The 128834-nt window shown below is 55.7% G+C and overlaps 2 protein-coding genes across 12 annotated transcripts; one reads left to right on the top strand and one right to left on the bottom strand.

The window, feature by feature from the left end:
- The first annotated feature begins 1776 nt into the window (after positions 1–1776).
- LOC133346027 (semaphorin-4D-like) lies at positions 1777–47591 on the top strand. 4 transcript variants are annotated; one of them, XM_061557334.1, is made up of 15 exons: positions 1777–2033; positions 34024–34325; positions 36355–36506; positions 37130–37186; positions 37954–38052; positions 38714–38825; positions 41500–41607; positions 42990–43135; positions 43983–44155; positions 44316–44460; positions 44881–45082; positions 45229–45350; positions 45627–45790; positions 46131–46192; positions 46626–47591. In XM_061557334.1, exons 2-15 carry the CDS (start codon positions 34232–34234, stop codon positions 47447–47449), a joined length of 2460 nt encoding a protein of 819 aa, XP_061413318.1. In that variant the 5' UTR covers positions 1777–2033; positions 34024–34231; the 3' UTR covers positions 47450–47591. The 4 variants fall into 4 exon arrangements, with proteins under 4 accessions (XP_061413318.1, XP_061413593.1, XP_061413409.1 ...); XM_061557609.1 differs by lacking the exon at positions 1777–2033 and adding an exon at positions 30290–30543; XM_061557425.1 differs by lacking the exon at positions 1777–2033 and adding an exon at positions 30290–30554.
- Positions 47592–57264: 9673 nt separating this feature from the next.
- LOC133342499 (chromodomain-helicase-DNA-binding protein 2-like) lies at positions 57265–114093 on the bottom strand. 8 transcript variants are annotated; one of them, XM_061552145.1, is made up of 40 exons: positions 114076–114093; positions 112631–112851; positions 101726–101960; positions 100106–100195; positions 98886–98956; positions 98433–98588; positions 97345–97470; positions 96865–96998; positions 95975–96395; positions 95180–95280; positions 93502–93549; positions 89400–89578; positions 89071–89198; positions 86305–86395; positions 84985–85110; positions 83965–84054; positions 82762–82952; positions 79586–79774; positions 78777–78936; positions 77825–77977; positions 77008–77079; positions 76356–76505; positions 75220–75368; positions 74370–74466; positions 73484–73585; positions 72788–72958; positions 71751–71935; positions 71021–71062; positions 70431–70558; positions 69943–70081; positions 69448–69598; positions 68657–68782; positions 68303–68446; positions 66034–66150; positions 64972–65154; positions 64001–64179; positions 62054–62153; positions 61234–61408; positions 60014–60311; positions 57265–58929 (listed from the first exon to the last, which is right to left on the bottom strand). In XM_061552145.1, exons 1-40 carry the CDS (start codon positions 114076–114078, stop codon positions 58503–58505), a joined length of 6048 nt encoding a protein of 2015 aa, XP_061408129.1. In that variant the 5' UTR covers positions 114079–114093; the 3' UTR covers positions 57265–58502. The 8 variants fall into 8 exon arrangements, with proteins under 8 accessions (XP_061408129.1, XP_061407671.1, XP_061407750.1 ...); XM_061551687.1 differs by lacking the exon at positions 114076–114093 and adding an exon at positions 113788–113856; XM_061551766.1 differs by lacking the exon at positions 114076–114093 and adding an exon at positions 113788–113856 and having other exon boundaries at positions 73484–73582.
- Positions 114094–128834: the final 14741 nt, after the last annotated feature.

Raw genomic sequence — 128834 nt, 5'->3', positions numbered from 1 at the left:
GTCTCCCCAGTGGCGATGTTCACACACCACACCAGTTACTCGTTTGAGGCTGAGTCGACCTAGGGGAGGCCCAGGACCGATTCAAATAATCGTCACCGGTGGTGGCCGTGAGCGGGAATCGAACTCGGGTGGCCGGGTTCGTAGCGCAGCGCGCTACCTGCTACACTACAATGCGTGACGCTTCCACATGCGCGGGTCACATGACAGATGTGACGTCACAGCTCACTTGCCGTGCAAAAAAATAAATGCATTATTGAGTTCCCTCCCCCCCAAAAAACACAAAAGTGTATTTTTTATAATTTGTGCATGGTGTACAGTCTGGAAAGTACCCACATGGCAAATGTAAAGTTTGATGCATGTCGGGAAGTACGCTAAACATTTTGGACACACATAATCACAATTTTGCCTTTGTTGACTCGGGTGCAACCGCAACAAAACAAAAACATGAACAAGAAACATCTTAAAGTGACTACACGCAACAGAAAAAAATCCTGGAAAAAACAGCAAAGTCTTCCAGAAAAAAACACCGCATTTCAACGCTGTGTGCAAAAATCCCAGTGGGATGCAAGTCAAACAATAACAACCATAAGACAATGTAGATTAAACTTATCAGGCCATGTCTGTACTACAACAAACATGGCCAGACTAAACCGTGCTCAAAATCACCAAAATAAAACCACAAAAACAATGTAACAGTGATCATAGGAACTGTGATTCAAATCCAACAACAAACGATATACATAACATGTACGACCAAACCCCGCAGCCATAGCTGGCTGCATGAGACAATACCCTGAATTGTATTTCCTATGTTCGATAAACGATAATGTCAATTAAGGGTCGTTTTCGTGGAACCAATCAACATCGTCGAGGGACATGGTATTTTGTGCTGTGGCACGTGACCGCGGGAAGGGGGGCGGGGGTGTGGGGGAAGGGGGGCGGGGGTGTGGGGGAAGGGGGGCGGGGGTGTGGGGGAAGGGGCGGGGCTGTGGGGAAAGGGGGCGGGGCTGTGGGGGAACGGGCGGGGGAGCGGTGGTGGTAGTGGTTAGCGCGTTGCGTTACGAACCCGGCGACCCGAGTTCGATTCCCGCTCACGGCCACCAACACCAGTGACGATGATCTGAACCGGTACTGAGCCTCCCCTAGGTCGACTCAGCCTCAATACGAGTACCCGGCGATGTGTAGTAAACATCGTCGCCGGGGAGACAAAGACGGCCGGGCGTGGTGACCGGCCACCCACCCACCCCCTCGTGTGCCGTGCCGACTTTCATAGCTGCTGCTCGCTGTCAGCACTTGCCCCCACAGTCTGTCAAGGCTACACGGGGGACCTTTGTCTTTGGGGGAAAAGAAATAGGGGCAAAAGAAGGGGGCGGGGGGAAGAGGGGGCGGGGGGGGAAAGGGGGCGGGGGGAAGAGGGGGCGGGGAAAAGAAGGGGGCGGGGGGCGAAGAGGGGGCGGGGGGCGAAGAGGGGGCGGGGGGAAGAGGGGGCGGGGCGAAGAGGGGGCGGGGGGAAGAGGGGGCGGGGGGAAGAGGGGGCGGGGGGAAGAGGGGGCGGGGGGAAGAGGGGGCGGGGGGAAGAGGGGGCGGGGGGAAGAGGGGGCGGGGGGAAGAGGGGGCGGGGGGAAGAGGGGGCGGGGGGAAGAGGGGGCGGGGGGAAGAGGGGGAGGGGGGAAGGGATAATCTCCCTTCACCTGCGCGCCGCGTGTATCCCTCCGCGCGGTGCAGCGCCCCTACCCCCCACCCCCCCCCGGGCGGCGGGAGAGGTGAAGCGGCTCTCGTCCCCCGTGACCTCCGCGCGCGCGAGCGAGTGCGGCGCGCGTGCCCGTGCGCGCACTTCCGCGCGGCCAGCAAATTTACAAATAAACATCGACAAGAAGTTATGAAAGAGGAGAGATAAACACACGGACGACAACAACAACAACAGCAGCCAGCAGCAGCGAGCAGCAGCAATAAGGCGCGAGTTCGGTGCAAGAGGAAGCGCGCGGATTTCCCACCCGGGTGACGAAAGGCGGCGCTGAGGCGAGAAGTTTGCGGTGAGGCGCCCGGAGGATGGGGGGGTGATGGTGGTGATGGTGGAGGGGTGATGGGGAGGGTGATGGTGGTGATGGTGGAGGGGTGATGGAGGAGGGGGGGTGATGGTGGAGGGGTGATGGGGGGTGATGGGGGAGGGGTGATGGTGGAGGGGTGATGGGGGAGGGGGGTTGATGGTGGAGGGGTGATGGGGGAGGGGGGTTGATGGTGGAGGGGTGATGGCGATAGGGGAGGTGGTGATGGTGGAGGGGTGATGGGGGAGGGGGGGTGATGGGGGAGGGGGGGTGATGGTGGAGGGGTGATGGGGGGCGGTGATGGGGGAGGGGGGGGGTGATGGGGGAGGGGTGATGGGGGAGGGGGTGATGGGGTGATGGGTGGGTGATGGGGGAGGGGTGATGGGGAGGTGGTGATGGTGGAGGGGTGATGGGGAGGGGGGGGTGATGGTGGAGGGGTGATGGTGGAGGGGGTGATGGGGGAGGTGGTGATGGGGAGGGGTGATGGGGGATGGTGGTGATGGGGGAGGGGTGATGGGGGAGGGGTGATGGGGGAGGGGGTGATGGGGGAGGTGGTGATGGGGGTGATGGGGGAGGGGGGGGTGATGGGGGAGGGGGGGGAGGGGGGGTGATGGGGGAGGGGGGGGTGATGGGGGAGGGGGTGATGGTGGAGGGGTGATGGGGGAGGTGATGGTGGAGGGGTGATGGGGGAGGGGGGGTGATGGGGGAGGGGGGGTGATGGGGGAGGGGGGGTGATGGGGGAGGGGGGGGTGATGGGGGAGGGGGGGGTGGATGGGGGAGGGGGGGGGGTGAGGGGGGAGGGGGGGGGTGGGTGGGGGGGGATGGGGGGGGGGGGGGGGGGTGATGGGGGAGGGGGGGGGGGGTGAGGGGGGGGGGTGAGGGGTGATGGGGGAGGGGTGATGGTGGAGGGGTGATGGGGAGGGGGTGATGGTGGAGGGGTGATGGGGGAGGGGGGGTGATGGTGGAGGGGTGATGGGGGAGGGGTGATGGTGGGGGTGAGGGGTGAGGGGGGAGGGGGGTGATGTGGAGGGGTGATGGGGGAGGGGGGGGTGATGGTGGAGGGGTGATGGGGGAGGGGGGGGGGTGGGGGGGGGGGGTGATGGGGGAGGGGTGATGGGGGAGGGGGGGGGTGATGGTGGAGGGGTGATGGGGGAGGTGGTGATGGTGGAGGGGTGATGGGGGAGGTGGTGATGGTGGAGGGGGGGGTGATGGGGGAGGGGGGGGGTGATGGGGGGGAGGTGGTGATGGGGGAGGTGGTGATGGGGGAGGGGGGGATGGGGGAGGGGGGGGGGGTGATGGGGGAGGTGGTGATGGGGGAGGGGGGTGATGGGGGAGGGGTGATGGGGGAGGGGGGGTGATGGGGGAGGTGGTGATGGGGGGGGGGTGATGGGGGGGGGGTGATGGGGGGGGGTGATGGGGGAGGGGGGGTGATGGGGGAGGGGGGGTGATGGGGGAGGGGGGGTGATGGGGGAGGGGGGGTGATGGGGGAGGGGGGGTGATGGGGGAGGGGGTGATGGGGGGGGGGGTGGTGGAGGGGGGGTGATGGTGGAGGGGGGGGGTGATGGTGGAGGGGGGGTGATGGTGGAGGGGGGGGTGATGGTGGAGGGGGGGGGGTGATGGTGGAGGGGGGGGGTGATGGTGGAGGGGTGATGGGGAGGGGGGGGTGATGGTGGAGGGGTGATGGTGATGGTGGAGGGGTGATGGTGATGGGGGAGGGGGGTTGGGGGGGGTGATGGGGGGAGGTGATGGGGGGAGGGGGGGGTGATGGGGATGGTGATGAGGATGGGGGAGGTGAGGGCGGTGATGATGGAGGAGGTGTTGGCGGTGATGGTGATTGGGGAAGGTGATGGCTGTGATGGTGGTGAAGGGAGTTGCTGATGGGGGTGATGTAGTTGTGATGGGGCGGTGTTGTTGGTGTGATGGTGATGATGGTGGAAGTTGTGATGTTAGTGGCTTCTTGAGTGCACCTAGCCTGGCACAAGCGCCACTTAGTGGCGAATGGCGGCTGCTGTTGGTGATTAAAGAACTGTGGTAGAGTTGGCGGGAAGTGACGCGTGTTGTGATGGGAGCGGTGATGGAGGAGGTGTCAATGGAGGTGATGTGGGAGGGGGGGTGATGTAGTGATGGAGGTGATGGTGGGAGTGGTGATGGAGGAGGTGATGTGGGGGGGGGTGATATAGGTGGTGATGGTGGGAGTGGTGATGGAGGAGGTGTCAATGGAAGTGATGTTGCGGGGGGGGGGGGGGGGTGATGTAGTGATGGAGGTGATGGTGGGAGTGGTGATGGAGGAGGTGTCAATGGAAGTGATGTTGCGGGGGGGGGGGTGATGTAGTGATGGAGGTGATGGTGGGAGTGGTGATGGAGGAGGTGTCAATGGAAGTGATGTTGGGGGGGAGGGGGTGATGTAGTGATGGAGGTGATGGTGGGAGTGGTGATGGAGGTGTCAATGGAAGTGATGGGGGGGGGGGTGATGTAGTGATGGAGGTGATGGTGGGAGCGGTGATGCTGTGGGTAGTGTGATGGTGATGGGTCTAGTCACAATATTTTGTTCTCTGGAGTCTGAGAGTTGATGCAGGGAGTGAAGTTACCCACGAAGTTACTACAGTCAGTGTTGCTATGGGTGAAGTTACTACAGTCAGCGTTGCTATGGGTGAAGTTACTACAGTCAGCGTTGCTATGGGTGAAGTTACTACAGTCAGCGTTGCTATGGGTGAAGCTACTACAGTCAGTGTTGCTATGGGTGAAGTCACAACAGTCAGCGTTGCTATGGGTGAGGTTACTACAGTCAGCGTTGCTATGGGTGAGGTTACTACAGTCAGCGTTGCTATGGGTGAAGTTACTACAGTCAGCGTTGCTATGGGTGAAGTCACAACAGTCAGCGTTGCTATGAGTGAAGTTACTACAGTTAGCGTTGCTATGGGTGAAGCTACTACAGTCAGCGTTGCTATGGGTGAGGTTACTACAGTCAGTGTTGCTATGGGTGAAGTTACTACAGTCAGCGTTGCTATGGGTGAAGTTGCTACAGTCAGCGTTGCTATGGGTGAAGTTACTACAGTCAGTGTTGCTATGGGTGAAGTTACTACAGTCAGTGTTGCTATGGGTGAGGTTACTACAGTCAGTGTGGCTATGGGTGAAGCTACTACAGTCAGTGTTGCTATGGGTGAGGTTACTGCAGTCAGCGTTGCTATGGATGAGGTTACTACAGTCTGTGTTGCTATGGGTGAAGTTACTACAGTCAGTGTGGTTATGGGTGAAGCTACTACAGTCAGTGTTGCTATGGGTGAGGTTACTACAGTCAGCGTTGCTATGGGTGAAGTTACTACAGTCAGTGTTGCTATGGGTGAAGTTGCTACAGTCAGCGTTGCTATGGGTGAAGTTACTACAGTCAGTGTTGCTATGGGTGAAGTTACTACAGTCAGTGTTGCTATGGGTGAGGTTACTACAGTCAGTGTGGCTATGGGTGAAGCTACTACAGTCAGTGTTGCTATGGGTGAGGTTACTACAGTCAGCGTTGCTATGGGTGAGGTTACTACAGTCTGTGTTGCTATGGGTGAAGTTACTACAGTCAGTGTGGCTATGGGTGAAGCTACTACAGTCAGTGTTGCTATGGGTGAGGTTACTACAGTCAGCGTTGCTATGGGTGAGGTTACTACAGTCTGTGTTGCTATGGGTGAAGTTACTACAGTTAGCGTTGCTATGGGCGAAGTCACTACAGTCAGCGTTGCTATGGGTGAAGTTACTACAGTCAGCGTTGCTATGGGTGAGGTTACTACAGTCAGTGTTGCTATGGGTGAAGTTACTACAGTCAGTGTTGCTATGGGTGAAGTTACTACAGTCAGCGTTGCTATGGGTGAGGTTACTACAGTCAGTGTTGCTATGGGTGAAGTTACTACAGTCAGCGTTGCTATGGGTGAAGTTACTACAGTCAGCGTTGCTATGGGTGAAGTTACTACAGTCAGCGTTGCTATGGGTGAAGTTACTACAGTCAGCGTTGCTATGGGTGAAGTTACTACAGTCAGTGTTGCTATGGGTGAAGTTACTACAGTCAGCGTTGCTATGGGTGAGGTTACTACAGTCAGCGTTGCTATGGGTGAAGTTGCTACAGTCAGCGTTGCTATGGGTGAAGTTACTACAGTCAGTATCGCTATGAGCAGAGTTCTTTCTGTATTTGTTGGAGTTATTTGAGTACCACTGTGGTAAGATGTTAACTACCTCGCCTGGTATGCAGGAGGTCGTGGGTTCGATCCCGACCCTGACGCCTGCTGCTGTATATTTGTAGTTTGCGGTGTCTCTCTCATCATCATCATCATCATCACGCTGGCTAGGAGATGTTAACTACCTCGCCTGGTATGCAGGAGGTCGTGGGTTCGATCCCGACCCTGACACCTGTTGCTGTGTATTTGGAGTTTGCGGTGTCTCTCTCATCATCATCATCACGCTGGCTAGGAGATGTTAACTACCTCGCCTGGTATGCAGGAGGTCGTGGGTTCGATCCCGACCCTGACGCCTGCTGCTGTATTTTTGTAGTTTGCGGTGTCTCTCTCATCATCATCATCACGGTGGCTAGGAGATGTTAACTACCTCGCCTGGTATGCAGGAGGTCGTGGGTTCGATCCCGACCCTGACGCCTGCTGCTGTATTTTTGTAGTTTGCGGTGTCTCTCTCATCATCATCATCACGGTGGCTAGGAGATGTTAACTACCTCGCCTGGTATGCAGGAGGTTGTGGGTTCGATCCCGACCCTGACGCTTGCTGCTGTATATTTTTTTGCTCTCCCCATGGTGGATTTTTGTCCGCGTCCTCCAGTTTTCCCCCCTCCATATGTATTTGGCGGCTTTTAAATAAGCACGTGAAGATACGCCGCTACTCCATTGGGCGGTCATATGTGGTCACGTCGCTGCTGACAAAGACCTATATAGCCCAGTGGGATCTTACGCTGTTAAAATAAAAATAGTTTATAGTTTTTAATAGTTTTCTTTATGGCCGGGAGGGATGACGTATGCTGGTCGAGACTCACGAGGGAGTGGAGGAGTGGTGTTAGCCTTTCGAGCGAATACGCCCGAGAGAGACAACCACATTTCGATTTGAAGCTTTCGTGACTGCATGGATTCATATTCTTGGTTCTTTCGTTGTGGCCGAAACGTCGTGAGAATTTTATCTTATTATGTGATTTTTATTATTATTTTATTATTTCCCTTCTACGTGACTTTACCGAAAGAACCAAGAATAGGACAACCACAGCCGAGGTGGGAACCATGGCACGTGTGTCACTTCGATGTACAGTACGTGTGTTGAACTTCTTTCGCGCCGTACGTAGCCAACCCGTGCTAACCGCAGGTGCAGTGGTGAGTCGATGGGTAGTTCTAGATTTGAAGCTTTCGTGACTGCAATGATTCATTCTTTGGTTTTTCCGGTAAAGTCACGTAGGTGAAAAAATTAATAAATGAAAACAACTAAATTAAAGTGTGATTTTATTTAGTTGTTTTCATTTATTTATTAGATTTTTTTACCTACGTGACTTTACCGGAAAAAAAACAAAGAGTATGTCGATGGGTAGTGTCAGTCGATGGGCAGTGTGTATGCCTGTTCAACTTCTTTCGCGCCGTACGTAGCCAACCCGTGCTAATCGGAGTATGCGGGCGAAGGCCAACAAACTGAACACAAAAAGCAGTTCTCAAAAAAATGGGTTTGCAATCTTGACGATTTGAAATTGTATCGTTCCAGTGGCTTCTTAATATCGGAAGGAAGAGCGTGCCAGACGGCCTGCAGAAGCGCACCTGAAAGCGCGCGATGCGATGATCATCGTCTTTGTTCGATGGCGAACCAAAGGCGAGGATGGCCGGAGTTTGCGTGATGGTTTTTACGCTCCTTGACGAGTGAAGTCACTCCAGTCGGTGTTAAGAGATCAGCAAGGTAGTGGTGTGGTTCACTTGTGGCAAGCACTTTGTGTGTAAGTGTAATGAGTGTGTACGTCGCCCACCGTGCTAATCGGTTGTGCAGTATTGAGTCTACGGGCAGTGTGAGTCTATGGGTAGTGTTGAGTCTATGGGCAGTGTTGAGTCTATGGGCAGTGTTAGTCTATGGGCAGTGTTAGTCTATGGTGCAGTGTTGAGTCTATGGGCAGTGTGAGTCTTTGGGTAGTGTTAGTCTATGGGCAGTGTTGAGTCTATGGGCAGTGTTGAGTCTATGGGTAGTGTTAGTCTATGGGCAGTGCTAGTCTATGGGCAGTGTTGAGTCTATGGGCAGTGTTGAGCCTATGGGCAGTGTTAGTCTATGGGCAGTGTTGAGTCTATGGGCAGTGTTGAGCCTATGGGCAGTGTTAGTCTATGGGCAGTGTTGAGTCTATGGGTAGTGTTAGTCTATGGGCAGTGCTAGTCTATGGGCAGTGTTGAGTCTATGGGCAGTGTTGAGCCTATGGGCAGTGTTAGTCTATGGGCAGTGTGAGTCTATGGGCAGTGTTAGTCTATGGGCAGTGCTAGTCTATGGGCAGTGTTGAGTCTATGGGCAGTGTTAGTCTATGGGCAGTGTGAGTCTATGGGCAGTGTTAGTCTATGGGCAGTGTTAGACTATGGGCAGTGTTAGTCTATGGGCAGTGTGAGTCTATGGGCAGTGTTGAGTCTATGGGCAGTGTTGAGTCTATGGGCAGTGTTGAGTCTATGGGCAGTGTTGAGTCTATGGGCAGTGTTGAGTCTATGGGCAGTGTTGAGTCTATGGGTAGTGTTGAGTCTATGGGCAGTGTTGAGTCTATGGGTAGTGTGAGTCTATGGGCAGTGTTAGACTATGGGCAGTGTTAGTCTATGGGCAGTGTGAGTCTATGGGCAGTGTTGAGTCTATGGGCAGTGTTGAGTCTATGGGCAGTGTTTAGTCTATGGGCAGTGTTAGTCTATGGGCAGTGTTAGTCTATGGGGCAATGTTGAGTCTATGGGCAGTGTTAGTCTATGGAAAGTGTTGAGTCTATGGGCAGTGTTAGTCTATGGGCAGTGTTAGTCTATGGGCAGTGTTGAGTCTATGGGCAGTGTGTATGTATGTTGAACTTCTTTCGTTCCGTACATCGCCCACCGTGCTAATCGAAGGTGACGGTACCAGATGGATGGTGACTTCGCAGGTCCTCGCGAGGTGGTGATGGTTTGGGAGGGGGAGGGCCTTCATCCGGCAGTGGAGAGATCGTGAATGATGATGGTGACGATGTTTTGTGATACTTTAAACCTTCCCGAATAACGTTTAATCGTTAACTTTTTAAACGAGTCTGTCACGTGAAAAGAATGATTCTTTCTGACTCAAGAGTTGGGACATGACCACGCCATCATGAACTGAATAACTTATTTTTTTTCAATGTGACAACTCTGCTGCACAACTTTATTTCTAATAGTGTTTACCTCGTTTGAGACGAGTAACAGATGTATTATAGCCGGTACAAAAATAAAATACTGTAAGTATAATTTTACAAGGGCAAGTCATGTATTAAGAAAACAAGAGGGTTAATGTAGACATGGCACATAGACTAAAGTTTCCCATAGACCAACGTCGCCCATAAACCAACGTCGCCCATAAACTAACGTCACCCTTAGACTAATGTCACCAAACAGTAACGTAAAGTAAAAGTAGACTAATGTTGCTAACAGACGGACGTTGCCCATAGCCTATCAAGTTCTTGAGTAATATCATGGACAGAGCTAAGTGGAAGGAAGGCCATGATCGCCGGCGTCTTTTAGGAAGGCCATGGCTCGAAGAGAGGCATTGTGGGAAAAATAAGTTCAGGACAACGTGGGGACAACGTGGAGACAACGCGGGCCGCTCGAAGTTCACGTTTGTTATGGTCCAGGTCACTCCTGGTTTTTATTTTTTTCCGTCTGCCTGTTCCAAAAACTGAAGCGCCACGAATGTAAAGACAACATCTCGGTATTTTCGTTTTTTTTTTGTCAACGTGGTGGCCCCGCACGCCTCTAACCCTACGCTGTGGGGCAGCAGCGAGGGTTGGCGGATCGGAAAAATGATGACGTTAGTTTAACACGCCATAGGCTTTCACGACCAATATTGTCCATAATAGAGGGTTATATTTTCGTGTAAGGTCACGTACATATAAATGTGTCGTTAAACCTGAATTGTACTCGGTTGTAAATGTTGTGGGTTGACTCTCCAACACAACCGGTTAGTGCTGAGTTAGTAACGAATTGGCCACGTTTTGTAAACTTGACAAACCCCTTACTAACTGGCTGTGTCGGGTGGTGGCGGGTTTAACGACACATTTATATTTACGCGATCTCACCCAAAAAAATAGAAACCTCTTATTATGGAAATGACAACATTGCAAACTCCCTTCACGTACGTGTGCGTATTCTGAACTTCTTTCGCACCGCACGTAGCCAACCCTGCTAAATCGGAGGTGCCACATCGAGGATCCGTAACCCTGGCTCGCCGACATTCCATGCAGCAGAGGCGAGAGTGGACTAATGCCATCTGTCCCCCGTGCTCATGGACTTTGCCTGGTGGGGTTGCTGCTGCAGTCGGTGATACAATTTCGGCTGTGAGTGACTCTATGACTTCCTGTCTGACCGAGCAACTTCCCGATGGCCCTGAATGACTCGGCTCTGTGGATAGCTCACCCCCCCCCCCCCCCCGCGGACACGCGAGCGTTTTCTCCGAAGTGTTGCGGTTTCCTCCTAACGTATATGAGCACCCGTCACTTTGGCCAACATATTTTAATATGTGTGCGCACACCCCGAGTTTGCGCATCGGGCAGGGTTGCGTATGATGCAACTACGTGAACCATTATAAATAATAACAAACACATCGTGGAAGTGCGCACATTTAGCGAATCGGACGCTATCTTTCGATCGAGAACTCAAAGGCCAGAGCTCAAAGTTCCTCGTCGGCCAGCTTGAAAAGTTGAGGAATATTTTTTACTGGCAAATGAGGTTCCAATGGTGTAAATGCTTACCCCGAGCTCTCATACTCTGATGGTGCATTGTCTTTGAGTTGTGCGCCTTTTGGCGTCATCTGGTCCAACACCATGTGAGACTAGGCTCTAAGGAAAGCTGTCTCGGGTGTGGACCAATCAACTTCAAGGACTGCATACATTATCAGAGTTATGTTTTTTGTTTGCATTATGACTGCAGGTATTGTGGTCTATGCAAATATGACTCCTTGTAAAAAAAGGTGTCAGTTTTGTTGCCAGATAAAAGGGAAAAAAAAACAATTATCAAGTTGAGGAAGCCTTGAGAGCCTGGACGGGAGAGAGCCTGGTTGGGCGAAAGTTGATGATGGTGCTTCAAATCAAGATTGGATGATGGTGCTTAGATTGCGACTGCTGTGTGTGCGCAGCGGGAGAGAGAGAGGGGGAGAGAGAAGGGGGAGAGAGAGGGTTCCAGATGGTTGCTGCCGGCGCAGCCACAGAGGAACTCCGCTCAGCAGGACGGTGCCGATGCTGGCCTCGATAACCAGATTATTTGGAGGTGGCTGCATAGGACGTGGCGGTTTTGCCGTGGTCAGTGGAGTGAGAAGGGTGGGAGAGGTGGGGGGGGGGAGGGGACCTTGAGAGAGAGAAAACGGTGGCAGAGGATTGCAACGTTGTTCTGTGTCAATGCTTTGGTGGGGGGGGGGGGGGGGGGGGTGTAGCGGTGCACAGGGTTTGTCGCGAAGCTGGAGGAGCCACGTGGGCCGCGCCGCGATGGCCCAGGACGGCGCGCGGCGGCTTGTTTTTCAACGCCGCTGCGCACGTTGTCGAAGTGTTTTATCCGTGCCGCCGGACTGCCCTTCGGACCCCCCCCCCCCCCAACACGCGCTGGCCGCGCACCCGTACAGGAGGGAGCCGCACAGCGCACCGCTTTGTGCCGGCGCGCGTGGGGCGGGCAGGCGGGACACAGGAGCCCCGTTGTGCGCGAGCGACAAAAGGGACGATTAACACAAAAGACCCCCACCACTCCCCACCACCCCCCCCCCCCCGAGTAAGGATGGCGTTGTCTCTATACAGGGGGGACTCCCCTACTTACGAATATTTGACTTACGAACTTTCAGAGATACGAACAAAACTGTCCCTACGTCCAGTTGCCTGTTCGGACCGAGATTCGTAAGTTCAACTGCCGCGCAACAGATGGCGGTGGTGGCATCTACATCTGCAAAATGTAAAGAACCGGTGGCATCTACATCTACAGGAGATTATACAACTTTTAACGCCATTCCCCGTGTTGAGTGACCATGCCGTACAACACGTTTGGAATCGACAGGAGTAAAGTTAAACTTACGAACAAATCGACTAACGAACAGACCTCTGCAACCTAAATCGTTCGGAAGTAGAGGAGTCCCTGTAATTGCAACAGCAAGTGCTGACAAAGGCGCGGTCCAGGTTCCTCTCTGCGACTGCGGTCAACCATTGGCGTGCGTGGCACAATCCCACCCCCTCGGTCAGGTGGTCGTCGTCGTCTTTATTGTGTTGAGGAAAGCGTTTGCCGAGGGATGAAAAGTCGAGTCAAAGGCGATTTCCCCCCCGACGGTGGAGCCGGCGCTGGGTAGATTTTGAGGGTGTGACGCTGCGCCGAGCCGGTTGGGGCCGGTGCCTGGGGAAAAAAGGGGGTTCCGGATTTTTTTGGGGGGTTGTTTTAGCGTGCGTTGATTTGACCACCCACCAGTGCTAGCAAGGTTGAGGGTACACAATTGGCAAGGTTGAGTGGCGGTTAGAGTGGCGTATAATTGAGCGTCATCGGCGTTAGGTGTCATGCCTAATGTTGTGACTTATCGGTGAGAGAACCAGTTGGGCAGATGTAGACTGAGAAAAGTTGAGGGCCCAGAATGGACCCCAGTGGGGGGACACCTGCAGTGGATGTTTAGGTTTTATTTTGTTACTCTGCGTGTGTATGTGTGTATGTTGAACTTCTTTCGCATCGTACGTAGCCAAGCGTGCGAATTGGTTGTGCTGGGGAAGGACAACAAACTAAACGCACACACGCACACAATATACAGGCCCACAGAGCTTGGGCAACGAACTGTTGGCGCCAATTCTGGCCGCTTTCTTTTTCCTGCCTGTGTTTGCAGATTCCCACACCTCCGAATCTGAAAGAATGCTGTGTGGCAAAGGTGGTGAAGGTGGTGAAGGTGGCAGGGTTACGAATGTGCGCGTTCGCTATTTTATTTTTATTACCTCCCATAACGGGTCCCGGCTCTCGGTGGAAATTTCCACAGGGTCGAGTCGTAGAGTTGCAGTATGGTCCCGCAATGGCAGGTGGAAAGTTATCGCTGCGAGAGGCTGTGAGCTCTGACAGATGTAAATCTTGGCACATCTCATCTCGCCGCCATGGGAGTGAGCGAGCGAGCAGTCGGCCGGTCGGTAGGTCACGCTGCCGCAGACAATATGGCAAACACCGCCACCACTACTGCCACCGCCACCGCCGCCACCGCCACCACCACGGCTATTACGCACAACACGACCAACGTCACGGCAACTACAACGAATGACATCACAACCTACGGCCACTGTCACTACCGTCATGGCAGCCAGCACCGTGACAATCGCAGCCACCACCGTGACGATGACAGCCACCACCATGACTACCACAACCATCACCATGACCAGCCACATCGCTCAAAACCAGCGCGAACACCTCCACACCATAATAAAGGTTTTTGGGTCAGATCGCGTTATTTATAAATGTGTCGTAACCCTCCACCACCCGACACGGCCAAACAGTAAAAATGTGTCACGTTTTTCAAAGGACAAAATAATTCACTTCTTTAGCCCACCATTCTTGCCCGATGAAGCTGATTGTAATTATCAGCGAAACGTCGTACTACTCAAATTTGAAAATGCTGTTGATTCTCTCTTCAGCACACCGGTGGGCTAAAAAAGTTAATTATTTTGTCCTTTGAAAAACGTGACACATTTTTACTTTTTGGCCGTGTCGGGTGGTGGAAGGTTACGACACATTTATAAATAACACGATCTGACCCAAAAACCTATATTATGAATAATATTGGTCGCGAAAGCCTACGTGTTAAATTGACCTCCACACCAACAACCAAAACACCACAAATATTTACAACCACAACGAACTGCACAACAATCTGCACCAAGACCGCCACTACCAATCTCCACCACTGGCACAACAACCATCACTAGAAACACCACCAACGCCACCACCACCACAACTTCAACTACTTCCATCTCATCACCACACCAAATCTTTCACCATTACACACACAACCACCTTCACAACAATCTTTGGCACCACACCACCACCACCACTACAACAACCTACTCAAGCAACAACAACCACAGCCACCAGTCAGTCAGGCGGGGCATCTGGGGCGCCAGCTCACGAGTGAGTCAGGCAATCAAGTGAGTCACTCGGTGTGTCAGGCAGACGATCGTGAAATCAGTCAGGCAGGAAGTCTGGTAGTCAAGGAGTGTAAACCATCACGCAAACTCCCGTCATTCTCGCAGCGGCAGCTTTTGGCCGCCCATCGCGTTCAGGTGCGCTTCTGCGGACGTCTGGAACGCTTTCTTCCTTTCCGATATTAGGGACCGTCCATAAATGACATCACGCACCTGGGGGGGGGGGTCGGGGTCAGACATTTGTGACGATGTGTGACGAGGGGGCGGGGGGGGGTTTCAGAAATGTGACGTCACGTAAAAATGCGCAACTTTAAATAAATATAGACAACACGTTCTACTTAATTAAATCGACTTTTTGATAAATGTTTTCTCCTACAACATCAGCGTGCAGCGCCACATTAAATACGCACTACAATGACAATAGTTTAAAGCGATTTGAAGCATGTTTTATTTTTTTTGGGGGGGGGGGGGCAGAGCTTTGTGACGTCATATTTGAGAGAGGGGGGGGAGGTCTGGCTTTTTGTGACGCCGTGTGACGAGGGGGGGGGAGGTTAAAAATCGTCCAAAATCGCGTGACGTCATTTATGGACGGGCCCCTCAGGAGGCCACTGGTAGCTCCGCGCTTTCAAAATCGTCATCGAAAACTGAATTTCTTTAGAGCTGCTGCCTCCACAGCGCTGGGTCGCAGGTACGCCACGTGCGGCGCCGTAGGCCACCACCGTTGCCACCAAGAACATTTGAGCACGTACAGTATACGCAGGGTGGTGTTCACGGAGGCATAGTTAATCATAGGCGTTTACGCTCGGTCAATAACACGATGCAAAGACAAAGATACCCCCCCCCTCACCCGCCTCCTAATAGGCTGTTTGATCACCGTGGCAAGTGCTGTTTGTGTGCAAATATGAAGGCTGGCACGGCACGCGGTGGTGTGATGTGGCCAGCAGCACGCCCGGCCGCCTTTGTCTCGCCAGTGTTGATGTTTACACACCGCACCAGGTTACTCATTTGAGGCCGAGTCGACCTAGGGGAGGACCAAGACCGGTACAGATAAGCCGTCACTGGTGTTGGCCGTGAGAGCGGGAATTGAACTCTTGGTCGTCGGGTTCGTAGCGCAGCGCGCTGACCGCTAACCCTATCGTTCCGTCCGTATGTAACACACACACATAGAGTGGCGTACAATGGGTCTGGGTTCTGTTAATGATCACACAGTGCGTGTGCGTTGCCTGGAGCCCTGCTGCATCTCATCACGACGACAACCACCGTGGTCGGAACAAGCCTGCAGCTCCACTTGAAAAAAAATTGTGATATTTTTTTTTTACTCATTCCAGCAGCCACACGCAGCCTTCTTTCTGGGAGTGCATTATTTCAGCAGCGTTGGTTCAACGCAAGCAAAACAAACTCCGGTTTCCACATTCGGTGTTTCATCAGCCGAGCCAGGCTTACGAGAACCAATGCTAGTGAACCTGCCAGATGTTTAAGGGCAAAGTGACCCTCCTGTCTGCTAGGTATGGGTCCCAGTTGTAACCACGAGCACGGTGAAAGTGCCGCTCTGCTTGAGTTGCACACGAGTCGTGGTTTCGATCCCGGAACCCCAAGATGCCTGCTGTATGTTTGGAGTCGGCGATTTTCTCTCTCCCCGTGGTGGGCGCGTGGATTGTTCTCTGGGTACATCCGGTGTTGCGCTTCGCGTTTAGAAAAACTTGCGTTGAGATGAGTCGGTTGCGACTCTGAATTCCCACGTGTGGCGATGATGATGATATCAGACACTTCTGTGAGATATCATCACGTGTGGCCAAGTCGCCTTTGAACAAGGCTTTACCTGGTAAGGGCACCACGGTGGCTATGGGATGTTAACTACCTCGCCTGGTATGCAGGAGGTCGTTGGTTGGACCCTGACCCTGACACCTGTTGTATATTTGGAGTTTTCGTGTCTCTCTCGCAATGTTGTCGCTTGGCTCTCCAACACACCGGTGTGCTGTACTAGTGACGAATTGGCACGTTCTGTTTACGTGACAACCCTTACTAGTTGGCTGTGTCTGGTGGTGGTGGGTTTTAACGACACATTTATATATTTACGCGATCTAACCCAAAACATCTCTATTATGGATGATATTTGTCGCGAAAGTCTACGTGTTAAACTCACTGTGGCTGCGTAGATTTTTCTCAAGTTCTTCCCGTTTTTCCCTCTACATGTAAAATAAAAACATGCATTTAGAGTACTGTATTTGGCTACTGCTATACATTTTCACGTGATAAGCCACTTTGTTGAGCTATCATATGTTGCCAAGTCGCTTCTGATAAAGCGCTACGTGAAAGTTGCCCCTACCTGGTAAAATGAAAAATTTGTTTAAACGTTTGTATAAAATAGTTTAGTTTAGGTTGAGGTGGGAGGACTTCACTTGGTCCCTCACGTCTGCCAAACAACGCTTTAAAACTTTGATATCATTCACATCTTACAACAACAAAAAATACCGCACAATAGATTGTTTTAATCAAAAGTAGTTGTTTTTTTATTCCTATTCTTCTGCGAGATCGGCGAATTGTCAACGGGCACGGCGCAAGTGCATTAGCCAAGGACGGAATCGCGTGTTGCGATGCCAATCTGCTGCTTGGCGGTCACCGCCGTTCGTGGTTTACACCGTGCGTGTGCCGTGCGTGTGCCCAAGCCGTGGTCAGGAATCGAACTCGGGTCGCCGGGACCTTTTTGTGCCAAAGCCGCCTCCTCCGTCAGAATATGAATGTTTATTCATACTGGAGGAATCCGACAAGCTACGAAGCTCTTTCACAGATGTCCTTGCCTGGCGTGCGCTCGCGTCCCCAAGGGAAGCGTGCGTTTCTCCGGCGCTGGCCGCCCCTCGGCGCGCCGGTGAGCGCCATCGGGCCGTCCGACACCGGGCGAGCAGCCTCGCTGGCGTGCTTCAGGGGGGGGGGGGGGGGGGTTCTACCGATTGCGCATCGGATCGGCACGACGACCGGCGTTCCGTTCCGACGCGTTCTGGGAGCCTTATTCAGGGGCCTTTGGTCGGGAAGCTCGCTCCCAGGGACACGCGGAGTGAAACGTCGGACGTGGCTGCGAAACGCAAACGAAACGTCGAACGCCAACGCGTAAACGTTGCGACCCGTCGGGGAGAGCTGCGTGGTCACAAACCGCAGAAAACCTCCGCAGCGATGCAAGCGATCTATGGCCCCTCGGTCACGTAGCGTCGGAGCGTCGCTAGCGGGTAAGGGAGGGCGTGGTGGGGGGGGGGGGCAACTCTTACCGGCAACGACTACAACAACACAAACTTACTGACCTTGGAAAACTTTCTCAGGGTGATCTCTTTCGTGGGCAGAGCGCAACTGAGCACAGAGCCGTATGACATTTACAACACGGGGTGGGGGGGTGTTGGGGGGGGGGTGTTGGGGGGGTGGGTCCCTTGTGTTAATCACCCCGTTGTCACTCGCACAACGGGGCTCCTGTGTCCCGCCCGCGCGTGCCTGCACAAAGCGGCGCGCTGTGCGGCTCCCGCCTGCAGGGCGTGCGGCCACCGCGAGCGTGTGGGGGGCTGAGGGTGGGGGGGTAGGGGGGGGGGTCCGTCGGAAAGGCCACGGCACGGCAGGAGCACGGCAGCAGCTCGGGCGGCACGCTCGCGAAGTTGGAATCGCTCGCGGACGGCCTCCCCCGGTGATTGTTAGTTAGATTGCAGATGCATGGTGAGCCATTTATTATTCGGTAACAGTTCTCTGAGAGTGAGTGGAGGTCTCCGTGAGAGTGAGTGGAGGTCTACGTGAGAGTTGAGGTCTCCGTGAGAGTGAGTGGAGGTCTCCGTGAGAGTGAGTGGAGGTCTACGTGAGAGTGAGTGGAAGTCTACGTGAGAGAGAGTCGAGGTCTCCGTGAGAGTGGAGGTCTCCGTGAGAGTGGAGGTCTCCGTGAGAGTGAGTGGAGGTCTCCGTGAGGGTGAGTGGAGGTCTCCGTGAGAGTGAGTGGAGGTCTCCGTGAGGGTGAGTGGAGGTCTCTGAGAGTGAGTGGAGGTCTCTGAGAGTGAGTGGAGGTCTCCGTGAGGGTGAGTGGAGGTCTCTGAGAGTGAGTGGAGGTCTCCGTGAGAGTGAGTGGAGGTCTCCGTGAGTGTGAGTGGAGGTCTACGTGAGAGTGGAGGTCTACATGAGAGTGAGTGAAGGTTTTCGTGAGGGTGAGTGGAGGTCTCCGTGAGAGTGAGTGGAGGTCTCCGTGAGAGTGAGTGGAGGTCTCCGTGAGAGTGAGTGGAGGTCTACGTGAGAGTGAGTGGAGGTCTACGTGAGAGTGAGTGGAGGTCTACAGGAGAGTGAGTGGAGGTCTCCGTGACAGTGGAGGTCTCCGTGAGAGTGAGTGGAGGTCTACGTGAGAGTGAGTGGAGGTCTACGTGAGAGTGAGTGAAGGTCTCCGTGAGAGTGAGTGGAGGTCTCCTTGAGGGTGAGTGGAGGTCTACGTGAGGGTGAGTGAAGGTCTCCGTGAGAGTAAGTGGAGGTCTCCGTGAGAGTGAGTGGAGGTCTCCTTGAGGGTGAGTGGAGGTCTACGTGAGAGTGAGCGGAGGTCTCCGTGAGAGTGAGTGGCGGTCTACGTGAGAGAGAGTGGAGGTCTACGTGAGAGTGAGTGGAGGTCTACGTGAGAGTGAGTGGAGGTCTACGTGAGAGTGAGCGGAGGTCTCCGTGAGAGTGAGTGGCGGTCTACGTGAGAGAGAGTGGAGGTCTACGTGAGAGTGAGTGGAGGTCTACGTGAGAGTGAGTGGAGGTCTACGTGAGAGTGAGTGAAGGTCTCCGTGAGAGTGAGTGGAGGTCTCCTTGAGGGTGAGTGGAGGTCTACGTGAGGGTGAGTGAAGGTCTCCGTGAGAGTAAGTGGAGGTCTCCGTGAGAGTGAGTGGAGGTCTCCTTGAGGGTGAGTGGAGGTCTACGTGAGAGTGAGCGGAGGTCTCCGTGAGAGTGAGTGGCGGTCTACGTGAGAGAGAGTGGAGGTCTACGTGAGAGTGAGTGGAGGTCTACGTGAGAGTGAGTGGAGGTCTACGTGAGAGTGAGCGGAGGTCTCCTTGAGGGTGAGTGGAGGTCTACGTGAGAGAGAGTGGAGGTCTACGTGAGAGTGAGCGGAGGTCTCCGTGAGAGTGAGTGGCGGTCTACGTGAGAGAGAGTGGAGGTCTACGTGAGAGTGAGTGGAGGTCTACGTGAGAGTGAGCGGAGGTCTCTGTGAGAGTGAGCGGAGGTCTCTGAGAGTGAGTGGAGGTCTACGTGAGAGTGAGTGGAGGTCTCCGTGAGTGTGAGTGGAGGTCTACGTGAGAGTGGAGGTCTACATGAGAGTGAGTGAAGGTTTTCGTGAGGGTGAGTGGAGGTCTATGTGAGAGTTAGTGTGCTGTACAAGTAATGAATTGGAATTTTTCGTTCACCTGACAAACCTTACTAATTGGCTGTGTCGAGTGGTGGCGGGTTTAACGATATATTTACGAGATCTAACGAAAACAAAAACCTGTTATGGATAACATTGGTCGCGAAAGCCTAGGTGTTAAACTGACAAATTGCATAAGTAGATAAATTCCTGCCGATATTTCAACACGAAATGCAAGCTTGGGTAAGGCAGAAAAACAACAACAAGAACAGTCCCGGACCACGTGAGGACAACGCAAGTCCCTCAACAACATTGCATAGACCCATAAACTCGTACGGAGAGACCCATGGAGTTGTGATCAAACTGGGTTCTCAAGTGCGGTGGATTTGACGGTCTCGGGCTCGGGCGCCACTGACCGTGCCGAAGAAAGCCCCATCGCGGTCAACTTGGCTCGGCACTCGGTCGGGTCAAAAAACATTCCCAGCTCTCAAATTGTTACGCGACGGACATTGTTCTGGTCGGACAAATTACTTGGGCGATGTTACGCTGGCAGTGGGGTTGGATGCGCTCAAGCACGGCCAACGACGCAGCCTTGAAGGAAATGTATTTGTAATCGGCACAAGGGTCACTGCCCGGAACACTGTGGGTTCAATATAATTTTTTATTTCAAGGCATTGGTTATTGCTGAGCGTGTTACGTTTATGGTTATGGTGGGAGCGGATAGGAAAATGCTGCCGTCTGCTATATGGGCCAGAGGTTACTTTGCGAAGGGTTTTCAGAGGTAGCTCTTTGACATTTTCTTCGGTGGGTTTTCTTCCTCTACGCCGTGCAGCCCTTGCGGGAGTCACGTACGGATTCGTCGCCTCATGGCTGACGGGAGGCCTGGGGGTGCAATCGGGGTGAAAGAACCACACGACAAAATATTACACAACGCATCCATCACCCCGTAACATTGGTGGCAGGAAACGTCAAACGGCATTTTCGTTCAACCGTTTTTTTTATTTCCTCTTCATACTTTATTCCTGTGCACCGGCAGGATGTGGCGGGCGGGCGGGCAGGCGGGCCAGCGAGCGAGCAAGCGCTTGTGTGTGTGTGGGCGAGCGACACAAAAACACACACTGCCACCTGGACCCTGCACGTGGGTAACGCTTTGGCTACACGGCCGCAAATCTGCCGCCAGCAGACGCCAAGCTAGGCCGGAAGGGAGATAGGGTAGACCTGGGGGACCGAGAAGGAACGGGAGAAGTGAAGGGGCCATGGGAAGTGTAAGTGTGGTGAGATGTTAACTAACTCGCCTCGTATTCAGGTTGTGGGTTTGATCAAGACCCTGATGCCTGCTGTATATTTGGTGTTTGCGTGTTCTGTCTCCCCATGGCCACGTGGATTTTTCTCCGGGTCCTCCGTTTTTTTCCCTCCACATTTAGAATCGATGTGCTTTTCGTGTATTTGGCTGCTACCTGATAAGCCACTTCGTTGAGCTATCATTTGCGGGCCTCACCTGGTAAAGCAATATAGCTCAGCGGGCCTCACCTGGTAAAATAAAATAAAATAGTTTATAGTTTAAACGACCGACGTGTTTGTTGTTGGTGTTGATAACGGGCCGAATTATTCAATTGTGACAATCACCCTGAATGCCACCACGTCTCGTCAGATCTCGTCGGATCTGGGAATCGACGGACCATCGCCACCAGGGCTTTGCCATGGTCATGTTGGGATCTCCAGGAGATGTCAGTGATGAGTGTAATACCAAAACCACCTACCCACCTAAACACCTACGCCCCCACCCCTCTTGTGTCGGTTAATTCTCTGGGCTCTCTCCGGCTTCCTGTGGACGCCGCGACGAAGCCTTCTTCTTCCTAGCGTTGTTCCCGCTGTGGCGCAGGGTCCGCTTTTCGGCATTGTCTTCTCCATTTGGCTCGGTCCAGGGCATCTTCAGGGGATGCGTTGACCGTCTTCATGTCTTCCTTTATTCGATCCATCCATCGCTTCTTCGGACGTCCGCGTGGACGGCGGCCCTCTGGCTCAATACGCACGGCAGTCTTGGCCACTGATGACTCTTCACTTCGCTTCACATGGCCGTACCACCGAAGCCTTGCCTCAAGCATCTTGTCTCCAATGGGGGCCACACCAAGTCGCTTCTGAACGTCTTCGTTCCTGACACGATCCCATCGAGTGAGCCCGAGGCTCCATCTGAGCATCCTCATCTCCATGGTGTGGAGAGCTTGTTCGTGTACAGTTGTGGCTGGCCAGCACTCGGATCCATAGAGTGCCACTGGTCGGACGATGGTCTTGTATATTTTTCCCGCCGCGACGAAGCCAAACTCCCCTAAATAGTTGAATTCACGGCCCAACATCCCGATGCCGAAACCTGCATGGAAACGTCTCTGAGACTTCCGTGAGCCTCTCCGGGGTAGAACGCTTGACACGCTTTGTTGTTGTTGCTGGCAGCTGTTTCGTTCTTCCACTGCCGGACAAAGGCCTTCCCCAGCGCTGCCATTGCACGTGGCGCTGCGTGAATTGGTGTTGTTATTTATTATTAAAACCTTGCTTATTTATTTAACAGTAATCTGGTGGCAGCGGTGCACAAGCACGACACAAGAGCCCCCCGACGCACTCACCGACAGCGCCCGTGTGTGTGTGGCCTTAAAAATAAAAATATATATGTACACAGTCAATCATCGATTATCCGGCATTCGATTATCCGGCTTCCAACATCATCCGGCGGTGCCGGGCCGATCGGGCGAAACCGGCAAAACCGCCCCGAAGTCTGTCCCCAGTCCGGCGATCGGCACCATGTGCGTGACAAAACAAAGTAGCTACGCTTAATTTCGGTGTCCAATTCTGCACAAGCCCTATCATCGTAGGAACCTCCTGGTTACACCAGCCCACAGGGGATTATTGTGTCCGTCGTGCAGGGAGGGGCTGGGTGGGGAGGGAGGGGCTGGGAGGGGAGAGTGGGGAGGGGCTGGGTGGGGAGGGGCTGGGTGGAGAGGGGAGGGTGGGGAGGGGCTGGGTGGGGAGAGTGGGGCTGGGTGGGGGGTGGGAGGGGTGGGGCTGGGTGGGGAGGGGCTGGTCACCCCGTGGTGCCCTTATAAAACTCAACGTTTAACCGACTCACGCCGGCTTGTGCCCGCCCTCACAGTCCGGCATATTTGCGAAATACACCACGCCGCCGTTGACCCTGGCCATTGACCGAGCAACCCAACGTTCCTACCAGCTCCCTCCGCAGGAATGTGTTTACTTATTCAAAACGTATACAACACAACACCTAAAAGCATAACGTTATTCAAGAGTGTGCGAAGTTAGGATGTTTAAAATAATGATGATTAGTGATCCGGCGTTTTTGAAAACTCGGCGACTCCTTCCCCCACGAAGCCACCGGATAATCGATGATCGACTGTAGTCCGCGACGTTTCGGACAGTTCCCTTTCTTCAGAGCGCGTCATCTTTTCATGTCAAGGCCCCCCCCCGTGATTATTGACGAGTGTGATGTAAAAAAAAAGAACTGATTTATTAAGCGTCGAGAGTCGCCCGGGTCTCACTCCTCCTCAAAACGGAGCCGGAGGCATTCCTCGTCGCGGCCTGCGGACAGGAATCTGGCAGGGGCTTTAATCTCTCACATTCCCATGGGAGGGACAATTTGCAACACCGCCTGTCGGACCAGCAACCTCGCGACGACGGCTGTCGGCTATTGCCGCAACGTGACACCTGCAGACATCACGCACGCGCAGTTGCCGCGTGCGCGCGTGTCCAGTCGTGCAGCCCCCCCTCTGCAGCAGCGCTCTCCAACCAGTCCCAGGTTGGCGTGCCGCGGTGAATTTTTTCGGAATTCTAGGAAAGGTAAAAAAAAAATCCTCACCCGTTCGCAAGCTGGGACAGGCGAACTCTCTCCTCCGTGCCGTTCAGTGGCCCGTCCAGCCCCCACCCCTCCCCAACACCTCCCCCGCCCTCCCCTCTACGTCGGTCGCGGCGCAGTAGGGTGGCAGGGAGCTGCCGTCGGCCCCCCACTCCCGGCCCCCCACTCCCGACCCCCCACTCCCGGCCCCCCACTCCCGGCCCCCCACTCCCGGCCCATCTCAACTCCCTCGGGCAGACGTGCACAGAGGGCCACAGCCGCTGCAAAGCATTCCCACCCACACACGCAGGCACGCACGCACGCAGGCCGTATAAAAACATTAGCCTTGAACCAAATCACACCCGGAATGTGTCGGGCAAATCTCGTCGGTAGAGGTGGGGGGCGGGGGGGGTCGCGGGGCTTGACAGCTCGCGAACGAGTGACCGCCACGGCGGAGCAGGTGGCTATCGGCAGCGGCAATAAAATCCCGTCGTTGTACTGTACTCCCTGCGCCCCCCTGTACACGCTCCGCGTTGTCACCGGCCAGGGCGTAAAAATAACGCCGGGCCACGCGGGAGCAGAGTGGTCGTTTACCACTCGCGGTTTGCTTGTGACTTTGCGCTCCGTGAGAGCGTGACCCAGGCAGAGAGAAGGTGCGGGGTGACCCCTGCAGAGGGAGGTGAGTTGGTGGCGGTGGTGAGGGGGAGGTGCGGGACGGAAGCAGCTGGAGGGAGTGAGGTGAAGATTACGATGCTGGGCTCTGCGTTTTGTGCTTGCGGTTCGGGTCAAGGTTTGGTTGACTAGTATGGTGAGGACTGGCGTTAGGGTGGGAGTCTGGTTGACTAGTATGGTGAGTGTCAGGGTGGGAGTCTGGTTGACTAGTGTGGTGAGTGTGAGGGTGGGAGTCTGGTTGACTAGTGTGGTGAGTGTCAGGGTGGGAGTCTGGTTGACTAGTGTGGTGAGTGTCAGGGCGGGAGTCTGGTTGACTAGTGTGGTGAGTGTTAGGGTGGGAGTCTGGTTGACTAGTGTGGTGAGTGTCAGGGTGGGAGTCTGGTTGACTAGTGTGGTGAGTGTCAGGGTGGGAGTCTGGTTGACTAGTGTGGTGAGTGTTAGGGTGGGAGTCTGGTTGACTAGTGTGGTGAGTGTTAGGGTGGGAGTCTGGTTGACTAGTGTGGTGAGTGTCAGGGTGGGAGTCTGGTTGACTAGTGTGGTGAGTGTTAGGGTGGGAGTCTGGTTGACTAGTGTGGTGAGTGTGAGGGTGGGAGTCTGGTTGACTAGTGTGGTGAGTGTTAGGGTGGGGGTCTGGTTGACTAGTGTGGTGAGTGTCAGGGTGAGAGTCTGGTTGACTAGTGTGGTGAGTGTTAGGGTGGGAGTCTGGTTGACTAGTGTGGTGAGTGTCAGGGTGGGAGTCTGGTTGACTAGTGTGGTGAGTGTTAGGGTGGGAGTCTGGTTGACTAGTGTGGTGAGTGTTAGGGTGGGAGTCTGGTTGACTAGTGTGGTGAGTGTCAGGGTGGGGGTCTGGTTGACTAGTGTGGTGAGTGTTAGGGTGGGAGTCTGGTTGACTAGTGTGGTGAGTGTGCGGGTGGGGGTCTGGTTGACTAGTGTGGTGAGTGTCAGGGTGGGGGTCTGGTTGACTAGTGTGGTGAGTGTGCGGGTGGGAGTCTGGTTGACTAGTGTGGTGAGTGTTAGGGTGGGAGTCTGGTTGACTAGTGTGGTGAGTGTCAGGGTGGGGGTCTGGTTGACTAGTGTGGTGAGTGTTAGGGTGGGAGTCTGGTTGACTAGTGTGGTGAGTGTGCGGGTGGGAGTCTGGTTGACTAGTGTGGTGAGTGTTAGGGTGGGAGTCTGGTTGACTAGTGTGGTGAGTGTGAGGGTGGGAGTCTGGTTGACTAGTGTGGTGAGTGTCAGGGTGGGAGTCTGGTTGACTAGTGTGGTGAGTGTTAGGGTGGGAGTCTGGTTGACTAGTGTGGTGAGTGTGCGGGTGGGAGTCTGGTTGACTAGTGTGGTGAGTGTTAGGGTGGGAGTCTGGTTGACTAGTGTGGTGAGTGTGAGGGTGGGAGTCTGGTTGACTAGTGTGGTGAGTGTGAGGGTGGGAGTCTGGTTGACTAGTGTGGTGAGTGTTAGGGTGGGAGTCTAGTTGACTAGTGTGGTGAGTGTTAGGGTGGGAGTCTGGTTGACTAGTGTGGTGAGTGTTAGGGTGGGAGTCTGGTTGACTAGTGTGGTGAGTGTTAGGGTTGGAGTCTGGTTGACTAGTGTGGTGAGTGTCAGGGTGGGGGTCTGGTTGACTAGTGTGGTGAGTGTTAGGGTGGGAGTCTGGTTGACTAGTGTGGTGAGTGTTAGGGTGGGAGTCTGGTTGACTAGTGTGGTGCGTGTCAGGGTGGGAGTCTGGTTGACTAGTGTGGTGAGTGATAGGGTGGGAGTCTGGTTGACTAGTGTGGTGAGTGTCAGGGTGGGAGTCTGGTTGACTAGTGTGGTGAGTGTTAGGGTGGGAGTCTGGTTGACTAGTGTGGTGAGTGTTAGGGTGGGAGTCTGGTTGACTAGTGTGGTGAGTGTTAGGGTGGGAGTCTGGTTGACTAGTGTGGTGAGTGTGAGGGTGGGAGTCTGGTTGACTAGTGTGGTGAGTGTTAGGGTGGGGGTCTGGTTGACTAGTGTGGTGAGTGTGAGGGTGGGAGTCTGGTTGACTAGTGTGGTGAGTGTTAGGGTGGGAGTCTGGTTGACTAGTGTGGTGAGTGTTAGGGTGGGGGTCTGGTTGACTAGTGTGGTGAGTGTTAGGGTGGGAGTCTGGTTGACTAGTGTGGTGAGTGTTAGGGTGGGAGTCTGGTTGACTAGTGTGGTGAGTGTTAGGGTGGGGGTCTGGTTGACTAGTGTGGTGAGTGTTAGGGTGGGAGTCTGGTTGACTAGTGTGGTGAGTGTTAGGGTGGGAGTCTGGTTGACTAGTGTGATGAGTGTTAGGGTGGGAGTCTGGTTGACTAGTGTGGTGAGTGTTAGGGTGGGGGTCTGGTTGACTAGTGTGGTGAGTGTTAGGGTGGGAGTCTGGTTGACTAGTGTGATGAGTGTTAGGGTGGGAGTCTGGTTGACTAGTGTGGTGAGTGTTAAGGTGGGAGTCTGGTTGACTAGTGTGGTGAGTGTTAGGGTGGGAGTCTGGTTGACTAGTGTGGTGAGTGTTAGGGTGGGAGTCTGGTTGACTAGTGTGGTGAGTGTCAGGGTGGGGGTCTGGTTGACTAGTGTGGTGAGTGTTAGGGTGGGAGTCTGGTTGACTAGTGTGGTGAGTGTCAGGGTGGGGGTCTGGTTGACTAGTGTGGTGAGTGTTAGGGTGGGAGTCTGGTTGACTAGTGTGGTGAGTGTTAGGGTGGGAGTCTGGTTGACTAGTGTGGTGAGTGTCAGGGTGGGGGTCTGGTTGACTAGTGTGGTGAGTGTTAGGGTGGGAGTCTGGTTGACTAGTGTGGTGAGTGTGCGGGTGGGGGTCTGGTTGACTAGTGTGGTGAGTGTCAGGGTGGGGGTCTGGTTGACTAGTGTGGTGAGTGTGCGGGTGGGAGTCTGGTTGACTAGTGTGGTGAGTGTTAGGGTGGGAGTCTGGTTGACTAGTGTGGTGAGTGTCAGGGTGGGGGTCTGGTTGACTAGTGTGGTGAGTGTTAGGGTGGGAGTCTGGTTGACTAGTGTGGTGAGTGTGCGGGTGGGAGTCTGGTTGACTAGTGTGGTGAGTGTTAGGGTGGGAGTCTGGTTGACTAGTGTGGTGAGTGTGAGGGTGGGAGTCTGGTTGACTAGTGTGGTGAGTGTCAGGGTGGGAGTCTGGTTGACTAGTGTGGTGAGTGTTAGGGTGGGAGTCTGGTTGACTAGTGTGGTGAGTGTGCGGGTGGGAGTCTGGTTGACTAGTGTGGTGAGTGTTAGGGTGGGAGTCTGGTTGACTAGTGTGGTGAGTGTGAGGGTGGGAGTCTGGTTGACTAGTGTGGTGAGTGTGAGGGTGGGAGTCTGGTTGACTAGTGTGGTGAGTGTTAGGGTGGGAGTCTAGTTGACTAGTGTGGTGAGTGTTAGGGTGGGAGTCTGGTTGACTAGTGTGGTGAGTGTTAGGGTGGGAGTCTGGTTGACTAGTGTGGTGAGTGTTAGGGTGGGAGTCTGGTTGACTAGTGTGGTGAGTGTCAGGGTGGGGTCTGGTTGACTAGTGTGGTGAGTGTTAGGGTGGGAGTCTGGTTGACTAGTGTGGTGAGTGTTAGGGTGGGAGTCTGGTTGACTAGTGTGGTGAGTGTCAGGGTGGGAGTCTGGTTGACTAGTGTGGTGAGTGATAGGGTGGGAGTCTGGTTGACTAGTGTGGTGAGTGTCAGGGTGGGAGTCTGGTTGACTAGTGTGGTGAGTGTTAGGGTGGGAGTCTGGTTGACTAGTGTGGTGAGTGTTAGGGTGGGAGTCTGGTTGACTAGTGTGGTGAGTGTTAGGGTGGGAGTCTGGTTGACTAGTGTGGTGAGTGTGAGGGTGGGAGTCTGGTTGACTAGTGTGGTGAGTGTTAGGGTGGGGGTCTGGTTGACTAGTGTGGTGAGTGTGAGGGTGGGAGTCTGGTTGACTAGTGTGGTGAGTGTTAGGGTGGGAGTCTGGTTGACTAGTGTGGTGAGTGTTAGGGTGGGGGTCTGGTTGACTAGTGTGGTGAGTGTTAGGGTGGGAGTCTGGTTGACTAGTGTGGTGAGTGTTAGGGTGGGAGTCTGGTTGACTAGTGTGGTGAGTGTTAGGGTGGGGGTCTGGTTGACTAGTGTGGTGAGTGTTAGGGTGGGAGTCTGGTTGACTAGTGTGGTGAGTGTTAGGGTGGGAGTCTGGTTGACTAGTGTGATGAGTGTTAGGGTGGGAGTCTGGTTGACTAGTGTGGTGAGTGTTAGGGTGGGGGTCTGGTTGACTAGTGTGGTGAGTGTTAGGGTGGGAGTCTGGTTGACTAGTGTGATGAGTGTTAGGGTGGGAGTCTGGTTGACTAGTGTGGTGAGTGTTAAGGTGGGAGTCTGGTTGACTAGTGTGGTGAGTGTTAGGGTGGGAGTCTGGTTGACTAGTGTGGTGAGTGTGAGGGTGGGGGTCTGGTTGACTAGTGTGGTGAGTGTTAGGGTGGGAGTCTGGTTGACTAGTGTGGTGAGTGTTAGGGTGGGGGTCTGGTTGACTAGTGTGGTGAGTGTTAGGGTGGGGGTCTGGTTGACTAGTGTGGTGAGTGTGAGGGTGGGAGTCTGGTTGACTAGTGTGGTGAGTGTTAGGGTGGGAGTCTGGTTGACTAGTGTGGTGAGTGTCAGGGTGGGAGTCTGGTTGACTAGTGTGGTGAGTGTGAGGGTGGGAGTCTGGTTGACTAGTGTGGTGAGTGTTAGGGTGGGGGTCTGGTTGACTAGTGTGGTGAGTGTTAGGGTGGGGGTCTGGTTGACTAGTGTGGTGAGTGTTAGGGTGGGAGTCTGGTTGACTAGTGTGGTGAGTGTTAGGGTGGGGGTCTGGTTGTCTAGTGTGGTGAGGACTGGTGCTCAGGTTGGAGTTAACGTGAGCATCAGGTTGGGGCAATGTAGTTTTGCTAAAGGTTGGGACTGGTTTGTTCAGCGTGGTAAGGATTGGCGCCTGGGTCGGCTTGGCTTGCGTGATTCGGGGGTGTGAAGGTTTCGGGGGTTTCGCGATCTCTGCCACTCACTGCCGCGTGCCCCTGGGATTGTCTTCTCGCTCTCTCGGTGTTCACAGCGAGGGCGTCTTAAACTCCCCCAACCCATCCCCGTGAAAACAAAAAACCAAAACCCCAGCACAAAAATACTTCACCACCACCGTCAAAAACACGGGCTGACCCTCGAGAGGTATCAACGCACACACACAAAGACAAAGATCTCCCATATAGCCTGAACAGAATGTTGGGGCAAGTGCTGTTAGCGAGCACCTATGAAGGCCGGCACGGCACACGAGGGGGTGTGGGTGGCCAACACCACGCCCGGCCACCTTTGCCTCCCCGGTGGCGATGTTTGAGGCTGAGTCGACCTAGGGGGAGGCCCAGGAACCGGTTCAGATAATCGTCACCGGTGTTGATGGCCGTGAGCGGAGCGCGTTGAAACCGCTCCACCGCACGCACGCGCGTGCACGCGCGGGCAGGAGAACAAGCAGGCAGTCACATGTAGCCGCGATGGCCCGGCGCGCCAGTGCTGATGGTAAAAGCCCTTATGAAACGCGCACGCGTTTCATCATCGCACGCGTGTCATCATCGTCGTCATCCCGCCATATCTCGGCAGCCCACGCGCCCGGCCGGCTGCAGGAAGATTCGCTACAAAACCAAAGAGAGAAGTTTGTGATCCTTGTCTCTCGCCTCGCTCCGTTGGACTCGTGTGCCGATTTCGATCGCAGCCGTAGGGGAACATTCCGCTTAACCAGTTCTGTGAAACCGGCCACCTGGAGTCCCCTTGAGAGGGGACCAGGGTAGGGGTTTCATACCCCCCCTCTACCCCTCCACCCCCTTGCCCTGGGGGGGGGGGGGGGTGAGGGGTGTTCCCCAACAGCTGCTTTAAAATAATGAAGCACCCTGGCACAGCGGGCGATGCCACACTCCGCCCTGCCAGCGGTCGAATTAGCGCACGGGCTCCTCGTCGGGGCACTGCGGTGTGGAATCCCTACGCACCCCCTAATCGTGCATGGACCCCCCCCCCCACCTCTAGTGAAGAGAGAGGGGACCCCCGTTGCGAACCCTTGGTTTCAAGGGCTTCCGTACGATTTAACTTGACGCATGCCGGCCTATTGGCTGTGGATGAATTTCGGTTCCGTGCTCCACACCGGGTTTTCCTGGGCGGTGGCGGCCGTCGCGGGTGGGGGGTTGGGGATGAGGAGGTAGTCCGGCCCCCCCCCCCAAGAGCTTCTCTCTCGCCCACGCGGTCGTGAAAATCCGGTCCCGGGATCCGGGGCGGCTCCCGCTCCTTAACACCGAGCCTCCCGCTCTGCGACCACACTCGCGCACAGTGAGTGCCGTTCACTTTGAGAGCCGGGGGGGGGATCGCACCACGCTCCAGCGGACCGCACCGGATCGGAGTCACACGTGAGTTCCATGTGAGTCACACGGGGTGGTGGTGGTGGTGGGGGGGGGCACTAGCTCTCGTCGGTAAACCTTCACGTGAGATCTTCTTGGTTCTTTCGGTAAAGTCACGTAGAAGGGAAATAATAAAATAATAGAAATAAAACATAATAAAATAATTCTCACGACGTTTCGGCCACAACGCAAGCAGCCGTACTCAGGTGAAGAACAGGTCTGTCGTGAGAATTGTATTTTATTATGTTTCATATTTATTATTTTATTATTTCCCTTCTACGTGACTTTACCGAAAGAACCAAGAAGATGAATCCCTGCAGTCACGAAAGCTTTAAATCGAAATCTTCACGTGAGATGTTTCTCATAAGAGGCCGACTCAGTGGTGTTGTTGTGATTGGGTCGATGAAGAGGAAAAGTGGTGGAATTGGTGGCGCCGTGGTTTGGTTCGACGTTGAGCTGGCGCGTTGGTGGGGCTCGCTCGCTCGGCAGCGGACCGTACGGACCGGGTCATTGGTGGCCTGGCTCAGCGGTTGCTTGACTAAATGGTGAGGTTGCTCGCTGTTTTTTCCGGCTCGGCGTTTGGTCGGCTGAGTTTTGGGGTGGTTCAATGCCGAGGTGGAGCAATGATGGACTTGCTGCGTGGTGGTGATGGTGGTGGTGTGGCGACTCAGTTCTGGTCTGGCTCAATGATGACCTGGCTCAGCGATGGGCTTGCCATGCGGTGGTGATGTTGATGGTGTGGCGACTCAGTTCTGGGCTGGCTCACTGATGACCTGGCTCAATGTTGACCTGGCCATGCGGTGGTGATGTTGATGGTGTGGCGACTCAGTTCTGGGCTGGCTCACTGATGACCTGGCTCAATGTTGACCTGGCCATGCGGTGGTGATGTTGATGGTGTGGCGGCTCCGTTCTGGCCTGGCTCACTGATGAGCTGGCTTGGTGATGACCTTGCTGCGTGGTGGTGATGTTGATGGTGGTGCGACTCAATTCTGGCCTGGCTCACTGTTGAGCTGGCTCAGCAATGGGCTTGCCATGTGGTGGTGATGTTGATGGTGGTGCGACTCAGTTCTGGCCTGGCTCACTGATGACCTGGCTCGGTGATGACCTTGCTGCGTGGTGGTGATGTTGATGGTGTGGCGGCTCCGTTCTGGCCTGGCTCACTGATGACCTGACTCAGCAATGGGCTTGCCATGTGGTGGTGATGTTGATGGTGTGGCAACTCAGTTCTGGGTTGGCTCACTGATGACCTGGCCCAGCGATGGGCTTGCTGCGTGGTGGTGATGTTGATGGTGGTGCGACTCAATTCTGGCCTGGCTCACTGATGAGCTGGCTCACTGATGACCAGGCCATGTGGTGGTGATGCTGATGGTGGTGCGACTCAGTTCTGGCCTGGCTCACTGTTGACCTGGCTCAGCGATGGGCTTTTTGCGTGGTGGTGATGTTGATGGTGTGGCGGCTCAGTTCTGGGCTGGCTCACTGTTGACCTGGCTCAATGTTAACCTGGCCGCGTGATGGTGATGTTGATGGTGGTGCGACTCAGTTCTGGGCTGGCTCACTGATGAGCTGGCTCAGCAATGGGCTTGCCATGTGGTGGTGATGTTGATGGTGGTGCGACTCAATTCTGGCCTGGCTCACTGTTGAGCTGGCTCAGCAATGGGCTTGCCATGTGGTGGTGATGTTGATGGTGGTGCGACTCAATTCTGGCCTGGCTCACTGTTGAGCTGGCTCAGCAATGGGCTTGCCATGTGGTGGTGATGTTGATGGTGTGGCGACTCCGTTCTGTGCTGGCTCGGTGCGGGTTTGTGCGTCGCCGGCGGGCGGGCGGGCGGGCGGGCGGGGTGATGTTGGGGCAGGTGGTGTCTCTCGTCCGCCCGGCCGCGAGCCTCCTGGGCGGCACGTGTTGTTGGCCGGAGGAATGCGCGAGGAATGCGGAGCTTCGGGAACTCCTCCCGCGCCACCCCTGCCAGTTTGTGGAGGAGGACGAGGACGAGGCGTTCGTTGGTTGATGGGGGAAGATGAGAAAAATAACGGGCGGGACGTGGCGAGTCGCACCCCCCCCGCACCCTCTCCACTCGCTCGCGGCGAAGACCAGAAGAACAGACCTGGCTCAGACGACTTGAAGGGGGCTTTTGTGAGGAATCGTCGTGTGTGTGTGTCTGTGTGTGTCTGTGTGTGTGTCTGTGTATGGTTGTGTGCGTGTGTCTGTGTGTGTCTATGGTCATGTGTGTGTCTGTGTATGGTTGTGTGTGTGTGTCTGTGTGTGTCTGTGTGTGTGGGGAGCGGTAGTGTAGCGGTTAGCGCGCTGCGCTATGAACCTGGCGACCCGGGTTCGATTCCCGCTCACGGCTAACACCAGTGACGATGATCTGAACCGGTCCTGGGCCTCCCCTAGGTCGACTCAGCCTTAAATGAGTACCTGGTGCGGTGTGTAAACATCGCCACTGGGGAGACAAAGGCGGTCGGGCGTGGCGCTGGCCACCCACCCCCTCGTGTACCGTTCCGGCCTTCATAGGTGCTCGCTAACAGCACTTGCCCCTACAGTCTGTTCAGGCTATACGTGGGATCTTTGTCTTGTCTGTGTGTGTGTATGGTCGTGTGTGTGTCTGTGTATGGTCGTGTGTGTGTCTGTGTATGGTCGTGTGTGTGTCTGTGTGTGTCTGTGTGTGTCTGTGTGTGTCTGTGTTTGGTCGTGTGTGTGTCTGTACGTTGGGGGAGTGGTGACCCAGGTTCGATTCCCACTTGAGACCAATAACAGCGGCGAATATGTGAACCCAGCCCTGGGGCTTCCCTAGGTTGACTTGGCCTTAAATTAGTACCCTCAACAGACTGTTGAAGGCTGTATGGGGAATCTTTGTATTTGCATGAGCTGTGAGTGCATCTGCTGTGTGTGTATGCTCTGTTTGCTATGTTTTTGCTGCGTGTCATGTTGCTGTGTGCTGTGCACGTATTGTGTGTGCATTTGTCCTATGCCTTGTATGTACTGTGTTAGCCTGTCATGCATGTGCTATGTGTACTATACGTGTACCATGCGTGCCGGTTGCGTTTGCTGTGCTTATGCCCGCCAGTGCGTGTGCTGTGCATGTGGTGAGTCTGCTGTGCGTGCGATATGTCTGTGATGTGTATGTGGTGTGTCTGTGCTGTGCGTGTGGTGTGTCTGTGTGTGTGGTGTGTCTGTGCTGTGCCTGAGTGCGCTGTGTGTGTGTGTGCTGTGGGTGTGGTGTGTCTGTGATGTGTATATGGTGTGTCTGTGCGTGTGGTGTGTCTGCGCGCTGTGTCTGCGTGCGTTGTGTCTGTGTGCGCTGTGTCTGCGCTGTGCGTGCTGTGTGTCTGTGTGTGTGGTGTGTCTGTGCTGTGCCTGAGTGCGCTGTGTGTGTGCTGTGTATGTGGTGTGTCTGTGCGTGTGGTGTGTCTGCGCGCTGTGCCTGCGTGCGCTGTGTCTGTGCTGTGCCTGAGCGCGCTGTGTCTGCGCTGTGCCTGTGTGCTATACAGATGCCGACCTGCGTGACGAGGTAGGACGGTTTGCGGCAGGAGGAGGAGGCAGAGGAAGGGACCCACGGCAGGGCCCTTGGCTATGCTCGGTGACCACTGCGTTCTTCTACGCAACACCTAGGGTGGTGAGGAGGGTGGTGAGGAGGGTGGTGAGGAGGGTGGTGAGGAGGGTGGTGAGGAGGGTGGTGAGGGGAGAGCAGCAGGGGAGATGGGTACCGTGCCGGCACTGGCGCTAGTGCTGGGAGCGCTGTGCGTGGCCGCCCAGGGGCCGGTGGTGCCCCGAGTCAGCTTCTCCTACGAAGGTGAGCGCTGGCTGTGGTGGTGATGGTCGGTGCGATGGGTTTTGTGCGATGATGGTGTGGGTGAGGGCGTGGTGTGATGGTGGGTGTTGCGATGGTGGTGGGTGTGATGGTCGTGATGTGATGGTGATGTGATGGGTGCGTGATGGCTGGAGGGTGTGATAGCGGCCGTGATGGTGATGGGTGGTGATGGCGCTGTGTGCGATTATGGGAGGGTGTGAAAGTGGTTGGTGATGTGATGTTGATGGGTGTGGCGGTGGTGGTGGCGGGCGTGATGGAGGACGATTTGATAGCAGCCACGGCGGTGGAGGATGCGGTGATGGTCTAGGCTGCGATGGTGGTGGTTTTAATGGCTTCCTCGTTTAACTCGCACCGCTCGCCCTCCTTGCCACGCTGTTCCGCGTCCCGCGGTGCATTATACGGGGCCGTTGGATTGCCGGGTAGAAGTGGTGGTGGAAGGGGGGGGGGAGCTTCTTATGGAGCCGAGTGAGATTGCCTGCACCGGAGTGACAGCAAAGGAAACTCCGGTGCGCTGGTCGGCAAGGGCCAGTCGGCCGATCCGTGCCCCCCCCCCACCTCGCTCGCCGTGCGGGATTGGGCGACGAGCGAGAACCGGTGGGGCGAGCCGTTGTGCCCTGCCGATGGCGCTGGCCTGCAATGGCCTCGTCCCAAACGTGCGTAATATTCGCGCAAAGTCTCGTCGCATTTTCCCCCGCCCTCCAGGTCAGATCGTTTTGTAACGTTTAAATGTCGAAGCAAATGTTTTTGGCGTTTTTCGCTCGTCCTTGTACCAGCCCAAGGTTTTCTTCTCAAGTTCTCGGCGGAATAACAAAAACCCGTTTCAACAAAATCAAATTCTTTCCCTTGCGCTGCCGCCGCTCTGGAATTCCTCCCCCCTGTCATCTCCCGCCTCTTTCGAAGCTCGCACGAGAATAAATAAATAAGTCGAGAATAACCTCGGCTTTAACCCGAGCGACGTGCTGCAACTCCTCTCCACGTCACGTTTTCGTGGACCGTTACCCGCCGGCCACTTTGACCTTTTGAACCTTTGGGCCCCTCCACAGGCATGGCATTCCCGCTGCCAGCGTACCCGCACGCGGAACGCCCGCTGTGTATTTCCCACTGCCTGTTCAACCCCCCCCCCCCCACTCCGAGGGAGTGATGATCGTAATGATTGTGTTCATAGTGGGAGGTGTTGTTAACGGCGCCATGAGGCCGGCGGAACGAACGGTGCAAATTTCGCCTCCGATGATTATCTCTCATCATCAGCGGCGTCCCATTGGAGATTACAACCCCCGCCCGTCCCGCGTGTAGCTTGAACAGACTGTTGGGGCAAGTGCCGTTAGCTAGTAGCAGGACCTATGAAGGCCGGTACGGTGGTACACGAGGGCGTGGGTGGCCAGCACCACGCCCGGCCGCCTTTGTCTCCCCCAGTGTACCCATTTGAGGCCGAGTCGACCTAGGGGAGGCCCAAGAACCCCTTGAGATAATTGCGTCACTGGTGTTGGGCGTGAGCGGGAATCGAACTCGGCTCGCCGGTTTAGCAGCGGAGCGAGCCAACTGCAACAACAACCGCTCCCCGCAGCGCCCACGTCGCCCCCCGCACTTAAATGGCGCCCGCTTATGATTATTGAGCGCTCGACGATTGCAGTGTCGATAAAGCCGGGGTTTAGGGGGGGAGGTTCGGAACACACGCCCCCCCCCCCCCCCCCCGCTTCAGTTCACGCGGCACACGAATGTGTGCCGTGCGGTCCGCGAATTCGTGACCCGTTCGTTGCGGCCCGGCGGCCACGCGAGCCCAACCGCGATGCAGCGGCGCACAGGCAAAATTTTTTTTTTTCCCCAGCGATCCGCTGCCAGAAAGTTTCGGCCGCACTAATCGAGTACTAGAGGGGGGATGGGGACATACGTTCGAGCTGGGCAAACGGCGCCGCATTCAAATGATATTATCGCACCGTCAGTTACTTCTGTCATTGCAAGGGCCTCACTCCCCCCCCACCAAACCGTTGCCCCCCCCCCCCCACCCCTGCAGAGCTGGCGCAGGAGGCGGCGATGAGTTTCCACGCCGTGCCCAACGCGTCGGCGCTGCTGCTGGTGCCGCAGCGCTCGGCGCTCTACGTGGGCGCGCGCGACGCCATCCTCGCCCTGGACGCCCGCAACGTCTCCCGCGAGCTCCACCCCGCCGTGAGTGAGGGGGGGGACCCCGCTAGCAGCTGGGGGGACCCCTAGCCAGGCGACCCGGGGCGTGGGGGCACCGGGGGGACGTGGATCTGGGGGACCCCACTACCCAGGGGACCAAAGGGTACCCAGGGGACAGGGACCAAGAGAGACCCGAGGGATGTGGGAGGGGGATCCAGGGGGGCCGTAGAGAGCGGGGACCTCGAGAGAGACGGACCCCGACGCTCGTGACCCAGACACTCCGTGACTTAGAGGTCCTGAGACTCGCGACCTCCGGCAGGCCCATGAATCCTGACCCCGTGACCTCTGACGCTGCGACCTCGGGTTGACGCGGGTGACCTCCCTGCGTTTAATCTTCGTCTCTTTGAGAGGTGTCTGCTGAAGGCTTGGGTGCCGTGAACGGCCGTGGGGTTCCCTCGACATCGTGACGCTTCGTGTTGAGTCGTGTTGTCACCGGAGTTCTCTGTTTGTGTCTGTGAATGCCTGTGCCTGTCGAGACGTCTGCTTGACCATCGGTCCGACTGCGTTGTCTGTCTGTCCGGCCGCCCTGTCTGCGTGTCCTTTTCTCGAGCGTTCGTCATCACGGCTGTGACCCTCTTGCATCTGTGTCTGTTTGCCTCTCTCATCAGCTCTCCTGGAAAGCTGAAAGCCAAATGGGCATGTGTCAGTCGAAGAGGAACAGCCAGGTACTATAAACCAATACAAACTACGCTTAAATATCGCTATTTTTTTCAGATGCAGCCTGCCTATCACAAATGATAGCCCAACTAAGTGGCTTATCACATTGAAATTTATAGCAGCCAAATACTCTTGAACACGTTTATAAATGTGGAGGGAAAAACCGGAGGACCCGGAGAAAAATCCACGTGACCACCACGGAGAGAGAGAGACACCGCAAACTCCGAATACAGAACAGGCGTCAGGGTCGGGATCAAACCCACGGCCTCCTGCATACCAGGCGAGGTAGTCAACATCTCCTAGCCACCGCGGCGCCCCAATGCCTACAATGCTCTCCTCACTCTCTGCACCATCACCTCTCCCCATCGCAACGCAGGGAGATGGGGAGGCCCTGTCAAGAATGTCGACCCTGTCGTGAGCATGGCAGGTGGGGGGGGGGGCTCTGCTGTGGTCACAGGATCCTGTTGTAACTTGGCGGCGGGTGGGAGGCCTATCACATGACCATGGTTTTCTTTTTACATCCATGGTGGGGAGGGGGCGGTGGCATTGTGACCGTGTGGATCCCATAATCACTGCGGGGGACCCCAGTGTGTCCGTTAGGGCCAAAATTGTGGCCATGTGGGTCTGTGGTCCTGTCATCATCAGTGTGAGAACGGGGGCTGTGTTGTGAGCGCGAGGGGGGCCCCGGTGCGATTGTGAGCCCGGTGTGAGCGTGAGGGGGGCCCCGGTGCGATTGTGAGCCCGGTGTGAGCGTGTGGGATGCCCTGTGCCGCAGAGGGAGTGCTTCAACTTCGTGCGGGTGCTGCACCACCTGAACGGCACGCAGCTGTACGCGTGCGGCACCGGCGCCTTCCAGCCCAAGTGCGCCTACATCGTGAGTGGTGCCGCCCCCCCCCCCCACACGCCAGGGGGGGTGGGGACGCGCGCGTGGGTGTTCTTGAGCGGGCGCGTGCGTGTTTGGAACGGCGGAAGTGCGGCTAGCGCGCTGCGCTACGAACCCGGCGACCGCCTCGGGGTTCGATTCCCTCTCGCGCTCGACACCGGTGACGATCGTCCGAACCGTTCCTGGCCACCCACCCCCTCGTGTGCCGCACCAACCTTCAAAGGTGCTCATCAACAGTTCTAAAAGTCTGTTATGGCTATACGGGTGTGGGGGGGGGGGGATCTTTGTGTTTATTGGTGGAGCAGTCGTGCAGTGGTTCGCGCACTGCACTATGGAACACACTTTGGGGTGTTGTTGTCGTTATGCATTGGCTTGTGTGGGTGAGTATTACTGTGTCTATGTACTGTGCGTTGAACTTCTTTCGCACCGTACGTAGCCAACCGTGTTAATGGGAGGTGTGGGGGAAGGACAACAAACTAAACACAAAAAACTGTTCTCAAAAAAAGAGCTTTCAATCTAGATGATTTAACAGTGCACGTTCGTGCTTGTTGTGTGTCGATGGGAGCCGGTGTACGTTCTGGTACGAGTTCACGCGTGCTGGTGTGACCTGTGGCTGTGACCCCGTGCGACCCCCGTGCGATCCGGCGTGTAGAACGTGGCCGACTTCTCGTTTGTGAAAAAGCCTGGAGGGAGCGTGATGGAGGAGGACGGCAAGGGCAAGTGCCCCTTTGACCCCGAGCAGAGGCACACCTCGCTCATGACCGGTGCGTGTCCATCGCAGCTCCCACACTTCAGTTTCAGTTTAATTTGTTTGATGTAGCCCTGTGAGCCATTCGGCTCTTGAATCGGGTGCAACCGCAACAAACAAAAAAAACATGAACAATAAAACATCTTAAAGTGACTACGCGCAAACATAAAAATCCAGGAAAAAACTGCAAAGTCTTCCAAAAAAATATAAACCGTACACCAACGCTGTGTGCAAAAATCCCAGTGGGATGCAAGTCAAACAACAACAACCACAAGACAACTCCGTACTACAACAAACAAACATGGCCAAACCAAAAAACTTTTCGAAATCACCAAAATGAAGCCATAAAAGCAATGTAACAGTGATCATAGGAACTGTGACCGAAATTCACAATAAACGACATAAACAACATGTACCACCAAACCCTGTAGCCATAGCTGGCTGCATGAGTCACTCCACAACAGCAGGAGCATCGGTAGGAGTATCAACATTTTTCAATGCACCTTTAAAGATCAGCACACTAAATCAAAACACAAGATCATACGTTGCAGCGGTCATCCGGAACGAAAACATTTGATTTTAGGCCACTGAATTGCAGTGGCAGCTCGGGGTGTACAACTCCTCTAGAGCAGTTTTGAGTGAAGATCTCACAGGTAGTGATTAAAGTTGTAGTTTATTGGCAATTGCATTCCAGACCCTGGGGGCCTCAACAGCAAAGGCCCTTCCTCCAGTATTTGTACGGCAATAAGGAATGTGAAGCTGGTAAACGAGCGAAGACCTTAGGTCACATTTGTTCTTCGAAACAGAGAGGAGATCCAGCAGATAGTCTGCGGATTTTGCCCTCCAGTCACCCACGCCACACTACACACCTCACTTCACCACACACACGCTCTGTATTTACCCGCACACCACACTAAAGATCCCACACACACCGCTCTACGCACACACCGCTGTACACACCGCACATCCTACACCCACCCACCACAACCGCGCATTCTACACACTCTCTGCACCAATCTCCACACGCCTCACCCCACGCCTCCACCCACGCCTCCACCCCACCCCTCACCCCGCCCCTCACCCCACCCCTCACCCCGTGCCTCACCCCACCCCTCACCCCACACCTCACCCCACGCCTCACCCCACCCCTCACCCCACACCTCACCCCACACCTCACCCCACACCTCACCCCACGCCTCACCCCACCCCTCACCCCACCCCTCACCCCGTGCCTCACCCCACCCCTCACCCCACACCTCACCCCACGCCTCACCCCACGCCTCACCCCACACCTCACCCCACCCCTCACCCCACGCCTCACCCCACCCCTCACCCCACTCCTCACCCCACACCTCACCCCACCCCTCACCCCACGCCTCACCCCACACCTCACCCCACACCTCACCCCACACCTCACCCCACGCCTCACCCCACACCTCACCCCACCCCTCACCCCGTGCCTCACCCCACTCCTCACCCCACTCCTCACCCCACTCCTCACCCCACGCCTCACCCCACTCCTCACCCCACTCCTCACCCCACTCCTCACCCCACCCCTCACCCCACGCCTCACCCCACTCCTCACCCCACCCCTCACCCCGCGCCTCACCCCACCCCTCACCCCACTCCTCACCCCACTCCTCACCCCACTCCTCACCCCACTCCTCACCCCGCGCCTCACCCCACTCCTCACCCCGCGCCTCACCCCACTCCTCACCCCACCCCTCACCCCACCCTCACCCCACCCCTCACCCCACCCCTCACCCACTCCTCACCCCACGCCTCACCCCACGCCTCACCCCGCGCCTCACCCCACTCCTCACCCCACTCCTCACCCCACTCCTCACCCCACTCCTCACCCCACTCCTCACCCCACTCCTCACCCCACTCCTCACCCCACTCCTCACCCCACGCCTCACCCCACGCCTCACCCCACCCCTCACCCCACGCCTCACCCCACCCCTCACCCCACCCCTCACCCCACGCCTCACCCCACGCGAGTCATCGAGGGCCGTCGTGTCGACCTCCCGGCTGAGTTGGCCGCAGAGAGACGGCGCAGCCGTGCGGGGCACCACAGCGGAGAGGGATCGCAGCGATTTCGCGGTTAGAGAGCTCCGTGCGTCGCCGCATTCGGGAGCCGCGTGCCGCGTCGCCGTTCTCGGTTGTGCCGGCCGGTGCCGCGCAGCGCCGGCAAATTCGTTCGTTTTTATCCTCGGGCTCACGCCTGCCGAAACCCTCCATCGAAAACCCAACATTCCCCACGTCAACAAAAGTCTCCCCCCCCCCCCCCGCCTCTCATCTTTAATCGAGCGTCGACGCCAGAGGTCGCAACCGGGTACCCAATACCCGTACCCTACCCGATACCTGGCTACCCGTACCCAGCCGGGTACGGGTACCCGTTTGCGACCCTGGTGCGGCCGGGTACGGGTACGGGTAGGCCGTGAGTCACCGGTGAGTAACCGTTTGTCACTCATTTCGGGTAGGGTACGGGTAGCGTACGGGTACCCATACCCGACCGGGTACGGGTACGAGTAGCCGTTTGCGATCCTGGTGCGGCCGGGTACGGGTACGGGTAAGGAATCAAAACCCGTTTGCGACTTCTGGTCTTCGCCAGTGGTAGCGTAACACTCGACGGAGAGCGACGGGCGTGACGGTGACGGCGGCACCGCGTCTCCCCCCTCCCTCTGCAGGCGGCGAGCTCTATTCGGGCACGGGCAGCAACTACCTGGGCAGCGAGTCGGTGGTGCAGCGGAGTCCCAGCAGCATGTCCAGCGAGCTGTCGAGCAGCTGGCTCTACAGTGAGTTCGCCCCCCCCCGCCTCCTTCTCTCTCCCCCCACCCCCACCACCCCACGCCCCCCCCGCTTCTCTCTTCCCCCCCCCCCCCGCCTCGCCCCGCTCACCACCGCCGGAACCCCGGGTTCGGATCCAGGTTTCCGCCACCCCAAACTATGATTCACCTTTCCTGGAAATCAACCCCCCTCCTCCCCCACCCCGCCAATTTGTGTAGAAATTCAAATCTGCAGACTTTGCACGCCATCAACGACGCCCGCGACGCTGGCCGATTATTTCTCCGTCGAATAAGTTCTTATTGTAAAGTGACGTAGAAAATTAATAATAGATTGCGACGTTTCGATCGCCACACAAGCGGTCGTCCTCAGGTGGGGGCGACCATTTGTGTGGCGATCGAAACGTCGCGATCTATTATACATTTTCTACGTGGCTTTACCGAAAGAGCAAAAGAGTACGGATTCAAATGAAGATTAAATTGTTATTCATTATATTAATCGGCGGAGGGGCGGGGGGGCAGGTGGCCGGGATTGACAAACGTAGCCTAACTCTGTATTACAATTTCCTGCCTGGCATTTTTGCCCTTGATTCGGCCTATGCTCAGCCACTGTGATCACTAAAACAAACTCGGTAGTCTCCCGATTATCCGCTGATAATTAAAAATAGTGGATGATCGAAAATTTAGAACCATTTTCCACGGATCTCTATGCAAAAAAACCCACTATGATAGGGGTATAAATTATGTTTAATTTAAGAAATTTGAGGAGCACAACTGACAATTTTGATTGCTACTCTTGTAAAGATATGCAACTCCTGTACTGAAGCGGCGATCACATGGGGAACATACTTTTTCGGTTTGAGCACCTGATTTGTATCAAATATATCCAAGAATAGCTATGTACAACTGTTTATAGATGATTAATTTGGGCCTAAAGGGGAAAATCCACGAGTTATTAATTTATGTCAAAATCTCAGGTGCGCGCGGTTAATCCGCAAATCGGATAAACTGTCCGCGGATGATCGAGATTCGACTGTACGTGCATGCACGACGACCTTGTTGTTGGTGTTGTTGTCATTGGTGATGTTGTTGGTGGTGTTGACGTTGTTGGCGTTGTTGGCGTTGTTGGTGTTGTTGACGTTGGTGTTGTTGTTGACGTTGTTGACGTTGTTGTCGTTGGTGATATTGTTGGTGTTGGTGACGTTGTTGGTGTTGTTGACGTTGTTGGTGTTGTTGACGTTGTTGCTGTTGTTGACGTTGGTGTTGTTGACGTTGTTGCTGTTGACGTTGTTGTTGGTGTTGTTGTCATTGGTAATGTTGTCGGTGTTGTTGGCGTTGTTGGTATTGTTGACGTTGTTGTTGACGTTGTTGTTGTTGGTGTCGTGGCCGCACAGACCCGACGTTCGTGGCGTCGGAGTTTGTGAACGAGAGCGAGTCGCGGGAGCAGGACGACAAGGTCTACTTCTTCTTCTCGGAGACGGCCGTGGAGTTCGACTTCTACTCCCGGGTGGTGGTGCCGAGGGTCGGGCGCGTCTGCACGGTGAGGACGCGTCGGGGTGGGCCGGCGGGGGGGGGCGGTAGGAATCGAGAGAGAGACACGGGCATGCCAACCCCCGCGGCACGACCAGGGGGCAGGAGGGTGGCAGCGCTGCGGTCACCGCTTGCGCCTCGCTGCCGGAACTCGGGCGACTCTCCGCGTGGAGTTCTGTGTGTTCTCGCGCCAACGTAGGTGACGCACGCATGAAGCCGTCCTGGGCCTCCCTGGTGCGGTTGTGTGTAAAGCATTAACATTCCTTCCCTTTATTAATGTTACCCCTATCTCCTCCCTTTGATGCTGCTAATCCTGCATAATGCCCAGGCATAATATGACTTTAAACCCCCCGCCAAACCTCCTACGCGTTTCACAAGTAGTACTAATCGCATATCTGCATTTCCCATAAATATGCAAAATTTCTCTTGATATGTAAATTATTTTGTCAAGGCTCTCTTCCCCCCTCCATCCCAGCTTAAATAGACGCTCCAAGCCTGGGGTGTGTCATTCAGACTCTGTCTTCTCGACAGACCTGTTCTCCACCTGAGGACGGCTGCTTGTGTTGTGGCCGAAACGTCGTGAGAATTATTTTATAATGTTTTATTTTAATTATTTTATTATTTCCATTCTACGTGACTTTACCGAAAGAACCAAGAAGATGAATCTCTGCAGTCACGAAAGCTTTCAATCTAAAAATGTGTGTAAAGCGTCGGCGCCACTACCGGTCGTCCACGCCGCCTCGTGCGCCGTGGCCGTGCGTCGCGGGGGGGGGCGGGGGGCGCTCGCTTTCAGCACTTGCCCGCGGCAGTCCCATTCGAAGGGTGAGCTGGGGAACGTCGTTGTCCCACGTCCCCAGGGTGACAAGGGCGGCCTGAAGAAGCTGGAGAAGAAGTGGACGTCGTTCCTCAAGTCGCGGCTCGACTGCTCGCTGGGAGAGACGGCGTTCACCGGACTCCGGCACGTCGTGTCGACCCGCGGCCTCCGTGGCTGGCCCGACACCGTGTTCTACGCCCTCTACACGGACCACAGGTGCGCGACTCGTCCTCCACCCTCCGCCCTGCGGGTACCGACGCGTGGTCGCTGTGGGTACCGACGCGTGGTTGCTGTGGGTACCGACGCGTGGTCGCTGTGGGTACCGACGCGTGGTTGCCGTGGGCTCTGACGCGTGCCGCTGTGGGTGTCCTTGCAGGGGCGGCGGCGCCGTCTCGGCCGTCTGCTCGTACCGCATGGACGAGGTGCAGCGCGTCTTCTCCGGACGCTTCAAGCACCAGGGAGGGGCCGACCAGCGGTGGGCCCCCTACGCGGGGGCCCTGCCCGCACGACGGCCCGGACACGTGCGTACCGGCAGCGCACGCCACAGTACACGTCACCGTACACGTCACGGTACACGCCAAGGTACACGCCAAGGTACACGTCACGGTACACGTCACCGTACACGTCACCGTACACGTCACGTGTACACGCCACGGTACACGTCACGTGGACACGTCACCGTACACGTCACGGTACACTCCACGGTACACGTCACCGTACACGTCACCGTACATGCCATGTGTACACGCCACGGTACACGCCACCGTACACGTCACGGTACACGTCACGGTACACGTCACGGTACACGTCACGGTACACGGCACGGTACACGTCACCGTACACGTGACGCACGCTGCAGCGCTCGCGGTGCGCGCGGTGCGGACTCCAGTCCTCACTAGGACACGCGGCCCTCCGCTCCCCTCCCCCTCCCCCCCTCGCAGTGCCCCCTGGGCTGGGACTCGCAGACGCTGCCCTCCGAGACGCTCAACTTCATCTCCAACCACCCGCTGATGGACGAGGCGGTGAAGGCCGAGGGGGGCCGGCCCTGGCTGCTGGTGCCGGGAGTGGCCTACAGCCGCCTGCTGGTGGTCGACGTGGCGGCGCTGAACGGCACGAGCTGGAGGACGCTGCTGCTGGGCACAGGTGGGGGGGCCCCAACGCACGGAGACCCCCACACACAGAGACCCCCAAAACACGGAGACCCCAATACACCCCTGAATTCCCAGTGTTGGGCTCCAGCCCCTGAATCGGCGCGTGTGTCTGTGCCGCGTCTCGGCCGTCACCCCCAGACACGGGCGCGCTGCACCGCGCCGTGCTGCCGGAGTCGCGCGGATCTCCTCACCTGGTGGAGGCGCTGCAGGCGCTGGGGCAGCAGGAGCCGGTGCTGTCCATGGTGCTGACCCACGACCAGGTGACCCCTCCCAGTGCGGCGCACTCACTACTCGCAACGGGTGCGGTGCACTCGCCCACTAGAGCGGTGCACTCGCTGCTAGTCTGAAGCTCTCGCTACGACTGTGGCGCCGCGCTCACTGTCTCTGCGTGCCGACTGGTGGCGGTTATTGGTGTGGCCTAGCCCTGACCGCGTGTGCGGTGCGTGTGCGGTGCGTGTGCGGTGCGTGTGCGGTGCGTGTGCGGTGCGTGTGCGGTCCCGTGCGGTGTGTACGTGCGGTGTGTACGTGCGGCGCAGACCTCGGTGGTTGTGGCCGGCCCCGCGGGGGTGGTGCAGCTGCCCGTGTGCCGCTGTGGCCGCTACGGCGCCTGCTGGGACTGCGTGCTGGCGCGGGATCCCTGCTGCGCCTGGGACCCCCAGCGGAGGCTGTGCAGGCGTCACGGCGGGGAGACCGGCACCGGGTGAGCGGGGCGGCAGTCGCACAAAGACAAAGATCCCCCCCCCCCCGTAGCCTTCGCAGACTGTTGGGGCAAGTGCTGTTAGCGAGCAGCTATTTAGGCCGGCGCTTCACACGAGGGGGTGGGTCGCCAGCACTACACCCGACTGCCTTTGTCTCCCCAATGGTGATGATGTTTACACATCGCACCAGGTACTCATTTGTACGGCCTAGAGGAGGCTGAGGACCGGTTCAGATAATCGTCACCGGTGTTGGTCAGCGGGAATCAAACTCGGGTCACCGGGCTCGCAGCGCAGCTTACTGACTGCTACCGCTACCGCTCCCCTATCCCCCCCTCCGCACAGGTCGTGGCTGCAGGACGTGAGCGGTGGGGACGCGACGACGCTCTGCTCCGCTCACCCGCCAGGTCGGTGCTCACCGCGCCGCACTCCGTCTCCAGCCTCACCTCCTCCACACTCACCACGTCTCCACTGTTCCTCCCTCCCCGTGTCTCTCCCTCCCCGTGTCTCCGCTGTTTCTCCCTCCCCGTGTCTCTCCCTCCCCGTGTCTCCCTCCCCGTGTCTCTCCCTCCCCGTGTCTCTCCCTCCCAGTGTCTCTCCCTCCCCGTGTCTCTCCCTCCCCGTGTCTCTCCCTCCCCGTGTCTCTCCCTCCCCGTGTCTCTCCCTCCCCGTGTCTCCGCTGTCTCTCCCTCCCCGTGTCTCTCCCTCCCCATGTCTCTCCCTCCCCGTGTCTCACCCTCCCCGTGTCTCTCCCTCTCTGTGTCTCTCCCTCCCCGTGTCTCCTCTGTCCCGTCCTCACCATCCTCACCGTCCTCACCGCCGTCTCCGCGTCGCGTGCAGACGTGGTGGCCGTCCGCGTGCCGCTGGCGCCGGTGCTGCTGCTGCCCTGCTCTCCCCCCTCCCGCCTGGCGCGCCTCTCCTGGGAGCGAGACTCGGGCCCGGCCCCGGGGCAGCCGCTGCCCCCGCCCGAGGCGGGGCTGCTGCTCCGCCAGGGCGCCCCCCCGGCCCCCCAGGATCTCACGGGCACGTACCTGTGCTGGGCCGAGGAGGGCGGCCACCGGCGCCTCGTGGCCAACTATACCGTGCAGCTTCCGGGCTCTTCCTCCTCCTCCTCGTCCACCACCACCACCACCTCCTCCTCCTCCTCCACAACCAAGCGGAAGTCGAACAGGCAGCCGGTGTGGCCGGACCCAATGACGAGCGCCGCGGCCACGTCGGAGTCGGCGCACGTCGTGCCCGGCAAAGACGCCTCCACGTCCAATTCCCCGCCGGGGTTCGGCCCGGGGTTTTTGGTCGGGCTGCTGGTGACGGCGGTGCTGACGGCAGTGGCGGTCGCCGTGAAGAGGCGCTTCTTCCCAAAAGCCGCCTTCCCGTGCTCGCCCAGCGCGGCCGATGCCGCCGACGCGTCGCCCGCGCGGGCGGCCGCGGCCTCGTCGTCCAACGGCAGGGCGACGACGGAGCCCGAGCGGGGCGGGCAAAACGGCGACAACGGCGGCGGCCCCGGCAACAACAACGCCAACGGCAACAACAACGTCGCGGGGCGGGCGGGCGGCGACGGTGCGGGCGACGCGCGCGGAGGCGGGGGGGAGGAGGGCGACGAGGAGGAGACGCAGAAACCGCTGCTCATGCGGCTCGAGTCGCTGCAGCGCAGCTCCGAGGCGTGACGGCGGCACGGGGAGACGCCGAGGCCGCCGCAACACGCGGGGCGGCGGCGGCGGGGGGAAGTGCGCAGGCCACTCACTGTGGTGGTGGTGGTGGCGGACGTGAGACCGCCGCAAGCGATGGGCTCCCTCGTCACGAAGGGTGGTGGGGGACCCCTTCGGAGGTCTCTCGCCGAGGGGAGACGCGGACGCCGAATCACACGGAGGGGGGGCGGACAGGAACATTCCGGACGCTGTCGCGGTGCCCGCTCGTGCCCCCTGACCCAGACCCCCAAACGCCGCGAGGGAATTGAGCCTCGGAGGTTGCCGAGGCCTCGGCGTGACGGGGCGAACGTCGACGACGGCGGCGTCGGGCCTGGCGGCAGCCAAAGCCCTTTCGCTCGCCACGTTCATCGACCCTCGCGCCAACGGGGGTGCGACTTCGAGGCCAGTGGGGTTGGTGGGATGGACGGGGATTGGCGCTACGACGCTCGCCGAGTGTGGGGGGAGGGGGGCGGGGGGTTGGTGACTGCGATGTCCTCGCGAGCCGGAGAAGTCGGCGCAAAACATAGAAAATCCATGGTGGTTTGAAGAGGGGGGGGCAGGTTTGGGTTGAGAGGGGGGGGGGGCTGGTACGATCGCCTCTCCTCCACACGCTGGTAGTGCTGCATGGACACGTAAGGTGCACGCTGTCACTTGTCATTTTTACAACTTAAATGAATTATTTGTATATAAAAAAAAAACCCTACACATTTCTGTAACAAGTAACTGCCATGAACGTTTTCCCGAAAGTGTGTAGAGTGCAGAGTATTGCTTGCTGAGCCAGTGCGATGGATTGTTGGTATTATTGTTGTTGTTAGAGTAAGTTATTGAATGAGCGCGCTGGCGTCTGCTGCGCCATTGTCAAGAAAACAAGGGGGAGGCTCGGAGGTTCGGAACACTTACGCCGAGATGCGGCACCACCTGTGGTTAAACCATCGGCCGTGGTTAAACCGCCCGTGCTTAAGCCGCGTTCTCAGGTTTGGCGAGGCTGACGATGTTTACCAGCCGGTCACCACTTTTAAACTCCTTTTCCCCATTCCGGGACGTCTGCAAGTGGCAGGATGTTGGCGGTGCCCCGTTCACCGCCGAATCTCGGAACGCGCGAGCGGCCCGGCGTGCATTTCTATTCGCAGAGGCACAGTGGGCAGCGCCGTCGTTTCTCGCCGCAGAGAACCGGAGTGTCATGACCGCCGCACCCTACGATAGCCGGCGCCAAAACCGGTGCCACGCGCCCTCCCGCGTGGCCTCGCGGGAGCCTCGGTGTACCGATAAAGTAAATTTTTTTTGTTCACTCGCATACGTCCTTGGAATGGTGTTAATGTGGCCAGATCACGGCGCTTGAGCGTTAAAAAGGGGTCGCCGGTTTGAGTGCTGCGTGACGGACGACCGCTGCTCTCTAAGCGAGGGGGGAGCGTGTGCGGGAAAGTGCTTCCGGCACGTGGGCGGCGGTGCGCGCCCCCACCCCCTTTCACCTTCGCCGGGTTCCGAACGGATTCTTCACCGCCGACGGCGAAATTGCAAACGAGAGTTTGGGAACGGTACAAAGGATGAATGGGGGGGGGGGGGGGGGGCCGCGTGCAGGACGGCGGCGCATATCAGCGGAGCCCGTTTCGAGGGGCAGGCAGTCTCGACTTTCACCAGCAGGGCACCGTGGGGGGGCACGGTGGGCGAATCGAGAAGAGGGTCAACCGCTCCAGAGTTCTTGCGGTCGAAACGAATCCTGTTGGAAAGCGTCGGCTTGGGATTCTGTGATCCCTGTAGCTCGCGTGACCTCTCGAGTATTCTGAATGTTCTCGAGTTGATGGACGGATCCACCCTCGGTGTTGTGAATTCCGTAGAGTCGCACCGTGTGGTCTCATTCGCGCTTCGACGACGACGACGACGTCACGGGCGTCTATGCAGTTGAATCTGGATACGAGGCCACACTTGGTCTTGTGTGCTTGTATCAGACGTCTCGCTTTGCTCCCTCCCACCCCCCACTCCTGCTCCCTCCAGTGTAACCGTGTAATAATCGGTACGTTTTCTATTCACGCCACCTCTCTGATCTCGCGTGGCTAAAGTCGCGAAGGAAGCCGGCTGTGGTTCCCCGACAGGACTCGCCCAGTTTCACGGAGGCGATGTCGCTGCTGCTGCTGCTGCTCCACTCCCCAATCGATTCGGTCGCAGTGTTCAGTTTTCAACTTTTGGCGAACGCGGACCGTGACGCACGGTGGCTTTCCTCGTTCCGCCCCCCCCCCCGCCGCCAGGATCTTTTAAACATCCACCACCCCCTAGCGGAGAGACGCCGGATTGTGTTTACGGTAGACGCACACCGCAGTATTAACCAGTGTTGAGGGATGTGTTGCTAACATCAGAACTTGTATATGTACGGCGTGCTTATTATCCCGCTTCCACTGCATGTACACACGGTGGTGTACGCTCTGTGCGTGTCACGTCACGTACACACGGCGGAGTGACACTCGGGTACAAGGCCACGGCTCATCGGAACTGGCGGTTGAGCAAGGCTGTAAGGGGCAGGGCTGGACATCCTTGAGGCAGGCCCCACAAGCATTTCTTTTTTTGAGCAACTACTCCGCTCTGGATGTGGACAAAGCAGTTACGAGGCGGACGATGAGTTGGGTCGCGCGACCGAGCGCATCTCAGCTGTGGACACAAGTTTTTATCGTTGTTTTGTTCGCCCCCGACCTCGCACGCGAGCGAATCAATTGTGAATGTAGCGGCCTCCAGTGGCTGCACGGGTCTCACCCGGACCCATCACGTGCACCACGACAATTCTCCGCTTGTGCCGCGCGCAGGATATTAATTTGTGCGGGCGGGGGACCGGGGACGGGGACCCCATCGCACCCCGCGAGCGTTCGGCGTCTTTAGCGGTTCCGCGTGTCCTCCCGTTCCTCGGGGAGAGCGCGCGGATTTCTTAGCGTTGCTGCGGTTTTAAAAAAGTAATGTACATAAATGTTTTATTGTCATCACCAAATGTTGAGCGGCGCGCCCATGTCCCTAAAAGGGTTTCCACAATGTGATGCCGAGCCTCGCCTTGACCACTCTGACCGTGACCGGCAACGCTGACATTGCGACTCTGACCGACGGCGTTGTGACGGGAGTCCGACTGACGGCTCGGTCTGACACCTAGTTAAGGGCTTTCGCGACCAATATCATCCATAAGAGGTTTTTGGGTTAAGATCGCGTAAATAATACTGGTAGGAACCTCCTGGTTACACCAGCCCACAGGGGATTATTGTGTCCGTCCGTCGTGCAGGGAGGGGAGTGGCTGGGTGGGGAGGGTGGGGCTGGGTGGGGGGCTGGGTGGGGAGGGGCTGGTCATACCGTGGTGCCCTTTGAAACTCAACGTTTAAGCTACTTACACCGGCTTGTGCCCGCCCTCAGTCGGGCATATTTGCGGAATACACCACGCCGCTGTTGACCCTGCAGGCCATTGACCGAGCAACCCAACGTTCCTACCAGCTCCCTCCGCAGGAATGTGTTAATGTGTCGCTAAACCCACCACCACCCGACACGTCCAATTAGTAATGTTTGTCACGTAAACAACGCATGCCAATTAGTGACTACATTTACACTTACGTGATCTAATCCAAAAGCCTCTCATCGATGACTTGCAACTGTGACCACTCAGACCAGACCACCGTGACTGACCAATGTTTTACCCGCGTGTCTGAAAACTGCGACCACTCGACTGTTCTATGACTGACTGACGTTTGACCACCGTGACATCCGCAACTTAACCGTTGCCGACTTGTGACCGCCGAACTGTTTGTGACCTTTGATCGAAGCGACTGACGGTTGTGTGACCGACCGCCGTGTCTTGAGCCCTTCCCCCTGTGTCACGTACGGCGCTGTTCCCACTGGGCAGGTTCACCGGTGTGACGGTGACACACACACCCGTATGCACTGGTGCGTAAGAGTCGTGGCTGAAACGAGTACCCCGTGCGATGTATGAACATCGCCACTGGGGAGACGAAGGCGACCGCGCGTGCTGTTGGACACCCAGCACCGTCACGTGGCGTGCCAACCTTAATAGGCGCTGGTTCTCGCGAACAGCACTTGCCCCTACAGTCTGTTGAGGCTACACGGAGGATCTGCTTTGCCTTTGGGCACAAAGAAACAAAGATCCCCCGTGTAGCCTTAACAGACTGTAGGGGCAAGTGCTGTTAGCGAGCACCTATGAAGGCCGGAACGGTACACGAGGGCGTGGGTGACCAACACCACGCCCGGCCGCCGTTGTCTCCCCAGTGACGATGTTTACACATCGCACCAGGTACTCGTTTGTGGCTGAGTCGACCTAGGCGAGGCCGAGAACCGGTTCAGATAATCGTCACCGGTGTTGGCCGTGAGCGGGAATTGAACCCGTGTCGCCAGGTTCGTAGCGCAGCGTAGCGCTAACCGCTGCACCACCGCTCCCCACATACGCGCCCCTAAGTCCACCCAACTCCGATCGAGAATTCAAATTCCACGATGTCCCCACAGCGGTGTTCGCGGCCTCGCGTGGCCTGAAAGGGGGTCACGTGAATCCACGGGCGGCTCGCCCCCCCCCCCTCCCTCCTCCAACGTTGCGCCCAGGTGTCAACACACACACGGGTACCGGATTATAAGACGCACCCCCCCCCCCCCCCTCCTACACATTCTGCTTTAAAATACGCGGGCTCGTTCCTCTCGTCCGAATTCGTAGCTTGGTGCACTAAATTGCACGCTGCTGGTTGTGCCAACGTCTTGTGGAATGGACGTCCCCTGTACGTTAAAGCAGTCCCTCCCCTCGTCCACCTCTTTCATCATCCTCGCCACTTCCTTCTCTCCGTCGCCCACCCCCCCTCCAACTCCTTCCCGTCACTCCCCTGCAGCGCTCTCTCTCGTGATGGTCTCAGTGTCCATCCTCTACCGCTCTCACTCAGCCCCCAATCCTTGCTTGAGCCAAGCCAGCTGTGTGATGTCAGGTAGCTTGAGCCAGCTGTGTGTGTGTGTTAGTGTGATGCCAGGTAGCTTGAGCTAAGGGGCTGTGTGTGTGTGATGTCAGGCGGCTTGAGCCAAGGCGCTGTGTGTGAATATGAAATTAAGAAACAATGCCACACGGAGTGGAAAACAAACTCGCGAATCGAACCGTGATGAAATCGGGAGGATGGGAGCGGGCGGGGGGGTGCAAGACAACGAGCAGTTCTAATGAAATGAGTTTATCAATCCGACCGAGATGATTTAAAAAGTGCCATCACAGCTCCGCCAGTGGGCTTCCTAATATCGGAACGGGGGGGGGGGGGGGGAGAGCGTTCCAGACGGCCGCAAGACGCGCATCTCGTGACCGCCGAGTTTGTCCGATGTGGCGAGCCAAGCCGTGACCAGTGATTGAATCGATGTGGGGTGGGTGGGAGCGGATGGGGCCGCATTAATTATGCAAATTAGTTAGTTAGCGTCACCTCACCCGCCACGTGACCGCGGGTATTAATTGCAACGTTATTGGTAAGTCAACGCGCGCTGTAACAGGATAACGTGAATCGGCGACGGTAAAAACGATAATTGTGAATGTGGAAGTCTATCGGCGTCCGAACTTGGGGTGATTTATCGATCCATAAATCGGCGCTTTGGATCCAGAAATCGCGTGACAGGAATCACTTTCATTCTAGATTTGAAGTTTTCGTTCCTGCAAGGATCCATACTCTGGTTCTTTCAGTAAAGTCACGGAAGTGAAAAAATACAAATAAAATTTTGAATAAAAATAACTAAATTTAGTTCAAAAAAATTAAAAAAACTAAGTTTGGTTATTTCTATTTATTTTTATTAATTTTTATTTTATTTTTTCACCTACGTGACTTTACCGAAAGAACCAGAGTAGGAGTCACTTTAACGAGTTAAAATAAACCATTCTAAATATATATCACAGCTGTGTGTTGAGAGTATGGATCGAGCTTTGTATCCTTAAAACATCTGCCGATTTACCGTTTCAGAATTTAATCGTTTAAAAACGTCCATTCCCGTTCCAGTATTCCTTATATGGGCAGAGCCATGCCCCATATTACTCCATATGGGCCTTCAGCATTAACAAGAATTATCATTGATTGTATCCTGTTACAGCGCCTCTCAAGATAATCGCGTCTGCTGCTTTCGGCAATGTTGCACGACTTTCATTTGTGATGTACTCCCGACTTAGTACTCGCTGTCACCAGTTAAATCGAAGTATCGTCGTCTTCAGTGTTCGCGAAAGTTTTGTGAATTAAACCCCAACCACTCCAGTTTTACAAAGTCTCATGTGTGTGTGTGTGGTGTCATCTTACCTCCAGCCAATGTTGAATAACGCAGCTTCTGCCAAGTCTACAAAACCATTGAGCATGCAGCTAATGCCATGTGGACACAGCACTAATACTGGTAGGAACCTCCTGGTTACGCCAGCCCATAGGGGATTATTGTGTCCGTCCGTCGTGCATACAAAAATGGGGTGGGGCTGGGAGGGGTGGGGAGGGTGGGTCACCCCGTGGTGCCCTTATAAAACTCAACGTTTAACCTACTCACGCCGGCTTGTGCCCGCCCTCACAGTCGGGCATATTTGCGGAATACACCACGCCGCCGTTGACCCTGCAGGCCATTGACCGAGCAACCCAACGTTCCTACCAGCTCCCTCCGCAGGAATGTGTTAGGTGCACGACTACGGTATATACACACACACCGCCCGTTAGCACGGTTGGCTACGTGCGGTGCGAAAGAAGTTCAACTTCCACACTGCCCCATAGACTCAACACTGCCCATAGACTCAACACTGCCCATAGACTCAACACTGCCCATAGACTCAACACTGCCCACAGACTCAACACTGCCCACAGACTCAACACTGCCCACAGACTCAACACTGCCCACAGACTCAACACTGCCCACAGACTCAACACTGCCCACAGACTCAACACTGCCCACAGACTCAACACTGCCCACAGACTCAGCACTGCCCACAGACTCAGCACTGCCCACAGACTCAGCACTGCCCACAGACTCAGCACTGCCCACAGACTCAGCACTGCCCACAGACTCAGCACTGCCCACAGACTCAACACTGCCCACAGACTCAACACTGCCCACAGACTCAACACCGCCCACAGACTCAACACCGCCCACAGACTCAACACCGCCCACAGACTCAACACCGCCCACAGACTCAACACCGCCCACAGACTCAACACCGCCCACAGACTCAACACCGCCCACAGACTCAACACCGCCCACAGACTCAACACCGCCCACAGACTCAACACCGCCCACAGACTCAACACCGCCCACAGACTCAACACCGCCCACAGACTCAACACCGCCCACAGACTCAACACCGCCCACAGACTCAACACCGCCCACAGACTCAACACCGCCCACAGACTCAACACCGCCCACAGACTCAACACCGCCCACAGACTCAACACCGCCCACAGACTCAACACCGCCCACAGACTCAACACCGCCCACAGACTCAACACCGCCCACAGACTCAACACCGCCCACAGACTCAACACCGCCCACAGACTCAACACCGCCCACAGACTCAACACCGCCCACAGACTCAACACCGCCCACAGACTCAACACCGCCCACAGACTCAACACCGCCCACAGACTCAACACCGCCCACAGACTCAACACCGCCCACAGACTCAACACCGCCCACAGACTCAACACTGTCCATAGACTCAACACTGTCCAGACTCAACACTGCCCATAGACTCAACACTACCCATAGACTCAACACTGCCCATATACTCAACACTGCCCACAGACTCAACACTGCCCACTCAAGTGCCGACACTCAACACTGCACCTCCGATGAACACGGTTTGCTACGTACGGTATGAAAGAAGTTCAACATTCTGTGTTAAAGCATTACACCTCTGGGAACACCTGCATGCATTCCTCTAAAGACATCAACAAATAATTCCAATCTCGACAGCGCCTCCTGTTCACAAATCACACAAAATATTCACCCGGTGACATGAGAATGAGCGTTGGCCCAGCATGGGGTTTCCTGTGACGATGTAAAACGTCTTAGATCCCCAGCTGGTAGCTCATCGGATTCCTCCGGTATATTCACAGCTCGCCTCAATGTAGATCCAAGCAACGCAGCCGATCTTTCTTCACCTCATTTAAATACCCCCCCCCCCCATTGGCTGCGGTACCACGTGACTCACCGCCCCCCCCCCTCCTGTCCAACTGCCATTCACCACGTGGCGGGGACGTCACTTCGGCGCTTGTGCCAGGCTAGGTGCACGATAAAGCCACGTGAAGTGTCACGGGACAGACCCAGGTGGTGCCATGGGTTGACTGCCTTACCGATGCCACCACCTGTGCCCCCGACTGCGCAGAATTGCTGTTTTAGCTGCCCAGCGCTCCGCTCGTTGTTGTGAGCGTCGCTCATCCGCCGTTGTTGGAGGGCGACTGCCTCCAACTGCCCAGTAGCGTCCTTCACGAGCCTCCTCCACAGAGGCCGATCTTGACACCGCTGGTATCAGTCATCGGCAAGTCCACTCAGCTCCACGTCCTCCTGTACCACATCACTCCATCTCTTCTCTAGCCCGTGCCGTGCCCGTTTAGCCCCCTCGATCAGCCCGAACAAAAGCTGTTCTGGCCGGATAGAGGGGACCCCCCCACCACTCCTATCTCCCTCCAATGAACAATGCTCCCAGCTGATCGGTTGATCCCTGGTGTTTCAAGGTGGTGGGAAAAAACGATAGATCCGCAACAAGACGGCTCACTTCAAAGATCGTGACTGCAGACACGTATGCGATGCAAGGCCGTAGCCATGGAGTCAACATTGGGGGGGGGGGGGGACAATCTTCCAGGGGGTCTGGAGGTTCCACCCCAGAAAAACTATCGAAATTTGAAATTAATTTCGTGTCATTTCCTGCCTGGGGAGGGGGATGTCCCCCCCATATCTATTATAATTACTGCCTTGATGCAATGTACTGGAAAAGGCCACGCAGGGTACGATTTTCCAAGCTGGGGACGCCGAGATGTTAACTCCCTCGCCTGGTATGCAGGAGGTTCGCGATGCCGACCGTGTGACGCCTGCTGCTGTATGTTTGGAGTTGGCGTGTTTTCTCTTCGCAGTCGCGTGGATATTTGTACTCCACATTTAGAACCAACGTGTTGAGTACAGGTCTTCATAGGTGCTCGCCAACAGCACTTGCCCCAACAGTGTTATGGCTACACGGGGGATCTTTGTCTTTGTGCACACGTGTGTGTGTGGGGAGAGATGGTGCAATGGTCACCGGCAACCAGAGTTCGATTCCCGCTCACGACCAACACGCGACCACGGGGAAAACACGCAAACTCCAAACATACAGCAGCAGGCGTCAGGGTCGAAAATCTCACCCACGACCTCCTGCATACCAGGCGAGGTAGTCAACATCTCCTAGCCACCGTGGTGATGATGAGAGACACCGCAAACTCCAAATATACAGCGGCAGGCGTCAGGGTCGGTATAGAACCCACGACCTCCTGCATACCAGGCAAGGTAGTTAACATCTCCTAGCCACCGTGATGATGATGAGAGACGCAAATTCCAAATACACAGCAGCAGGCGTCAGAGTCGGGATTGAACCCACGACCTCCTGCAGACCAGGCGAGGGAGTTAACATTTCACCAGCATGGCGAGATTAACACGTCAATGACCCCCCACCCCGCACGCGTGCACCTGGCGAAAGCAAAGCATGGTCACGGCATGGTCACAGATGCTCACGGCACGGTTACGGATGGTCACGCGTCGTTCAACAGTGTACAATGCGGCGACGACACAATCGGCAAGTTCCAGTTCGGGACGCGATAGAAAAAAAACTCCGTTTATTGTGAGGTGCACTATAAACACATATGTACACAGTTTAGCGCTGACGAAGGTCCAAAAAAACATGATCAACCATTTATAAATTAATTCCCAACCGGCTGCCGCTGTTTTCGAATTGGAAGAGAGTTGCTTGAGAGCTGCGAGGTGGTGGTGGTGGTGGTGTGGGTTTGAGGGGGGTGTTAAAGGAGAGGTGGTGGGGGGGGGGTGGTCTTGCATCAGGCCAGGCATCGAGGCACGGATAACCGGTGACCTTGCAGCATCCAGGTTCACAACCCTGGCGGACCGCCGATTTCAACGACCTCCGAATTCGCTGCGTCCGCGGCAGCAGCAGTGTCCTTATGGCGGCAGACCTCGTGTGTCTCTCCCCCCCTCCCACCTCTTTCCGCGTTCAAATGTATCTTTTCCCTTCTTTAAACAGTTTCCTCCCTGTGCATTTTCATTTATCGTTCCCTCGCTTAAACGCGCAACAAAGCCGGGGGGGGGGGCGGGCGGCCCAGACAATCACACACGCACACACGGGGGAACCACCGCCCCCCCCCCTCAACACACCGGACACCCCCCCCCGACCCCCGCCGTGTAAAAAAATACTCCTCGGCGAACTCGGAGGGTGGACAACACACAACGGGTGCGCGCGGGCGCACGCACGCACGCCCTACATTTATTGTCGAGTTGTCATTCGCCCGCCACGCTCCCTTGATGCGTTCTCTTCCGTCCATCCTCCCCCCTCCGCCTGCGCTAACGGACGGGCCCAGCGCAGCAAGGAGCGGCGGGCGTGGGCCAGCGTCACCAACAAATGTCAAAAAGACGCCCCCCAACCACTTTGCCGTCGCTGACCCATCTCCAGAACGTCTTATTCGGCGCGTTTTTGTCAAAGGCATTTGAACTCTCCACGTGCTGACGTGGACGCGCCCGCAGAAACAACCGTTGTCACGTGTGCAAAAGCTCACGAGGGGGAGGGGGGGCCACAACCACCCAGCCGCCCACCCCACCAAGGACAAGAGCAGAGAGAGCGTGAGGTTGGCCAACTCTTCGATTCGTCACCGCCTTTCCCGCCCCACCCCCGCCGCCAACCGACTCCCACGATGCTCGCACGACGCTCCACTCGCTCGCTCGGCCTCCCGCTCCCTCTCGTCGATAAAAAAAACATTTCATTCCTTTCGCTTTCAAGACGGCCGGGGGCGTGGCCGGGTCCGCGGCTGAGCAGTCTTTCCCGGCCGCTCCACTACGTCTTGCGCGTGTTCCAGCCGTAGTCCGGCGTGTTGCGGTGGTCGCGGTCCAATGGAGAGCGAGCGTCGTACGGCGATCGCTGCACCAGCGGCGAGCGGTGGCCGCCGGCGCCAGCGCCACCACCGCCGCCACCACCACCGGCGCCACCGCCACCGGCGCCAGCGCTTCGCCCGCCATCCGCCGAGCCCTTGGCGTCACCGTGGAAGCGATAGTGCTCCGATGCCCCTCCACCCGAGGGTCCCCGGTAGTCGCTCGACTGCTTGACGTTGCGGTAATCGCTGCCGCCACCTCCACCACCGCCACCACCGCCTCCACCGCCTCCACCTCCACCACCACCACCGCCGCCTCCACCACCGCCGCGGTATTCACGGTCGTGAGGACGGAAGTCGTCAGGCCGACGCCTCTTCATGTCCGAGTGATACCTGTGAGGGCACGGGGGGGGGACACACACGCAGATTGAGAGGTGTCGGAGGTGAGTGCGTGCAGACTGGTGTGTGTGCAAGTTGGTGCGTGTAGGTGTGCGTGTGTGTAGGTTGGTGTGTAGGTTGGTGTGTAGGTTTGTGTGTGTGTAGTTGTGTGCGTGTAGTTGGTGTGTGTAGGTTGGTGTGTAGGTTGGTGTGTAGGTTTGTGTGTGTGTAGTTGGTGTGTGCGTGTAGTTGGTGTGTGTAGGTAGGTGTGTGTGTAGGTGTGCGTGTTGGTGTGCGTGTAGGTTGGTGTGTGTAGGTGTGTGTGTAAGTGTGTGTGTGTGTAGGTGTGTGTGTAGTTGTGTGTAGGTAGGTGTGTGTAGGTAGGTGTGTGTAGGTAGGTGTGTGTAGGTAGGTGTGTGTAGGTAGGTGTGTGTGTAAGTGTGTGTGTAGGTGTGTGTGTGTGTAGTTGTGTGTGTAGTTGTGTGTGTAGGTAGGTGTGTGTAGGTAGGTGTGTGTAGGTAGGTGTGTGTAGGTAGGTGTGTGCGTGTTGGTGTGCGTGTAGGTTGGTGTGTGTAGGTGTGTGTGTAAGTGTAGGTGTGTGTAGGTAGGTGTGTGTGTAGTTGTGTGTGTAGTTGTGTGTGTAGGTAGGTGTGTGTAGGTAGGTGTGTGTGTAGGTGTGTGTGTGTGTAGGTAGGTGTGTGTAGGTAGGTGTGTGTGTAGGTGTGTGTGTAGGTGTGTTGTGGGGAGCGGTAGTGTAGCGGTTAGCGCGCTGCGCTATGAACCTGGCGACCCGGGTTCGATTCCCGCTCACGGCTAACACCAGTGACGATTATCTGAACCGGTCCTGGGCCTCCCCTAGGTCGACTCAGCCTTAAATGAGTACCTGGTGCGGTGTGTAAACATCGCCACTAGGGAGACAAAGGCGGTCGGGCGTGGTGCTGGCCACCCACCCCCTCGTGTACCGTTCCGGCCTTCATAGGTGCTCGCTAACAGCACTTGCCCCTACAGTCTGTTCAGGCTATACGGGGGATCTTTGTCTTTGTAGGTGTGTGTGTGTGCGTGCGCGAGCTTCTCCCCCCCCACGAGGCTCCCCGCTCACCGGTCGTCTCCGCGGTAATACTCGCCGCGGTGGTCCTTGTCGCCGGGGTAGGTGTTGCCGAAGGGCCGCTTGCGCCCCGCGTCGCTGTAGTGTTGGTGGTGGCGGTAGCCGCCCCCCGAGTTGTGGTGCTGGTCCGAGCGCCCGCGGTGAGACGAACGGTCCTTGTAGTGGTGCGAGCCGTAGCCCTGGTGGTGCCTCTCAGAGCCCCAACCGCCACCGCCACCACCGCCGCCACCACCGCCGCCGCCACCACCGCCGCCGTGCCCGTACACACGCTCCTTCTGCCTCTCCCCCCAGTCTGAAACAAAACACGCAGCAGTTTGCTTCACATTCAATTGCAATTATTTGTAGGGAGTGCAGTGTTGAGATCTCTCACATTTGAGAAACTCTGTCCTCGCTGGTCCAGTCCTACACCTACAGCGTGCAGTCAGGTGAAGCCGAGACAAAAGTTTGTGTTTCACCAGGCGAGACCTCAAGCGGCCAGGCTGCAGTATCTCATTTACAGAGCGACCTGGAGCATCAGCCGACTTTGGCGGCCAAAACAACCCCTGCGTCTGACAGCATGCGGGAGGGGCATTCACTCAGTACCGATTAACGGTTGTCAACGATTATTGTAAATGTTACTGCCGTCGATGACGAGCCTGCTGCTAACGTTGCCAAATGCTGCTGCGAGTGACGCTGCTGCTGCACGTGCGCCAAGTGCACGTGTGACAGGTGTGCGCGCACAAGGAGTAGTGCGCGGAGTGTGTGTGCGGAGTGTGTGCAGAGTGCGCGTGCACACGCGCGAGTGTGCGAGTGTGCGCGTGCGCCAAGTGCACGCGTGACCGGTGTGCGCGCACGAGGAGTAGTGCGCGGAGTGTGTGCAGAGTGTGCGTGTGCACGAGCGAGTGTGCGTGTGTGTGCGTGCGCCAAGTTCATGTGTGACCGGTGTGCGCGCACGAGGAGTAGTGCGCGGAGTGTGTGCAGAGTGTGTGCAGAGTGTGCATGCACACGCGCGAGTGTGCGAGCGTGCGCCAAGTGCACGTGTGACCGGTGTGCGCACACGAGGAGTAGTGTGCGGAGTGTGCGTGCGCACGCGCGAGTGTGCTAGTGTGCACGCGCGAGTGTGCGTGTGTGCACGTGCAGAGTGTGCACGAGCGAGTGTGCTAGTGCGCACGAGCGAGTGTGCTAGTGCGCACGCGTGAGTGTGCGAGTGTGCACGTGCAGAGTGCGCTGCGTACCCGACGGCGGCCGCTTGTGCTGGTTGGCGTAGGGCTCGCGGTGCGGCCCCTGCTGCGAGGGGGGGTAGTGCGACTGCGAGTACGACGAGTCGCGGCTCGAGCCCGACGGCTCCGGCGGGAACGGCTTCTTGGCGACGAAGTTCTGCTTCTCCTGCCTCGCCTTGGGCTGCTCCGACTGCACAAAGACAAAGGTTCCCCCGTGTGGACTTTGACAAGACCGTCGAAGCAAGTGGCCGCGCGCGAGCGGCACCTGTGCAGGCCGGCACGTGCGACACGCGGGGGCGAGTTTGGGTGGTCAGCACCACGCCCGGCCGATTAAGGCCGTGTGACGTGTGGCACGCCCGCTGGGAGGTCACGGGACAGACCCAGGTGCCATGGGTCGCAGACATACACAGGCAGGCACACGCACGCCTGCACGGGGCACAATTGTTCATTGATATTTTACACGGTTCTACGTCAGTTTATTTTAATATTTTTTTGCCCCGAGACAAAGTGGCCATTCGTATCTCACGCAGGGCAGCGCGCGACCCCCGATAGCGCAGAGCTACCTCTCGGGATCCCTTCAGGTGACCTCTGTTGCACACAGGAGCGGGGGGGGGGGGTGACGGGGGGTGACGGGCAGCACCTTGCCACCCACGCTGCCCGAGAGAGTGTAACGCTCATCAGACTTATTTAATTCTCACAGCTGGGATTTTGTCTAAAATTAAGGGCAGGATAAAAACTTAACACGCCCATTTTATTCGTGGAGTCCGCTGGGTGACCGGGAGCCGAGACCGTCCACTCTGGCGCGCCGCGGCCCGCGCCTCTCCGAGAGACTCACCCCGGCCTCCTCGGCGCGCTTCTTCACCGCGTGCTTGTACAGTTTGTGCAGCTTCCGCGCGTCAAACTCCGTGAACTTCGACACGAAGATCCACAGGTTCCTGCAAGGGATGCGGGCGGGGGCACACGTGGCGAGTAAGCGGGCGGGCGAGCAAACTGTGGGTGGAGAAACGACCCGAGCGAATGGACGGGTGAGCACGCGACAAAGGGAGAACGGCTGAACGGGCGGGCGAGTACCAGAGGTCGCAAACAGGTTTTGATTCACCATTGGAACCTCATTTGCCAGTAAAAAAAATATGATAATTGGTTTTTTACCCTTCTATCTGGCAACAAAACTGACACCTTTTTTGACAAAACTGATAATGTGCACTCTCCTTAAAGTTGATTGGTCCACACCCGAGACAGCTTTCCTTAGAGCCTAGTCTCAATGGTATATTTTGATTCCTTACCCGTACCCGGCCGCACCAGGGTCGCAAACGGGTACCTGTACCCGGCCGGGTAGGGCACGGGTTACCCGTACCCGATACCCGGCCGGGTACGGGTAGCCAGTTATCGGGTAGGGTACGGGTTACCCGTACCCGATACCCGGCCGGGTACGGGTAGCCGGTTATCGGGTAGGGTACGGGTTACCCGTACCCGATACCCGGCCGGGTACGGGTAGCCGGTTATCGGGTAGGGTACGGGTTACCCGTACCCGATACCCGGCCGGGTACGGGTAGCCGGGTATCGGGTAGGGTACGGGTTACCCGTACCCGATACCCGGCCGGGTACGGGTAGCCGGGTATCGGGTAGGGTACAGGTATCGGGTAGGGTACGGGTTACCCGTACCCGATACCCGGCCGGGTACGGGTAGCCGGGTATCGGGTAGGGTACAGGTATCGGGTAGGGTACGGGTTACCCGTACCCGATACCCGGCCGGGTACGGGTAGCCGGGTATCGGGTAGGGTACAGTTATCGGGTAGGGTACGGGTTACCCGTACCCGATACCCGGCCGGGTACGGGTAGCCGGGTATCGGGTAGGGTACGGGTATCGGGTAGGGTACGGGTATCGCGTAGGGTACGGGTATCGCGTAGGGTACGGGTATCGCGTAGGGTACGGGTATCGGGAACCCGATTGCGACCTCTGGCAAGTAACGAGCGAGCGAGCGCTGCGGGCAAGCCCAAGCGACGGGCCTATAACGGCGCAAGCAACGGAGAACGACGGACGGGCGAGCGAACGTGCGGTTGAGCCAAGTGATTGGATGAATTTAATAAACAAGCAGCCGGAGCAGGCGAGCTAACGGAGGAACGGGCGAGCGTCAAATGCGAGCGACCCAGAGACGGAGTGAACGGGAGGAGGGCGAGGAAGCCAGGAACAGAGGCGGCAACGAGACCGGGAGAGCGGCAAGGGGCTCGCACGCGGCCAGGGGGAGGAGTCAGCGAGACGGGAAACGAGAGAACGAGCGGGCACAGCAGGTATGTTACCCTATTTGCATTTTTGTAATTTTATATTGTATATTATAGCTATTGTATAGTTTAGATTTTATTTTATTCAATGTTTACATACTTTAGCTCCTTAGTATTAGTTAGACTTGTACCTTTAGTATAGTTAGACTTGTAAACCACTTATTTAAGATTTAAGATTCCTAAATGTTGAATGTATGCACCTTCCGGCCAAAGTAAATTCCTTGTCTGTGCGAACTTTCATGGCGAATAAAACCCTTTCTGATTCTGGTTCCACATTGCCGGGCCGGCGCCGCCAAGATCCTGGCAGTTGCCCCGCGATTACAGCGCAGACTCGGCGGGGTTCTGCACACAATTTGGCGAGCGAGCGAGCGAGTGAACGAGCGAGCAAGCGACCGAGTGAACGAGCGAGCGCATCACAGGGGCACCGGTGAGCGCAAAGAGGCCGAACGAGCGGGCGGGGTGAGCCAAGGGTGACCGGTAGCGGGCGGGCGGGCGGCCTCACCGTCTCCACTGCTTGACGATCTCGGGGTCCGCGTGTTTCTGCAGGCACTCCGAGATGTGGTCGCCGATGCGCAGCAGGCAGTGGCGCGTGTGCAGCAGCTGCTCGCGCTCCGACAGCCCCTCCTCGGGCTTGTCCAGCTGCTTCAGCGCCTTCTTCACCGGCCGCATGCGCTCCTTGCACTGCGGCGGCGGACACGCGCGTTGTCCGGTGAATAAACTTAATGCACAGGTTCGAGATTTGAAGCTTTCGTGACTGCAAGGATTCATGCTCTTAGGTTTTTCGGTAAAGTCACGTAGGTAAAGAAATAATAGAAATAAAATAATAAATCACAACGTTTCGGAGGCAACACAAGTCTCCGTCATCAGGTGGGACCGTCACAGCTAGATTTACTGACTTGTGTTGCCTCCGAAACGTCGTGATTTATTATTTTATTTCTATTCTTCATTTTTTACCTACGTGACTTTACCGAAAAACCTAAGAGTATTAATGCACAGACCCCGCTTGGGAAAAAATGTTTTGCCCTCAATGGATGCGCCCCCCGACCTTGTGAAATCATATCGAAGCTAAACGGGGATTGAGCCTGGTTAGCACTACTGAACATCTGTGAAAAAAGAGCTTCATCGATAAGCTCATCGGTTTCCTCCAGGATAAAGAAAGATTCACATTTCTGACTTTGATGGGAAACTTCCTGGGGGACATCGAAGCTTTGTAAGGCTTGGGTTGGAAAGCGTCCAGCAGATGGCAGCACAGCAACGGATTCCAAATCCGTGCCTGCAAATATTTCAGTGTAACCACGCTACCCATGCACGTTCCACCAACCCCGGCCTCCAGAGCGAGGGAGACGGTTTGCAAGTCCAGTGGCGCTGCTAACCACTGCGCCACCCATCCCACCGCAGCTGCAGCGCCACCACCACCACCACCACCCCTAGGAGGGGTGGATGGATTGAGGAGGGGGGGGGGGGAGAACTCACGATGCTGAACGTCTTCTGGTCCAACTCCTCCTCCGTCTCCGTGGCGATGAGCACGGGCTCGCTGCCCGCTGTGATGTGCACGGGGCCCTGGGGGATGGAGGCCTTGGCCCCGGCGCGGGTGCCCCGCTCCCCGCTCTTCCCGTCCGCCCGGCCACCGCCCTCCGCCCCCTTGCCGGTCCGCGGCTGGGCGGGCGACAAAGCAACGGCGGCGAATCGTTACCATCGTTGTCAAGAAAGCCATCGTCTCACCCCAGTGGCGATGTTGTTTTAGAGATCGCACGCCAGGCACTCGTTTGAGGCCGAGTTAACCTAAGGGGGGCTCCAGTTCAAATATTCGGTTGGGGTCCATCATGCACATACCCACACACTATCCCAATAGCACGGTTGGCTAAATAGTGTGCGAAGGAAGTTCAACACACACATGTACTGCACCTATACACACAGGCACACACACCTATACACACAGACACACACACACACAACAACAACCGCCATTCGCCACTAAGTGGCGGTGACGTCACCACGACGCTTGTGCCAGGCCATGTGCACCTTGAGGCCCACACACACACCTATACAGACACACCTATACACACACACACCTATACACAGGCACACACACGCACCTATACACACAGACACACACACACACAACAACAACCGCCATTCGCCACTAAGTGGCGGTGACGTCACCACGACACTTGTGCCAGGCCATGTGCACCTTGAGGCCCACACACACACCTATACACACACACCTATACACACACACACCTATACACACACACACCTATACACACACACACCTATACACACAGGCACATGCATACACACAGGCCCACACACACACCTATACACACACACACCTATACACACACACACCTATACACACACACACCTATACACACAGGCACATGCATACACACAGGCCCACACACACACCTATACACACACACACCTATACACACAGGCACACACACTCACCTACACACACAGGCACATGCACACACACAGGCACACCTATACACACACACACACACACCCTGTCACACAGACACACTCGCGCACCTTTTCTTTCTTCTCGCGTTTCTCCTTCTTGCCTCTCCGCGCCTCCTTGCCGTCCGCTCCCTTCTCTTTGTTCTCCTTCTCCCGCTTCTTCTTTTTCTTCTTCTCGCCGCCGTCGTCCTGCAAGCGCAGAGGCGTTGCGCCCGGGGTCAACAAACGCGCTTCACACGCACCACCCCACCCCACCCCGGGGTCACCGCCCAGCAGCCACGCCAACTAAAACTCAAATACCAGGGGACGCCACTCTACTTGCGAACATTCGACTTACGACATTTCAGAGATACGAACAAAAGCTGTCCGTACGTCCAGTTGCCCGTTCGGACCGACCGTCGTAAGTTTAACCGCCGCGCAATAGAAGGCGGTGGTGGCATCTACATCTGCGGAACATGAAGAACCAGTAGCAGCTACATCTACAGAACGTGAAGAACCAGTGGCATCTACATCTGCAGAACGTGAAGAACCAGTGGCATCTACATCTACAGATACGTAAAAAACCAGTGGCATCTACATCTATAGAACGTGAAGAACCAGTGGCATCTAGATCTATAGAACGTGAAGAACCAATGGCATCTACATCTACAGACCATCAAGAATCAGTGGCATCTACATCTACAGAATGTGAAGAACCAGTGGCATCTACATCTAGGAGGCGATTATACAACTTGTCAAGCCATTCCGCGTGTTTAGTGTACACGCCGTAGAACGTGCATGGAATCGACAGGAGTAAAGTTGGACTTATGAACAGACCTCTAGAAATAGACGAGTCCCTGGTATTTAAATTTTACCAGGTAAGGCCCCACTCAGATATATCGCTTTATCAGAAGCAACTTGGCTCAGACAAATGATAGTTCAACGAAGTTGGCTTGTTGTGTAAATTCAGAGGCCAAATGATAAAAAATGCGTACGGATTCTAAACGTGGAGGGAAAAAACCGGAGGACCCGGAGATAAATCCGAACGACCACAGGTAGACACGCAAACTCCAAATATACAGCAAACTCCAAATACACAGCAGCAGGCGTCAGGGTCGAGATCGAACCCACGACCTCCTGTAGACCAGGCGAGGTAGTTAACATCTCCTAGCCACCGTGATGATGATGATGAGAGAAAGAGAGAGACACACAAACTCCAAATATACAGCAGCAGGCGTCAGGGTCGAGATCGAACCCACGACCTCCTGTATACCAGGCGAGGTAGTTAACATCTTCTAGCCACCGTGATGATGAGAGAGACACGCAAACTCCAAATATACAGCAGCAGGCGTCAGGGTCGAGAACGAACCCACGACATCCTGTGTGCCAGGCGAGGTAGTTAACATCTCATAGCCACCGTGATGATGAGAGAGAGACACGCAAACTCCAAATATACAGCAGCAGGCGTCAGGGTCGGGATCGATCCTACGACCTCCTGCATACCAGGCGAGGTAGTTAACATCTCCTAGCCACCGTGATGATGAGAGAGACACGCAAACTCTAAATATACAGCAGCAAGCGTCAGGGTCGGGATCGAACCCACGACCTCCTGCATACCGGGCGAGGTAGTTAACATCTCCTAGCCACCGTGATGATGAGAGAGACACGCAAACTCCAAATATACAGCAGCAGGCGTCAGGGTCGAGATCGATTCTACGACCTCCTGCATACCGGGCGAGGTAGTTAACATCTCCTAGCCACCGTGATGATGAGAGAGACACGCAAACTCCAAATATACAGCAGCAGGCGTCAGGGTCGAGATCGATTCTACGACCTCCTGCATACCGGGCGAGGTAGTTAACATCTCCTAGCCACCGTGATGATGAGAGAGACACGCAAACTCCAAATATACAGCAGCAGGCGTCAGGGTCGGGATCGATCCTACGACCTCCTGCATACCAGGCGAGGTAGTTAACATCTCCTAGCCACCATGATGATGAGAGAGACACGCAAACTCTAAATATACAGCAGCAAGCGTCAGGGTCGGGATCGAACCCACGACCTCCTGCATACCGGGCGAGGTAGTTAACATCTCCTAGCCACCATGATGATGAGAGAGACACGCAAACTCTAAATATACAGCAGCAAGCGTCAGGGTCGGGATCGAACCCACAACCTCCTGTACACCGGGCGAGGTAGTTAACATCTCCTAGCCACCGTGATGATGAGAGAGACACGCAAACTCCAAATATACAGCAGCAGGCGTCAGGGTCGAGATCGATTCTACGACCTCCTGCATACCGGGCGAGGTAGTTAACATCTCACGTGAGAATAACCAACCCAAGAGGCGAGGAGCGGGTACCTTGATCTCGCCCTCCTCCTCCGACGCGTGCTCGGCGGCGCGGGGAGAGCCGCCGCTCGTGCCGTCGGGCTGCCCCGCGTCCCCGCCGCGCGCACCGCCCTTGCGCGCTTTTTTGGCGTGGACCCTGCGGGGCTTCTTGTTCGTCTGATGAGATGCGGGGGGGGGGGGGGGGCAGTGGAGAGAGAGGAAGAGCGGGTAAGACGCTGGCTTGGCGAGCCGCGGGCACGGCTCTCGCGCCGGATTCCCCGGGACGCCGCACGCACGCGGAGATCACAACGAGCGCGGCGCCAAGACAAAAACAAGCGTCACGGCGACGTCTGGGCGTGGAACGTGGCGGTGCGACGAGTGACGCACCGCCTGGGCCGCGGGCTTCAGGGCCTCCCTGCGCAGCATCTCCTTCTTCAGCAGCTTGACGAGGTAATCGGCGCGGGTCTGAAGCTGCTTCGCCTGCGGCTTCAGCTCCGGGTCGTCGGGCAAGATCTGTTGTCGATGTCGTGGGGGGGGGGGGGGGGGAGAAACGAAAAAAGACCATTTGACACAAGCGTGGCACAGTCGGGTTTTTTACAAATCGGGTTTAATAGTCTTTTTAGAATTAAACCCGATCACCTGAGATTGGGAGAAATCCGGTGTAATTGGTTCTAATTGCAGAACCACACTTCGCCAACTTCTCAACGATGGGCTTCATCCATTCCAAGCTCAGGAACTCACTGGCGGCGCCCACGATTGTGGAGGAGAAGCTCGTGTTCATCACGACCAACCTGCCCGCCGCATTCTACGACTACCCCGTGCCCGACGGCCCCCCCGAGTACGATCGCAGCACCGACGAGGAAGCAGCCTAAGCCTTGGATCAGAGTTACGTATTCATTAAACCAGGTTTTAATTCCCCGAAACCGGGTTTAATTGTATTAAAGAAAAAACCCGATGCCTGCCGCTGGAAAAATCGGGTTTTTTCCACCCATGGTTTGACAACACGCCCTGTAACAGATCGACGACGGAAACCCAGGGCACCCGGAGAAAACCAATGCGGCGCGCGAGGGGGTAACACTGAGCGGTGCTGACTGTGGCCTGTGAGGTGGGGAAGGGAGGGAAGGAGGGGGGGAAAGGCAATGGGGGGGGCAGGCAGAGACAGGCAGGCAGGGCCGTGCCTTGTCGGTGAGGTTGAGATCGGGGTCCATCTTGACGAGCTCCCAGTTGCCGTAGCCGTACTCGTGGATGCCCACGAGGAGGTTCGAGTCCTCCTCCACGCCCCACTCCGAGTCAAAGTGCGCCGCCTTGGCGCGCGACGACAGCCGGTACCTGCGGACGGCAACGCGCCCAGCCGTCGCATTAACACTCGCCCAGCCGTCGCGTTAACACTCGCCCAGCCGTCGCGTTAACACTCGCCCAGCCGTCGCGTTACCACTCGCCCAGCCGTCGCGTTACCACTCGCCCAGCCGTCGCGTTAACACTCGCCCAGCCGTCGCGTTAACACTCGTGGCGAGCACGACGGCCGCCGCTCGCCACCAAGTGACGGCAACGTCGCCCACAGAGCATCAGGCGAGGAATTGAACTCGGGTCGCCGGGTTCGCGGCGCAGCACGGCAACACCGCTAACGCCACGGCTCCCCACATGGCCCAGGACAAATGCTCGCACGCGCTCACCGCTTGCGCTGTTCAGGGTCGGAGGGGATGGCTTGGTGCAGCGGCAGGAACTCCTCCTCGTGCGCCAGCAGCGACTTGGCGTTCACCTGCACGCCCGACAGCCGGAACGCCGGCCCTCGCTTCTTACCCCGGCCGCCACCTGCAGACGGCGCAAGATCACCCACAGCAGCAGCAACGACAAAAATAAATAAATCAGCGTCACCATCGCACGTTCACGCGGCGACGTAATCCCGAGCGCAGCGGGGTGCCCTCTCGCGGCGGGGGCACAGCCGCGCGCAAAACGCGTGAACGCGACGGTCGCGCGCGCCGTCTGCGGGTACCGGTTTTGGCTGCGTCCGCAATGGGATCGGCGCGCGGTGCCGTGTAGCGACGTGCTTTGGTGCGGCATTGCGGTGCGGACCGGCAGTTTGGCGTTGCGGTATGGCGATCGAGTAAGGTGCGGTGACGGCGAGGTGGTGTTTTGCGCGGTGTGGTAGTGCGGCACTTGCCGTCGACTTTGCCGTCCGCTTGCTCCTGCATGGCCTCCTCGCAGCCGCGGTGGATCAGCTCCCCGAGTCGCTTGAGGTCTGCCGCCGACTTGTCCCCCAGCTCCGCGTCGCGCGCAATCGCATCCAGCCTTGGGGGGGGGGGGGGCACGGCACAACCATTAACATCACAATCACCACCGCAAACACCACGACCAGCATCACAACCCACTGCAACCGCCGTGAAGACGACAACGCCGGCACAACGAAGACCGCCGCCGCAGCCACCACCCTCACCACAACTGCCGCCACCCCGACAACCCCGAGCAGCTAAAATCAGCAAGCTACAGCGACGCAAAATTATTCGTGAGCAAAGCGGATATTCCGTTTGACGTGTAACAGCCCGAGCCCTCCGCACAAACTGACCGTGATAGCGCGAGAGGTATTTTGCAGACAGCCAGATGCGGTATGGGGGAGACTATCGCCACCACCCAAGCACTACCCTCCCGCTCGCACTGCTGGACGGATGTCCTCCCGGACGCGTGCGATAAAGAGCTTCATAGCTCATTGGATTCCTCCAGTCTAAATATAGATTCCGATTCTCGACTACTCACCTCTCCAACGGCGCTCCGAATCGCTTGTAGCTTTTGATGAACCTGTAACGACAGCAAAGAGTCAAACCACGGTAATAAAATAAAGCACATTCTAAACTAACGTTGGGAGCGTTAGTGACGTTAGCTGTTAAGTTCGTTTGTATGCTCGCTCGTATCCTGGGTTAACACTCTCGTGAAGACGACTCTGCATAAATATTCTAACTAGGCGAGGCAGGCCTGGTTACGTTGAGGCCTAATAAAATCAATAAAAACCCTCTTCTTGGTTCTTTCGGTAAAGTCACGTAGAAGGGAAATAATAAAACATAATAAAATAAATATATTTTATTATATTAGTTTATTATGTTAATTTTTTATTATTTTATTATTTCCCTTCTACGTGACTTTACCGAAAGAACCAAGAAGATGAATCCCTGCAGTCACGAAAGCTTTAAATCGAAATTTAATAATAATCCTGTTCCTAAACAAGGTTGATGCAATGCCAATGACCGTTCACCGCCCGTGCACTAGCGCCCGCCCGTGCACTAGCGCCCGCCCGTGCACTAGCGCCCGCCCGTGCACTAGCGCCCGCCCGTGCACTAGCGCCCGCCCGTGCACTAGCGCCCGCCCGTGCACTAGCGCCCGCCCGTGCACTAGCGCCCGCCCGTGCACTAGCGCCCGCCCGTGCACTAGCGCCCGTCCGTGCACTAGCGCCCGTCCGTGCACTAGCGCCCGCCCGTGCACTCTCACGCACCTCCGGATCTCCGAGTCGGTGAAGCCCTGCACAGTGTCACGGGGCACGGTGCGTGGCCGGCCCCGCTTGCGCGGCTTCTTGTCGTCCCCCGAGTCGTCAGAGTCGCTCTCCGAGCCCGACGAACGCCGCTTGCCGCGCCGCCGCCGGCAGCTCGCGTCCGAGTCGCTGCCGTTCACGTGCACCGGCTATAGCCGAACCCACGTGGACACACACACACACACAGACGAACGCGATAAGCCACGCGCCAAGACCGTGCCACGCCCGATTGAATCGCTATCTTGCCATCGGCTTCACATCCACAGAGAAACACTTTCCATTGTCGACCCCTCTGTACGTTTCATCTCGTCTCCCAATATTTTTCCAGAGTGCGCAAACGGCGCCGCGTGATCTCGAACACAGAGCAGTGCGACCCTAATTATTCGAGAATGGCCCGTGGAAGTGGACATCGTGGCGCCAGCTCAAAGATCCCTTCCGTTGACCTCCGGTGTACACAGTAGGTGGGGGGGGGAAGGGGGCGTGCAGAAGTTTGACCTCCCACCTTGCCACAGAGCGAAATTTTGCCGCACATGACAGTCAAGTGGAAATCTTAATTCTCAGGAGGTGTAATTTTATCAAACGCACATCTGCACACGCGTACACAGACGCCCTCCCCCCCCCCGTCTAACCTTAACAGACTTGTTCGGGCAAGTGCTGTTAACAAGCCAGCAATGAAGGCTGGCACGGCACATGATGGCATGGGTGGCCAACACCACACCCGGTCGCCTTTGTCTCCCCGAGTAGCGATGTTTATACATCGCACCGGGTACTCATTTGAGGTCGAGTCGACCTAGCGGAGGCCCGGACCGGTTCAGAACAATCATCACCCTTGTTGCCCCCGTCAGCGGGAATCGAAAATCGGGTGGCCGGATTCATAGCGCAGCACCACGAACCGCTACACCACCGCTCCTCCACACACACACACACACACGTGTACACACACACACACGTGTACACACACACGCAAGCACACGCCTACACACACACACACGTGCACGTGCCTTCTTGGTACGCATGCGTGGCAGCATGCAGATCTCGAGCAGCTCCTTCTGCCGCTCCTCCTCCTCCACGCGCTTCCAGTGCTCCTCGGGGATGATCTCGTCCCACGAGCGGACGGCCAGCGCGTCCTTCAGCTCCTGACCCTCCTCGTCCATCGTCGCAAAGTTCGCCACCTGAGGGAGGCGCCGTCGCCAGGAGGTCGCGGTGGGGACGGTGGGGGAGGGTGTTGTGGGGTCACGGTGACAAGGTGGTCACGGTAAGCCCACTTCGCAGTACGGTACAATAACTGCAATCGGTTTGTACGTTCTACTACTCCCCGTCCTGCGCGAGTTTCTTCCGGGTTCTCCGCTTTCCTCCCATAGAAAAAAACTATAACACACAATTTAACTGGTGTTGGTCCACACAACATCCCGAACGCTGAAAAATTCCCTGCAAGTTACTCAAGTGAGATCGCCCGCCCACCCCCACCCCTACCTCCCCTCACATTGAAAAAACTTGGCAGGACCCTCCTAAAAAAAAAAAAATAGTCTTGAGACTCGGGGGCGACGCTTTACTCTGCTAACCTGCGGTCCTGCAAACGTGGAGGGTGACGGCGAGCGGGAGAGACCCCTGTTGTGAGCGAGCGAACGAACAAGCGAGCGAGTGAGTGAGTGAGCGAGCGACCAAATGAGTGAACGAGCGTGTGTCCCCCCCCCCACCTTGAACTGCGAGAGGAGCTCCTCGCCGGCCGTGGGCAGCGAGCTGTCGTCGTTCTCCCGCGTCTCCGCTCGCCGCAGGATTTCGTCGATGTCCATCTCCTGCTAAGGAGAAAACGACGCGGCGCGCCAGATTTAACGCGAGTGCTCATTCCCCGAGGACCGACGGAATCGCGCGCGGCGATTCCGTGACGCTTTCGAACGAGCGTTACGTCACGCAAACATTTATTCGGCGATGTCAACAACCGCGAGCAGAGCCACGTGCGTCACGTGCCAAGTCTTGCATCACCCACGAGAAGCTCGCTTTTATTGTCGAAAAATCGGTAGGACATCGATACCCTTTTGAAATTTGTACTTGGATACTTCATCTATTTCATTTGGGTCTTTCGGTCAAGCCACGTCGATAGGTTGAAATAAAAAAGTCTGTCTCAGCAGCTGTATCTCTTTTTTCCTCTTGATAACGATTCGCTTGTGTTGCGATCGAAACGTGGCCGTTTTTTGTTATCTTCTTTCAACCTAACACGTAGGCTTTCACGACCAATATTATTCATAATAAAGGTTTTTGGGGATAGATCGTGTTAAAATAAATGCATCGTTAACCCACCACCACCCGACACAGCCAATTAGTAAGGTTTGTCACTTTAACAAAGCGTGCCAATTAGTTACTTCAGCACATCGGTGTATTGGAGAGTAAACCTACAACATTTACAATTCTAGAATGACATTTTGCAGGGTGAACCATCTTCATCAGGCAACGTGTTCAAGCAACTGCAGGACGGACCGGGAGGACCGAGGCGATGACAGCCGCCAGGGTGCGGGGGGGCCGGTGGCCCCCTCACCACCTGGCCGTTGCCGTGAGGGGCACACGGGGACGCCACCGCGTCCGTACCTGCGAATCCTGCTCCTCGGCCTCGCCCTCCTTGAACAGTTCCTCGGCGCCAAATTTGAGGATGGACGCCAGCTCCTCCTTGTTGAACGGCGTGGAGCTGCGGCGCACGACATCGCAAGGCCGCTGTGAGCAGGGGGATCGAGGAACTCACGGACCCGGGTTCCAGCGGGGCACCCCGCCCCCCCGTCTGATATACCCCGCCCCCCCCCCACACCCTTCTTTATTGAACAGCGCCCAGGCCCCTATAGGGCGCAGGTGCATCGCCTGCACGACCGATGGCTCCAGAGTAATATGCGAGTCTATAGGTTCTCCGTTAGTCTGTGGGTACGATACTAGTCCAAAATCTATGTTAGCCTACAGGTCTCCAAGTCAGTCTATGGGTCATCGATGGGTTTCGGTGGCACACTGTGGATGGGTGGAAAGGGCCCTGGTGCGAGGAATTCAACGTCCCCCTCACCACACCGCAGCCCACAGAAAGCGAGATGTTAACCACCTCGCCTGGCATACAGGAGGTCGTGGGTTCGACCCCGACTCCTGTATATTTGGGCGTTTGCACGTTTCTCTCCCCGTAGTTGCTTGGATTTTTCTCCGGGTCCTGCAGGGTTTTCCGCCCCACATTTAAAATTAACAACGTGCGTTCAGAGTAGTTTGGCTGCTATAAATCTCCACATAAGCCACTTTGAGCTATCATTTGCAATCGCCAGGTTCGCTTCTGAAAAACAGCCCCTTTACCTCCGATTAGCACGGTTGGCGACGTACGGCGCGAAAGAAGTTCAACATACACGCGTATAACATACCTGGCAAAACACTAAATAGTTTCAAGTTCATAGTTTTGAAGCCCCCAACGCACCTGGAGGGCGCCGAGCCCTTCTGCAGCACCGTCTTGCCCGTCGTGTCCATGCGCTGGATCACCAGGTGGTCCAACACCATCTTCTTCTTGGCTCGCTCGATGATGTCCTCCTCCACGGTGCCGCGCGTCACCAGCCGGTAGATGTTCACCTGCGACGGAAAGCCACCCCCCCCCGCCACGTGCGACAAGCGTCGATGCGTTAGTCCTGCCCGTCCGTCCGTCACGTGGGGGGAGGGGTGGGGGCTGGCGCTATAACGCTCGTAAACAACGCACAACGTGAATGTGTCGATGTTGTATTAGCAACTCCTTCCCGAGAGAAAACTGGCCAAGTGGTTCGAAGGGTTTTCGCAAAACTTTAAACCCGCACTAAAAGGCCCCCCCCCCCGCCTCTCTCCTGGACGTCCCAGCCCTCCCGACCAAGGTGCCCCCCCCCCTCCCCACGCAGCCCCCCAAAGTATCCGTTCAGAACTCTCCCAGAGCAGTGCGGACCCTTCGTGTTAGAGAACGGCCCACAAAAGCGGATATCATGGAGCTACTTCTGAGGCCCCTTAAGCGACCTCTTGTCCACACACAGGAGAGAGAGAGAGAGGGGGCAGCCCTTTCCCTGCCGCCCTCCCACAAAAATGCTTGGGTGCTTTGACGACAGTCAAATCCATATTTTAAATTCTCTAAACTGGAAATGAAGTCCAGACGGACACCAATAAGAATTGTATTACTGGTAGGAACCTCCTGGCTACACCAGCCCACAGGGGATTGTTGTCTCCGTCCGTCCGTCGTGCAGGGAGAGGCTGGGTGGGGAAGGAGGGGCTGGGTGGGGAGGAGGTGGGGGTGGGGAGGGGCTGGGTGGGGAGGGGCTGGTCACCCCGTGGTGCCCTTATAAAACTCAACGTTTAACCTACTCACGCCGGCTTGTGCCCGCCCTCACAGTCGGCCATATTTGCGGAAAACACCACGCCGCCGTTGACCCTGGCCATTGACCGAGCAACCCAACGTTCCTACCAGCTCCCTCCGCAGGAATGTGTTGTGCGATCATAAAGACCAAGTATTGTTGACTTCGATGTCACTGGAACCGCATGTATACCCCTCCACACATTGAGCAATTCGTCATGCAGGGGTTGGGGGACGGGGTCACACACCTGCTTCTTCTGGCCGATGCGGTGGGCCCGCGCCTGAGCCTGGAGGTCGTTCTGTGGGTTCCAGTCCGAGTCGAAGATCACGACCGTGTCGGCAGACGCCAGATTAATGCCGAGGCCGCCGGCGCGCGTCGACAGCAGGAAGCAAAAGTCCTGCGTGGATTGGTCGGAGGAGAAACGCCGGTCTCGTCTTAACCAAATACACGGGGAGGTCTTGCCAAACGCGCTCCATTGTGCAGAGGGGCCCCCCCTAGGGCAAGCAGCACTACGTAACCCACGCGCATAGCACGCGCCACACTACGCCAGAGTGGACAATATACCGCGCACAGCACGCAACACACTACACCACACAAAGATACGTGCACCACACAACCACCAACAGTGCAGAGCTTGCGCTACACCACACACAGTACGCACACCACACAGTACACAAAGTGCAAGTACTACACCACACACAGAACACACACCACACAGTACACAGCATGCACTACACCACACACAGAACACACACCACACAGGGCATGCACTACACACAGTACACACCACAGTGCACAGAGCCTGTTCTACACCACACACGGTACACCACCACACACGACACAGTACACGCACCACACAGTACACAGAGAGCTACTTTGGCCGAGGACCCCCTGCTCACCTCCGATCCCTCGGCGTTGAAGTGATCGAGAGCCTGCTTCCTCTGCTCGTTCTTAATGGACCCATCCAGCCGCTGTGGAAGACACGGCACAAGCGTACACGCGTGTCACGCGTCGCACGGCAGCCCGCGGCGCCCGGCACAACCGAGGGCCCGCCAACACGGCGTGCGAGCGGCGACGCGGCCCGGCGGCTCAGACACGCCGGTCGGGTCGACTCGTATCCATTGCTCCTTGGGTCGTCAGGGAAAGGGAATAACATTTTGAGTGAAGTCTACAGCGACCTGAACGTTAAAGACAAAATTGCCTCCTCCTGCACAACGAATGTCCAACTTCCACCAAAATGTATTATTTATTTCCACCTCATGTCTCCCTGCTCAAATGCCCCTAGTGGGTGGTGGGGGGACAATGATCGGCAGACCTGAGCCAAGGGTGGAAACGCCACATTCCCATTTCAGCACAAGTCCCTCCCATAGGACCCATCACTGCTGATGTTTGACCAAGTTCTCGTCATCTTATTTTGCCATCGAAAGACGACGAGCCTGGTTCAGAATCAGAATATTTATTTCCACTCGAAGAATCCAATGAGCCATTGTGCTCTTTTTCACAGATGACCGACAACGTTCATGAGCAACCCCCTCCAACCGTGACCGCGGCGGGGGCTCTCCGACCAACATCGGCTGCTCGACCCACTAAATAAATGAATACTCACCAAACCCACGGACGGACAAGGCCTCAATTCCAGCAACGGCTCGGCAAACCCCAACTGCACACGAACGAGCGAGCACGGACGCAACGCGACGCACGAGAGCGCGACCTGACCTGGAAGGGGAAGTGCTTCATGGCGAGGTAGTCGGCGAGGATGTCGAGCATGCGCACCATCTGCGAGAAGATGAGCACGCGGTGCCCAGTCTCGCGCAGCCGGCACAGCAGCTTGTCCAGCAGGATCAGCTTGCCGCTGCTGCGCACCAGCGACTGCTCGCAGCGGCAGCCGGTGCCAACCGGGGGGAGGGGTGGGGGAACAGAGGGGGTACGAGGCAGCGAGTGAGGAGGAGAGACGCGAGGCAACGTGCGCACCAAAATAATGAAATGAAAGATCCGCGTCGTTGTAGAGGTGGCCGAGTGGGCTCGGAGGGTCCGACGGTTGAAACATCCACAGGCGTAGTAGGCAGATTGTCATTGGTTGGCCTATGGAGAAAGTCAAACTTTCTGCTCACCCTGCTCAGCCACCAGTCTATCCAGTCGCTCACAAATATGCCCACTCTTCCAACCAACAGACCCTACTCACTTGCCAGAGGTCGCAAACGGGTTTTGATTCCTTACCCGTACCCGGCCGCACCAGGGTCGCAAACGGGTACCCGTACCCGGCTGGGTACGGGTAGCCGGGTATCGGGTAGGGTACGGGTATCGGGTACCCGATTGCGACCTCTGTCACTTGCTCAGCCACCTACTCGACCACCCACCCACTCACCCACCTACCAACTCCTGCCCACTCAACCACTCAGCAGTCGCTCACACCTGCATTCACTTTCATCCATCCATACACCCACCCATCCTCTCACCCATCCATCCACACACCGCCAGACGACTACCCACCCACCCAACTTTTACCCATCTACCCAACTATACCACGGCGGGCCATTTCCAAGTGGGGCCCGCTCCAAAAACCCTGGGATCCGGACACACCTGGCAGGCCTCCCACCGCCCCATAAGCTGTGGGCGGCCAACTCAAGGCCCCCCCGGGTGGGTTCAATGCGGCGGTGGCGGCGCTCACCTGCAAGATGTCGTGCTTGTCCCCGTTCTCGTCCTCGGGCAGCTTGATGAGGTAGCAGTGGTTGCAGCATTTCTTGAGCTCCATCATGATGTTGAGGAAGCCCGATGTGCTGCCCCGCGTGCCTTTACTCAGCGCTTTGAAGTTCCTCGTCAGGATCCACCTGGGGAGGGGACAAGGAGGGAATGGTGGGGGGGGGGGGGGAGTGTGGCGGCCGACGGCGTTAGTTGGTTGCGAGGGCGTCGGTCGCGAGGGCTGTTAGTCGCTAGCAGAGGTCGCAAACGGGTTTTGATTCCTTACCCGTACCCGACCGCGCCAGGGTCGCAAACGGGTACCCGTACCCGGCCGTACCCGTACCCTACCCGTACTCGACCGGGTACGGGTACCTGATTGCGACCTCTGAGATGAAGCCATGTTGCAGGTGTGGGTGGGTTGATTCTCGGAACTTGAATTGTGAGAAGAGACAAGACGTTGGGAAATGAGTGACAAACAGTTACTCACCAGTGACTCACGGTCTACCCGTATCCGGCCGCACCAGGGTTGCAAACGGGTACCCGTACCCGGCCGGGTACGGGTAGCCGGGTATCGGGTAGGGTACGGTTATCGGGTACCCGGTTGCGACCTCTGGTCGCTAGGGCGTCGGTCCCTAGGGTGTCGGTCGTTGGGTTCCGTCGGTCGCTAAGGTGTCGGTCACAAGGGCAGTCGGTCGCTAGGACGTAGGCCACGCGTGCGAACGGGAGATGGCCTCGCTCGTCGGGAATCGAACGGAAGGCCCTTCAGCAGGCCCGCGAGGTGCGAGCGTGGCCACGTACTTGTAGTAGTGCTTCTGCTGCGGCGTCATCTCCACGCGCAGGATCTGCTCCACCTTGGCGGGGAGCGAGCGCTCCACGTCCTTCTTGACGCGGCGCAGCAGGAAGGGCTCCAGCTCCTTGTGGAGGCTCACGTAGCCGTTGTCGCTGCCGCTGCCGTGCACCGCGTCAAAGTCTTCCCACGCGGAGAACCTGCGCACGCGACGCGGCACCGCGGGTGGGCGGGCAGTTGCATTGTTGTTATTGTATTGTACGTTGGAACTTATTTCACACTGTACGTAGCCAACCGTGCTAGTCCGAGCGGTTGGTGCGTAACTTGAGTAAAAATGTAGAAACGTTAAGACAGCAGAACCCTTCCTCCTAACGATGGTAATTGCTTCCACAAAACCGGTCGTTAAGTGATTTGGTCGTCAAGCGAGTATAGCAAATGCACGTTAAAGGCATAATTCGTTCTGATAGCATCAAAAGTTACTCTTTTTCTTTCAAAAAACGTACTTATTATTTATACAATGGATATGCATACATAATAATAACATTATAAACACATTAAAAAATACACGATCAATAAATGCATTAATATTTACTGTACCTACAACAGCTTGTGATTAACAGGGGAATGGTCGGCGAACAGATTGGGCTCTACGGATGCCCGTCGTTAAGCGATTAGTCGTTACAGGCGTGCTGGTTAAGAGGGATTCTACTCTACACTATTACTGGTGGAACCTCCTGGTTACACCAGCCCACAGGGGATTATTTTGTCCGTCCGTCGTGCAGGGAGGGGCTCGGTGGGGAGGGAGGGGCTGGGTGGGGAGGTGCTGGGTGGGGCTGGGTGGGGAGGGGCTGGTCACCCCGTGGTGCCCTGATAAACTCAACGTTTAACCTACTCACGTTGGCTTGTGCCCCACCCTCAGTCGAGCATATTTGTGGAATACACCAGGCCGCCGTTGACCCTGGCCATTGACCGAGCCACCCAACGTTCCTACCAGCTCCCTCCGCAGGAATGTGTTATACACTATACACAACACTACTATACACTACACATTGGGCTATACGGATGCCTGTCGTTAAGCGATTAGTCATTAACAGGGGTGGTTCTTAAGAGGAGTTCTACTGTAAATTGTAAATGCGTATGCAAGGTTTCACAGTATCACTAGAATTACTTTCATGATTTATGAGGATTTCTTTACGCCGTAGCAGACCAGGTCTCGCCCCCCCCCCCCACCCATGACTGCAGCTAGCCGAGGTTTTACCGTCATCGTCAAATCGTGAAATTCCATCCCTAGGTCCCAATGCGCAATGCATGGAAAGCAGGAAACAAAAACAGAACCAGGGGGAAACCGACCAAACTAAAGAGAGAATAAGAGGTTTCAAAGCTGACTTAAATATATATTTACAGACTCCGATTTCCTGATTTCAAGTGGCAAAGGCATTGGGTGCCAAGCTAACAAAAGCCCGATCGCAAAAACAGCGCAACCTAGACCTGGGAGTGCTGAGCAGTTGGAGATCAGAAGGACCTCAAGGACCTTGATGAAATATATAAATGATTTAGTTCCTGCAAGTAATGTGAGGTGAGCCCCTTTTAAAGCCTTATAGGTTAGGTATCTTAAAATCCACTCGGAATTTGACCGATAGCCAAGGGGACTGGTGTCACGTGCTCACGGAATGGTGTACGTGGTGTAAGCACGTACGCCCGATCTGTACGGAATAGTGGGGGTTGCCCCCTCGCACGCGTAGGGTTGTTTTCTCCCACCTCGTATAAACGCTCACTGGCTGATATAACATCTTAATCTACGCGTGCGCACACACGCCCCGTGATTGTGGATTGCGCGAGGCATTTGCAAAACCGGACGCTACCGCACAACCACCTGGAGATTGACTTAAAGCTTTCGCGAATGCAGGAATTCATATTCTTTGAGTCTTTTGGTAAAGCCACATAGATAGAAAATAATAAATAAATGTTCCTGCCTGAGCAGCACTCCCGCTATATATTTTCACCCGATGACGATTGCTTGTGTTGCGATCGAAACATCGTGATATTTTTTTTTATATTTTTTTATCTACGTGGCTTTACCGAAAGACCCAAAGAATACACCTGGAGCTTGTTACAGTAGACTTTCAATAATCCGCGCTAATGACGGGGAGGAGGGCCGCGGATAATGAAAATTTGCGGATAATCGAAAAAATATAATTTTCGCGGCTCTCTTTGCCAAAAACTAGCGACCGATCGATGCGCGTGTGCAGTGATAATAACACTTTCCTGCTCCCGCACAGCAGAAGACTCGGCCCACTGAGTGGATAGCAGAGCCGAGCCAATCAACATCAAACTCCGCCCCCCACTGAAGTAAAGATATGCAACTGTTGCACTGCAGAGGCTATCATGCGGATTTCGGATTAACCGGAACATATTTTGATTTAAAGCTTTCGTGACTGCAGGGATTCATATTCTTGGTTCTTTCGGTAAAGTCACGTAGAAGGGAAATAATAAAATAATACACATATGATTGCTTGTGTTGCAGTCGAAACGGCGTGAGAATTTTTATTGTTTTATATTTATATTATTTTATTATTTCCCTTCTACGTGACTTTAACGAAAGAACCAAGAATACAGAACATATTTGTTTGGTTTAAGCATGTAACTTGTAATAAACATTTCCAAGAATAGAAATATTAATATAAATTTGGGCTTAAGGGAAAATCCACGACTTGTTAATTTGTCAAAACCTCAGTTTGCGCTTTGAATCGGCAAATCGGATAAACCGCACGTGTATAATGGAGAGTCTACTGTATTCATAATCAACGTTTTTGGGTTTAGATCGCGTTATTTATAAATGTGTCGTAACCCTCCACCACCCGACACGGCCAATCAGTAAAAAAGTGTCACGTTGACAAAAGACAAATAGTTCACTGCTTTAGCCCACCGGTGTGTTGAAGCGTGAAACCACAACATTTACAATTTGAGTAGTACGACGTTTCGCTGGTAATTGCATCCAGCATCATCGGGCAATTTTTACTGATTGGCCGTGTCGGGTGGTGGAGGGTTACGACACATTTATAAATAACGCGATCTAAACCCAAAAAGTTATCAATAATATTGGTCGCGAAAGCCTACGAGAGTCTACTGTATCATTATTTGTACAGCAGCAAACCTGCCCACTCCTGCCGTCGGCGCGGGCACTCACTTGTCGGGCATGATGAAGTGCAGCAGAGACCAGAGCTCCTTGAGCGAGTTCTGGAGCGGCGTCCCCGTGATGAGCAGCCTCACGTTCGTCTTGAACTCGATGAGCGACTTGTACAGCAGCGAGTCGTCGTTCTTCAGCCGGTGAGCCTCGTCCACGCCCAGGAACGCCCAGTTGACCGCGCCCAGCACAGTCTGCACTCACCGGCGGACAAGGACAGGGACCCCCTCGCCCCGGTCATTGCGCGAGCGGACAGGACGCTGGCTGCGAGGCTGCGCCGCGTAAGCGCAAGTGCCGCGATCCCACACGCTCTGGGAGGCGATGGTTAAAGGTTCAGGGGGCACACATTCCGAGGAAAAACTCGCTCCTCACCGCTGCCCGTAGGCATCGAGCGCGGCCATCGTCCGGCTTGCCAGGGTATGGCGAGCGGTACAGCAAGTGGGTTGATGTCCATCCGAAGAGGATCGATTGTTACTCCCCCCCAGGATTCTCCGGTTTCTTCCTCCCGCGTGGATGAACACCCATTCACGGAGTTGGCCACAAACATCCCAAGAGGAGAGGGGCCGAATCTCAAGGATCTTTTCACAGAGTCCTGCCAGGCTTTCGCAGTCAGGTGGCGACGTTGTTACGTGTGCGACCCCAATTGAGCAATACGAAAGGTGATTTTTCAGCATTGGGATGTTTGGCCAATACCAGTAACGTTGTTGTGTGTGTGTGTGTGCCTTTAGTTATGGGAAGCGGTGGTGTAGCGGTTAGCGCGCTGTACAACGAACTCGGCGACCAGAGTTCGATTCCCGCTCACGGCCAACACCAGTGACGATTATCTGAACCGGTCCTGGGCCTCTCCGAGGTTGACCAAGCCTCAAATGAGTACCTGGTGCGGTGTGTAGTAAACATCGCCACTGGTGAGGCGTGGTGATGGCCACCCACCCTCTCGTGCTGTTCCGGCCTTCATAGGTGCTCGCTCACAGCACTTGCCTCAAGAGTCTGATACAGGCCACATGGAGGATCTTTGTCTTTGTTTAAGTTATGGGAGGGGAAAAAATAACGTACGAAGTCCACACGTAAAGAGGCACCCGAGTTGGGAATCGAATCCCAGGCCATTTTTGCCGTCAGGTACGAGCGTCACCGCTGCGCCACCCTATAACAACACCGCCGTCGCGGACTGCCAGGGCGGGCTGTGCGAGGAAGCGAGCGAGCGCGCACCTTGTCTTTGAGCAGGATCTCGTAGGTGGTGACCAGGGCGTTGAACTTGAGTTTCTTGGTCTGCTGGTGAATCCACTCGTACTCCCGAATCTATGGCAGGGGGCAGACACGTCAGCAAGAGTGGCGAGCAAGCGGGCAGTCATCCCGACGTCGCTTTCAATAACAATTATTAGAATTTACAGATAAGAATACGTTTTACCCTTTCTGGCAATGAAACAGACGATAAGATTTTGATTTAAAGCTTTCGTGACTGCAGGGACTTATATTCTTGGTTCTTTCGGTAAAGTCACATAGAAGGGAAATAATACAAATATTAAACAATACAATTCTCACGATGTTTCGACTGCAACACAAGCAATCGTCATCAGGTGTGAAATCCACAGCAAGAAAATTTTCCACACAGCAAAAACATTTTCTTGCTGTGGATTTCACCTAATGATGATTGATTGTGTTGCAGTCGAAACGTCGTGAGAATTTTATTGTTTTATATTTTTATAATTTTATTATTTCCCTTCTACGTGACTTTACCAAAAGAACCAAGAATAGGTGTTAAGATGTTAAAACACCAAACTGAAACCTTTTGCAAGGAATCATGTCTGCATTAACCACATATATTCTTCTTTGGGTCTTTCGGGAAAGTCACGAATCTACATGCCGACGTCTCTGCCCCCTGCCCGAGAAGATGAATTCCTGCAGTCACGAAAGTCAAGGTTTAACCACATTGTGGTGAACATGCAAACAAATAACATGCTCTGGTAGTATATGCATCATCTTTGAAACTGATTGGTCCACACCGGAGACGGCATTCTTTAGAGCCAAGTCTCAAATAGTGCGAGACCAGAAGATGCAGCTACATCATGTAGCCTCCCTTGCCAGTATCAAAATATAAGAATAGATGTACCGTACATCATGTGCACTCACATTATGCCTGAACATTATGTACGTACATGCATGCAGATTATGTACACGAGTAATGCATGCACATTACGATGCATCAACGCCTGGCGGCGACGTCCTCACCACGTTTCGGCTCGACATGTCGCCCAGGTACACCACCACATTCATCTCGGGCGCCCACGTCGCGAACTCTCGCTGCCAGGACGTGACGGTGGAGAGGGGCACCACCAGCAGGAAGGGCCCGTACACCTGCAAGGAGGAAGAGCGGTGAGGACAGGGTGTGGGGATTATCGGTAGAGGCGACTGACGTGGGCGAGCAGTGGGTACACGTGGGGGGGGGGGGGGGGGGGGAAGCAAGGGTCGAGGAACCTACGGCCCCCTTCGTGGGGCCTGAGAACTTCAGGAATGGCCCCGCAAACGAGATTTTATCCATCGCCACAAACACGAATTTGGTACGGCGGTGAGGGGGGAAAGGGACTCCATCGACACCGGGTCGTTCGCCATCTCTCCAGTAACGTTTATGAGCAAGATAAAAGCCGTCGGATTCTATTTTGGTCGTGCCTTGCGTCGCGTACGTCACGGTTGTGGGGAGGCAAGGACGGGGGGGGTGAGTGGCCTCTATCGTGTTTGCGTATCTATTGTTGTTGTAACTCGCCGACACGACCATACTGGACCATCAATGAAAAAGAGCTTCATAGCTCCGATTCCTCCCGCAGTCGAAATAAAGATTCAGATTCTGTGACCTAGCGCTGTGGAGGCAGCAGTGAGGGGTTGGTGGGTCACACAGATGTTGCGGTGAAACTCCCTTGTCGCGGGCATCGAGCTGGAGCTATAGCCTGGCCTCACCAGGAGAAAATGGCACGGCAAAGTGCGGACTACTATCACGTCCCTTTTGTATGGGACCGATCGTTGCTTCCTCGCGCTCTCACGCGTGGGTCTTCGCCGAGCGCCGATTCCTTTCCACATGTATGACAACAGTCTAATTGGCCAAAAGCATCTTACTATATAGGGGAAGGCAGACAGTGGACAATTGTACTCTTTTTTCGGTAAAGTCACGTAAGTAAAAAATTAAATAAATGAAAACTAAATTAAATCACGACGTTTCGGGCGCAAGACAAGCATTCCCACCTGATGACGGACACTTGTGTTGCGCCCGAAACGTCGTGATTTAATTTAGTTGTTTTCATTCATTAAATTTTTCACCTACGTGACTTTACCGAAAAAACCAAAGAGTATGAATCCTTGCAGTCACGAAAGCTTCAAATCGAGAATTAGTGGACAATTGCCAATCGTTGGTAGTGCTGGCTCACCACCGCCTTTGCCACTGCCGCCCTTCCATCTCGCCCGTCTGCGGTTCCTCCGCAGCGATTGCCAGAAATGCAATTTTGCACGAACCATCCCAACGGCTAAAACATTAAACTAAAAACCGAAGCGAAACGTTACCTGGTGAGAGTGGAACATGTAGGATAGGAAGGAGATGGTCTGGATCGTCTTGCCCAGCCCCATCTCATCGGCAAGGATCACGCTGTTGCCTCTGCACACGAGCGCACAAAGACAAAGACCCCCCGTAAAGCAAGTGCTGTTAACGAGCAGCGCCTATGAAGACCGGCACGGCACTCGAGGGGGGTGGCTGGCCAGCACCATTCCCCGGCTGCCTTTGTCTCCCTAGTTGTGATGTTACACACTGCATCAGGCACTCATTTAAGGCCGAGTCAACCTAGGGGAGGCCCAGGAACGGTTTAGATTATTGTCACTGGTATTGGTGGCCGAGAGCGGGAATCGAACCCGCATCGCTGGGTTCGTCGCGCAGCGTGCCAACCGCTACACTTCCGCTCCTCACACGAGCACACACACGCCCACACACGCTCGTACGTATGCACGCGCCGACACACGCACACACCAAGCACAGCGATCCAGCTGCATGCGGCTAAAATCAACGAGACATTATGGGGCGCACCAACCACAGGCAGCGTGGCACGCGACGAGAATCTGGCTCAGTGTGGGGCACGCTCGGACCGCCTTTGTATCGCCGCGATGGACGATCGCTAAACACGTGACAATTTACCCGTGGACTCCCGCAACCCTCCCCCCCAACTCGCCCAAAGCGATGTGATGAATTTTTCTAATTCGTGGTCGCAGTTCGATTTTAAAAGTTAATCATCACTTGTCTCTCGTTCGCTCACTGCCTTATTTGTAAAAAAGAAAACTCCCACTTTTTTCTCGTCCGCCATGCCAACTTCCGCGGAGCATTAGCATACGATCTGCATGTCTGTCGCCATGGCTCCACAGCGACGCCACGGAATCTGCCATTGTGCGGCGGGACGAGACGGCTTGCCAACGACTAAACTCCCGGGGGGCCGTGAGGGATGCAGACGGCTTGCGGAGAACCTTGCGACGACCGATCAAGGTGGAGAGACATCCACACCCATCGATTCTCTCTCTGCTACCAATCCAGTCCTTGTACATCTCACCAACGAGAAAAACCACACACGCACAAAGACCCCTGCCGCCGCCACCTTACTCTTAGGCTTTTTCAGTAAAGTTACGTAGGTAAAAAATTAAGAAAAATAAAATTCATAGAAGTAATAATAGAAATAAAATAATAAATCACGACGTTTCGGAGGCAACACAAGTTTCCGTCTTCAGGTGGAACCGTCACAGCACAATCGCTGTATCAAGAGAAGTCCCAAGAGACCCGACCTTGTATATATACTGGTTAAGGGGGGGGAGGAGCCAGGGTGGGCCTCGGGAGAGGAGTTGTTGTGAGATGGTTAGGACGTCTGCTGCTTGTAGGTACTGAGCCTTTGTCATGTAGATGGCAGAAGCAGATAAGCAAGTCAGGACCCCACCCTATAGCCACAGACACCAATGAAGGCCGCCGGGCATAGCATACGAGGAGGTGTGTGGCCAGCACGACCGTGCCTGGCCGCCTTTGTCTTTCCCGCAGTGCTGATGTTCGCACATCACACACACACACCCGGCACTCACGGCACTCATCTAAGGCCGAGCCAACCTCGAGGGAGAGGCTCCGTACCGCTTCAAATATTCGCCACCGTTATTTGGCCGCGACCAGGAACAGGACTCGGGAAAGCCATGTTCTGTAAACGCACTGCGCTAACCGCTAAGCAAAAGCTCCCCACGCACGCACACGTCCATCGGCGCTTTCTTTATTGACAGCGCGTGACAGGAGGGGGTGGGGGGGGCGGGGGGCGCCACGGGCCAGCGGCTCCATTATGCCGCTCTCATCATCCTCGAGGGGAACCTCGCGATTCATCTTCACCGCTCACCGAGGGACAAAGAGGATTTTGTAAGAAGGTAAAAAAAATCAGTGCCGACACGGCACGCATCAACGCAAGCGTGTACTCTGCGCAGCGCCACCAAATACCGGCGCCGAGTGCCACCACAAAGTCTCTCTATACCCGAACGAGGAAGCCTCTTAAGTACAAAAAAAACTCTGTAAGCCTGCGGGTGCCACGGTAGCAATAGGTTAACTAGCTCGCCGTGTACGCAGGAGGTCGTTGGTTCGATCCCAAAACCTGGCACGCCGGTATATTCGGAGCTTCTGTGTCTCTCCCACGGTGGTCAAAAGGATTATTCTCCGGGTCCTGTGGTTTTGCCCTCCACATTTAGAATCAATGTGCGTTTTAGAGAGTTATTTGGCTGCTATAAATGTCCACGTGATAAACCACTTCGTTGAGCCATCGTTTGTGGGCAGGTCACTTGTGAAAAAGAGCTCTACAAGCTCAGTGGGCCCCCCACCTACCTGATAAAACACAAAGTTAGTGAAATAGTTTTGGTTTGAGCGTGTGCCTATTGAAACTGACATTCTATGGACAAAGAGCATCGGGGCCTCATCGAGTGTACGAGCCGGCTGGCCAGCGGGCACAGAAAGGCCTCTAACGTTGTCCAGCAGGCGTGCAAATTAAGTTGCACGAGTAGGCTTGCAAGTGGGTGAGCAGGCTAGTGCGTACGTGGGTTACCAGACAAGTATGAGAGGGCGAGAGGGCGGATGAGAGAGTTGGCTAATGTTCTGTGGATGAGCGAGTTATCGAGAGGGCAAGCGATTGAGTAGCCTTGCTGGCGGACTAGCGCGTTAGCTAGGAAGTAGGTGCGGTGAACGAGTGGGCCGGCGGGCGGGCGAGCGTGCGGGCGAATGAACAAGTTGGCGAGGAAGGCGGGTGAGTGAGCGAGCGAGCATGCGCGTCTCACTTGCACCACGAGTGCGCGAGCCAGTTGAGGCCGTCGAGCTGGTAGTCCCGCAGCTCCAGGCAGTCGACGCCGCCCACGAACGGCGGCTGATCCTTCAGCGCCACGAAACGTGGACGCTGCTTCAGCGCCTGTGCTCGCCGAGGAAACAGTGAGGCGGCGATTTAGTGTTCTGGACCCTTGCATTGCGAGACATTTGTGCCAACCATCACACTAAGTAGTGCTGCCGCCGCTATTGTTCGTGTAGGGCACGGCACGGTGGGTGCCGCTGCTGTTGTTCATGTAGGGCATGGCACAGCGGGCACCGCCGTTGCTGGCGCGGAGAGGCTCACCTTGCACTCCTTGGTGGGGAGCGTCTTGGAGCGGAGGTTCGCCATGTAGCCGTCGATGCAGTGCTGGAACTTGCGCGAAATGAGGGCGCCGTCCTCCCAGCTGCACTCGGCGTAGGGCAGGCCCTGCCACTTGCACAGGTAGTCCGGGTGGCCCGACGTTGACTTGTGGCCCACGTGCGCTGCCCGTCGCCAAATGCGCACACACGCACGCACGTCACAACCTCGCTCTGACAACGCTTGGCGGGGGGGGGGGGCTACTCCACCGCAGCAGCTTTAGCCGCAGGAAGCGGCAACGTGAATCACGGTCCGCTCACGACGCGGCTACGGCGGCAGTGTACCGGAGCTTTGCCGCGTCTGCTCGCGGTCGGGCAAGCGATTGGGCACCGGATCTGCCGCTCGGTACGAAGGAGGCCCGGAAAGCATCGGTGGCAGGGGTGTGTGGGCGCGCGGGTGGGAATCGGTGACTCCGTGGCCTGACGAGAGGAAGGACGCGCCGACGTTTGGCGAAAATCTTTTTACCCAGGGATTACCAAATTTTATAAATGCACGGTGGGTGGGGAACCAAGTCCTTGGGACATGGACGACAATGACAAGTGCACTGCACTTCAAGGGGCCCGCTTATAATCACTCTTGTCAGGCCAGGGCCCTTTATCCATCCACACGCCTACTCCTCAAAAACGTAACAAGGCCGGCAAGGCAGCACACGGCCGGCAAGGCAGCACACAGCCATCGGCATGAACAAGCACAGGCAGAACGCGGCTCTATGGGGGCGCTTTCAGAATCACAATATTTACTCATACTGGTGGAATCTGATGAGCTGTACACAGCTCTTTTTCACACGTGGTCAAATATTTTGCAGATTTTCGGTATTTTCGCTCGGGCGCCTTCGAGACGGAGCGAACGCGAACGCCGCGCGCGCTCACTTGGCCGTCAGGGCTCCCGTGCCATCACAACTGAAGCAGCGCCACAAATTAATGATGATTAATAATAATCAAAACCAAAGCCAAGAAAGCAGAGGCTGCCACACACGACTGCACGAAGCAGGACTCAGCGCATGCGTGGCGGCGAATTGCAGGGGGCACTCGCTCCGTAAACCATCGGCCCTTGAGCTCCAATCCCATGGACCCACCCCCCCGACCCGCCGGGGCACGCGAACGTCTTGTAAGTAGCAAGTCTATGGGTAGTGTTAGTCTATGGGCAGTACGTTGAACTTCTTTCGCACCGTACTTAACCAACCATGCTAATGGAAGTGCAGTGTTGAGTGTATGGGTAGTGTTAGTCTATGGGCAGCGTGCATGTATATGTTTAACTTCTTTCGCACCGTACATAGCCAAACGTGCCAATCGGAGGCACGGCGAGAATCGAGAGGCGCGACGGGAGCCGATGAGAATTGTCGAGGGAAGGATCCTGAGGTGGGCATGGAACGACGCACCACATCTCCCCCCCCACCCTGCATTGTCACAAATTGTCAATTCAATAATCGACTCCTTTCTGCCTTTGTCGCGCCGTCTCGTTTGTTATTTTCGGCCTCGTTTTTGGTTTTTGGCATTTGCTCGGCGGGCATCGATCGTGCCCGTCTCTCGTTCTGCGCCTCGCGTGCGCCCGCTTCGTCCGTTCCCGTTGCGGTCGTGACCTCGGCTCTGTCCTTAACGTTCGCGTAAAGAAGCGCCAACGATCGAGGCTCGACCGGCGGGTGGGCGCGTCTGTTGTGCGCGCTATAAACCGACTTAAAAAAAAAAAAAAAAATCGGTGGATCGTTACGCGCCCAGTCTACGAGACTTGAAGGTCAGTGGCTGCGGTGGAGGGGGTGAGCGGAGGGGGAAGGTGCGGCGCGCGGGCAGCAGGCAGGCAGGCCATGCAATTGCTCGAAGCCGCAGAGGAAGCTGCTGTGTTTGTCAGTGCGGGGTGGTGGCCGGCGCCGGTCGATGACTCCACAACAGCAGCAAGGAGGGAGGGGGGGTCTCCCGGTAGGAACTATAACCCGCAAAGAGTCTGAGATCCTGTCTGCGAGCGCCCGGGACGGGTTGGGGAATAATTGACAGAAAGAATGCGATTTATCTATTTTTGGTAGTTTTGAATTCCATTCAGCTGGAGTGGGGGGGGGGGGGGGGTGCGAGAATTAAACTGCAGTTCAGTCAACGCCGCTCGCTCGTTCACTTTGTTGAGCATCTCAGGCAAATTAGCCCCCCCTCCCCGCCCGGTGGAAAGCCTCCAACTACGAGCAACTGTTGTGGAGTCGGATGGATGGCGCCGCTACCCTGCGTCAGAGCACAACGATCGGTACCAAGCAGCAGCAAGTTGCTGCATGTTTGCGAAGAAAACACGGCGTGCTCATTCGGAATGCATTGACCACAAATCCCACAATGCCCCACGAGAGCCCCCCCCCCCTACCCCACCTCGCCCTGCCTCGCGAGAGCACTGCCTGCCGCAAGCTAACGCTGCGACTGCGTAGGTTGTGCCGGGAGACGCGAGACGAGCCACTCGCTCTGGTGGCGTCGCCCACCCACTTGCGAGAAAGAAGAGGCGGGTAAACGTTGCACGCGTCCCAAAATCGGCTCGTTGCACCTCCGTTCTTAAGCAAAGGATTCGCAAGCTAAACTCGACACGTGTTTTAAATTGGCACGATGCCCGAGGTTTTGCTCCTCGTGACGAGGGGGCGAGAGGGGGGGAGGGTAGAGATCCGATCTTCGTGGAAACTGGTCCTACACGTTGCTGGCAGCGATGAGTTGGGACGTCGTGGAATAAAAGTGCTGGGGGGGGGGGGGTAAACGTTGGCCAGACAGATCCCCTGTGCCAGGTGCAAGTTGCTTCCACACCCACCCCCTTTCTATACCGCCCCCAAACAACTCCGGCCCAGGCTCTCAGAGGAAGGGGCCCTAACTCGCATTGCGCCGTCGAGACAAAGTAAACCGCCCGCTGCCAGGATCCCACGAGCAACAGAAACCCCATCAGCCAGGATCCCAGCGACAGCCTCGCTCTTGGATGGCCTGGATGTGCACGCACGGCCCCTTCATCTATCCGCTGCTGGATGAGCCCCCCCCTCCCCCAAGTCTCTATGCTGGCCAATGCTGGTTTTGGTGAAAGTGGGGGGGGGAAGCGTAGACATGGAAGTTCATGAGGGTCCCCCGCATTGGGAAGTTATGGCCAATTCCCATACTAACGAGTGTTTGGCTTGTGTGAGGAAACAGAGTTTGTGGAGGAAACCCAAGTAGACATACAGACATGCCAAGTAGCCATACCCCCCCCCCCCCCCCCCGCGTCCACTGGCCATAATTTCCCATAGGCCGGGAGGAGTGTAAAGCCACACAGACGGCGGCGGTGGTCTTTACACGATTCACCAACCCCCGCAGAAGTTACCGCGCGTTAGGGGAGCGCGTGTGCGCCAAAACAAACCAAGCCAGGCAGGGCACCGAAACCTCGCAGCGCCGCAAACGAGAGCAAAGGAAAAGACGCGGCGCCGCGGCCAACCGGATAAACCGTCACACGGCAACCGCGTGAAACGTTGCCACGGCAACCACGTCAAACGTTTGGGCGATCGTCACCAGCAACTCGCGCACGCGGTGGTTACCGTGAGCAACTGTGGTGGTGGGGTTCCGTCAGCACCAGGGTGTTTGTCAAAAAGCGTGCCCGGCGATCGGCCGCTAAGCCTCGAATGCACACAACCCCCCCTCGGTTAGTCCACGTGAACCCCGCCCCCCTACCTCTGGATGAGGCCTGATTGGAAATTGCCAAACCCGGGTGGGATTGTTCCAGGTCACCTTTGGAGGCAACTGCACGCTGTGGTGGGGGGTTACGTATCGCGGCCTCATTAAGCGCGAGGCGAGCGAACTTTCGTTTTACACAGTTGCTGACAGCAAGGGCCCAGTGCCAAATCGTAGCAAAGGCTTAGGCGGGTGTCAGGGGGGGGGTGGGGGGTTAAGGTTGGTGGGAGTTGAGGAGACTGCCATTGTGGCGGTGGGGGGGCATGCGTGCGTGATTTGCACAAGCGAAGAGAGGGGGTAGCGGAGGAGGGAGAGCGGTGGGCGAAGGGTAAGAGAGCGGGGTTGGGGGGGGTGTATCAGCCAAGGCGGAGAGAGACCAAGAGAATTGTTCGGACACTTACACAGGGAGGAGTCAGTGTGACTCGGAGCAGACTTACTAGTCTTCATTGCTGGCACGACAAGAGGAAGACAACAACGATGAGCACACTCCTCCACACTCGTGCACTTCGGTTATCGTTATTTATTCCCCCCCCTCCCCCTTTTTAATTCCCATTGTGCGATCGCAGTGTTGTCACGATATGGAGCATCCCTTGTGCGTTGCCCCGTGCGTTACGAGAAGTGGATGTCGGGGAACTACAGATGGTCCCCGAGTTACGATGGTCCGACTTACGATATTTCGATCTTACCATGGCGATACAACAAAATTGTAAAATATTACAAATTTCGCGCGGCAGGCAAACGCAGCAGCGAACGATACGTTCAATGCATGTATGATACGTAGCTTTAGCGATTTCATTTTAGGGTTACCACGATACGATACGTTCAATGCATGTTATAGCAGGATAGGATTGTTTCCTGAAATTTTTTTTCTATTAAATTGCAGTTCATATAGGTAGGCTATGAATTTACCTCGTTTTTTTTACTTCACATTTTACTGTGCAATACAGTATTGTAATTAATAAATACACACAGTAGAAAGTGTATACAGTACGGTACTGCAAATTGCTGTTTTGCTAAATTATCACCATTCTTTAAGACTCCTGGGTAGGCTAGGCCATCTTCGACTTACGATATTTTTTGACTTAAGATTGGGTCGTCGTAACGCATCTCCATCATAAGTAGAAAACTATCACGAGGGGCCCTTTCCGGTGACCCTTTTAGCTGCATCACTAGGGGCCCACGTTCCCACACACAGCCCTGCCGTGGAAAAGCAATTCACGGCAAGCCAGTGAAACCATTCTTTTTGATACGTGCGTAACTCTTGCGGAATTTTGCCACGTGAAGTGAAAAACCAGTCCAACACTTGTCGAGATTTTTGCGTGGCCATTGGTGACTGAGGGCTGAGATTCAAGTCGCGACCTCTTGAGAACTCGGCGTAAATTGCAGGTGACGGCCTTAACCTGGATTCGAACTCGGCATTCTCAGCAGCACCGGCGCTGACCCGAGGCCTGCCCGCCACCCCGAACACGGCCTGCGTCACCATTCACGATGGTCGGGCGAGGCCCCGTTAGGGGCCAAGTGAGTGTCGGGAAACCCTCCACCACCCGACATCGCCCAACAAATTAAACGGTCACGTGCACGCACTTTGATATGCAGCAGGCCGTGCATTAAATCATGACCGACGCCTGCTGTATATTTGGAGTTCTCCGGTTTTTCCCTCCAAATTTTGAATCGACATCACGCACTTAAAGAGTACTTGGCCGTTATATATTTCCACACGATGATAGGCCACTTCGTAGAGCTATCATTTGTGGCAAGGTCGCTTCTGAAAAATAACTACATAGCTCAGTGGGCCTTACCTGGTAAAATAAAATGCGTTTAGTTTAGTTTCAGCTTGCCGACAAATCGTATGTAAAACTTATTTCGCACCGTACGTAGGCAACCGTGCTAAATCGGAGTTGCAGGAGGGGGGGGGGGGGTGGAAGGACGTCAAACTAACAATTCTCGCCACAACAAGTAGCCCTACTTGGTAACGCCTGCCACAAGTCGGCACAAGACCGGCTTCACTCACCTGACCTCCCCCAACCCCACGTAGCGCGGCGCAATCCCCGGGGCAGCGCTCTCAGGAGCGTCCCTCACCTATAACGCGCTCCACCACGCAGTACTGCTTGTAGAGGTCGGCAGACATCTCCCGCTGGCAGCTGTAGTATTCGGCATCCTCCGGGGAAGCCATCGACAGCCTGCGAGATAAAACAAACAAAAGGTAGAGAGATCCTTCCCACGCACTAAAGTGTGGGGTGTGGACAGGACCACACACGCCGCAGCCGCCTTCGTCTCCCCAATGCTGATGTTTACACACCGCAGCAGCTGTTCATTGAAGGCCCAAAGACCAGTTTAGATACAGGGACTCCGCTACTTACAAACGAGTTAGGTTCCAGAGGTCTGTTGGCAAGTCCAACTTTACTCGTGTCGATTCCAAACATGTTGTACACTAAACACGGGGAATGGCTTGACAAGTTGTATAACCTCCTGTAGATGCAGATGCCACTGGTTCATCACGTTCTGCAGATGTAGATACCACCACCGCCATCTATTACGCGATGGTTGAACTTACAACTCTCGGTCCGAACAGGCAACTGGAACTACGGGACATGTTTGTTGGTGTCTCAGAAAGTTCAAATGTTTTTAAGTCGAGGAGTCCCTGCATTGGGTATTTTGATCTACTCTTCCAGGCCGGCCAGACACCTTGGCATGCACACACTTTACCTCACCACACACAACCCAGCTAATCGTGTCATCACGGCGTCACCCAATTGTATCACTCGATCGACAGAAGCTAGGAGATGATAAAACGTACCCCATCGTCCCCCACCCCCCCGCAGGACTCAATATTAACTACGCACATCGACCACGATCGCGACGGTCCTCACTCACCACTGCGAAATCTCCTCATCCTTCTTCTGGAAGTTCTCCACCTTCTTGATGCCGCGCACCTTCTGCTGCCGCAGTGTGTCCTCGCTCTCCCACGTGTTGTGGATGTGGGACCAGCCCTTCCACTTGATCAGGTACTGAATGCCGCCGCCGCTCGCACCGCTCGCGCCGTCCGCCGGGACGCTGCCGCCATCGGCGTCAGCGTCGGCGCCGGCATCACCGCCGTCCGTCGCGGCGGTCGCCTCGGTGCTATCGGCGGGGGTCTTCGTGGTGGTGGTGGCGGCGGCGGTTGCGGTGGAAGTTGCGGCGGAGGCAGCGGCGGTGGTGGCGGCTTTGGCGGCAGTGGCGTCCTCGCCGGGCAAGAAGCCAGCGTTTGGGTCTCCGTCGGCCTCCACCGCGTAGATGGTGGTGGCGGCACCGACGGCTGCACGTGGCGAGCGGCACAAGGGAGGGGAAACCGTTCACAAACCCGGGTGGTCGAGTTGCTCGGGCGGACCACGACGGTCCACCGATCCCAATCGGCTCGCTCTCTCTCTCACTCACTAACACAAAGATCCCCCGTGTAAACCTTGAAGAGACTTGTGCTGTTAGAGCACCTATGAAGGCCGGCACGGAACGCGAGGGAGTGGAGATTGCCAGCACCTCGCACGGCCACCTTGGTCTCCTTGATGGTGTTTTAGGCCGAGTCGCCCGAGGGGAGGCTCATAAATGGTTCAGATAATCATCATTGGTGTTGGCCGTGAGTGGGAATCAAACTCGGGCCACCGGGTTCAAAGCTCAGCGCGCCAACTGCTACACGACCACTCCCCCCACACCCTCATTTCCACTAGGACACGCACGCACACGAGGACACGCACGCACACGAGGACACGCACACGAGGACACGCACGCACCTGTCTTGCGCCCGACGCGGCAGTCGATGACGCGCTCGATCATCTCGAACTCCTCGCTCTCGGCCTGCTGCGCCGTCTCCGTCACCTCGATGATGTCATCAGAGTCCGTTTCCTCGTCATCGTCCTCCTTGTAACTGAGAACGCACGCACACGCAGCGTCTCCATTGGTCACAGGGGACAAAGACTGTTAGTTCGCGGTTGAGTGAGAGGCTTGCGATGGGCGGATTTGGTTGCGAGCTCAACTCCTGGTTTGGGGGGAGGGGGCGAGGGATCGGCTACGCTGGTTAGGCACGCTGCCCGTAGGGATGCAAAGGAACTCGGAACTGCCGCGTCCCGTTGATTTCTTCCCGTACAATTTAATTTAAAAAATGTAAATGACGGCGTAAGCATCGTGGAGGACAAGGAGGTAGGGAGGGGGACGATCTCGGGAGGCGGCGGTGCAGTGGCAGCGTGACGAGGCGGGCCGAGCGGGCGACCCACCTCACGTTCACCGTCGCCTGCCGTCGCGACTGCCTCTTGGGCGTCACGTCGTCCTCGTCGTCGGAAGACTCGCTCTTCTTACGCTTCTTGGGCGTCTTCTTGGGGGTCCCGCGACGAGTCGGCGGTCTGAGCACGCACACGCGCACAGCCCACAGGTCACTCGCGCGATAACTCAGCTAAGCGTCTCGCACAAAGACAATGGTCTCTGTCCTTGCAGCAGCAGCTTCTGGCTAAACCTCGAATAAAGACCGTCACCGTATCACAATTTCACACGCGCTTCAGCGGTCGTCTGGAACGCTCTTCCTTCGGATATTTTCACGCCACCGGAGCTATGCACTTTGAAATCACGTAGTTTGAACACTAATTTATTTAAAACAGCTTTTTGTGTTTAGTTTGATGTCCTTCCCCCGCACCTCCGATAAGCTCGGTTGGCTTCGTAGGGTGAAAAATAAATTCAACATACATAGATAGACAAAGATCCCCTGGATAGCCTTAACAGACTGGGGCAAGTCAGTTACACCTACGAAGGCCGGCACGGCACACGGGGGGGGTGGGTGGCCGCCTTCGTCTTCCCAGTGGCGATGTTTACACACCGCACCAGGTACTCATTTGAGGCTGAATCGACCTAGGGGAGGCCCGGGACCGGTTCAGATAATCGTTACTGGTGTTGGCCGTGAGCGGGAATCGAACCCGGGTTGCCGAGTTTATAGCGCAGCGCGCAAACCACTAGGCCACCACTCCCCACACACAGAGCCACAGTTACACACACAGAGCCAATCACTCGTGCAACAACGCAGCCACTCTTGCGATACACAGCCAGTCACGCACGCACACAGCCACGGTCATGCACAAAGCCACAGTCACACAAACTGTCACAGTTACACAGTCACTAATGCAAAACACCTCCGATTAGCACGGTTGGCTGCGTACTGTGCGAAAGAAGTTCAACATACATATACACATAAGCGCAGCAGGCCACTCAGGATTGGCAGCTCGTCACTCACGCCGCATCAGCATCCTCACCCCCCCCACACCACCACCCCACGGCTGGCTTGGCAGGGGGGGGGTGAGGGCTTCTGCCGGGGTACCTGGCCGGAGGTTTGGGCGGAGGACGCCGCGACCGGACTTTGTTTTGGGGCTCGTAGTCCGAGGCACTCCCTTCGCTGCTGTCATCTTCCTCCTCCTCCTCTTCCTCCTCCTCCTCCACGCCGTCGTCACCCGTTCCGGATGCTTGCCAGTCCTCACTGGGAGAGCACGTGGGGGGGGGTTGTGTCAACGGCGCTGCTATTGCGTTCATCTAGCGCAGCAGCAGTGCCTATGGACCCAAGTCAAGAGCTTAGAAGCTGGAGCAGCAGTCGGTGGTGCAGGGTGCACATCTTCAACTCAAAATACACTTCCGTAGACCTAAACGGAATGGACCCCACGCGTCTAACAAAGCGCACAGCAGCACCCGGCAGCGACACGTCGGCCGGACGGTCGTTGCAGTCATCAATTTCGCCGCAGCGCCATAAACACAAGCGCGCTCCCGGTGGCGTTCTTACTCAGGTCTCCGCTTGGCACGTCCCTTCTGCTTGGGCGAGTCCACCTCCGAGTCGTCGTCGCTGGTGCCCTCCTGGAAACCAGCGCGCACACCAACGCACGCACGTCAGCCGGAGGCCAGCCACGCGCCAGCCGCGGGGGGGCCTGCCGCCAGAGCCGGTCGCCGGCAGCTCACCGAGACGCAGCGCCGACAAACCGCTCCCATCTTGGCAGGCCGCGTTCAGAGACGTGCGACAGAGAGTTCGCAGCTCCGTTCGTTACTCGATTGCCAGGCAGGGTCAGGGATGAGCGAGCGACCGGGTGCGCGAGTTTGGGTTTGGTCATCGCAAGCATAAGCAAAGCGGAGCGGGGGCTGGGGGCAAGACTAACAAAAACATGCAAACCTTAGACTTTGCCAGTTTCAGTGAAGCTCACAACACGGTAAACGTGCGTTGCTAGTTTTTGTTTTGGGTTTACCCGGAGATTAGCAGACGCACCGAGCACGTAGCGATGCGGGAGTCGAAAGAGATTTAAACCGGGTGGACACCCCCCCCCCTACCCCACTGAACAGAACACGCAACGGAAACGCGACAAGCGACCCCCGTTCGGGTCAAGTGCCGGTGCCGTACTTCGCTCATGTCACTGCAAACGACATACTGGAGCGACGTCACGGCAACACGCCCCAAGACAATTTTATTATCTTTTCTTCATACTTTGCTCTCTTCGCCCACCCCCCCTTCTAGTCTTAACTGTGCTGCTGGAGTTGAAAAAAAAACCATCTCCAATTGGAACTCTCGAGGAACGGCCCCAGGAAGAGAGCGCCACGGGCGCGCGTGACGTCGCCACTTTAGGTCCCCTTTAACCATGTCGTCAGGGGCACGCGTTTGGGGCGAACCGGCCGAGATCATGAGCTGGCTACATTTTTCAACCAGGGAGAATCACAGGCAGCTGAAAACTTGGGATTCAAACCCAGGTTTTTTAACTCGGTGGCGCCGACTCGGCCATCTGAACCTTGAAGCCCCCACCCGCCCAGCTTTCACGTAACTTCCTTGTCTCTCATGGAACTAATAAAGCTTCAGGTCTGTGGGACACCCCAGGACGTGGCACGGGCTAGGCACGTCTACCAAAGAGCTTGTTTGTCATTAGAGTCGCACCTTCCTTTAAATTGGCGACCTCCACCCCCCAATCCCCATCAACCCCACCCACCCCTCGCGACACCCAGTCTCCCACGACATGGCCTTACCTCCACCCGGCTCACATCTAGACGAGACGGCTCTTGACGCGAACGGTTTGACCTCCTGACCCCATAAACATCAGGGAACTCTTCCCACATCTGCAAACACACAGCCCCCCGTCATCATGGACCCCTTCCCAGGACAGCCCCCTCTGACAGGAGGGAGCGGTAGGTGGGGGGGGGGGGGGAGTTAGGTAAGGGGGTTAAGAGCTGGGGGATAGAGGGGTGCAGAGGGATGGGAGCAAGATCAGAGCTGGGGTTTCCCACACCCCCCGACACGGGTGAGAAACCTTGTCCTTATAATACAGGAACTCCTCTACTTACGAACATTCCACTTACAAACGTTGAGATACGAACAAACCTGCCTGTATGTCCAGTTGCCTGTCCGGACCGAGATTCGAAAGTTCAACCGCCGCGCAATAGATGGCGGTGGTGGTATCTACATCTGCGGAACGTGATGTACCGGTGGCATCTACATCTACAGGAGATTATACAGCTTTTAAAGCCATTCCCCGTGTTTAGTGTACACGCCGTACAACACGTTTGGAATCGGCAGGAGCGAAGTTGGACTTACGAACAGACCTCTGGAACCCAACTCGTTCGTAAGTAGAGGAGTCCCTGTAACAATAACTGATTGTTTACATTGTCCACAACAAGCACTTAAAATCGCCCACCCCTCATAAACATACCAATTATTCACCTCTCCAAGCAGCGGACAAACAAATGAATCGAACCTCTTAATCCCCTACACCAACAGACATGTCAAGAACATCCCAGTTTGTCACTGCCCGCTTTTTGTCTCTGAGCACAGTTTTTGCTGTTTTATTTAGCCAGGGAGGGGGGTGCAGGGGGGCCCAACCCACACCTCATGGCAACCTGTCCAAAGAGCCAAACAGGACTTCAAAATAAGTTTTAGCGGGCCGTACATCAGCACAAACACAAGCCGAGACACAGTTCTGTCATTGTAAAGAGGCCTTTGCGTTCACAGCAGTTGACCGAGCACTGGACTCAATAGAAGCGGCACGCTGTCGCCAGCTTCAATAGATTCTCCTGCAGAACCGGACCCTGCGACTCTAGGATGGGTCTCGCGAACATAAATTGTGGGCCATGTCCAGAGCCCACGCGGCACCCCGCCGGAGGTTTGTCAATGCACGGCTCCTTTGGTTTCTCCCAATTACATTCCAAGTGCGCCATCAGCGTCGTGTGTGTGGCAGTGCCAACTAGTCTTCGGTATGGAACTCCAGAAAGCGGGCAGTGCACCACCTTGTGAACATCCTGCCAGATGAGGTCATCTGGCAGCACACCAGCTATACTCCTTGCAAGTGGTTTGTTGAATGACAATCACAACCAAAACGTATTTAACATTCACTGAAACTAGGAAAGGCAAAGCTTCGTGTGAAACGGTATTTAAAATTTTTAAGATCTCAACATCGACCACCGTCAATCAACTCGTGTGCCCACGGGCTGGGAGCCGCTAGTCTAGCAGCAGCAGCACCATTATCATCACCACCATGAAGGTGGTGGTGATCTGTGTGCGATCCTGTGTGCGATCCACCACCTGGTTCGTTACGGCCACCTCGCTCAGCCTCAACCACTGTGGTCTCGGGTGTGGGGCGTAAGCGGCGTTACCTTCTTAACGTCGGCAAGTCGCTCCTTGCGCGAGGGCCGCCGGTTTTGCCGCTGGCCCGGTGAGCCATCCCCTCTCGAGGTGGCTCCTTCAGACCCCGAGCCGCCGGAGCCTCCCGAGCCGCCGGAGCCGCCAGAGCTGCTCTCCGATTGGCTGCCCGAGTCATCGCCGCTCTCCGACTGGCTGCCAGACTCCGAGCCGGAAGCCGATTGGTTGTCGTCCTCAGAGGCGGCGCTGCTGCGGGAAACGCGGAGTGGAGGCGGGAGCGGGGATCAGGGCAAGCAACTACGCAACCACCACCGGAACTACAACTCGACAACAATTACAACAGAAACCAACTCGCCGCTACAAAAATTACACAAGCACCATCTGCCACAGGTGATGATCACGGCAATAATTAATTACAAAACTGAGCGGTTGGCTGCGTGGCTAATGAGCGCCAAGCTGGGCGGCACAGCCGAGAGCCTGGGTTTGAGTCCAGGTTCCTGGGTTTGAGTCCAGGTTTCAGCCACTTCTAGCAATTAAACCGGGTTCTCAAGTGCGATGAGTTGATAGCTCTCAGCCCGGTCACCAGTGACAGCACCAAAAAACAAAACCCCCATCACGATAAATTAGATTCCGCGCTTAGTTTACCTCAATTTCAAATCTGACAATTAAAAATAACAGTTTGACTGCCGTGCGATGAACGTTACTCGTCACACTGGAAGACGTCCACACTGTGCCCTGCACAGCAGTAAAAAGGCATCACTACTGGACCTCATGGAATGACCGTAGACACAGTAGACACAACCGGAGGAGTTGTTGGGAACAAAACAAACTCACATTCTTCAATAACACGGTGGCCTTTAACAGAAAAACTATATCATCAGGCGACATTTTGGCAATGACTGGCCCTTCTACACAGCAGATAAACGTGGGTTTGCCAGGAGACGTTGCTCGCAGAGACCGATGGCCGTTGGTCGAGCCTAATGACCAAGTGGCGGCCAAAGGAAGGCCACACGCACCCTGGATGACATCCACCGTAGAGATGGCAGTGACATCGGCAACTCATGTGCGGGACCTAGACGCTCGTTACATCGGGAGACCGAGAGAGACCAGTGGTGAAGGCTTTGCGAGGCCATCCTGTCCATTTCTGGCCTACGGTTATACCCACCGAGAGGAATTTCTACCATCAGAGGTAATGAGCGATAAACAGGCGACGAATGCCGTCTCAACCTTGTTTGACAACACTGCTTTGATTTTTTTAGTTGCAAGCCATGGGTGATGTGAATACCCAGCTCTGCCTGTGAACAAATCGCGCCGTAATCAGCCCGATCCACACGGATGCAAGGAGCTAAGCAAGTCCGAGTCAAGACAGCCCTTAGAGTGGGGGACAACAATGCCCAACAGGTTGTTTGTTACAGGCTGCTAGGGGTTACATGATGGGCTGAGGGGCAGTGCTGCAACATCCATTGTTGTATCCTACTTCTCCGCTCCGACATCGAGCCTTCACGAACCCACACCGACCGACGCAATGAAGCACGCTAAACAAAAATATCCCTCGCGCTCACAGCACGGCCGGCATTGGAGAGGCCCTCATCTAGGAGTGGATTGACAAGACGGCTGCTGTACAGAGACGCATATACCAGACGTTCGACTCGTGTGGCCTCCACAACGAGCTTAAATTGCAGAGTGGACAGGTTCTAACCTCAGCGAAAAGTCTCCCAACTCGACGCCTGTGGCCCCCATTGTTTTCACAAAATGCACCATCCACACTGTGGCCTTCTCTCACTCATTTGCCCAAAGGTCCGTCCGCTCACGAGCTTCAGGGCGAACGAGGGTAGTTATAGTTTCGTGGGCGCCGCTGCTCACCGCGCCAACGAGGGCTGGGCATGAGATGTGGAAGGAAAATAATATTCATTGGAAATTAATTATTCTAGAAATTCTGTATCTCACCCAACCATATGTTCCTCCTCAACAATATCCAGGATTACTTAAAGCACCTTTATCCAACGAGCATCATAAATTAGAATGCAAGATGGGACAAAACAAATAAATATTTATTTTAAACAGCACGTGGTTTGGGGATTTAAACCTCACGTGGTTTGGGATTTAAACCTGTAACCACCCTAGGGCAATCATCCACTTGCCTCAGGCCAAGCCTAAGAGGCCACTCGCCCATGTGTTTTTACCACTTTCCACCTCTCTGGCCTCTACACGTGCTGCAAAACAAGGCCCACCCACCTATTGTATACTTTTTCTCTTCAAGACAAGGGTGTTATTGACGAACATTTCGCATCTTTTGTTGTTATTTGTGCACCACTGCCAACGTGGCAGTATCTCCACGTGACGTTGTTTTTATATCACGGTGACCCCCCTCAGGTGCCCCAGTGTTTGTCCCATACCGCCACACATTCAGATATACATTGCAGGTCAAAAAAGGTTAACTGCTGCTAATAAAAATGACAAAGAACCTGATTACAAGACACCGCACTTCACTTTAATTTACATACGTATCTTGAACTTTTCGCACTAGACGTAGCGAGCCGTGGCTAATTGCAAGGGCGGGGGCAAGAACAAACTAAACACAAACAATTCTAAAGGAGTTTACAATTTAGATGACAAAGTATATAGCTCCAGTGGCTTCTGAATATACATTGAAACGAAGGGCGTTCCAGATGACCTGCAGAAGCGCATCTGAAAGCACGCGATGCAGTTGACCGTCTTCGTTTGATTAGAAGCCGAAAGACGCTGCTGCTGCTGCTGGGGACGATCGTAGCTTGCGTGATGGTTTATGCTCCTTGACGAGATCAGCGAGGTGTTGTGGTGAGCACTTTGTGCGTAGTGAGCGACCGTACAACGTATTTAACCGTCACACCTTCACGCGCCTCGACTCGCCCCCCCCCCCCCCGGAGCAAATCGGCAGCAACACGGGACACCGGGCGCATGTTACCGTAACGGACGCAGCAACCCAAATGGCATTCATTGGGCATTGCCTCTGAACTTTACACAAACCCTCCGCCAAAGACAGAATTCCTCCAAAACCGAGGGTCGAATTTGCCGAAAGGAACCCGCGAAGGAACCCGGAAGAAAGGAGGACGATGAGAAGAAACTGAATTTCGATTTAAAGCTTTCGTGACTGCAGGGATTCATCTTCTTGTTTCTTTCGGTAAAGTCACGTCTTCTACGTGACTTTACCGAAAGAAACAAGGAGAAGAAACTGGGCTGGCGTCAAAACTCAAAACGGGTGAATGGCTCTGGAAAAAGGACACAGTCACACGTGTTTGGGGAGACCTCCCCCCCCCCACTGTAAAGATGGTCCCCATTCATGGAGTTAGTTTAACAAAGCAGTTAATTCTGCCCCCACCCCCAGGGGTGTTTGGTGAACCAGCGAGCGTATGCCCCTCGTGGCCGTTGGGAGAGCACCGGCAAGCCTGAGCGTGGGCGAGCGAGAGTCCGGCGCTCTCTGCTGGCAGCTTCCGGTACTGCACCACTGAGACCAGCACCACCACCACCACACGATTGCCTTAACCAGCCCGAGCCCGCACGCTAAACCCGACGTAACTCATCAAACAGCTGCTAACCAATGCCACCACCACACTAGCTATTCGCCCCACTCACCCCTGAGACACCACAATCGGTCACATGCCCGCCCACCAATTAAGGTGGGGGCACCAGCAATTATTTCACTATTATGTACTGCATTTTATAATAACCAAACGCATATCTTTAGAGTCTAATTATCACATTACTTGCACTAACACACTTGTCTAGGTTATCAAGCGAGTGCTGCCTCTGTGATAGCGCAGGCCTGAGGCCCCTGGTAGGCCCATGGGCCGGGGCCACGTCCAGTACAGTTGCTCATCCGTCACTGATAAAAACAGCACGGGCAGCCATTTTGTGAAATGCACATACATACAAGCTCCTCACAAAATGGAGGCTTGCTTGCTTGCAAATTGAACGTGCATGCGAGGCTACGCCTGCGCGCCCCCCATTGCCGGGCACCACGGTGGGGAGGGTTTCGTCGCAGAACGCCATCGTCGGGAGGCAGCCCGAGCTCTTACGGGGTGCCCTCACAATGCAAAACGAGGCACAAGATGCCACGTGAGGCCACCCGTTCACGAAGAAGCTGATTCAAGTGAGTTAAAAGGCACACCCCGTGCCGTCCAACTTTTTGGAGTTTGTCAAACCTTTCAAAAGCAGACTGCGGCCAAAAAAGGACGGCCGATGTGGTGACCGAGGCCACCGTGGCCTGCAAAAGCTGGCTTATTCCCATCAATTTGAAGTTGCCATGCAGAAAACTCAAGAAATAGCTAAGAAATGAAGGACGTCAATGGTAAAATTGATCATAATCAACATAATTTCCAAGAAAGCTGGCAATCGGGATGATAACGGAGATGTTGACGGGGGTAATAGGTGCGTACGGCACCAGGCAAGGGCCACAGAACACCTGAAAGTGGCCACTGGCACAGGTGGCCATGGAGCCACCACCTCAAAACCAAAAGCCAATAGGGCAAGAACATTCGGAGTGGGGGCTACCAACCACATGAGCTCAAAAAGACCTCAATAATTTCACTACCTGCTCCAAAATCCACCATCAAAGGTCGCTTGCTTGAGAGTGGGTTGACCACCAACCTCCTCACCCAGGCCCCCTCCCAAGAGCTCATGGGGGCCCAACCGGATATCAAATCACAGGCGCGCTCCATCCGCTGAACACAACGTTTGCAGGTTGACTTGGGAGGTCTCATGAGAGCCTACGTCACAACAGCAGATGTATAAATGCACAGGCTTGGCTGGGGGGCATTGGGATGGAGTTGAACTTGGTTTCTTGAAACCATTAAAACACTACAACAGGTGCAAGTACCATGCACCCCTCAACCTTCTTGCCACAGGGGCCATTAGAAAAGTCCACAATTGCGGACGCACCAAACCCACAATCGCAAGCAAATCAAGTGCGATGCGAAGTTCATGGAAGGGTTCAGAATATAGGACATACACCTGTGGAAGACACATTCATGTGCATTGCAACACACTATTTGGTCCCATCATCAGGGTGCAGCATACACACGGATGAGAAAACTGAAGAAATGTGGTCAACAAGCAGAGCCTAAAGATGCACCTGGGCTGCAGCCTGACAAGAATCACGCTAAATGAAGGCATCTTGCAACTCCACCAAGGTCCAACTATAAACATGTGGGCATCTTCAGCAGTGACACGTGCACACACCGCACAACACGCCATGCACGGGGTGGTGGTACACGCAAAAGGCTCGAACGGTGGACACTTAAATAATGTGAACACGACGGCTGCAGATTGCCAAATATTGTACTAGGCCACAGGCCTTTGCATGCAGCAGGAAGTGATACAAGTTCAGGGCCTGCAACAGGCCTGGTTCTCGCCTCAATGTTGGAAGTCTACTGCCAGCGTCAACTCCATCAAGTTCTCATGGCCAACGTTATAGAACGTCGTCTGGACTTCAAACGTTCTCGCGAGGACGCAAATCATTCACTTCCGCTCCCCGGGGACGCACGCGACACTTGCCTGCCGAGCCACCTCTATCGGTCATTTTTGGTGGGCACCAAAAACCGTAACCGAGACCGGCAAGATGGGGGGGCGGGTACTGAACATCATCACCGAAAGAAGCAGAGCAACGGACACAAAACGACGGTCTGTCGAGACAATTTTCTTCGTACAACCGCTGTGCCGCGGAAAACGAGCCGGACCAAAAACACGAGAATGGAGGACACGAGCGTGGAGGTCTCGAGCGTGGTTTGCGATTGCGGGTGGTGAGGATCACACTTTTCTCCGCTCACCTCGGGCACGTGAACTTGAACCACCGCACCAACAAAAACTACACAGGAACGCGTGTCAAGCGTCGACGCACCAACAACACCAGGCAGGTTGCAAGCTGCAGTGTACATGCACACTGTGCAAACTGTACAGCGCACTGCACAGAGCCCTTGCACTGTACAGCACACTGCACAGAGGCCTTGCACTGTACAGAGGCCTTGCACTGTACAGCGCACTGCACAGGGCCTTGCACTGTACAGCGCACTGCACAGAGGCCTTGCACTGTACAGCACACTGCACAGAGGCCTTGCACTGTACAGCACACTGCACAGAGGCCTTGCACTGTACAGAGCCCGTGCACTGTACAGCACACTGCAGAGGCATTGCACTGTACAGCACACACAGGCCTTGCACTGTACAGCACACTGCAGAGGCCTTGCACTGTACAGAGCCCGTGCACTGTACAGTGCACTGCACAGAGCCCTTTCACTGTACACACTGTACAGAGCCCGTGCACTGTACAGCACACTGCAGAGGCATTGCACTGTACAAAACTCGTGCACTGTACAGCACACAGAGCCCTTGCACTGCACACTGTACAGAGCCCTTGCACTGTACAGCTCACTGCACAAAACCCTTGTACTGTACAGAGCCCTTGCACTGTACAGAGCTTGCACTGTACAGCACACTGCACAGAACGCTTGCACTGCACACTGTACAGGCCCTCCTGTGAGCACTGTACACAGCACAGCACCCGGGTGCACTGTACGCAGCAAGACCCACGTGCGCACTGTACACAGCACAAACCCAGAGTGCACTGTACACACAGCACGGCCCACGCGTGCACTGTACACACAGTACAGGCCCCGGGCGCACTGTACACAGCACAAACCTCGAGCGCACTGTACACACAGCAAGACCCACGTGCGCACTGTACACAGCACGGCCCACGTGCGCACTGTACACTGGAGATCTACGAGGGGGAACGAAACCCCAAGCAGCGCAAGGTTGCTGGGCACGCCGGGGCGAGCGACAGACCGAGAACATCTTCTGGCAAAGCGCGAGAACCCGTGTGGCAGCTGGGGGGTAGTAAGCAAGCCATCCACGGGCACCCTCACACCGCACACCCAATAGCTCGCACCGGATGTAGAAACTCGAGCGAGATTAAGAGCTGCGTCGTCCCCAAGCAACCGGCTTGCAAAAACAACAAAAATCATCACCCTTTTTCTCACTTGTGCCAAGCACGCAACGGTTGCGAGCATTACGAACAACGCCGACAATGAAAGCATCCAAACTCGGCACATGTTTTTGTATCTGTCCCCCACCACCACAACCACTGTCGTGGCCCCAAACAGCGACGACTTCCTGGCATCGCGTAACTCTACGGCGTAGCAAGTCGGCGAGTGCCACGTTCACAGACCCACACCGGGGGGGGGGTGGGGGGTAGCTGCTGAAACAACCACCAATACACATACACACATACTCCTCTCACACACACACACGGGACGGCGGATTCTCAGTTGTTGCGAGCCCGTCTGAGCCTTTGTGGATAGCACCGTTAAAAATATTGGGGTGGGAATAACGCACCTTGCAACAGAAAGGGGTAATGCAAGCGAGTCACAATCATCTATTCACGATATCCCCGCTGATCAACTCGGACGCATCGCCGCTGTCACCCACATCCACACCCTCCTCCTCCCCTCCTCTCCCTCCCACGTCGCCCGCTGTTTCTTCTTTTGCTGTGGCGACGGGGAGGCAGAACGCCTTCCGATCTTAAGCCGCCCATTTTTCGAGACGTTAAATAAACGCAGGTGGATGCTTCCCCGCCCCCCCCCCCCCCCCCCCCAAGATGTCATCCCTGGCCAAGGGGATAACAAACATACATGGGGGAGAGACGCAACCTCAGCCCCGAAGGTTGCCACCACCAACATCAACACCCCCCCACCACCAACATCAACATCCCCCCACCACCACATCACCCCCCCACCACCACCACCTCGGCCTCCGCCCGCCCACGACTCCCGCAGCATTCCCCCCCCCACTACCGCATTGCCTACGCATCACCGCTGCTGCAACCCCTTGCAGCAGCAGCAGCAACATCACTCCTCACTCACGGCTTCTGCTGCCCAACGTGGGCGAGGTGAACCTACAAAGGGGCTGGTACTGGCCCCGTGACAGCCTATCCGCCGTGTGAAGAAGAAGCCTTTACACCCAGAGTATAAAGTACAGCGTAGCATAACAACGACTGGGACCCCGAGTAGGGAGGGGGCAAATGGATGTCGACCTATGGAATCGTGTGAGAACATCGTGATAGAATTCACTGCAAACCACACACCACCACCACACTTCTCGCAAGCCGTTTCTGCCAGCCTGGTTAGGCAACAGGATGTGTGTGTGACACCAATCCCGGTGGATTATGGGTAACTAAAATAAATGTTGCGGCGTCGTCGTCTTGCGGTAAGCACTCGCATTCAGACCCCGCCCCCCCCCAAGAAGGTTCAAGAAGCAAACAACATCAACGTCAAAATGATGCGTCACTTATTTGTGGAGTCAAATCGCCATAGACGTGTGTATGGTCACATCCACTTCTGCTTTATTGTACTAAGCCTAGGAAGGATGTTTTGCATCATCATCATCATCCACTGTCAATCCACTGCTGAATGAAGACCTCCATAGTCGTGACCTCCACCCCCAATCCTGCGATGCCACCAAAATCCACCCCCGCCACAAACGAACGCGATCCACGTGGCCGTCCTTTCAGCCATGACCCCTACCCAAGCTGCCATTCCACCAACAGAGCCTCATCCATCATTATCTGTTCTTGTAACGACGTGTACCCTTGCCTAAACCCCACTTTTCTAACCTTACAGCAACCACGTAGTAATTGGTTTGTCCAATTAATAGGTGCCTCACTTTAAATTCTCCATCCGATCCATCTCAAAAGCACGTTAATATGCACCGATTAAGTCCTTCCCATTTTAGGTAAATGTGTTGTTGCTATTCATGATTTAAGTCAATGTCCAACATTGTTTTCCACTGGAATACATAATTAATCGTTGACATGTCCAGTCCTTGTTGAATTCCATGTTTACCTTGAACTTGAAGTCTTCTTCGTAAAGATCGCCAATCGACTACTGTAGATCAGCAAATCTGAGATTAAACAAAGTATCCACTTGTGTACTATACATGCCTTTCATATCCATCGTGGAAAAATCCAACAACGTTGTAAAAAAAGAGTATCAAAACGTCTAAAGTGTGTAATAGTATGGCTGGAATGTTTGCACGGTAATCCCCTTCGATCCAAAAACATAAACCGAACACTTTCAGTTGAAATGTCCTTTTGGAGTGGCTTCCTCAACATGCCCTACAGTGTCATTGGTTCGGTCCCTGGGAAGTAAATGTGTTGGGGTGAAAAAAAACCCACAAAAACCTCAAACTATAGACGCTAAAGTTCTTGTACACCAAAACTCTAAGTTACAAAACCGCAAACTGCGACCTAAACACGAGAAAGCCTTTGAGCCAATCTCCTCCGTCAACTCCACCCTGGTGGTGGAAGGGGCAATCTTGAGGCCATAATTGACAGCGAAGCGATGGAAAGGCCTTCACTGACCCCACCGAAGTTGTGGGCCCCCACCCGCCTGCCCGCTTTCATGAGCCGAGGATATCTATAACTAAAAAAGGGGACCTTGTTCAGGGTCGACCACCCGCACATAGCAGCTACCACCCCCCCCACCTGTGGCACAGAGACCAAACAGCGATATGGAAAGTTCCAAAGTTGAGAGGCAGGTAACGGGCGTACGATGTGGAAACACATTCCGGGAACAATAACGCTTGCCCGACGTTTCGAAGACACGGTGCCCGATGAGGAAAGGGTGAGCAGGTTACGCCGCAGTCACCACGGGCTAATGTCACCGGTGGTTGGATGAGAATTGCAATCCAAACTTTAATCCCAGGGGCTGTGGCTTAAAAAAGTTGACTTTCACGGTCTAAAGGAGTAAAAGTGACGAGGAAAGACGTCGCTCCACATCCGTGACAGCACCTACGCGGTTGTGCTGCAGCCGAACCCGGCCTGTGGCTAGAAACGTCGAAACAAAATGACTACATCTAAAATAAAATCCAACAAACGAGGGACCTAATTCGGCTTCAAACGCAAGCACCGAGAAAGGGGTAACCCCCCCACCGCCCATCTCCCCTGAAAATAGCAGCCACCCCCATCACAACATTCGCTTAAAAGCAACCAAACGCAAAACCAATCCCAACCGCACCTCAAAAGCAACAAAAAAACCCAGGTGAGAGAGGCGAGGGGGGGCTGTTAAAAATAAAGTGGATGGCGGTGGAAAATCGTCACCCAGAATTGTTCTCAAAAAACGAAAGGCAGCCACCGACTCCCGACCAAACTCGTGCTCTGCCCCCCACCAACCACCCCGTACGACAACAAAAACAATAAATTAATTCAGCCAACTTTTGCCATTTTCAAAACAAACCTCCTCGGCCCCCCCCCCCTATTCAAGGGGGGGCTGCAGCGAGGGGCCTCGGGACGAGCTTCATCTACGGCGTCAACAGCGGCGGCGTCGACCGGGCCGAGCCCGAGAGTGACCCCGGGCCGAGCCCGAGGGTGACCCCCGGCCACCCCGGGCTGGTGACGGTCCCTTTGGGTCGGTGGTGGCGGCGGCGGTGGTGGTGGTGGGGGTCGTCCATTTTGTTACAAAATGGTGCATTGCAGTAACAAAAGGGGGTCCCCCCCATTCTCTCTCTCCCCTCCTGCCCGAGCACCGTCCACTTGGCAAAACCACGACGGGAACATTTCACCCCGTGGGTTGGGTGGCAGCGTGGCCATCGGCACCACCGCAGAGAGGAGAGCGAAAAAAACCATCCCATGCCCCTCTCGTCTCGTCTCTCTCGCTCTCGTCTCTGCCCTCTCGCTTCCAAGGGCGTGGCGGCGGCTACAGCCCCAATGCCTCCCCGTTGTTTCTCCCAAGGTCACCGTGGACACGATGAAGAGAGAGAAAGAAACAGAAACAATCGCCACTAAAAGTTGCCGAGAGCCCGGGGGCTTCCGCACCCGATGTCTGCCCCGAGTGGCGCTGCGTTCGAGGCTGTGAGGGTGGTGGTGGTGACGGAGGGTCTCCGGCACTCACCTTGACGCGTTGCTGTTGTTGTTGTCGTTGTTGTTGTTATTCGATGCCTCCTCGTCGTCGTCGTCGCTGGCAGCCGTCGCCGAGATGGTGGAGATGTTGAGGGTTGAAGATGACGAGGGGGTAGTGGTGGCGGTGGTGGCGGCCGTGGCCGTGTCGCCCTGCGGCGAGCCGGGAGGGGAGGCCGGGCGCTCCTCCGTGCTTTTGTCTCGGCTCCCGGCCTCCTGTTGATGGCGGTGACGATGAAGACGACGATGTTGGTTAATTAGCTACGATTAATTAAGCTATGGGGGGGGGTAGGGGGAGGCGGCGTGGTAGGTAGGTAGGTGGGGGGTGGTGGTGAAGCTCACAACGCGGACAGGCTCCGAGGCCTGCTAGGCCGCACGCGCCGCCACCGCCTCTCGGCATTTGTTTAAATAAAAACACTAAAAAATAAACCTCCAAATGTAAAAAAAAAGCCGTTATCGTTGCCGACGAAAGCGGTCGTTTTTTTCCCCCGTTTTTTAGTTTATAAAAGTGTGAAGGAAGCTTGCGTTCTGCGAGTTGATAGAAGTCGTCAAAAGGGGCCGATTGTGTGTTACGAGGCATCGCGAAAGCGCCAAATCGCTGCGGCTTACCTGCTCCATCTCATTAAGAAGACGACTTTCTCAGGCTTCGCCTCAAGCTGTCCCCACCTCCCCCCCCACCACCAACACTAATTGACGAATCGCCCTTCACTCACTCGACTCTACCAACGCATCAACCAAACCCCATCAATGACCTAACGCGTCAACAAAAACTACTAAAAAAAGAATAACCGCGCCAACAACGACGAACCTAACACCGCTGCCCCCCCCCCCCCCACAGCGAAAAATGATAAACTTTAGAGGCCTTCTTGGATCCAAAAGGTCCGCACGCTTCCCTGCCTAACGCCCCCCACGATACACACAAGACGCTGGCCGCAATTAGCACCGATGCCGCCGCTGCTACTACCTCCCCCACCCCCCCTCCCTCCCTCCCTCCCTTCTAATTAACGACGGTCAACACTTAAAGAGGCTTCGAACCCATCGCTGTTGTCTCTTCTAAACCCGCCTTGCCGCTTGCTGATCGAGTCTGTGGCTGGTGGTGGTGGTGGGGGGGGTAGGCGCGTGTCGCCGCCGCCACGTTCACTGGACACGCACGTGTACGACAAGCATCGGCGCTAAAGATGGAGTCCTCCTCCTCCTCCTCGCCATCGCCCCTCTCTCTCTCTGCTGCCTCCTCCTCCTCCTTCTTCCCCCTCTGGCTCCCTCCCCTTTCACCCTCACCACCCTCGTCGTCGTCTCCCCCTCTAGCGGGCGCCCTCCAGCAGCACACGCAACACGTAACACATGTAACCACGCTCACCACTCACTGCGTGGTGTGCCTTACTCGCGATTACAGTACATGGCAGCACACACACACAACACACATTTGCTCTTTCAACTGACCATTTCTTGACAGCTGTTGTGAAAAATCCCTCCACCCCCCCCACCCCACAAAATGATTGATACGTATACAATTAATTCCCAATAAAGCCACCCCGCCTCCTCTATATATAGGTAGGCGATAGTATATATATAGGCTACGCGACTGTGGACTTCCTTCTGATGCTGGAAGCTACAGAGAGCGACCACTCGCCCCCCTACCCCGACCCTTTCTGATGCAAAATATTCATCGTCGTCAGCAGCGAGGCGCTGTAGGAGGAGCCGCTGCGAGTGACGATGGGAGAGGGAGGGAGGGGTGGGTGATGGAGGGGAGGGGCCGCGGGGTTGGTGGTGGATGAGTGGATTGGGGGGCGAGTTCGTTGATCGAAGTAATAGGCGGGTGGACAGGTTTAGTGGGTTCATGAGATCGATGGGTTTCGTCGAAACGTGTGGATGGGCTGAGTTGGTGGATTGGTTTGCCAAATCAATGTCCAACATTGTGGGGTGGCTGGGTGGGTGGGTTGGGTGGCAGGGTGGGTGGGTGGGTTGGGTGGCAGGGTGGGTTGGGTGGCAGGGTGGGTGGGTTGGGTTGGGTGGCAGGGTGGGTGGGTGGGTTGGGTGGCAGGGTGGGTGGGTGGGTGGGTTGGGTGGCAGGGTGGGTTGGGTGGGTGGGCTGGGTGGCAGAGTGGGTGGGCTGGGTGGCAGGGTGGGTGGCCTGGGTGGCTAGGTGGGTGGCAGGGTGGGTTGGGTGGCTAGGTGGGTGGGCTGGGTGGCCAGGTGGGTGGGCTGGGTGGCCAGGTGGGTGGGCTGGGTGGCCAGGTGGGTGGGCTGGGTGGCCAGGTGGGTGGGTTGGGTGACAGGGTGGGGTGGGTTGGATGGCAGGGTAGGTGGGTTGGGTGGCTAGGTGGGTGGGTTGGGTGGCAGGGTGGGTAGGTTGGGTGAGTGGCTGGGTGGGTTGGGTGGCTGGGTGGGTGGGTTGGGTGGCTGGGTGGGTGGGTTGGGTGGCTGGGTGGGTGGGTTGGGTGGCAGGGTGGGAGAGTTGGGTGGCAGGGTGAGTGGGTTGGGTGGCCGGGTGGGTTGGGTGGCAGGGCGGGTGGGTTGGGTGGCAGGGTGGGTGGGCTGGCTGGGTGGCAGGGTGGGTGGGTTTGGTGGGTGGGGTGGGTTTGGTGGGTTTGGTGGGTGGGGTGGGTTGGATGAGTTGGTGGGCAGGTGGGTTGGGTGGCTACGTGGGTGGGCTGGGTGGCAGAGTGGGTGGGCTGGGTGGCAGGGTGGGTGGCCTGGGTGGCTAGGTGGGTGGCAGGGTGGGTTGGGTGGCTAGGTGGGTGGGCTGGGTGGCCAGGTGGGTGGGCTGGGTGGCCAGGTGGGTGGGATGGGTGGCCAGGTGGGTGGGCTGGGTGGCCAGATGGGTGGGTTGGGTGACAGGGTGGGGTGGGTTGGATGGCAGGGTAGGTGGGTTGGGTGGCTAGGTGGGTGGGTTGGGTGGCAGGGTGGGTAGGTTGGGTGAGTGGCTGGGTTGGGTGGCTGGGTGGGTGGATTGGGTGGCTGGGTGGGTGGGTTGGGTGGCTGGGTGGGTGGGTTGGGTGGCAGGGTGGGAGAGTTGGGTGGCAGGGTGAGTGGGTTGGGTGGCCGGGTGGGTTGGGTGGCAGGGCGGGTGGGTTGGGTGGCAGGGTGGGTGGGCTGGCTGGGTGGCAGGGTGGGTGGGTTTGGTGGGTGGGGTGGGTTTGGTGGGTTTGGTGGGTGGGGTGGGTTGGATGAGTTGGTGGGCAGGTGGGTTGGGTGGCTACGTGGGTGGGTTGGGTGGCTGGGTGGGAGGGTTGGGTGGCAGGGTGGGTGGGTGGGTTGGGTGGCCGGGTGGGTGGGCTGGGTGGCCGGGTGGGTGGGTTGGGTGGCAGGGTGGGTGGGTTGGGTGGTTTGGGTGGGTTGGGTGAGTGGGCTGGGTGGGTGGGCTTGGTGGCTAGGTGGGTGGGCTAGGTGGGTGGGTTGGGTAAGTGGGTGGGTTGGGTGAGTGGGTGGGTGGGCTGGGTGGCAGGGTGGGAGGGTTGGGTCAGGTGGGTGGGTTGGGTGGAAGGGAGGGAGGATTGGGTCGGGTGGGTGGGTTGGGTGAGTGGGGTGGGTTTGGTGGGTGGGGTGGGTTTGGTGGGTGGGCTGGATTGGATGAGTTGGGTGGGCAGGTGGGTTGGGTGGCTAGGTGGGTGGGTTGGGTGGCAGGGTGGGTGGGTTGGGTGGCTTGGTGGGTGGGTGGCAGGGTGGGCTGGGTTGCTGGGTGGGAGGGTTGGGTGGCTGGGCTGGGTGGCTGGGCTGGGTGGGTGGGGTGGCAGGGTGGGTGGGCTGGGTGGCTAGGTGGGTGGGGTGGGTGGGCTGGGTGAGTGGACTGGGTGGCTAGGTGGGTGGGCTGGGTGGTTAGGTGGGTGGGGTGGGTGGGCTGGGTGGCAGGGTGGGTGGGCTGGGTGGCAGGGTGGGTGGCCTGGGTGGCTAGGTGGGTGGCAGGGTGGGTTGGGTGGCTAGGTGGGTGGGCTGGGTGGCCAGGTGGGTGGGCTGGGTGGCCAGGTGGGTGGGCTGGGTGGCCAGGTGGGTGGGTTGGGTGACAGGGTGGGGTGGGTTGGATGGCAGGGTAGGTGGGTTGGGTGGCTAGGTGGGTGGGTTGGGTGGCAGGGTGGGTAGGTTGGGTGAGTGGCTGGGTGGGTTGGGTGGCTGGGGTGGGTGGGTTGGGTGGCTGGGTGGGTTGGGTGGCTGGGTGGGTGGGTTGGGTGGCAGGGTGGGAGAGTTGGGTGGCAGGGTGAGTGGGTTGGGTGGCCGGGTGGGTTGGGTGGCAGGGCGGGTGGGTTGGGTGGCAGGGTGGGTGGGCTGGCTGGGTGGCAGGGTGGGTGGGTTTGGTGGGTGGGGTGGGTTTGGTGGGTTTGGTGGGTGGAGTGGGTTGGATGAGTTGGTGGGCAGGTGGGTTGGGTGGCTACGTGGGTGGGTTGGGTGGCTGGGTGGGAGGGTTGGGTGGCAGGGTGGGTGGGTGGGTTGGGTGGCCGGGTGGGTGGGCTGAGTGGCCGGGTGGGTGGGTTGGGTGGCAGGGTGGGTGGGTTGGGTGGTTTGGGTGGGTTGGGTGAGTGGGCTGGGTGGGTGGGCTTGGTGGCTAGGTGGGTGGGCTAGGTGGGTGGGTTGGGTAAGTGGGTGGGTTGGGTGAGTGGGTGGGTGGGCTGGGTGGCAGGGTGGGAGGGTTGGGTCAGGTGGGTGGGTTGGGTGGAAGGGAGGAAGGATTGGGTCGGGTGGGTGGGTTGGGTGAGTGGGGTGGGTTTGGTGGGTGGGGTGGGTTTGGTGGGTGGGCTGGATTGGATGAGTTGGGTGGGCAGGTGGGTTGGGTGGCTAGGTGGGTGGGTTGGGTGGCAGGGTGGGTGGGTTGGGTGGCTTGGTGGGTGGGTGGCAGGGTGGGCTGGGTTGCTGGGTGGGAGGGTTGGGTGGCTGGGCTGGGTGGGTGGGGTGGCAGGGTGGGTGGGCTGGGTGGCTAGGTGGGTGGGGTGGGTGGACTGGGTGAGTGGACTGGGTGGCTAGGTGGGTGGGCTGGGTGGCTAGGTGGGTGGGGTGGGTGGGCTGGGTGGCAGGGTGGGTGGGCTGGGTGGCTAGGTGGGTGGCAGGGTGGGTTGGGTGGCTAGGTGGGTGGCAGGGTGGGTTGGGTGGCTAGGTGGGTGGGCTGGGTGGCCAGGTGGGTGGGCTGGGTGGCCAGGTGGGTGGGCTGGGTGGCCAGGTGGGTGGCCAGTGGGTGGCCAGGTGGGTGGGTTGGGTGACAGGGTGGGGTGGGTTGGATGGCAGGGTAGGTGGGTTGGGTGGCTAGGTGGGTGGGTTGGGTGGCAGGGTGGGTAGGTTGGGTGAGTGGCTGGGTGGGTTGGGTGGCTGGGTGGGTGGGTTGGGTGGCTGGGTGGGTGGGTTGGGTGGCTGGGTGGGTGGGTTGGGTGGCAGGGTGGGAGAGTTGGGTGGCAGGGTGAGTGGGTTGGGTGGCCGGGTGGGTTGGGTGGCAGGGCGGGTGGGTTGGGTGGCAGGGTGGGTGGGCTGGCTGGGTGGCAGGGTGGGTGGGTTTGGTGGGTGGGGTGGGTTTGGTGGGTTTGGTGGGTGGGGTGGGTTGGATGAGTTGGTGGGCAGGTGGGTTGGGTGGCTACGTGGGTGGGTTGGGTGGCTGGGTGGGAGGGTTGGGTGGCAGGGTGGATGGGTGGGTTGGGTGGCCGGGTGGGTGGGCTGGATGGCCGGGTGGGTGGGTTGGGTGGCTACGTGGGTGGGGTGGGTGAGTGGATGGATGGGTTGGGTGGCCAGGTGGGTGGGCTGGGTGGGTTGGGTGGCTAGGTGGGTGTGGTGGGTGGCTAGGTGGGTGGGCTGGGTGGCTAGGTGGGTGGGCTGGGTGGCTAGGTGGGTGGGCTGGGTGGCTAGGTGGGTGGGCTGGGTGGGCTGGTGGGCTAGGTGGGTGGGCTGGGTGGGTTGGGTGGCCGGGCTGGGTGGCTGAGTGGGTGGGTTGGGTGGCTAGGTGGGTGGGCTGGGTGGCTAGGTGAGTGGGGTGGGTTGGGTGGCTACGTGGGTGGGGTGGGTTGAGTGGCAGGATGGGTGAGTGGGTGGGTTGGGTGGCCAGGTGGGTGGGCTGGGTGGGTGGGCTGGGTGGCTAGGTGGGTGGGCTGGGTGGCTACGTGAGTGGGCTGGGTGGCTAGGTGGGTGGGGGTGGGTGAGTGGGTGGGTGGGTTGGGTGGTCAGGTGGGTGGGTTGGGTGGGTTGGGTGGCTAGGTGGGTGGGGTGGGTGGCTAGGTGGGTGGGCTGGGTGGCTAGGTGGGTGGGTTGGGTGGCCAGGTGGGTGGGCTGGGTGGCCAGGTGGGGGTGGGCTGGGTGGCTAGGTGAGTGGGTTGGATAAATTGGGTGGGCGGGTGGCTGCTGGGTTGGTTTGCTAGGTGGGTGCGTTGGGTGACAGGGTGGGTGGGTTGGGTGACGAGGTGAATTGGTTGGATGGATGGGTTGATGGATGGGTTGGGTGGATGGGTTGGGTGGGTGGGTTTGTTTGGTGGACTGGGTAGGTTTGATAGGTGGATGGATGAGTAGGTTTGGTGGGTGCATGGCTATGTGGGTGGCTTGAATGACTAGGTGGGTGGGTTGAGTGGCTCGGTGGGTTGGTTGGATGGGTTGGGTGGGCGGGGTGGATGGGGTTGGTTGGGCGAGTTGAGTCGGTGGGTGAGTTGAGTGGGTGAATTGAGTGGGTGGGTGAGTGGCGTGAATTAGTTGAGTGGGTGTATGAATTGATTGTGTGGGTTGAGGAGCGGATGGACACGTTAGTGAGATGTGTACGAGTGCCGTGCTGGCTGCGTGGATAACGTGGCTTGGCCGAGTGGATGGGTATGTGCCTGGTCCGGGGCTGCTCGGCGCCGTATCGCTAATTATGGTCTCCAGCCTTAGCTGGGCCAGCACCCCCACCACCGACACATTACCCAACTCCCACTCCTCGCCACCACGAAGGGATGACGTTAGTCTACCCCCCACCCCGCGCCACATTCTACTGCCTGCCCCATCCTCCTCCCCTCTCTCCCTCCCCCCTTCTCCCCCACCTACATTATCGCCACGTTAACTTCTCCACAGACGTCATCATTATAATCAGAGGGGCGATGTCACGAATCCAACCAACCACGACTCCCCATCACCGTGTAAAGGGGGGGGGGGGGGGGGCGTCACAAATTCCTGAATTGATGCAGAACGATTGCTTTTCCAATCTGTGGTCCATGTACAATCTTCAGGTGCACGAATCTGTACAATCTACACAACCAAAGTCTGTATACAGAAATCATTCTACAAGCTGCAGTGTATAACGTGTCAGCAGTATACACGCGAGAACGTAGTGGTATAATCTGACACGATTAATCAATGATGATCATTACATACCACATGCTTTGATTTACGTACGAATTCCATCATCAAAATAATAATTTCATCTCTCAGCAGAACCACTTTCAGTGCGGTCAGTTTGGCGATGTGAGCAAAGGTTGACCTTTGAAATTGAGTCACTGGGTTTCCAATAATCTTTTGCTGGTTAGGATGCAGTTTGTTCTGATGAAAAACGTTTGATGATTCAAAACGGACCAATGCAATGTATCCTATTAATGTATTTGATTCAAGACTAAATTAATTTTCTCCAATACTATGAATGTGGGGCTAAGTTGTCGGCAGCAGAGAGATACGCAGAACAATCCATTGTAATACTATACTTTTATGCTCCTACATCTTGACTCCCAGACTTCACCCACCCACACTGACCAGCGTGGTGATGCATGCACGTCTGGATGCAGTAAATAAGAAAGGAGAACTATTTTAAATGGGATAAGTGGTCTTCTGTATCAGACAAAAGGCTAATTGGAAACCCAGTGAGTCTATTACCCCTTTTCCACTTACACATTCCTGAACCGTGCCAGCAGGGGGCGGTTTTCCAATGGCGTTTTACCGAGCCGAGCCAGAACCAAGCCGTGCTACGCTGGGCCTCACAAAGACAACGTCTGGATCTGGCTATGGTGGTAAGCCACGCTAACGGGCGAGGCTAATGACCCGTGTGACGTCAATAGGTGCAACTCAAACAGCGGCGCGACCGCGTCACGTACGTGCGCCTTGGACGTCATAAACTGAGCGACGTCATCAGTGATGCGGCTCGGATTTGGAAATGGAAAAGAACCCCCCAAGCTTTCCGGCCTCGGATGTGCACGTGTAAAATGAGGTCTTTCATGAGCGATCGTTTTTGGTCGTGCACATTCACTCTTCCCATCCTGTGTGTACGTACGAAAGAAGTTCTACGTACATAGGTCATCAGGTTCGTGTTGCGATCGAAACGTCGTGGTTTATTTTATTTCCAACTACGTGACTTTACCGAAAGAACCAAAGAGTATGAATTCCTGCAGTCACGAAAGCTTCAAATCAAGTGCATAGAACTTCTTTCGCACCGTACGTCGCCAACCGTGCTAATTGGAGGTGTGAAAGTTGGCTTCACCCAAGATACCCACAGTGGACGAACCACATCGGCTGCACGAGCGATCCGCATGCAGGGCCGGGGGCCCCCCAAAGTGCGGGGCCCGGGGCGATTGCCCCGATTCGCCGTGTACCCTCGGAACGCCTATGTGCGCGTGCATTACACGCTGCGGTCCTTGCCGTTAAGCCGATGTGCAGACACCGTCACTGCCCTCTCGATGAGTTGAGTCTGCGAGTCATTTGTGAGCGTTTCAAAAGTAAATTTAACCCTAAAAGCTAATCGAGTTTCGTGTTTTTCTTCAACGAGGGTGAGAACTCGAGAGACCAGGAGAGTCTCATTTTGCAGTCCACCTTGAGAATTTGGTCCACCAACAGGGGGCGATGATTACAGTTTACTTCTGCTGTGAATAATGACCATGCAACATCCCAACAGAGTGATTTGTGGGTACGTTTCTAATCAAGACAAATTTGGATTCCGACGCCGGCACACGAGCCTACTCTCTACTCTTACGAATTACATCGGGGGGATCTTTAACGTCCACTGTAAGGCAGATGGCGCGTAGTACCAACGTGGCTGTTACACTCCTGAGAGATAATTAGGGCCGCTGCTGGATTTTAACCGTGAACCTCTGCAACAATTGAAGGCGCTTACCGCTAGGCCGTGTCTAGGTGTGCATGCAAAGCAACATTCTCCTATTTTAGCGTGAAAACAAAGAGGTAGTCATACGGTAAAGCTTCCAAGCATTCTAGTTTGGCCGGGACAGTTCCAATTAGTTGAGAAAGGTGGAATCTAGAAGCTTTTGTGAAAATGGTGCTTTTTATTTCCAGGTTTTCAACATGTTTTTTGACCCCATGGTTGAGTCATGATGCGGACAGTGGGCGGGGCTACCTCAGCAGTGGGAAGAGCTCCATGAGCAGTGGGCGGAGCTACCTGAGCAGGGGTGGGCTGCGCAGGGGCAGGGCGACCTGAGCAGTAGGCGGGGTTACCTGAGCAATGGGCGGGGCTAACAGAGCAGGCGGGGCTAAACGAGCAGTGGGCGGAGCTATCTGGCTGGTAGGCGGAGTTACATGAACAGTGTGGGGCCATCCATTTAGTACGTACACATGGAGGGGGGGGGGGTGAACCCAAATGCGTACACTTGCGTATGGGGGTCTACTGACAATGTACGTACAAATAGGGAACGGGGGGGGGGGGTGAAGCCTTATAATAATAATGCAGCCGGCGGTGGGCTGTTTGCTTAAACACGTTAATATTATTAATCCTTAATCGTTTCTGCGTGGATTAAATATCGGCTGTTCTATAGGATTGGGGGGGGGGGGGGGGTGCGTCAAGCGTACATACCCAGGTTGGGGGGGGGGGGTGTTAAAAGTACGCGTGCGTACAGGGAGGGGGGGAGAGGGGTCAAGTTTTGACAGATTTTTGCATACCTACTAAATGGGTACGGGCCTGAGTAGTTGGTGATGAGTGGGGTTACATAAGTAGTGGGCGGGGCCACTTGAGTAATGGGTGGAGCTATCCGAGAAGTGGGTGGGGCTACCCAAGTAGTGGGTGGGGCAGGGGAGTGAGCAGGACCCCTTGGCACAAGCGGTGCATCGGCCAGTCGTCACCTGCCAGTCGACCCATGGCACCACCTGGGTTATGTCCCGTGACTTCCTGCCAGCGGGCGTTCGACGTTGCCTGGCACAAGCGCCGTGGTGACGTCACCGCCACTTAGTGGCGAATGGCAGCACCTATGAGCAGTGGGTGGGACTAACAGGATAGAGAGGAGGAGGAGGAGGGGCCCCCGCTCACTCTGAGTGGGGCTCGTTCGTGGAGTGGGCGTTGCTATGTAAAAAGTGGACGAGGCAGACTGAGGGGTGGGCTGAAAGCAGAGGTCGCAACCGGGTACCCGATACCCGTACCCTACCCGATACCCGGCTACCCGTACCCGGCCGGGTACGGGTAGCCGTTTGCGACCCTGGTGCGGCCGGGTACGGGTAGGCCGTGAGTCACTGGTGAGTAACCGTTTGTCACTCATTTCGTGTAGGGTACGGGTAGGGGATGGGTACCCGTACCCAGCCGGGTAGGGTACGGGTACCCATCTGGTGCGGCCGGGTACGGGTAAGGAATCAAAACACGTTTGCGACCTCTGGCTGAAAGTAACGGTTTCACCTGAAGACGGAAGCTTGTGTTGCCTCCGAAATGTCGTGATTTTATTTATTTGTTTTCTTTTAACCTACGTGACTTTACCGAAAAAAAACCAAAGAGTATGAATCCTAGCAGTCACGAAAGCTTCAAATCTAGAACAAAACACTGTTGTACTTCCAGGTTGAGCCTCACATAAATTTGGTAGCTTTAGCATATGTGAGATTTTCAGTAAAACTACATGCGACGTTTTACTTGCGCAATATTCCACGTCAGTCACTTCACAAAAAACCTTTGGCACGACGTTGTTAAGAGTCAAGTGGGTCTCTGTACACACTCGCGTGATGTTAATCTCCGTTGATCGCCCCAACCAGTGGAAATGCCACATTGCTATGGCGAGGGCTAGTCTTTACATTAAAAACGCTCACAAAAGCAGATTTCATTTTTCATCATTGTAGGGAGGATGGGCTTATGACCACCTTCAAGTGCGGTTACACCATGAGGTACCCAACACAATAAACACTTTTGAAACCATACGACTCGAGTAAGCCAGCAAGGTTGCCTGAAAATCACAAAATAAAGAAAAATTAACTCAACTCCTCTGGGTGGAACACCGTTCAGGCCGTTCACACTTGCACATGCATTAGCCGACCACGACGTCAAGCTATTTTTTTTGGGTGAACATTCTTCTTCTGAGTGTGTTGATCATCACGAATAAATCTCATTCAAATGTATTAATCAATTATCCCCAAAGCTAGAAATACCCTGCCGCCAATTAGTCCAGCTTTCCGAGGTTTGTTTTGCTGCATTAAAATGTTACCGTTCTTGCACACACGTAGACCCAGGGCTGGACTACAAACACAGAACGAGGAAATCTTGTAAGTGTATTGTTTGGCGAGGCGTGGGTAAGAGCCTGGTCCAGTTGAACGACGAAGGGCTGTACAATTTTAAATAGTTTTGGCAATATTTATTGATCTCGATCCGCAGTCGAGCTTACTCGGCCACAGAACCAAATCGCTCTCGAAATCCTGCAAACTTAAATCGCCCTTGAAAATATTGTTTAATAATGATAATTGAGAGCCATCAATCAATCCAACACTGCAGAAAGGCAAACCGCAATGCTGCAAGGGTCATGGGGATTGTTTGACCATACTTCACAACAAGCGTCAATTCAGGGGATGGGTGGGGGAGCTGGAGACAGGGCACCCAGGACCAGAGGTCGCAAACGGGTTTTGATTCCTTACCCGTACTCGTACCCGGCCGCACCAGGGTCGCAAACGGGTACCCGTACCAGTACCCTACCCGATAGCCGACTACCCGTACCCTACCTGTACCCGGCCGGGTATCGGGTAGGGTACCCGATTGCGACTCTGGGATGAAGCCATGTTGCAGGCACTGGTGGGTTATTCTAGGAACTTGAATTGTGTAGAGACAAGACGTTGGGAAATGAGTGACAAACGGTTACTCAACAGTGTCTCACGGCCTACCCTACCCGGCCGCACCAGGGTCGCAAACGGGTACCCGTACCCGGCCGGGTACGGGTAGCCGGGTATCGGGTAGGGTACGGGTATCGGGGTACCCGGTTGCGACCTCTGCCCAGGACTGTTTTGGACATCGCTGTGCCACTGCGTGTAGCCGTGATAAGCAATCAGCCTCACGGTCGCCGAGATCGCAGCGAGTGCGCCGACTGCTGCTGTGCCAAAGGTCGCAAACGGGTTTTGATTCCTTACCCGTACCCGTACCCGGCCGCACCAGGGTCGCAAAGGGTAGGGTTACCCTACCCGAAATGAGTGACAAACGGCTACTCACCAGTGAACTCACGGCCTACCCGTACCCGTACCAGGGCCGCACCAGGGGTCGCAAACAGCTACCCGTACCTCGGCCGTGTACGGGTAGCCGGGTACTCGGTAGGGTACGGGTATCGGGTACCCGGTTGCGAACCTCTGTGCTGTGCTTATTCAGGTGAAATGCCGAAGAATTGTAAAAGCAAATAAAGCTTTCTGTGGAGTTATTATCAACTCTCTCCTCGGTCTCCCTGTCATCAGCATATTTAATTAAATGTGCAGAATATTCATTAATTGAGTTGTAAAATAATCGCGACGTTTGCTTTATTTACAGGAAAGTCTTGTCGAATCTCAAGACTTTTATTGGCAAGGTCTAGCTAGCACTGGAGTGTTTGGCCAGTTCTGTGCTCATCGGCTACATTTGCAGGACATACACAACTATGCATGACCATGATTTACTCAACAACGTTGCAGGCTTAATTGTGTTGATGTGAATTAAGAGTATTTGTCTGCTATAAATGTCAACATAATAAGCCACTTCGTTGAGCTATCATTTGTGGCCAGGTCGCTTCTAAAAGAACTATATAGCTCAGTGGGCCCTACCTAAATTAAAATCGCTTTTTTAATAGTTCAGTTTACTAACATAATTTAACAATTGTACGCACACAAGCAGAACTCTTTGTAAATCCAGGTTTCACTGCACATCCTTGAGGTCGGATTAAAATCGTAAAGTTTTTCATAATTATGGAATCAACCTGGTTTCAGTCGTGATGTAATTAGGTTGCACGTACAAGAGTTTTATTCTCGCTTTGTGTAAGAAAGGATGAGTCACAGGTACCCAGGTTCCTCAGAAGTCAGAGGCGTTGAGTCGACACGGCTGAGATCCTGGGTTTGAATCGAAGGTTCAGCCACTGCCCTGTCATTAAACCGGACTCTCAACTGTGGTGAAGTTGATGGTGTCAGTCTGATCACCAAGACTGCACAAAAGAAAACAATTACATTAGATTTAGCTCGGTACTATCATTTAGCAAATTTCCAGTAGAATTAAAAAAAATCTGTTGACTGACACGACATTAACATACCTCTCCAGCGGCAGAGTTGGTTTGAATGCACTGCCACAATGGAGACCCGAGGTCACTTGCAGGAATCTCAGAAGTACTGTGATATCCACTTTCACAGGCCACTCTTGACCATGTTCTATCACTATGTATAAGCACTCAATAATTGGCCAATAACACCTTAACATGAAGAGGCCTGCAGAGCTTGAGAAATTGCTGGGTAGCGCTGACTCATCACCTGGCTGCTACCTTCCAGCTTGAGTCTGTGGCTCATCAACAATTGTGAGATGCAATTTGCTTGAATAACAATGCAATATATATGTACACAGCAAAAGCTCTGATATCCGGCACTTTACCATCCGGAATGCCCTACTAACCGGCAATCTGTCATAGAAGGCGATACAAATCTTCCTTCACGTATCCGGAAAAAATTCGACAGCCATCCGGCATCTTCTTCTTGGTTCTTTCGGTAAAGTCACGTAGAAGGGAAATAATAAAATTATAAAAACTAAAAACATAATAAATTACAATCTCAAGACGTTCGCCACAACACAAGGCAGCCGTCCTCAGGTGAAGAAACAGGTCTGTCGGAAAGACAGCGTCTGAATGAACTTGTATTTTATTATGTTTTATTTTATTATTTTATTATTTCCCTTCTACGTGACTTTACAGAAAGAACCAAGAAGATGAATTCCTGCAGTCACGAAAGCTTTAAATCGAATCTCGGCATCTTGCCGTGCACTCATCGTAGATCCGTTGTTTACGGAAGCTTCAGGATGCCGCCGAGTGGTGGTGCTAGCGGCGTGTCTCTGTTGGTACACACAGTACTCTAATACTCTAAACGGCCCCACTGCTTTCTTACAACAACGTGTAATGTTCTACGATGGACTGGTGAGTATCTCCATAAAAGATAAATATTAGTTTCTTAAAGAGTTAAAATGTAGGCCTAGTTCCTTTCTTGAAAAATGTTATATGCTTGGACTTTTGGTGAACCATAAGAATAAATCTCAGATAACCAGCATATTTCATTAACCGGCACCGTCAATTCCCCAAGGATGTCGGATAAACAGAGCTTTTGCTGTATATATATTTTAAACTAACCATGATCAAAATAAAGGGTTTTTGGGTTAGATTGCGGCAAGTATGAATGTGTCGTAACCCACACCACCCGACACAGCTAACCAGTAAGGCTTGTCACGTAAACAAAATGTGCCAATTAGTTAATACTTCAGCCTAACCCAAAAATCCTTTATTATGAATAATAATGGTCGCGAAAGAGTACGTGTCAAACAAACCATGAGCAACACTGCTCTTCAAGAGTTTTGGAACAAATTCTTTGTCTCAGGACATCAAGGTGGTAACACAATCAGTATAGACTTGGGAAAAAAAGATAAATACAGCAAACCCATGCCCATTGCAAAAGGGGGGGGTTACGTTCTTGATGATAGCCGCAGTCGGCTAATCCGTGATCCTCAAACTCAAAGGAATGCATTGGCAGTACACTGGTGCGCGATATAAAAAAAAAACAATTAGTGCAATAATTGTTTATTTTCCCGCGATTCGCAACCCTGGTCAGAAAATCTTGCGGGGTGGTGGTGCGTCAAAAAGTCAGTTCTAGTGATGTGGTCGGAAGACGAATGTCAGTTCAAATTTAGATTTCAGAACGGTTTTATGAGGACTGGTGTGCCGCCAATACGCCCAAATGGGAAAACTGGGGTTTTGTTCACGATTCGTAATACGACACCCCCCCTCTCCTGTCGTTTTCCATTACCCCACATCAACCGAACACATTATGCGGGAAAGTATTTTGAATGTAAAATGACATTTTCTTGTGTTACCTATAAATGGCATGGTAAGTATACAGAATATATTTTTTTATATAGTACACATGTACGTGTGACACTACATCAAGGGAAATCGTGCGGCTGAATCTCACTGCATCACTGGACGCTGGGAACACCACGTGGCCTGGGACTCAGGGGCGCAATTGGCGAACTCTGTACCTCAATATATTTGGCACAAAACCGCGACAGCTAAAAAAAACCCACAAGAAGGCATTGGTTTGCTGTACGAACAAAACTGGGCCACTGACATTGTGCGAACAAAAATGGCATTTTGGGCAGCCATAGAAATTCTAGGAAAGACGCGCAATAAAAACACCGGGCAAAACAAGACGAGCAGGGCACAGGCGCGGACTTGGGAGGTTGACGGATCGGACGATGGCTTCCAGATGAGGTGGACGACGAGTGTTGGCCCCTGGGGCTTCGGGTGGCCGGGTCAAAGTTGCAATAACAAAAAAAATCCATAAGGTAACTACTTTCCACATCCAGGTGAAATGGCGGTTGAGCTGGGTCAGTGGTGAGCTTCTGAAGAAGGACCTGCAGCAGCTCCAAGTGACGGCGCTACCAAAAAGAACAAGTCTTGAGCTTGCGAACTGCGGCTTTGTGTCCTGGGCTGTGCCACACCTGATCCATGACTAATGTAGTGGCATCGTTGGAGGCCAGTGCATGAGGCATAAGCCGGCCTGTGTGAGGCACGATCCGCGCCGCTCACACCAGCCACATGCAGTGCCAGCCTCTGCCGGTTAGGGGCGAGAGCGCCAGGGACGGCGCAGGGGTTCTCCGGGGGCCATGGCACTCCAGGTTAACCTGGGGGCCTGGTGACCGGAGGTACCGGCCAAGGTGCCCCAAGGAGGGGGCTGGGGGGACCACGGGACCAGGACCCTCTCGAAGGCTCGAGAAGGGAGACGTGGCCAGGGGCGGAGGAAGCCCCGGGACTGGCAATATGAGCCGGACCCCTGAACGGGTCCGGCAGCTGTTGCAAGACTGAAGACAGGAGCCGTCACCCCGAGAAGAC

Source organism: Lethenteron reissneri, chromosome 1 (assembly GCF_015708825.2).
Source record: "Lethenteron reissneri isolate LAM-NWPU_2019-01 chromosome 1, ASM1570882v1, whole genome shotgun sequence".
NCBI lineage: Eukaryota > Metazoa > Chordata > Hyperoartia > Petromyzontiformes > Petromyzontidae > Lethenteron > Lethenteron reissneri.
The sequence above is the reverse complement of the archived record's forward strand: the minus strand, read 5'-3'. Positions and strand labels throughout refer to the sequence as shown.

What these genes read in the sequence shown, in the direction of transcription:
- LOC133346027 (XM_061557334.1), top strand. Translation starts at nt 34,232, where the DNA reads ATGGGTACCGTGCCGGCACTGGCGCTAGTGCTGGGAGCGCTGTGCGTG. An exon ending in GTCGAGCAGCTGGCTCTACA is followed by an intron (nt 41,608 to 42,989) that starts GTGAGTTCGCCC and finishes GTGGCCGCACAG; the next exon opens with ACCCGACGTTCGTGGCGTCG. An exon ending in GACGCTGCTGCTGGGCACAG is followed by an intron (nt 45,083 to 45,228) that starts GTGGGGGGGCCC and finishes CGTCACCCCCAG; the next exon opens with ACACGGGCGCGCTGCACCGC.
- LOC133342499 (XM_061551687.1), bottom strand. Translation starts at nt 113,841, where the DNA reads ATGGCGAGGAGGAGGAGGAGGACTCCATCTTTAGCGCCGATGCTTGTC. An exon ending in TGAAGCACTTCCCCTTCCAG is followed by an intron (nt 77,080 to 77,824) that starts GTCAGGTCGCGC and finishes TGTCTTCCACAG; the next exon opens with CGGCTGGATGGGTCCATTAA. An exon ending in CACGCATGCGTACCAAGAAG is followed by an intron (nt 71,936 to 72,787) that starts GCACGTGCACGT and finishes GTTCGGCTATAG; the next exon opens with CCGGTGCACGTGAACGGCAG.